This window comes from Gopherus evgoodei, chromosome 10 (assembly GCF_007399415.2).
Source record: "Gopherus evgoodei ecotype Sinaloan lineage chromosome 10, rGopEvg1_v1.p, whole genome shotgun sequence".
NCBI classification, from domain to species: domain Eukaryota; kingdom Metazoa; phylum Chordata; order Testudines; family Testudinidae; genus Gopherus; species Gopherus evgoodei.
The window spans coordinates 19,388,170-19,496,906 of NC_044331.1; the positions used below are offsets into that span (position 1 = coordinate 19,388,170).

Consider the following 108,737-nt stretch of genomic DNA (forward strand, 5'->3'; position numbering starts at 1 on the left):
GTGATACGGAAATGTGTATTTATACCAGTGTTTGCAGTGTTGTTGTAGCTCTGCTGGTCTCAGGCTATTAGAAAGACAAGGTGGGTGAGGGGATATCTTTTATTGGACTAGCTTCTGTCTGTGAAAGAGACACAGGCTTTCCAGCTATACAGCACTCTGACCTGAAGAGCAGCTCTGTGCAGCTCAAGTGTGTCTCTCTCACCAACAGAAGTTGGTGCAATAAAAGACATTACCTCCTCCTCTCCCTCTCTCTGTTTACACTATTTACATTTCTAAACAGATTTAGAAACAAGGTCATTTGGTGGGGAAACATCGTGGTATAAGTTACAAAATAGACTGTGTAGAGCAAGAGTTCTCAATCTTGTCTTCCTCTGACCCGTAATATGTTCCTGAATTCTCACAGGTTTTCACAGTGCTTCCAAACAACCCGGTGCACCTCTAGACTAGAGAGCACTGCACAGCATTCATTATTTAATCCTCACCACAGCCTCTGGGGTAGGTTAGTGTTATTGCCATTTTGCACATGAGGGGCAGACACATTAAGTGACTAGTTCAAGGCCACTCTGGAAGCCAGAGTCAGAGAGAGGATTAGGACTGAAGTGGCCAGGGGGCTCTCTTTCATGTTTATGCCACCAAACTATATTCCTCTTGAAGTAGATGGCAATGACCCCTCTGCATGTGGATCTCCATTCTTCACCCTGGCATTACTCTTAGGATTGAAGAGAAAGCTCCTGACAATATGGAGGTAGAACTCCACTTTCTTCCATCTCCTGGCTGAGAGGAGAGTGTAGATGAGGCAATCCTAAAACCAGTGGGAACCACCAGGGTTAGGACCCCTATAGTGCACCTGCCAGGGAACAGCCTCACACTCCCACTGAAATATACTGATGGCTCAGAGGGTAAAAAGCCTGGTGTCATATGGGAAGCAGGTAATATATAAATACAGAGGCTGCAGGATTCATAGCTGAAAAAAGTTGAAATGTCTGGCAAAGTTAGAAATGTTGCATCTAACATTAGTGATTAAATAATATCTGTTAATTGGGTGTGGGCATTTACCCTATTACACAAGACCCTAGCAAACAATCATGAGGACTACAAATTGAGACAGATAACTTCCCTTTTATAGCATATAGTGACTCCTAAATATTTACATGCTGTTCAACTTATCTAAAAGGACCCAAGAAAGTATAAATCTCAGTTTCATGAAAAGCCAATCTATACATTCTCTCTTTTGACCAAAACAAAAGGTGTGACGCGAAGGCTACGAGATTCCTGATTTAAAAAAGGAAAAGAAAACCTGTCTAATTCCTGAAGTTGCCCTTCAAACTAGAAGTAGGCAATCAAAGCCAAAGGCCAACCCATTGCATCAGGAATCTTGAAATATGGTTTTGCCAAGGTCAAAAACTGAAAGCATGGTGAAAACATTTTTAATATTAAGAAAGGAAGCCTGAAAAACCCAGACAGCACTTTCACTCCTGATGTGAGAGTTGTTTCAGCTTCCTCATTTGAGCAGAAAAATCAATAAGGAGCTTTTACAAGCCTATCCTAGAGACAGGATTGAATCAGCATTAGCGCTCACGTATTTGTCTTCAGGGAAATATGTGCCCTGCTATTTCTTTAAAACTCAGCAAAGCTTAGTTAAGGTTGCTTATCTGGCTAGGGCCAAATAGGAGCATGAGGTTTCATGGCGATATATCATGTCTACAGAGAAACAGCCTGCAAGCAAGGGAATATGTGAAACACATTATTACCGCCCAGACGAACTCAGAAGGTGAAAGTTAGTCTAGAGCTTTCCCTCCCATGGCTAGAAAGTAAAACAAATTTGCAAAATGAACACAAAGGTTAATTTTTTTAGGTCTTTCCTCATTGGCTTTACACTGGACACCATTTCGGTTTCTTTGTCTGCAATGCAATAACTTTTAAATGTCACATCTGATCAATTCCAAAATTCCATGGAATGCTCTAGGTGTCAATAAGCCAAACTCTACTGATTTGGGGGACAATCAGAAAGCCAAAAGAGGGGAAACTGGGGACACACGGAATTCCTGCAATCCATTTAGCAAAGCCACAGCTTCAAGCACATCCTTAATTGTCTGTAGATCAAAGGACTGATGGGAGACCCGTATTAAGAAGGTCAGATTGTATGGGATGGGATGGAGATGAATAGGTACTGGGTGTATTCAGAAAGAGGCACTGCTGGCTCATCAGTGGGCTGTGTTGAAGGATAGTCTCTGATCAAGTAGATGGCAACACTCATGCCTATAGTACGTTGTAATGTGAACACATACAGTTGTTCACGCAGTGTTGCAGGCGTAAGACATACACATGTACAGCTGCCCCACCTTCATTCACCTGGAGCTTACGGTGTCCTCAGCCATATCTTATGATCATATGAAGCTCTGTAGACAATGTACAATGCAGTTGTGTAATTTCAGTACCGGGCCATGCAGAGTGATTTTAAAAAAGAGTGGTTGTTACCCTCTCCCTCCACTCACCTACCTCAATAGACTGAAGTCCAATCCTGCTTCTATTGAAGTCAATAGCAAAACTCTCAGGGGCTACCAAACAAGTAGGGTCAAGCCACAGAAGAATCCAGAGATCCCTGTCACTAGAGCACATTTCTAAGCAGCATTGGCTTGCCAAGAAAAATAGTCTCATTTAACTTTGCCTACTTTCCCCTTATCCTGTGCTAGATGATACTATTAATTTAGTAAACTCCCTGATAAAGAAACATGACTACAGCTACAAAATGCATTGTCTGTGTAAGGCACAAGTTGCAATACAGTTCTTAATAAACTGGCTTTGCTTCATAGCTCAGATCAGCTGTGAGTTTATCATACATACAGAAACCTATCCTGTCTTGGCTAGGGAATAAGCACATCGTATTTATTCATTTCATGAATGCAAAAAAGTTTATTAGCATAAAAAATACATGTCCAGTAATCAACATTAAAACTGTTTCTCAGCATCATGTGTGCTCTCATTACAGATCCAGCATTTGTTTATCAGCTTTAGTTTATGAAGAAACCATAAATTTTATGTAAACACAGTCACAAGATGAAACTTGCAGACAAAGCATCTCAGGTGTCAATTGCACATGTGAAGAGTTAAGTAACAGAACCAGTTACAGTAATATAAAAGTGGTCAGTGAAGCATTATACGTTTGGATAAAACATTCTAGAAGAGGAAAACGTAGTAGAAACTTTTGGAACAAGGGAAGTAAGTAAAAAAAACAAACATTTTTTCAAAGTATAACTGAGGGGATTAATATAATTCTGAAGAATTTCCCTTAATGCTTGTATAATCCAACTAATCTAAAGAGTGTTATACATAATGATGTAATTATCTGGCTCCATGTAAGCTTTGGGTAGTTAAATCTGTTTTAATAGTATTAAAAATTGTGATATACACACACACACACACGCACAACACTGAATGGAAAGAAAAATGAATGTTAAACTCAGGTCTAACATTTCTAGCTGCCTTTTTGATAGAATATTAGATAGAGGTAGACGTCTAATATTAGTGGTCAAGCTATTCTAGCAAGAGCCTTAGGTGTATTGTCAAGTTTTTACTTTTGAAGCCATGTTGAAGTGGCTTCACAAACAGAGGAAAATCTTTCAAAAAGCCAGCCAGAAGACCTGTGGTGCTGATGGGAGTAATTTCAAATGCATCTGCCTACTATGTATTTAATAAAATCCCTTTTTACTTATTAATTAAAAAATGAAGAGTGGAGTATCTGTTCAGACCACTGTAAGGGACACTGCTTAAGCACTACAGCTCATGCATTTGTTTTAGCAGAAAAGTGGAAGTAGAGTTTGTTCATTGCCTATGCTTATTTAACACAAGCTAGATCATGGTTGCTCATCTGCTGAAGACTAGTCTAAATAAGACTGTAGGGTACCACGGCGGCGAATGTCACATGTCCAGCAATGGAAACCACCTCCCAAGGAATTGGCATGGCGAATATTCACTTTAATTGTAGAAATGCCTGTAAGTGAAAAATATCCATTGGAGAACATAAGAAGAAAAGAAAAAAGATTGACATGTTAGGCACTGGTTAGAATTGTAAACAATGCTCAGAGGTTGCACACAGCTGCACGTCTCATATGAAACATTTCATACCATTTGTTAAGAATTCCTCTGTTCAGTACTGACTCAATTCCTAGCCAAAGTACAGAAAGCAAGGAACATAGTCTGTTTATTCCAGCCACACCCTCAGGCATATACAGCGCTGGGAGCTGAGACATTGTGTTATAATGTCCTGGTCAAAAAACAAAAAATCAGCCTTTGTTGTAGGAACGTGAAGAATCAGAAAAGCCAGTATACATTTAGGGCTGTTTTCTACCAGTGTCTCAGCATGAGCAATTGGAGTTTAATAGATACAGAATATGCTCTTTTAAAATAGCGACTTCCTAAAAATCTGATATTCAAAATGTACTCAGAGCTTACAACACATTTCCTTGGTCCACCTCAAGAGAAAGAGGCAGTTAAACTTATTTCCTGGGAACAAGTCGAGCTTCATTTCATCTCTCATGTCTGAGCTATGGTTCTGCACACACAAAACACCAAAGGGCAGACTGGGATCAGAGAACAGAAAACTTCTACAGTGGGCACCAGGGACTCCATTAGCTCATGAGGGTGCAGCACTCTGGAGTACTGGCTGCTCAGAAGAGCCAGTTAGGTTGGGTTTTTTCACTGCACCACTATAAAGTGACTATTCGCGAGTTTGTGAACTGGAAATTATTTGTTCTGAGTCCAGCACCTCAGTCAGTGAAGCTCAAGTCTGAAGGATGTATCCTTGACTGGCATCAAAAGAGCTTTACATTTTCAAAGCGCTATACAGTAACTCCTCACTTAATGTCGTCCCGGTTAATGTTGTTTTGTTGTTACGTCACTGATCTACTAGAGAACACACTCATTATAAGCAAACATCGCGCAACTTTAAACGTTGTTTGACTGTGGGGTCTCTGAACCAGAGTGGGCCAGCAGTCCACCTATCAGCTCCCCTTTACCGTCCCCCAATGCTTCCTGCCCACCAGCAGTCTCACGGATCGGCAACTCCCCCCACTTCCCTTCGCCTCCCGCCTGCAGCAATCAGCTGTTTCCTATTAAGTATCAGGGGGTAGCCATGTTAGTCTGTATCCGCAAAAACAACAAGGTAAGGTGGGTAAAAAACCTTTCCTGATTCTCATACCGAGTCCTGCTCATATGATCTTTGCTAGCATAATTTCATATACTAGCAAAGTGGCCAGCATATTCCTTGGCCCACACCGCTTCCAGCAGCTCCCATTGGCCTGAAGCAGCGAACTGTGGCCACTGGGAGCCGCGATTGGCCAGATCTGCGGACGTGGCAGATACACAAACTGGCCCGGCCTGCCAGGGGTTTTTCCTACACAACCGGCGTCCCAAGTTTGGAAAACACTAGTCTAGACAATACTTAAGTCCTGCCATGAGCGCAGGGGACTGGACTAGATGACCTCTCGAGGTCTCTTCCAGTCCTATGATTCCATGATTACTTGGCCAACCATCTTCTCATAAGCATAGAATATGTCTCCAGTGCCTAGTGCTAAGATTTAAGTTTCTGCATACCCTTTTTCTAACGTGACTGAAGTACTTGGATTCATTGAATCCATCTCTTCTCTGGTAGCAAATTTTCACAGGCTGTTCCCCATCCCCTTCCTAATAGGAAGTATGCAATAAAATTCTTGTAGGTAATCAGTTAGAGTTCTCCTCTCTTCCACATGCCAGAAGTTGGAGGAAGGAACTTTGCCCTGCCAAAGTGTTATTCCCAGAAACTGTCACTCCTGTAAAAACAGCAAGGAGTCCGGGGACTAGCAGATTTATTTGGGCATAAACTTTCGTGGGTAAAAAACCTCACTTCTTCAGATGTGACAGCTAACGGAGCTGAAATACCTTTGTCAATTATTCTCAGCTTGTCTGAAAAGAATTCAAAGTATACAGAACATTTCAAACTAAAACTCTAAAATTTTTAATGGAGTTTGGCTAGAAAGGATACATAAGGCTATCGAAATGCATTAGTGTCAGTTGTGTGCTCATGTTTTTTACAAAAATCTCTTTAACCATATTCATGTAAGTAAGTGGTGTACCATAAGTAATTAAATGACCAGTTCTCACTCGTTAATTCAGCAGTTGAGAGAGTTCTTTTAAAGGTTCAGTGCCTGTTAAGAGTGCAGCCTTCATTCATAGGTACAAACATAACTGACATCTTAAGATGATCCATTTCAACCTTAGTGTATAAACAAAAATCAAGACATACCTAGATTTTCAAACATCTTCTGAATTGGAATCTCATTGGCATCTACCATCACTCGTTTTTCATCCAGCATTAAGACGTTCATGGAGAGCCATTTTGAAGACATCCATAATGGGTGGTCTAAAAGCATTAAAATGGTTCTCTCAATACTGCAGTTATACATTTTGTATCATTTTTGGCTCACACACTGAAAACCAATGTGTCTTTAAAAAGAAGCAGCAGCAGAGTGAACTCAACATACCATCCGGGATAAGTGGCAATGGAGGAGAAATCACTGTCCAGCCTGCTTTCTTGAAGAATTCAATCTGAAAGATATTCAATTTAAACACTCAGTATTTTATCACTGCCTCCCCCAAGCTCTGTGCATTTTGTCCAGGCTTTGTCATAGCACACCCTCCCTCACCCCAGTTAACCAAGCCACAACCCTCTCCACATTCAAGTTCCCTCTATACATCCACTTTTCATGTAATCACAATTACGAATTCTTTCAAAGTTTCATCACTAAAGTACCAGCATTCATTTTTGTGGATTTTGCATACTACAGATACACAGTTTGAGAGAAGAGATTTCATGTAAAAACAATTAGGTCCCACAGATTAAAATGGATTAATGAACAGTGAATAGTATTTCATTGCATATTTTTAGTAGTGTTTCTTTTGTGTGTTACTGCACAAAGGACTAGTTATATCAATGAGACATATTTAAGGACATGGAATTTTGTAGAATATACTGCTATTCTTCCTATGAATCATGCTCCACAGAAAACATGGAGCAGGAATAAATTGGTTCCTGGTGCAGCTTATTTAACACACAGCACCAGTCTATGGGCATCCTAGGGAATAGTTTATTTTTACTACATAATATTTACTCTAACTACACAATGCCTTCCCAAAACAAATGGGACAATCTGGCTAAAGAAAACTCTTGAGATTGACGGATATTTATCAGTCCAGGACACAGAACAGTGCATGCTGGAGGGTGCTTTGACAGGACCTCCATGCTAAAAAGGAGCTCTGCTCCTGTACTACATGGGACTGTGTTATACCATTGATATACTCAGCAGAGTTTTCAGAAACAAAGGACAGACATTCCCAGCAAGTGTACTTACATAAACTGACCAAGTAGCACTGCCTCCTCTTGTCGTCAGCATTATGAGTAAAAAAATCCTGCTCCTTCACCTTCCAATCTTTGGGTGCACATTCATCTCTAGTACACAGGCTTGGCAGTTTAAGCTGCAGGAGACTTTGGGGGGGGAGGGGGCTTCATATATTGGCAACACATCCTTGTTGTTACTGAGTTTACAGAAGCATTCTACATTGTAACTCTTTGGGATAGGGGCAGTCTTATCTTTGTTATGTGCCTATACAGTACCTGGCACAATGGAGTTCTGACTGCAGTCCCCAGGTACTAAGCACATTACAAATATGCATGTTATTAAACTGAAGTGTGGCCTCCTTCCCTCTAGACCTTGCACTGGTTAGAGTATTAACCTCCAATCCCATAACAAAGTATGTGCTGGGTTTCTACATTTGTCCTGGCTCTTTCCCTTCCAAGTATTTCTCAGAGTTATTTCACAGCTGAATGGGGAAGAGGTTTCTGAGCTGTCTTCCTACTGGTACAGCTTCAGTAACAGTTGACAGACAAGAGGGCTTTTAGAATAAATACAAAGAAAAACTACTCAGCTGAAGAGCTAAGGGGTCCTTAGTCTCGCTCTCTCTGGACCCAGAAGATGACACAAGTAACATGCAAATACTACAGAAGTAGAATAGGTATTTTATATATTTGCCTTGAGATTCCATGCTGCCTGAGATGCAAGGGGCCACTTTCATATATTTACAGTCTGCCCACATAATAAAAGGATGATGTTACATGTATCCCACATGTCCTTTCTAACGGGGGAAGGAGGAGCGGTGCAGGTAGTGAAGAGCTGAACCGGATCATTTTTGTTGTGCTCAGAGGTGGAGTTCCAATGGCAGAGCCAATCAGAATTCAGATTTAAAGACAAACTTCACAGCCACCCAATCACTATGTAAATCCCTGCTCTCAGATTGACTGAGGGCCTCGAGCAGCTAGAGCACAAGAATTTACATGACTGAAGAAGAACCACACAGTTATGAATCAGCAATTGCACAGCAGCCATTTACTCCAGGCAAGCTGACTGCAATCTAGTTTTGTTTCTTTTCCTCCCCCACACTGTTACTGTCTTACCTGGTGGCACGGACGATCTGGGTTGGACAGCACAAGACCAGGCCCAATGATGTTAAGCGTGGCATCAATGTGCATAGGATTAGGATCTTTAAAGGACAAAGTATGAACTCTATATTCTGGTGCAAGATGTCTCCGCATCCACTCAATGCCTGAATTGTTAGTAACCTGGAAATGTGACCGATTGTAGATTTAGCTTTATAAGGTACAACATACTGAACACTTGGTCTTGCTTAATTAAAAAATGCTAATTATTTAATATAGTTATAAAAACAGTTTGTGCGCTCACTAACAACCTATCGTGTCAGCTACGCTGTGTTCTCATCTTGCATGTCAGACATCAGGTTTATGTAGGATAACTTTCACTGTCAACTATACTGATTTACATTTAGAGCAATTCAGTAACTAAAATATCGAGAAATTATAGGAAGCAGACTGTCTACCTGGCTTCTCTGCACAAAAATATCTCTTCCAGCTCTAATGAAGTCAGCAGCATCAAAGCATGGCTCAAATTCAGTTGTCACAAATTTTCCCTGAGCAGCCAGTTTATGTCGGTCTTGTACGGAGTGGATGGGGTAATCCTGGTTGCAAGAGAGAAAACAAAGCATACTTAACAAATTTAGCCTGGTTGAATTACTAGTGGGAAAGCTTTGATGCTATAAGTATGTTAGAGTTCAGAAAATAGCTGCGTTTATATTGATATCTGGCATGTTCCTTGAAGTTAATGTGGTTTTCTTGTTTTTGGCATGAAAACAAAGTAAGCAGGAGTGAAGCTCATTGGCATACAGGTTTAAGTAGCTGGGGTAATCAGCAGCCTATCAAGTGCATTCAGGAACAGGTGGTGCTTTAAATCAAGAAATGCAGTCAGTTGTTGTGTATAAGAAATGGACTGCCCTTGACGGTGGTTCTCTCTGGACTGACATTACCCAATTTTGGCATAGGATGTGGCTCAGTTAACAAAAAGCTCTTGTGTAACTGCCAGCCTAACAAATTGTTGCACACACTGTGCGAGTAAATACCTTGCAGGCTTAAAAGTCTAATGAAGCTGCACTTTGTGCTTTTGTCACATTTTAGAATGGAGATGCCACAACCCCCCAGCCCCAAACACACAGTACTTTAACCTAGAAGGTCAGACCTTCCAAAATTTTTATAACACTTATAGCATCAAAGAGATATGGTACAATTTAAAACAAATGATGTGAAACTACCCAGAGTGGGAGTCAAAGGGCCAATGCCTTTGCTGAAAAACAGAATATACCGCAAGAAACAAAAGAAGTGGAATAAATATGCCTTGAAATATGCTGTAAGGGCTGTCTAACCCTGCTCTGGCAGGCCACCAGCACTAAGAAAGCTCCACCCCACAACCAGACCTACTACAATGAGGCATAAGGTAAAAGATTTCTCTTCTGTAGTCAGCTCCAGAATATTCAGGGCTTTAAATAACTACCAACACTGTGAGAGCCAGTATGTAAAACTGACTAGAAATTGGCCTTGGTGGGGTTTAAGTAGAAAGAGTCATTGCAGCACTTTGAAGGAAAGCAGCTGCACTCTACATTAGCTGGTGCCTCTGCTTTTTAATTTTTAAAGCAATTTATAAATCTTCACAACATCTCTGCAAGGTAGGGGTTATGTTGTCCTCTTTTTACAGATGAGCAAATCTCATAACCATTTGGCCTCTATCCCTCAACACTACAGGAAGAAAGTCACAATTGGAAGATGAGGCCACTCAAAATACCTCAAGCTCATTTAAAAAAATAAAAAGACAGCTGTAGCAACATGCCTTCAATGGTCTTTTCTTACTAATGATTTAGAGAGTTATAGCCATTAACCAAATCTGCTAATACGGACACTTTCCACTGACTACTGCAGTTACAATACAGCAGAAAAGGAGGGCTTAATTACATCCTAAATTAAGACAGAATCCCTTGAGTGTGAGATTTAAGTCATTATACAAAACTCAAAAAGCAAATTATTTCAAAAGTACCAACCAATTTCTTCAGCAAAGACTATTTCAATAAGCTTTTTAATTTTGAACATCTTTCACCTTAATGAACAGAGAAGGGGCCAAAGAGTATTTTCTCTTATTGAAGACAATGGATTATTTTAGCTGTTAAGTGGTAAGGGCAAGGCCTGGTTCTTTACTTATATCATGCCCTATTGTTGTGATTTCAATCAGGTCTGCTGATTTTAGAAATCTAGATTACTTTTCACCACTTACGCTGTTTTTTACATTTCTCTCCCTTTGGATAATAAAAATACACTGGTTCATTTATTTAGCTATAATCACTATCAGTTTCACCTCTAGTTCTCACTTAGGGCAGCTCTTGCTACGGAGTTTGGGCTAGGAACACTGCATGAGAACGTTTAAGCCCCATTTCAGCCCCACCAAACCTCCGCGCACCCCTCCCCCCCAACCAACACTGATTTCTTTTTATTTCAACATTAAAAGAAATGTGTTAATAGTTTTGTAAAGTTTCCCAAACCTAAACTGGAGGCTGAAACTAGCCCATAGAAAATTCTGTGAAAACATCCCCTGATGTTCTGAAGACAAGGTGAGAGTGATACCTGGTAATAGAGTTCATCAGCCATTGTGGGTTTGGGTGCAGTCGTCCACTTGGCACCCCGGTGGAAGTAGTCTTTGATGACTGGCCTGTATGCTCTGTATTCAAAGAATCGAGCACGCCAAGCCATTGGTGCTTCAATAATTTCATTTCCAACTACCAACAAGATGTCTCTTGGCATGGCAGCATACATACCTACAAGAAAAGAAAAAACACATTAGAACTGATTAGGCTGTTTGGACAGTTATTCCAACCTAGGGATGCATGACTACAATTAAGACAATCACTACACTCTTGAATGAACTCACACAGGAAAATGATAAAAGACTGTGGATGAACACTTTTCACAAAGTGACCACTCTCTGTCTGACCTATTAGTCCTCATACTCAAAGGAAACTGGCACAACACTTTCAAAAGACAAGCCTGGAGCTTAAATTCATAAAACAGATTTATGGTTTATTACAACAATCTGCAACCCACCAACCCTCTCTTTTTGTCATATGACTGCAAAGGTGTTAATGGGCCACTCTACCTTTAATGATCCCTTAGAATACGTGCTAAATACTTACGCTAAACAATCCTTTCCCAGACCTGAAGCAGAGCTCTGTGTGGCTTGAAAGCATGTCTCTCCTCAACAGAAGTTGGTTGGATAAAAGATATTACTTTATTGCTCTGGGAATGACACAACTACACTGCATGCTACAAGCAAGAATGTCTATCATTTGAAAAATGACAAGATCGTTTTAAAATTTTTTTAAACACTTTTTAAAAAATTGACTGTTACCACACCTAAAATTACTAGAATTGAAAGATTAGAGTAACATTTCTCTAATCTTTCAGTGTGTTCACTTTCTCCATTGGATGACACTGTGGGCCGTCATTTTTTACTGTTGCCCTTATCTGTGTGGGCTTTCAAACAGCCACAAAGAATTTTTTTTAAAAACTGTAAAAATTGAAAGGGCAACTCCTGATTATTTTTCCCCGGGGATCTCTCAAAAGCCTGCTAGCCCATCCCACAGTAAAATGGAAAGGATCTACCTCCTTGGACTAGGTACCCAACAGATACATTGTAAGTACCTCAGCTAGGGAATGCTATTTACCTGTAGACTCAAAGTCAGGTGTTTTATATTTGACTGACCAGTCAATTGGCTCAGGCCTCTTGACAATTACTCCCTCCATTTTCAGAATATTGCACATTTCCTCAATTTCAGCAATAGCCTTTTTTAAGTGATCTCTGGGGAAGCTCTGTCCTCCAAACTTCTGATAGAATTCCCAGTTCTTTTCATATGTGTTGGCCTGAAAATAAAAGATGACAGAAGTGGCCATAATAACGCCGTGATATTTGGTTATACTTTATACCAGGGGTGGACAAAGTTTTTTGGCCTGTTGCAAAACTGTATGAAGGCTGGGTAGGAAAGGCTGTGCCCCCCCCCCCCCAACAGCCTGGTCTCCGCCTCCTATCCGACCCCTCCCACTTCCTGCCCCCCAACTGCCCCCCTCAGAACCCCCGACCCATCCAATGCCCCCCTCAGCTCGTCCCCTAATCACCCCCTCCAGGGACCCCCCGCCTCTAACTGCCCCCGAGACCCCACCCCTTATCCAACCCCTCCTGCTCCCAGTCCCCTGACTGTCCCTGGGGACCCCCTGCCCCTTATCCAACCCCCTGGCTCCTTTACCATGCCACTCAGAGCAGCATGTCTGGCAGCCGCGTTGCCCAGCCAGAGCCAGACACGCTGCTTCGCAGGAGCGCGCATGGCTGCAGGGGAGGGGCGCAGTGGGAGAGGCACCAGGGACTAGCCTCCCTGGCCAGGAGCTCAAGGGCCAGGCAGGAAAGTCCTGTAGGCTGGATGTGGCCCGCGGGCCATAGTTTGCCCACCTCTGCTTTATACAGTGCAGTTCATGGTGGTATTTACACATTACTGTTCTTGTGAAAGGTTTCTCAACCTTGTTCCTCTATCGACTCCACATTTGCCAACTTGTATCCCTCATCTGTGCCTCAAAATGCTTTGCAGCTATTTCTGCAATACGCCAGAGGAGGCATAGAAATAATTGTCAATGGTTTACAGGACCCTCAAGCTTCTAGGGACTCGAGACAAGGGAGTAGGAGAAGGCTCATGACTGCAGATAATGCCACTAGGGCAAGCGTTGGCAGCGCTTAACATGTGTAATATTTTAAATACTATTTGCGTGTACAACTGACGTGGTTTGTGCATCTATGTTCTATGGCCTGCCATTTGCACGTCACTTCTTGAAAAGCATATGTGCTTCAGTGAAGACCACTTTTTGGCAATCTGCCTCTGAATGGTCCGAGAGGTGCACGGCTCAGCCAACAGTTACATCTGTGTCTGGAGTTAAATTTCAGTAGTACATATTGAGAAGGTTCAGACATCCAGAAGATAAATAGCTCCAACACTAGTTACAGTCTGCATGTACCAGCTGCTGCCAAGATTGAGAGATCTACAAATAGCAGAAAGAGACTTGAGAATAAGAGCGGCCTGGAATGTGACAAGAGTACAAATTTCTTCACAACCTGCAAGTTCAGCGTTTATCTTTCAGAGAGAATTTTCAAGCTATTCATCTGTTCATCTTACAGCTCTTTATACAGATGTGTCCACTCCATATGACCTTATTACTTGTCACCATAAAAGGAGACCAGTAACCTAAGTAGAGAAATACTTCCCTCTACTCAGAAAACGTTCCCCTTAGAGTGACCTCCAGAGCCAGTGCTATGCATAAGCAGACTAAGCAATTACTTCAGGCCGAGGCAGCTCAAGGGACTCACTACTTGCTTTTTATTATAAGAACTTGACCCTTGGGGGGGGGCGGAAATATTCCTGCTTAGAGCCCCCAGTGGGCTAGCACCGCACTGGCCGACCTCACTGGTTGTCCTGACTAAAGCCCGATACCAAAGAATAAATAACTCCATCTGTGTGTTATGGCAATCTGAGTTCAGTCATGACACTTTCATCCACACCATCTGTTACCATTTTTCATTTTACAAACACATCTCTCAACCACGTCTGAAATTGAAGATTCTCTCAGAGGAGGAGCATTAACACAGCACCAAAACTGAGAGTTTTGAAAAAATATTCACTCCACTGAAAGAAAGAACATAGTACCAGGGTTCACTTTTCTTTCACATATGCAAACACTTGTGTCTGCTACAGACACGGGCCCTCTGTACATGTGCAAAAAACAAAGAACTGGTTTGAAAAGCTGCAGTGGCAGTTGTGTCTGAACAAAGATTTGAACCCTATGTGAGTGCAAAATGAAGTGACTAAGAACAGACATCTTTCTAAAATGCTTTTTTATTATTACTGAACATTTATTCTCCAGCATTGCCCAAATGCCCATGCCAAGACAGGGGCCTCATTATGCTAGACACTGTGCAAAACACACAAGACATGCAACTTCACCCTGAAGAGTTTACAGTTTAAGGCAGCCCAACATACAAACAGTCATAGAGGGGAAATGCCAGTGGTACAGGTTTTGTTACTTGTTCAACTGACTTACTGTGCTCCCCTGTACCCTGTTCACCCCACAGAAATTTTTACTTTAAATTTTCTTTTATTCCATTCAGCCACTCCATCTCATAGTCTCTCACTTCAATACTGTCATAGACTAGTTCTGTTGATGTTGGGGATTCCGAAAGCATCCTGAGGGCTGATAGTTGGCTCCTCCAGTGGGGCAGGAGGGGATTTATGCCCATACTTTGGGGAAAGAGGGGGAAGAAGCAGAAGGTTAATTAACTTCCACTTGTCAGACCCAGATTAAGGCAGACACTATAGCCATGTGCCTGGAGCCTGAGCCTGTGATGATTTTGAAGTCTCAGCTTTAATTTTAGAAAGATTATGTTTCATGACGGTGAAGAAAAGCTAGAAAACATGACCAGAGGATCACTGGTGCAGTGGTGTCTGCCTCAGTCTGCAGACAGCCTGAAACAACAGCAATGAGGGGTGTGAACTGCCCTATTGCTCTAACAAGGCTATTAACTCTGAAACCCACTGCTTGGAGAGGACTCTGCCTATGCAGTAAGGGACTGTATGTGTGGGGCCCTCACAGCTGCCAATCTGTTGTGGCTCTTCTGGAGTGGTGTCAGGAGAGGTCACGCAGAGAGGAGTAGGTGGGAGCTGAGACCTCCCTCCTTTGCAAGAGGCTCCAGCTCCCCTGCACACAGGGAACAATGTTCATGGGATACAGGAGCCCCAATCTACCTGAACAGGAGTGACAGTGAGCCCTCCTCAACAGTCCCCACTACTGCCTCCCCAAAGAAGCAGCAAGGCCACAGTGGGTGATGTACAGCCTTGAGATGGGCTGTGACCACACTGCAGGGAATAGGCAATGGTGCCCATTGGAGGCTTGCCAGACTGACTTTAGCCAAGAACGCTCTGCCTGCCTACCTACTCCTGCAATGGACCTATGGCAGTGAAGGAAAAATCCAGCCACTCACAAGGAAGTTTTAAAATTGTATGTGTCCAAACATACCACTCAGTTCCCGGGTAGGGAAGGGACAGAGGCCTCTGCAGGGCCACTCTGCCCACTATTTCAAGCAGCTCCTCTTGCTTCCTTTTGTGAGCAAAGCTATTTTCTTTTCCAAGCAAGGTCTGGGTAATCTGATCACCTCTCAGACTTTACCAGCTGTTCAGAAGACACGTGTTGATCATGTGAAGTGCTCAGCATTCCAATGGAATCCAGTTCAGTTAACAAGACAAGTTTGTCATACAGGATACATGCAAGTTATTTCCAGGGCCACCAAGAATATATCTGGGCACAATAAAGGCGAGCCCTTTGCCCCTTTTCCCCTGCTATACATTCAGTCTCACTCTGTTTCCTTCTCTCTCCTTCCCTTGCCAAGAAATAACAGAACAGATCTATGATCCTTCCCTTGCCAAGAAATAACAGAACAGATCTATGATCGTGGATCACCACACTGATAGCATAATCTGGTTGCAAAACTGGCTTAACCAGCCTAGGAAAGATCACCCTAGTGTAAAGATGATCCCACACACACCATTCCCGCTCTCAGCATAGCTGGGGGAAAGGGTGCATGGCAGGGATGTCCCTATACCACAGGGACTTTGGGCTGAGATTTCAGTCTCCAATGAAAACTTAGAGCAGTCTGAGGGCTGCTCTGATTGCACAGGGAGAACAGCCAGCAGGGCAGCACCAGAATCAGAGACAAGCGAAGAGCTTTAGACAGTCTTTGCACACCACCCCAACTTGTGCTCTGTGTGTTCTGTTGCACCTGAGAAATTGACCAAGAGTTTTTAGAATGTTTAGGTGCACTTTGCACACTTCTGCATAGTCCTCTGCCTTCTCCCAAAGCTGGCCACAACACTGAGTCCTCTGATACCATCAGGAAGTACCCGTTCTAGGGATGTGTGATCAGGGCAGCTGTCGTGGGCGCCAACTTTCAGAGGATGCCATCACACACCACTGTGCTTCTTCTCCCTCTGCTCTGATTGGCCAGCCATTTTTTCCCTCAGCTTTGATTGGCCAGCTTCCCCTCTTCCTTCCCCAGCCTCCTTCCTTCTTCCTCCTCCACTGATTGGCCAGCTGAGTGTGGGTTTTGGGAGGCAGAGTGGGTTGGCTAACCCACTAGGTAGCGGGGGCCCACAAACAAGGAAAATGGTCTCAAGTTGCAGTGGGGGAGGTTTAGTTGGATATTAGGAAAAACTTTTTCACTAGGAGGGTGGTGAAGCACTGGAATGGGTTACCTAGGGAGGTGGTGGAATCTCCTTCCACAGAGGCTTGACAAAGCTCTGGCTGGGATGATTTAGTTGGGAATTGGTCCTGCTCTGAGCAGGGGGTTGGACTAGATGCCCTCCTGAAGTCCCTTCCAACCCTGATATTCTATGATTCTAAACACATTTTCACAGGCAGGACAATCTCAATAACCATATCAGAGGAACTTGAATAGCTTCTGCCTCCTGAGCTCCTCTGCATCTTCCCTCTTTCACACTCACCCTGGTACTGACAAAGAGTTCACTATTGGACAGAACACATCCCATGAAGTTTTGAATCTTATCCTTCCTGGGAGACTGCGGCCATCTTAAGCACACAGGACTCAGGATTCTGCCTTCAATCAGCAGCCTTGCCTGTTTAAATTTCCCTTCCCTGCTACCAAGTTTGAAATGCGAGAGTAATACTTATGCTAACCATATTGCAAGACAGGTGACAGACATGCAGATGAAGCAGCCATACCTTATTTGTTCTGGCTACCTACATATAAACTAGGATACTCCAGTAGAGCCTGAAAGAGTCACTGCTATAATGTTAAAAAAGTTCCTTATTGTAGCTTACCAAAACTCTATTAAACTGCCCTATATTTTCTTCACACAGTCAGAACCTGTTTAAAGAGAAGCTCTAGCCTTTCTAAGCATCTTGCTCCTACCAGATTTAGTGCTGTCAGAGCCAACATTTGACATCACTTCCTGTGTAGTGAACTGTGGTTTCTAAATGTGGTATTGTGAGTTCACTAATGACTCCAGCTGGGTACATTTATATTTACTTACTTAGCTGAGGAGCAATAAACGGGGAAGTACATTACTGGTGAAAGTCTATTTTAAATATCCATATTGAGTAAAAAAAGGAATATAATTTACTATGTATACATCAAATATGTAACTAGATATGAAAGGTAATGTTCTCCAGTTATATGTTCAATTAGTAAAAAGACTGTTGAGAGAGAGGCATTCCATAAAGAGGAAAGAAATTCATGTCAAAATAATGCAGAAGCTTATTAATGCAATATTTTACAATTAGCACAAAGTGAAATCTTTCTTCTCCACTTAATAAAAATATCAGAGAGCTCTAACAAGGCCTCTTTACTAAGAATTCATTATTTCCACAAAACATTTACTAGCATATGCTGAAGTACAAAATACTTGTATAGTTCAAATATTAGTTTAAAACTGAATTACCACCCATCACCACATTCAGGATGTGAGGGTTGTTGTTTTTTTAAGTTCACAAAGGATCTCCCTGTCATTAGTGTGAACTAGCAAATCTGTCGTATTACACTTCTAACCCTGTCCCAAATGTGGCACTGATGCTTATGGAGATCCTTCCACATGCTTTATACCACCCAGATGTTCATTCAGTGCCAATGCTAATTATATTCATCTCAGATATGTAGTGGTACCATGCTTCTATTCATTCTTTCCTCCTTCTTATGCCATGCACATCATTTACAGATTACAGCCAAAAGCCTGGGGTGTGAGTGCCAAAAGCAAGCCTCACAAATTGCAATAGGATACAGTGACTGCAGCCATGGTTTACTGCACAACTATTTCAAATAAGGAGTTTGCATGAATATTTGAGACACAATATATCATTAGCTGAACTGCAGTGAGGAAAGAGAAACTATAGAAGCAAAATACATGTGCGTAAATGTGTCTTACTTGGAGTTCTGTATTCGATCACTACACGTGTTCCAGATATTCTTTTAGTTTTTCCAAGTGGCTTATAAGCCCCACTGTCTTCCCTTTGCAGAGTAGTCTTATTACACTATACTGTAAATTTATTGAAGGTTGCAGTGTTATGAAAGTTGCCTATGTTCTATGAGGACTTGTTTAAATACACAGTCTGAAAAGCCTCATAGTTCTATCAGGCCAATGAATGCTTCCAACAATATGCAGTAGGTATGTCTACACTTCCTCCAGAGAATTTAGTACTTTAACCAAAAACGTGAAATTTTTTGAGTTAAGGGTGCAATTCTATACTTGACATACCTCACTGTGCTATAGATATTGCAGCTGACACAGGGAGCAAACTGTTAACTAAAACTAAATGCTCAAGCAGACACTAGAACTGGGTTAAATAGTAACAATAGCATGTATTTTAATATTAACCAGCCTTAGAAAGACAGTCGTTTTAATGACGTTAAGGGGATTTGTCAAGTGATGAGAGGATAGAATTTTGCCCATAATATCGGAAGTCAGCAACAAAACTTCTTGCCCTTTTTCTTTTACATTATAAATAGCACATTTGGATTTCCTTCTTTTCCTGGAAGACTGATAATCTTTTGGAGGGCCAGAAATGGGATATTGAAGCTGAAGAGCTGGAAGCTGCTGCTCTCCATGGATGAAATCCAAGCCCCACTCAAGCCAATGGCAACATTTCCATTAACCAAATCAGTGGTGCCAGGGTTTTATCCCAAGTGTCTACATGATAGGAGACAGGGGCAGTGAATGAATCTTTTGTTTGGAGGTGGGGGAGGAGCATTCTTTTCAGTTCTACTGAAACCTGAAGATCTAATCTCAACTCCATTTCTGAAAGATTAAAAACCTTTTCATTCCACTTTTAGAATAAGTAAGTGAGCAGAAATCCTGTAAGAAATTTGGCATCTGCAGTAGTTTAATTCCTCTTTTAAAAACATTTCAGTTCATTTGTAATTAATGGAAGATTTTAAACATGTATACCAAAAAATAAGTTGAAATAAAGCACCTGAAAACAGAACTAAATTTGAGAGCCAGAGGTTGGATCAGGTTCATTCTGAATCCTTAACTCAAAATACACTTGGGAAACAGATGTTTCCATACATTGTTGGATCTACTGTCTGGAATTTCCAGTGATGAGCTTTCTATTCAAATAAAACAATCCTCCTAACTTGCAGCTAGAACTTTATACTCTGTCTCAAAGCCCAGAGTGTCAGTGGCCAGATTGGCTATGACTATAAGCCATGCACTCAGCCAGCAGGAGCAGAAGACAGATGCACCTGCCCAAAAGAATCTTCTTCCTCTATGCTTTCATCTGGCCTAATTTATACTGCAGAAACTGCCTTACTAATTTTACTAGTGAGTATGTCAGAACAGAAGTAGGATCAAAACCCGAACCTATACAGCCACAATCCTGAAAACTACTGAACTTTTATGCATGCAATTCTGGATGCTGCCTGAATCCTTATCACATGGCTGTTTTGAAGACAGTACATATAACTCCAGTATGATGCCCTGACTAGTCCAGCATCAGGAAGTAAATGAGAACCTAATTACACTGGGTTATGGTAACAAGCAAGTGGCAATACAGGTGTTTATTCTTAGCACATGCCTTTGGCCAAAGAGCAAATGAGGGTCATCGGTAGAAAAGAAAAAGGTAGCTTTCGAACTTTCTACAACCTTAGTTCATTTCCAGACTCTGCACAAGAGACTTGAATAATGCGCATAATAATCAAGCTAATAACTGTCACAATTTTTATCAACTCTAGAATTTGAGTTAAAAAGTGTAGTTGTTCTAGTAGCAACACTTTGATTAAACATTGATATTACGGAATTTTGATCTCTGCTTTTAAAATTTATTTTTGTAAATTCTGTATGTACTCATGTACCTGCAAACTAAAAGAAATTTTATACGTAAAAAGGCATTTTGTTTTTTTTTCCCCCCAATATAAGAATTTTACCTTAACCTCCACAGAAAAAGGAGGGACACAGGCATTTTCAGCTCTCCCCACAATTACTTCCTCCAGGGGGTCCCATTCATTGTATGAGCAGACAGGGCAGTCCTCTGGAACAGGGGCAGTGACCTTATTATCATCAACAGCACAGGAATTCTGGGAGGCAGCAGCTGCCTGGGTGCTCTGGAAAGTTCGCTGCACCCATCCTGTAAAGGATCTTCCAAGCTTAAAGGGGGAGGGGAAAAAAATCAGCTCTAACACACAACTCTATCACAAAAAGAAGAGGAGAATTAAGTACCCAGTGTATTTTACAAAATATTTTCAGTGTACCATGCTTTACCCAAAAGGCATTTTAATTACAGCTACTCCACTGTAATCTTAAAGGACATTTCACCTTTAAAGAAAAATACACCTATGTTAGACAATGGTTAACTGTTTAATGGTCAAGCTTCAACAGTTACTGCTAATTTGGTTCATAAAGGCAGGAATAGGACCGATGAATGGGGCAAAGTTACCTTTGCAACAGCTGCTATAGTGCCTATTTCACTAATTCAGATTGTGTGTGCACTGCAGAACTGGGGATGACTGGGAATGTAAACTACTGGGATTTGGGCACAATATAAATACGGCTTTTCAAAGCTGCAAGTGAAATTGTAGCAAAGTAAGCCTATTTCATTAATTGTGTTAGTACCACATCAAAACGTGTACTATTGTAGCTAGAAAACAGAAAACAAAAATTTATAACCTGAAAAACTAGCTCCCCACCCTCCAAAGATTTACATAGAAACCTCAGTCACATTCTCCTGGACCCTGCATACTAAAATGCAGCTAGCACTAATACCTGGCTCTCCTAGATTCCACTGCCTCCCCCCTACACTCACAGTGCTGCTCTAAGCAATCCCCTAGCCACCAAAACCCCATTAGTTATACTAGTCCCCTGAATGGATTCCCAGAGCCCCAGCTGTTCACTTACCAGCTGCTGGGAAACACTAGCCAGCCCGTCAGACTATTCCTGTCACAGCAAACATACCAAGTGTGGCAGAGCCTGCGGGAGGCTGCTAACGTTCACACATACCCCATTACAGGGTTGGGGGTCTGGGCGGCTGCTGGATCCGCACAGCCCCTCCCCCCTCCCAGCCCAAGGCACCTTGCAGGGTGGGAATTGGGCTCCCAGCTCCACTGGGCGACAGGGTCATTGCCTTGCTACGGGTTAAGCCAGGCTGCTCCAGACCAGGTTAGCTCAGCGTAAGGCTCTGGTCCAGGGGGTCTTCTCTCCCTAACCCGAGTAGCTTGGCCCTCGCAGGCAGCGAACGGAAAGAGGGCTCTCTGCTCAAGGACCAGGAGACCCAGTGATAACCAGGGGGCTCTGCCTGGCTTCCTCCCAGCCAGAGGGATGTGGCTGGTCTAAGAACCATGAACTGACTGGGTTCAAGGGGAGCGCTCACTGCTCCTACTACGTGTACCACACTAACACCCCCAACAGCCCACCCGGTGCCCAGAGCCCCCTTCTGCAGCCCCAATAGCCCCAGTATGGCTCTGTCACGCCTAGTGCATCCTTCTGCACCTCCACCAGAGTCCCCAAAGTTCCCCCTTCTGCACCACCAATAACCCTCAGAGTGCCCCAGTAACCCCCAGTGCCCCCTTCTGCACCCCAATAACCCCAGAGCACCCCCAGTTTCCCCTTCTGAACCCCAATAACCACCTGAGCACCCCCAGAGCATCCCCAGTGCCCCCTTCTGCACCCCAATAACTCCCAGAATGTCCCAGTAATCAGAGTGCCCCCTTCTGCACCCCAATAACCCCAGAACACCCCAGTGCCCCCTTCTGCACCCCAATAACCCTCAGAGCTCCCCCAGTAACCTCTAGAGACCCCTTCTGCACCCCACCACAGCCCCCAAAGTGCCCCTTCTGCACGCCAATAACCACCTGAGCACCCCGGTAACCCCCAGTGCCCTCTTCACCTCAATAACCCCCAGAGCACCCCAAGTAAACCCTAGTGCCCCCTTCTACATCCCCAATAACCTCCATCTATCTCTAGGGCAGTGCCCCCATAGCACCCAGTCTGCACACACAGCCCACCCAGGGAGCCGCCTCTGCATCCCCCGCTCACACCCTGCACCGCAGCAGGGGCGGGCTCGGTACCCACCTGGGACCCGATGTAATGCGCCGCCTCGGCCCCCCTGCTCCCTCCGCGCAGGCACCGCACTCGCAGCATCGCTCCGGAGCTGGCAGCAGCAACTAGCCCAGCCCTTGCGCAGCACCCGGCGAGGGACCGAGCCGCTCCCCGCGGCCTTTATATCGGCTCCCCCAGCCCCCCGCCTCCCGCTCCCTCCCTATTGGCTGCCGCAGGGCCGGCGGGCAAAGCGGCTACCGGCTCCTTTCTTTGTGCAGCCGGGCTGCAGAGGGGGAGCAAAATTAGCCGGGAAGAGGAGGGTGCAGAAGAGGCCGTTCCAACCTTCCCTGCCAGTCCCAGTGCACATCTCTTTAGCCCAAGCAGAAACAACACCCTCTCCCTAGTCCCTAGGGTTTCGGGTGCTTGGTGCTGTCCCAAGATGGAAGGCAGCCTCTGTGATCAATGTTATTCAATCCCTCTTGTTGCTCTGGATGGTATCTTCCCCACAGCTTGACTGACAATACATAGCTTTGTTTCACTTCAACTAGTATGTCCTGGCCAAATATTTTGATGGAGGGAGGAGTTCGGGAAGAGGAGGAACCTCTGGTCTGTTGCAACGCTGCTCTTTGCAATTTCATACACTTTCCATAAGTTTCTCATTCTAGTCTCTACCTGATCATCTAATACCAGTGCTCTTAATTAGAGCTGTCATGGATAATAGAAGATTCTGAGATTTCAAATATATTTGTTTTTGTTCTGATTAGGAGCAACCCCCCGAAAGTCTGAAATGCTCGGCAAAAGAAAATTCGGGGTGGGGGGAACTATTTTGGATTGAGCTAAAGTTTTCATTTTGACAACACTGAAACATCGTTTTGATTTCTACTTTACATCATACTATAAACAATACAAAAGTAAATGATTTCGAAACAAAGTTTCAAAGGGAAAAATGGAAATGTTTCATTCCAAGAGTGTCAGGAAGTTTTGACACCATTAGAACTTTCTCTGATGGAAACAAAGTTTTGGAAAAATCAACACAATTTCACAAAGCTTTTTGATTTCAACAGAACTGCATTCTCTAACAGAGAACCATTCCCTCAAAGTTTTCCCCTCCAGCTTTCCTTTTAGCCTAGTCACCTGACCTGATGACATTCTTTTGTAGTTCCTCACTCTTCAACTTTACACAAGACAAGTTAAATTTTAAATTAATGTGTTTTTGCCTTCCAGAAGATCAGATGTGGTAAAAATGGTTTTTCCCCATGTTATTTTGTAAAATTAGTATGAATCTCCATCCTTCCCTCAATCTTAATCCCTTGACAGTGCCTCTTATTTACCTGGGCATAACCTAATACATGTTCCCTCCACTCTATGCCCTCATGTCTCTCCTAAGCCTCATCCACACTATAAAATGTTGCCTTGCTGGGACATGGTTATGAAGAAATGAGTTTGCTGATGTGATACTCATAATATTTAGTCTTGCCTTGAATCCAGGGGACTGGACTAGATAACCTCTCTAGGTCGCTTCCAGTCCTACGATTCTATGATACTGAACATGACCTAGGCCCCAATTCAGCAGAGCACTTAACCAGATGAGTAGTCCCTTGAAGTCAATGGCCATGTCAACACTAGGAAAAAGGTTAACTAATGTATATTAAAAATACATCCCATATGTTAAAATCCTAGCATAGACAAGTCAGTTGTAATTTTAAGATGTGCTAGCTAATCTAGGTAACATGATTTACCTCCACCAGATACTGTGTTAAAGCTATAATTTGCCTTGTCAGCACTAGGACTTCAACACCACACCTTTTTCCTAGTGAAGGAAGGGCCAATGGGATTGCTCTCTTCACATATTTTAAGTACTGTGCTAAACTGAGGCCTTAGCAATCACTATAGACTAGAGCAAACGACATTCAGCTTTGCAACAGCTAAATAAGATCCAATATTACTTGGACCAAGGTTTAGTCATTTTTAGCTGTCATGAGCTGACCTTTTGTCCTGTCCTATACCAGCTGCTAAACTGCATTCGGCATCTAATCTAATTCTAAATCACAATTAATCAATAATTACCTTTTCTCAGGCTCTATCTTTTCTGCTTCCAAAAGGCTATTCTTCTCACTAGCTTCAAAAAATCCTTTTCTTGTTCTTGCTTTCTGTCCCAGTTACCAATCAATTTCCTTTCTCCAGTTCATTTCTAGAATCTAAGTTTATTCTGTGTGTTCTCAAGTTTTTAGATTTTTCATCCTTCCCAATTCAGTCTTTGCTCAGGTCATTTTACTCACATAGCCCCTTTTAAAGGAATTAATGATTGGCTTGTGGTTAAATCCAAAGGTCTCTTTTCTTTTTGTGTCTTTCCTGACTTATCAGCTAGCTACTTTTGGAACTTTGGATCACTCTTTATCAACTTGGTATAGGTAGTTTATCTGACTTAGCCCTGCAGTATTTCTCCTACTTACTGTGTTTTTATTTAATAATGGTAGACAATCCTGGCCAACTTCTTGAAGTGGGTGCTTTTTTGAATCCTGTATGCTATTCCCTATATACTTTCCTGCTGAGTGACATTTTTTCTACTCACAGTCTATAGTAATGGCGCTTTCTCTTGCCCATGTCTCATAATTCTGTTTTGCTTTCACTTCCTCTTGGATGAAAGCTAATCTTAATGTAAGTGTGGCCAAGACAGAAATCTTTTATTTCCCCTCCTAACTTCTCTCTTAGGTCCTAACTTTGCAACCTTACATTCACACTGAGTAGCATTTACCTGCAGAAGTAATCCCACTATCCTAAATGGCACGACTCATAAGAAGAAATATTAAAGACTGCAGAATTTGGCCCTCTTTGGGCCATACACTCGTGCCTTGATACTTGTAATGCTCTCTACACTGTACTCTATTCATCTCCCCAATCTTTCCTTCACTTCACTGGCTGTGAAGACACTTCAAAAATCTCACCCTTCAACTTAATGCAATCACAGGAACCAGTCACTCTTGTATTTCTTTGCTCATCACTCCCTACATTCCTTCATACCTCTTCCAACAGACTAGACCCTCATTAGAACATGGCCCTTTATCTAATGTTCCTTAAAGTCAATGGCAATTCTTCTGTTGACTTCAGGGGCATTGGATCAACCTCATAGTACTCTAGAAGACCATTCCTCCCAGCATACTCTTACACACAGAGGAGAGATTCTACCTGTTTGTATAATTATACCTTCCTTGCCTCCCCTGCCTCTTGCACAATAAAGGCTTGATCCTACACCCTTGAAGACAATGGAAGTTTTGCCATCTACTCCACTGGGAGTTAGAGAGCCCTGACTCAGCAAAAAGCAGGACTATTCCCACATATGAAGCCAGTTTTATAATCACAAAGGTAACTGGAAGCTGGTTAAGACAGAAGCTCTAGAACTTTTAATTTTACAAAAATTTGGGTGAATCAATTCTAGTTACTTTTATGTTCCCTTCAGGTGCCTTAGAGACTGTGTGCTCTTTAGGACAAGCAGCACTCCTTCTTTCCAGGTTGGAAAGTGTCTATTGTGGAAGCTAGAAAAATACCAATTTATAACAACAACAACTACTATAACTATTACTAGGACTTGACAGGTTAATCCCTTTTTCCACGTCCAAATGTCAGGTCAGATGCTTGTGAGCTACAGGTGTTGCTCCTTACCTATAATTCTACAGTTTAATCCACAAAAATGTATTAAACTGTTTGCAGGAACAAGTTTCAGAATCTGGGAATCAGATAATCTAATGCTTATTTTAAAAAGATAAAGAGTGGAAATCAATTGCAGTTAAAATATATACGAGAACAGCTCAGTCCTGCTCTGACTGAAGTCAATGGCAAAACTCCCATTGACTTCCATGGGCGCAAGATAGGGTCTTCAGAGTCTGATACAAACACTTAAATGCATGCATGACTTGAGTCATTAGTAGTCCATTCAAACGTAGTCATTGTTCACACACAATTATACACGTAAGAAAAATATGCATGTGCTTAAATGCCTGCAGAGTCAGTAGGGTGGCCAGACAGCAAATGTGAAAAATTGGGATGGGGGTTGGGGGTAACAGGAGCCTATATAAGAAAAAGACCCCAAAATCGGGACTGTCCCTATAAAATCTGGACATCTGGTCACCCTAAGGCTCAGGCCCTAAATCTCAAAATTTTGCTTTGTTTAGTTTGTTGTATTCTAATCACTTCCCCTCCCAACACCCTAATTCTGTCAAAAATAAAAGCTTCTAAGGGCAATTAGTAGCCACCCCTATGTTTAGGTTTCCTAAAATATTTTCAGTGCCTTCATAGTTTGCATGAACTTGAAGTTTGGCAGCAGGATAATCCTGTGGTCAGGGAGGTCACTTACTTTCCCCATGAAAAATCTGTTGATATTTAGACAAAGTATAAGCTATCAAAAATTGTCACACCCCTATGTTTTGCTCAGTAGAACTTGCTAGAGGCTGAACACTAAAATCCTTGAATGTTCTATCATCACTTAGTATGCCCCATAGCATCTCACTTCAGCATGCCACACATGCTGGGAATCAGGTCATAAGTCTCACTCCTGTTAATAAGTGCTGTACTTTGCATAGCACTCATTATTCAGAAAGGCATTACTGAACAGTTACACAAGCAGCAACTAGAACCCAAATCTCTACAGTGGCAGAGCGAGCTCTCAGACAGGCTGTTTTTAATCTACCAAATTTAAGTCCTTGATTATGCTCTCCATAAAAATGCAGCTATTCAGGAATACATGATTACAAAGGATCCAAACAAAGGGAAGCCAAAACCAATGTATCTCCCTTTAAGAACATCTCAGGGACAGAGCAGCCTTAACAAGGTTCTTTAGACCCTCACCTCAGGGCCCCTACTTCAGAGCTCAAACCTAGAGTCAGCAAACAAACCCTCTAAGCTTGTCAGGCTAGTTCCCTAGAGCCTGAAAAGGAGACCAATACAGCTGCTAACCCTATCTCTACTGCTTAGTTTCCGCTTCCTGCTTAAGTCAGGGCTGACCAGAGGATTCAGGGGGCTATAGTTTTCATAGCAGTATTTTACAAAATGAAAGAAAATGAAGTAATATAACTTCCCAAAATTGGAAGTAAAAATTTCACAAGACTGATGGATTTTAATAATAGGCTACTATCTACAACCCATTAGGGCCTGACCCCGCAGACCTGACTTATATAAGAGCCAGGGTTGCAGGATCATAGCAAGCTCAGCAGTGCTTACCTTTGCTGAATTGTGGTTCCAAGGTGGGGCTCTATCATTTAATCACGGCCTGCGTGTTAAAAAGCATTTCTGTGTGCATAATTCGGATGAAAAGTGGCAGCAGTGTATCATGGCGCTGGGCAAAATGAGAAGGGGAGGGTGTTTGGAAATGTTGCTTGTTACATACTTACTATCAATGTTACAGCTTCCAGGTTGCCTTGAAGCATAACATGAATGAGAACCTGATGCAAGCAGAAACAGGAGGTAATGGGTCAATAGCTAGTGGGGCTTGTGATAACTACCATAAAGCAGCAGGTAAAATCTGACCTACCTTGTAACACTTTCTGATCTAAGCCAGCTCTGGTCTCATGCTGTTTCAGCATGACTATAACTTTGAGTAAGGTCTTTAGTTTTCCAACCTGGAATGGGAAGACCTCCTGTGTGAGTTACTGATATCTAACATACACAGACCCAAATACATGTAGCTCTCCGGATTTTTTGTAATATTCCATCCACCATTTATGAATGACACTCAACATTTGTTTGTGGACAGAACCAACTGTCCTCAGTAACTGAGCAATGGCACTGAAGTTCTAGTAGTGTAAATGAAGGCATATTCTGGCCCCAGGGCTTTAGATAGTGAGTCAGATGTGATACTGCAATTCCAGTTAAGAGATGCTTCAGAATTATATCCTTGTAATGAAAGGGTTGCAGATACTTATCTTATTGGTGTTAGCCTTGACTGCAAGAGTCACAGTGAATGACGCTCCAAGTATAAGCTCAAGCTGTCCTTCACCATCACCTTGGATGGTCTTTCCCTCTGGAGTCATGGATTCTTTCCTTAAAGATATACCTGTCAGAGAAACAGAAGTCTTAAAGGAATACACTGTTGGCTAATGAGAATATCTATCCCACATGTATTCCACAGCACTATAACAGGTGAGCACACCTGTAACCATTTACAGTTGTAATACCCGATGTGCTCTGTGGCCCGTGCTACTAACAGCCAAGCAACAGACGAGCCTGTCTGACCAGTATTTTTGCTGTCTGACTAATTTAAAGAACCTGGTATCAAATCATCTTGTCTCAACTAGTCATGTTTTTATATGCATTTTAGAAGTTTAAATTGAGTGAAGTGGCTTTTAGTATTCCAGAGGATTGAGAAAGAACACTCTTTTGCCAAACAACTTAAAAATGCTTTAGTATGAAAATGGGACACACTTACTCAACAAAACTTTTCTCCACCTGCATTCCATCATATTGTACAGCTTTCTTCTTCTCTTAGCCCTGCAGAGCCAGCATCACTGTGAGATGGTTCAAGTCTTTTTTAGTGCAAAGTCAGTGTTATTGTTTACTAAATTCCAACCAATTATACCCAAGGGTTTGAACACATGTCACTTGGGACAGAATTTGGCCTGCAGAACCTTAACTATTGGAGATGTGGCACAAGAGGAAAAAACCCTGCCTGACTCTCAGATTCCAGGTTGAATTTTCAGGGTAGACAGTTAAAAAAACAAAAACATATTTTTGTTTTAATTACTTGTATATTTAAAATCTAGTTTCAAATTTCCCGAAAATCCTTAATTGTTTCTTTGGGATGCCCAGGTTTGCACAAAATGTATCCCAGAATCTTAAGATTTTAGTTTAAGCAATTTCCCTTTTAGCCTCATATTTTAATAGGGAAACATACATTTTAGTAATAATCAATGCGTGTATTCTATTATGCAATATTTAAAACCAAATATATTAATATATTATATTTTATCTGTGACTCTTATAAAAACACAATCTTTAAAAAAAGATTCTTATTTAAATGTTTCAAAATCCATTGAAAGGGATTCTCATTTTATCCAAGTATTATGTCATATAAAACCTTGCTTAAAAGCCATAGGCTTCACAGGGACCTTAAAAGAAACTTCTTACCTTCCCTGTTCTTAATCACGTATAAAAATGAAAAGTGAGTGAGGTAACATCTTTTATTTTACCAATGTCTTTTGGTGCGAGAAACAAGCTTTCAAGCCACACAGAGCTCTGAAGAAGAAGTTGGTCCAATAAAAGATATTACCTCATCCATCTTGTCTGTTTAATATCTTGGGACAGACATAGTTATAACTACCCTGCACATAAAAAGGAAAATCAGAGAAAGAGCTCTTATTTTATTGTAATTCATTAAAAATACAAGTGAAAAATACAGCAGAAAAAGGTTACTGTACTTTTTCCAAGACAAACCAGCATGTGTACCAGTTGGAGAAGGCAAAATATTTCTCCCCTTGCATTCTAGAAGGTTTAAATTACATAAAACAAAAAAAAAATACAATTTCTTATCTTTAAGAAGTAAAAAGGAGAAAAGCTAGTTAGACCTTCTCCTGTCTTATAGGGGATGGCTCCTTTGTGGGTATTTTACATGCAACTTGTGTAGCAGTAAGTTAAAATGTTCTTAACTCATCTTAGTAGTATGATAAAGTTCTCTCTAACTGTATTACTTTATATTTTATACAATTATTGCTTAACTTCTTCAAACCTTTTTGCCTTATAAAATTGTTCCTCTTCAATTTCATTATAAAATATAACCAAAGCATGCATATAAAGCGCATTTCAATGTGTATACTTCAAACTTGTGTATCAATTTCAATATTAATATATGTGCATATATATAAACGTTATTTCTAAAAAACCATGTACATATATGTTTAGCTTCTATCACAGGGCAAGGTGACAGAGATGGAGTGTGTATTCCCACACGAAGAGGGTTTGTGATCGTAATATGTGACATTTTACACTCTACAGTACTGACTGCTGAAAAGGTTCAGACAGGTCATACAGCATAAGGCAAGTCACTCAGGGGGATATATTTCATTCATACCAACATTCCCATGCTCCCAGTAACATGAACTGCCTACACTTTCCAGTGGCCAGTACGCTATCAACAATACTTTCTGTCAGGGCTGCCAAGAGAACTTCATGGGTGCGGGGACATTTGAAATCCCATACGTATCCTCTTTATGACATACTCCACAGCATGTTTGGGTCTCAAACTTGCAAAGTGCTCAGATTTGTTTTCTGCTGAGTATTCACTGGAATTATTAGCATTTCCACAATGTGCCCACTAAGTGGACTCAAGGATTCCCAAACTCTGCCATGTGTATCTGTAAGCGCAATTCGCCAGGGCTCGACCCTCCCGGATGAGGAGGGGAGCCACACCGGCCTCGACTTGTCATCAGCGGGTCTTAGTTCTCGGGACTGTCGCCCACCGCGCGGGTAGTCGGTCCCTGTGGATAGGAGCGGGCAGTGGCACAGTCAATGGGGGCCCAGCCCTTGGTTAGGGCGGGCACCAACACACAGTTAATCAGGAGCTCAGGCCGCCTGCTGCAAGGCTGAGCAACAATATATAGTCAGTTCGGGGCTCAGACCCTCTGCTGCGGAGCTGAGTAACAATACACAGTTATCCTAGCTCCGGCCCTTTGGTTCAGGGCGGGCTGGCAGGAGTGCGGGTGGCTCGGGCCCTTTGGGACAGGGCCGAGCAGTGGCACAGGCAAAGGGGGCCCAGCCCTTGGTTCAGGCAGGCACCAGTTACAGTTGTAGCAGCTCTGGCCCTTTGGAGCAGGGCAGAGCAGTGGCAAAGTCAGAGGGGGCCCAGCCCTTGGTTCAGGCGGGGCACCAGTTACACAGTTACAGGGGCTCAGATCCTCTTGAGTCAGGGTTGAGCAACCACACAGTAGGCCTAATGGCCTCCCCAAGGTCAGGGGGAGGGGGATTCTGCCACCCGGCTACAGGTGGCAGGGGGAACGCAGGCCCACCCACTCCACTGCGTTCCAGCCCAGGGCCCTAGTAGCAGTGATCACCGCTGCAGGTGGTCAGTGGGGATCCTGACCGCAACACACTGCCACGGGTATAGGGAGGTCTGCAGCCTGACTCGGGTCGGCTGCCCCCGGGCTACTTCCAGTATCCCCCTCCGAGCCTACCTGGTTCTTGGGATCAGCTTCACGGACGTCCCACCAGATCGGCTCCTCACGGCCAGGGCTGGGCGGCAGGTCCGGCAGCTCTTCTGGGAAGTCCAGCCAGGCCTGTTCCGGTAACTCCTCATCATAGCGGGTGCGGGGCAGCTCCGGCAGCTCCTCGTCGTAGCGGGCGCGGGGCAGCTCCGGCAGCTCCTCGTCGTAGCGGGCGCGGGGCAGCTCCGGCAGCTCCTCGTCGTAGCGGGCGCGGGGCAGCTCCGGCAGCTCCTCGTCGTAGCGGGCGCGGGGCAGCTCCGGCAGCTCCTCGTCGTAGCGGGCGCGGGGCAGCTCCGGCAGCTCCTCGTCGTAGCGGGCGCGGGGCAGCTCCGGCAGCTCCTCGTCGTAGCGGGCGCGGGGCAGCTCCTCGTTGTAGGGGGGAAGTTCTGGCCAGTCCAGACACCGGCCTGCAGCCTCAGCAGCTTCCCAGTCAGGAGCTCCCGCAGACAGGTCTGCTCCTGACAGTGGCTGGGCTCCAACTGAGGGCTGAGGGCCGGCTTTTATTCTTCCAGGTCGCCGCTTGACCCTCTGGAGGGCGGGACTTCTGCTTAGAGGCCCCGCCCCTAGGGATGATTGACGGGGCTCGACCCTCCCGGATGAGGGGGGAGCCACACCGCCTCATTACAGTATCACTGGGGGTAAATGAGCTTGATGTTCTACCAAGTTACTGCACACCAAGCTTTTAAGAAGGTCAGATGTGAATCAATAAAGCTGAGGAGCCTCTGGGTAAAGAATATGGCTAGTGGACCAAATTCTGTTCTCACTCACACATGAGTAAATACAGAATGATGTCAGTGGAGTTAGTCCAGAATTACAGCAGTGCCAATGAGAGCGACCAGAGTCCAGGAAAATGGTATTATCTTCCTTTAACCAGTGAGCTGGAAGCAAATCACCATTCCTCCTATTGGAAGAGTCTTTGCAGGAGTTTGCAGCTCTGGCAACACAGCCTCTGTACTACTCTGCAGTGGAGCAATACATGTTCCCTTCTTGAGGAACCATGCTGACATTGGCTCCCCAGTGAGCCCGAGACCTACTCCTCCACTGCTGGGAGGGGACAGCACAAAACACCAGAAGTATTTCCCCTATTTCCATTGGGGAGCCTGCTACAAAGAGCAGCTTTTTTCCTTCCTCCTCCCATCCTGATATGCCTCCCTTATACTGAGCCTCAGGGTATGTCTACATTGCAATGTAAGCCCAGTGTCAGCAGACCCTGTGTTTGTTAACCTAGAGCTTGAGCCTCTCCATTTGTAATCCCAGGTTAGGAATTGTTGAATGCTGGGTCCCAACCTCTGGCTCTATGCTGTATTACGTGGGCCCGAGTCCAATCACTCATATCCCAGACATCCTAGTGCCCTCCCAAAATGTGGCCTCTCTACTTGATGCCGTGTGGGGTAACTCAACTGTCCACAAAACTTGACTGTCTGGAGGACAAAGAAAGCAGGCCCGTGAGACTGTGGAATACTTTTGGCAGATTCCCAGAACACGAGTCCAGTAGGATTGTGTCTACTCTGCAAAATAATAGAGCTTGAACCCTGGGTCTCAGTTTCATTGAGTCTCAGATCCCCCACCCTCATGGAGATTTGGGACCCTGGGTCCAAGCCCTGGACCAGCATGATTTGTGTGTAGACAGAAGGGGGAGGTAGGCTTGAGCCTGAGTTCAAACCCTGGATTTACACTGCAGTGTAGACATACCCTGTGAGTATTGAGCACACACAGTACGCTGGAAGGGACCACTGCAGGCTTCTAGGAAGGCAGAGCCACCACCACTCTTTGCACTCCTGGTAGCTTTGTGCCTCATCTATTCATCTCTGCTCCCTTCTGCACTTCATGGTGGGTGGGAGCATAGGGCCCTGAGAAGGAACAGAGCCTGGAACATGCACTCATCTGAATAATTCCTTCCTTTGATAGGGTAGGGAAATTTACCTTGAATTGGAGTCCATGGTACTTTAGCACTATTCTCTGATGATGCACAGGCCTGTTACTCCCATTAATTGCCACAGAACATGCATCCTGTGTGACTAAATTGGGATTATAACAAGCCGTCTCAATAGGGTTTCCTACAGCTCAGTAAATCTGGCTGTGAGACTAAAGCTTCCTCTCTCCCCTCCCTTTTCTTTTTCTTAGAAAATACTGTACTTTGATAAGTCTGTTCCATTATTTGATGATCTGCTGGCAGCCTCTGTGACTATGGTTAATATTACTGCTCCTTGCAAAAGTTACCTAAGCTAAAATAGAAGCCTGCTGTGCTTGTAGGCTAGTAACAAATTACACACATGGTCTGATCCAGAACACTTTGCTGAGCCACAGCTCTCATTAACTTCAGTGGGAGTTCTGCCTGAGAAAGAAGCTCAGAATTAGGCCCTAATACTGGTCTCAGTTCAAAAATAACACTGTACAGGACACGTGTCAGATGTTATCTGCCTTCATTGACAGCAATGGAAAAAGTGACACGGATGAGTTTTGCTGGAGGAGGGCAGCTTTAAGTTCTGCTATGTGGATGGCCTTGATCCATGTACCTTCAGCTGCCCCAATCTACCACATTTGGGGCTTCTCCAGACACATGAGGGGTCCCGAGACAGTTGCAGGTCCCTTGCATTATCACAGACTCTATGGTGGGACTTTTTACCACTGGGGTTACTACACCAATAGGTAACCTAGTGCCTGTTGGTATAGTCCTGGATTGACTCTGGATATGTATCTATAATAAAATTACAGGTTCAAAATCTAATTCAAAACCTAATGGAAATGTCTTTATAAGAAAAATACTGCTAGGTCTGCCTAGATAGGATCTTTTTTTTAAACACAATCAACCAAGAATTGCTGCTAAGATTTGGATAATACACATTCTCTAAAGCAATGACTGTCAAGCTATCTTAATGGTATATTTATACCACACATAATGAGGCCTGAATTTCAAAAGAGATCACTGTCCACAGTTGGGCAGATTTTCAAAGAACTCAGTAACTGGTGTGCTGAACTCTTTTGAGTATCTAGACCCTATTTTGGGGGCTAAATGAGTGAACTGTTTTAAAAATCTGGCTACACCAATTTCAATAGCTATTTCAAATTGTCACAGTACAGTGGAATCTTGCTAAAAGGATCTGTTTGAGCAATCCTCTTTTCAATATTCTGTCTAAATGATTAACAACTCCTGATTAATTAAAAAAAAATGTACTCCTCGAATCAGGCACGTGTAGCAAAGCAAGACCACCATCTTGTAACAATAGAGGGAATTCTGCAAGGGGAATTAGTGCCACAACAGGTAGATCAAGCTAAAACTGCAGTGTGCACAAGCTGTAACATTACACCAAATTAGCAGTTACTATACACCACCACAAAGAGATATCCAATAATGCCAGTATTATATTTTCTCCCTGGCTGTCCTGTGGCTCCAAACAAGGTTTCTACAATTTATCACCTTGTATTGTGATCACACGCTTTGGGGGAAGGAAACTCCCCTCCCCTTTCTAGGGGAACACACAGGCTCTGCAGCATTCTCACCCCTGCCCATCCAAAGCACAAGAGGCTCTGTGCCAGGAATCCAGTCTAAGGCCAGGTCCACACTACAGCGTTAAATCAATTTAAACAGCGTTAAATCGATTTAACGCTGTACCCGTCCACACTACAAGGCACTTAAAATCGATTTTAAGGGGTCTTAAAATCGGTTTCTGTACTCCAGCTAAACGAAAGGAGTAACCCTAAAATCGATTTTACAAAATCGATTTAGGGCTAGTGTGGACAGAAATCGAAGTTAATGGCCTCCGGGAGGTATCCCACAGTGCACCAGTGGCCGCTCTGGACAGGTAAAGGAACTCTACTGCACTGGCCAGGTGTACAGGAAAAGCCCCGGGAACTTTTGAATTGCATTTCCTGTTTGGCCAGCGTGGAGCTCTCTGCAGCACAGGTAACAATGCAGTCTCCTGAGAATAGGAAAAGAGCTCCAGCGTGGAACACACAGGAGTTATTGGATCTGATCGCTGTATGGGGAGAAGATTCTGTGCTATCAGAACTGCGTTCCAGTAGACGAAGTGAGAAAACTTTTGAAAAAATTTCTAATGCCATGAGCAGAGAGGCCATAGCAGGGACTCGGTGCAGTGCAGAGTTAAAGTGAAGGAGCTCAGACAAGCGTACCAGAAAGCAAAAGCATCAAATGGCAGATCCGGATCTGAGCCAAAAACATGCCGCTTCTACGCGGAGCTGCATGCAATTTTAGGGGGCAGCGCCACGACAAGCCCCCCCTTGTCTGTGGATTCAGAGGTGGGGGTAGTAATCTCAGCCATTGCTGATGATTCAGCGGACGGCGAAGATGTGGAGGAGAAAGAGGAGGACGAGATGGCAGAGACCACACAGCACTCCTTTCTCCCCAACAGCCAGGAGCTTTTTCTCACCCAGACAGAATTACCCTCCCAGCCCTCCCAAGCCACTAGCTCAGACAATGAAGCCATGGAAGCAACCTCTGGTGAGTGTACTTTTTAAAATAAAAAACATAGTCTAAAAGCAAGCGTTTTTTAATGATTGATTTGCCATGAGGGCTTGCATGCATTAGCTGGCATTAAAGTTACTGGAAAAGTCTGTTAACATGTCTGGGGATGGAGCGGAAATCCTCCAGGGACATCTCTATGAAGCACTCCTGTAGGTACCCCAAAAGCCTTTTCAGAAGGTTTCTGGGCAGTGCAGCCTTATTCCGTCCACCATGGTATGAAACTTTACCACGCCATGCCTGGAGCACGTAAGCGGGTATCATTGCATGACAAAGCCTAGCTGCATATGGTCCCGGGGATTGCTGGCATTCAAGAAGCATAATTTCTTTTTATCTGTCTGTAATCCTCAGGAGAGTGATATCGTTCATGGTCACCTGGTAAAAAGTAATGTAGTTTATTAAGGAGACAGAGATGACCATTCCTTCGTTGCTGCTTTCCTGCGCCTTTAAAAAAATCCTTCCCTTGCAGTTAGCCATGGGGGGGGGAAGGTAAAAAGCAGCCCATTCCTATGGGGAGGTGTCTCTAATGGCGCTGACCTTTTTAGCATTTGGGCAGCAGGAATTTTCGCTGCTAATTGCCAAGGGAGAAGGGGGTAGGGGGAGGTGGTAAGGTTTCAGTGACCTGCCATTACAGCAGACATGCAGAGTGGGGGGGAAAACCATTCACAATTTTCCTCTAGTGCTTAACCTTTCTGATGGCATAAGAAAAGACGCAAAAGATGTGCTTTTTAGCAGTTTGGCTGCCAAGCATGAATGTTACATGGTAACAGCCACGGGTAGGGTGGAAAGGAGGAGGTTGTACGGTTAACTGCCATTAGATGTATGCCTTACCATGTCCGCCTGCAAGCTGATTTGTAATCCCCGTACCTGCGTCTATGTTGATCTCTGACACCACAGCCGCAAGCACTGAATACTAAAAGAATCCAAAGGCGACCTTGTAGTGGAGTGACATGGCTACGTACGGTGAATAGTGTAGTTCACTGTGAAAGAGTATAACCATTGTTCTGTGAAATGTATCTCTTATGATCCTTCTATCACTCTTTTCCCCCACTCATGCAGCTGCACATTTTTCAAGCCTCCCTACCTCAGTCCGACGGATAGGTCAGATAAGGAGAATAAGGAAGAAGAGGACACGGGAGGAGATGTTCACAGAAATCATGGAAGTAACCCACAATGAAAGAGCTCATCTGGGGGAGTGGAAAGACGTGGTAGCAAAGTACAGGAAAGCTGCCAGTGAACATGAGGAGAGGAGGGACCAACGTGAGGACAGGAGGGACGCTCGAGATGAGATGTGGCGGCAGAAAGATCAGCGGTGGTGGAATGGAACGCTGGAGCTGCTGCGCGACCAAACTGACATCCTCCGAAGTCTGTTGGAAGAGCTGCGGGGTCACAGAGTGCCACTTCAGCCCATGTTTAATCTCCCTCAGTACTCACCATGTCCCATATCTTCCACATCCAGACGTGTAAGAACGCGTGGGGGAAGGCTTTCTGCACCTGCCCACTCCACCCCCGTGGACAGTCCAACCAAAAGGCTGTCATTACATTGAAATGTCCTTAATGGCCTTTTTCTTCCCTCCTATACTCCTCCCAAACCACTCCCGGGGTACCTTTTTATTTCTCTTACTCTTCTTATAATGACACGCTATTCAAAGAAAGTGGAAGGGTGGGTTGTTTACAGGGAATGACTTTATTTCCATAAGCAAGCTGTTATGGAAGGGTGGAGGGTAGCTTGCTTGCAGCAGGAGTCAATACGTGGGGGGGAGGTTCATGAAGGGGAAAGAAACACAGCAGTCACACCATACCCTGGCCCATGATGAAACTCGTTTTCAAGGCTTCCTTAATTGCCTTTTTCTTTCCTCCCTCCCATCCTCCTCCAAAATCCCTACTGCTGTATTTTTAATTACATGCTTTTTAAAGCAAGAGGGAGGGTGGGTTGCTTACAGCAACTGAGTTTTAATAAAGAATACAAGGTTTTTAAAAGATAGTAACTTTATTTCCATAAGCAAGCTGTTAGGGAAGGGTGCAGGGTAGGTTGCTTTCAGCAGGAGTCAATACGGGGGGGGGAGTAGGTTCATGAAGGGGAAAGAAACACAGCAGTCACACCGTACCCTGGCCCATGATGAAACTCGTTTTCAAGGCTTCTCTAATGCGCACCGCTTCCTGGTGTGATCTTCTAATTGCCCTGGTGTCTGGCTGCGCGTAATCAGCGGCCAGGTGATTTGCCTCAGCCTCCCACCCCGCCATAAAGGTCTCCCCCTTACTCTCACAGAGATTGTGGAGCACACAGCAATAACAAAGGGGACATTGGTTTGGCTGGGGTCTGAGCGAGTAAGTAAACTTCTCCAGCGAGCTTTGAGATGCCCAATGCACATTCTACCACCATTCTGCACTTGCTCAGCCTGTAGTTAAACAACTCCTGACCACTGTCCAGGCTGCCTATGTATGGCTTCATGAACCATGGCATCAAGGGGTAGGCTGGGTCCCCCAGGATAACTACAGGCATTTCAACATCCCCAACTGTAATTTTCTGGTCTGGGAAGTAAGTCCCTTGCTGCAGCCGTTTAAATAGAGTAGTGCTTCTGAAGACACGAGCATCATGAACCCTTCCTGGCCATCCCACGTGGATGTTGGTGAAACATCCCTTGTGATCCACCAGTGCTTGCAGCACCATTGAAAAGTACCCCTTGCGGTTTATGTACTGGGTTCCCTGGTGCTCCGGTGCCAAGATAGGGGTATGGGTTCCATCTATGGCCCCCCCACAGTTAGGGAATACCATTGCAGCAAAGCCATCCACTATGACCTGCACGTTTCCCAGAGTCACAACCTTTCGTAGCAGCAGCTTAATGATTGCTTTGGCTACTTCCAGCACAGCAGCCCCCACAGTAGATTTGCCCACTCCAAATTGATTCCCGACTGACCGGTAGCTGTCTGGCGTTGCAAGCTTCCAGAGGGCTATTGCCACTCGCTTCTCCACTGTGAGGGCTGCTCTCATCCTGGTATTATGGCATTTCAGGACAGGGGAAAGCAAGTCACAAAGTTCAAAGAAAGTGCTCTTACGCATGCGAAAGTTCCGCAGCCACTGCGAATCGTCCCACACCTGCAAAACTATGCGGTCCCACCAGTCTGTGCTTGTTTCCCGGGCCCAAAATCGGCGAGCAATGGGTAGAACCTCCCCCATTACCATCAGGAGCTCCAAAGCGCAGAGGCCCGCGGTTTCAGAGAACTCAGTCTCCAGGTCCTCATCACTCTCGTCGCCGCGCTGCCGTAGCTGCAGCCTCCTCTCCTGCATTTGCTGCTCATGGTTCAGCATAGACAGCACGAGAATGCGTGAACTGTTTACAACGTCCACGATCAAGGTACTGATCAGACCAGGATCCATGCTTGCTGTAAAATGGCGTTTGCTCACTTCAACCAGTAAAAAAAGCGTGAAATGGTTGTCTGCTGCTTTCAGGAAAGGAGGGGGTGAGGCTGTACCCAGAACCACCCACGACAGTGATTTTTGCCCCATCAGGCACTGGGGTAGTAACCCATAATTCCAAGGGTCAGGGAACACTGCAGGAACTATGGGATAGGTACCCACAGTGCAATGCTCCTGAAATCGATGGACGCCTGGGACCATGGACGCACACCACCGACATAATGTGCCCTAGTGTGGACGCGTAAAATCGATTTTATAAACCCTGTTTTATAAAATCGATTTTACTAATATCGATTTTAAGCTGTAGTGTGGAGGTACCCTTAGTCCAGTGCCAGTGGTTAAAGATGGCATCTCTCAGATGGCAGCGAGAACACTATCACTGGGCTGCTAGGGTTTCATATCAGTTACCTCTAAGGTTTCTGGGAGCAGCTTCACTATGGCTAACACAGTTTCTTCTGGAAAGAACTACATACAGCCATAAATTATCTGAAAGCCAATTCCAAACTGGACATTAAAAATAACTCAAAGATGACTTAACCTTGGCTCAATCTACAGGCAAATATAAGGACCCCCGATCAAGCCAGTTAAGGAAAGAAATACAAGAGAGTAGGCTGACGCCACAGCTTTCTTCCACTTAGAAGCTTCCACAGAGAAAGTTCCAGCCAAAAGCTTCATGTGGTAAGTAGGTGTAGGGAATTTATAGCTTCCCTGGGCTCCCTGTCCCCAGGCCATCCCCTTAATTGCATATGTCCTGAATTCTACTTTACCAGAAACTGCCTAGCATAAATTGCCCTCTTACGACCCCTGGTGGATCATTACTATATTAAATAACTGAATTATTTTGAGCCTAGGTTATTATCTGTACGGCTCAGCTGGCAGCATTTTCACTTCCAGGCCTGTAGGATTTGGGTTTAATTCCCACCAAGGCTCTAACACAGGAGAATAACATGAAGGGGCAGCTTCACTGCTGGACACAGAGCCCTTCAAATACGGTATTAACTAAAGCACCATTTGCTCCACTCTGGTCACCATTCTGCTGGAAGTTAAATATTACATGGTGCTTTCTGCAAAGAACAGTCATTTTATTTGTGATACAACAGTGAGCAGTTCACCAGAGCATAACTCTAACGTACTTTGGGGCATGATGCAAAGATTGATTTATTGGTTTAGCTTTTCTTTCATTTTTCTCCTCTCCTAGTTATAGGTGGATAATGTAACTAACTTTGTAAATAAGCACCTGGGTGTTAATGCAACAAGCCCTCTACAGATCATAGAAATTAGTAAGAATAACTAAAATCACCCCCTGAAGTAAAAATGAGGAAAACAGAATGAGTCCTGCACTGGAGCAGAGGATGGAAGGGCAGTGAATAAACTACCTGGACAATGTGTCCTCTGTCAATAAGGCAGGTTCTAATGTCCAAGGTTGAGTATAAATAAGAGTTAAGCTTTCGCCACCTAATCCTATCCCACTGAAGTCAGTGAGAATCTGCAGTGACTTCACCAGGCATTGGATCAGGCTGATAATCACTGTCACATAACCATAATACTTAGCATTCTGCCTCTTCCAAGTCTGGTGCAAGTGTTATTAACTAATACTTGCCCTAGCCCCCTGTGGTAAACTAATATACCTAGACTTATTTGCAGAGGGGGAAAACTAAAGGTTCAATCCTGCTTCTATTAAAATCAATAGCAAAATTCAAGGGGAGTAGGATGTTGTCCTCAGGATATGCCTACATTGCAACAGAAGTCCTACCGCATGGCCGCAGCTGGTCTGGGTCAGCTGACTTGGGCTCCTGAGGCTCCAGCTGTGAGGCTATAAAACTGCAGTGCAGTTGTTCAGGCTCAGGCTGGAGCTTGGGCTCTGAGACCCCGTGATCGAGACGGCCTCAGAACCCAGGCTCCAGGTGGAGCCTGAGTGTCTACACAGCAATTTTTAGCCCCACTCAGCTGTTCTGGGCTCTGAGACTCGGTGCCAAAGGGTTTTTATCGCAATGTAGACATACCTCAGAGCCCAATGGGTTAGGAATCATATTTTTTTAAATGCTCACTAACTATGTGAATATCCATTTCTGGGGTACCCTGCTTGAGATACCTATTGTTCTGGTACGGAAAATGAGAGAAACATCCATTTTTCACTTTCTTCCTGGTAGAAAAAATATAAAACATGTAGGCATGTGATTTTCATTAAATTTTTCTGCATGCATGAGAGCTTGGGATGAACTAGAGCAGGGGTTCTCAGATTTTTGTACTGGTGACCCCTTTCACACAGCAAGCCTCTGATTGCAACCCCCCCTTATGCATTAAAAACACTTTTTCATATATTTAACACCATTATAAATGCTGGAGGCAAAGCAGGATTTGAGGTGGAAGGTGACAGCTCATGACCCCCCATGTAATAACCTTGTGATCCCTTGAGGGGTCCTGACCCCAGTTTGAGAACCCCTGAACTAGAGAACGTACAGTCTTTAAACTCTGCAGTCCTTCTATTCTAGTATCTTAGCATCAATATTTCTTCTGCATTATATTGTTGTCCCTTTGACCTGAGCAGTAAGCCAGTATTCAGAGCCTTGCCAAGTTGTTTCCTTCAAGAGAAGAAACTGATGATGAGTCAAATATTTCTTTGATGCAATCCTGTTTGTGTACATTCTTTGTAAATAAATTCCTGTTTCCCTGAACACAGTAGAAATAAACAGCATCAGACTCAGAATTCCATAGCCTGCCTCTCCAGTCAGTCCTGTGCCCCAAGAAGCTCTTTCCCTCTCTGCACCCTTTCAGGGCCACACTCAAGACTGCCTCTCTCACTGTCTATTGGCTTTCTGCTTCTAACATGCACACACTTCCCAAAAAATTCCCTATCCCCTGCATTTGCAAGCAGTACCTGGGGAACGCCTCAGACCACATGGCTTACCTCTGTTTATGCTTTGCCATATGCCTGACTACCTGGAACCCTTCTCCCCTGACCCTGGCTGCCCTTTCCAAAATCATGTGTGGATCAAACACTGCTTCATTTCTCATTCGCTAATTGTTTTTCACCCCCAGCATCCCTAGTTCCAGCACCTATGATCCCATGTGAGCCTTATTTTGAGAGATTGTATAGGTTTAGGTGGTCCATAATCCTTGTGCTAGTCTGGACAGCTGTTCCCTGACTGGATGCAGTGGACAGTTCTGTCGTAGCAATTAATCTACATATAGCTTCAATAATATACACTGAGCAACTATCTGACAAATTCCCCCTCTCCCAACACGATATCCCAGATGGTGTAACCCCAACAAAATTATTGAACAGGAATGGGGACTAAGAAAACAGTGCTGGATTTTCCTTGACACAAAAGCAGTTCCAGAAATTGTAGTTTGTGGCAGTTTGGGCATGCACTCCTGTAACCATTACTACCGTTATTTGGCGAGCTTCTTGGTGGATTTGCCAATGAATGAGCTGACGGAGGCTTTCCGTTTTCTAGACAGCTGGTTATCATTATCTGTAAAGAACAGAGCTAACTTCAGGTTGTCTGTGCATGTGATGGCTTGCAGAGGGTGGCTCTTCCAACACACCCGCGCAGTACCCAAGCACAATGCTGACACTAGCACTCTCTGAGCTCTAGGGCAGAACTGGCTACTGTACTTGGCTACATTTCAGACACGCTGTGAGCACAGCTGCCAGTCAGGTTGAATGAATTTTCAGTCACTGAGCTAGCACTTTTCCTTTGGGGTTCTAGAAAGGAAGAGAGAATCTGCCTGGTTGCTACAGAAGCTTTGTTTGGTCTTGTCTGAGCCCCTATAGTTGGCATGTCCATTAGACAGTGCTCCGAAAGTAAGATCTTGATTGTCAAATTATGTAGCAATTCAGCAATACACATTCATGTCCCTGAATCCTTTACTCTGGAAGTATTTTGAAACACAAAATTCCCTCTCCAATCCTGCCCTTTGCCCTCTCCTGCTCTCTCACACTAACATTTTTATCGACTTTCTGCTAACCATCGTAAACCTGATCTTCTTACAGCAATGCAAATCAGCAATAATGCCTGAATGAAGTAACATGGCTGCAAATGCTGGTCCTGATTCTGACACTGGTACAAGTCAGGAGTAACGCTAATGAAGTCAGTGGGTTTGGCCAAGTGTAACAGCCGTGGGAAGTTAGAATCAGACCATCAATGTAACAGAGATCAGAGTCAGCCTGACAACGCTTTGCTCAGAATGGCGCTTGTCCGCCTGGAAGGAGAGGAACCACGGGACAGAGGGAGCAGTCTCATCTGATTTTTGGAGTTTGACCCCACAGCTCAGAATTCCACTGGCTTCTATTATGGATCCTACCACGCACAGCAAGAAAAATTTCAGCGTGTCCACACTTACTACACACTTAGTGCACAGCAGGCCCCCATCATGTGTACACAGTGTTGTGAATTGAAACAGGACACAGCTGGCCTGTGTGTAGGCTATTGCTGCAGCTGATGTCCTATGTCCTAGACAGTGTGCTTGCCCTCTATAGATAAGTCATCGCTGTCTGCATAGACTTTCCCATATGCCTTATTTTCACCATCTTTGTGCTATGGTCAGTAATCATACTTTGCCCTTAATAATGAAAGACAAGGAACCCATGTTTGTATAGGCTTTGTAAGGTTTTTACACATGTCAGATATGATTTGTACGAAGTATCCAGTCCCTTTCCCTTTATGCTAATGGGAAATTGTTAGTGATTCATCAGTGGAAGCAGGACGGGAGCCCAAGGCGCTTTATGAATCATTCATTCTGTACTGTACACCTAGGTTAGCGTTAGATAGCTGCAGTGCACTTGAAAAGGAAAGCAGCACAACGCAATACAATCCTGCAATTTGCCCTGAAGAGAGAAATCAATTTGATCTTGATCCTTATACCCCAAACTTTTGGGATCAGCTCAAAAGTGTCTCTCCTCCGCTATCATGCAATACAATTGTTGTTGCCACTGAAACCAGAGATGTGTAAATCATGCCTACAAATCGCTGTTTCCCTCAGCTGTAATTGAAGCTTTGTTAGCCTGGTGACGTGGAGTTAGATAAGCTGTGTGTGAAACATCCTCTCCAACCCCACGTCTCCTGCAGCAAAGCAGGGAAGCATCTGTCACCCGTTGGGGCACCTGTTCTGGAAGGGGGATCAGAAAGAAACTCGGAGTTGCTACTATCCTGATTTCAGCCTCCCTTCCCAGGTCCCTAACCACTTTTGGCGAGTCGGGTTTAGAGGTACCAGCAAAGGCATTTCCCCGATCTCTCACCACGTCCCGCTCTGGAAAAGTGACCGGCCCGGAGTCCTCCCCGCTGTGCCCCACGTGGCAGGTTTCGCCTAGGCGCTGTCTTCGCAACCACCCAGCCCCAGGTGGCTGGTATCTGATGCTGACTCCTCCTGGATGCGATTCCAGCCCCCACCTCCACCAGTCCCACCTCCGCTCGGGCACCGCTTCCCTCCCACCCGGGCCAGGGAGGAGGGAGAGGCTGGGCCCGCCCCTGCCCAGCCGGGAGCCAAGCAGCGGACCAGGCGCAGCTCCGTGCGCTCCGCGTCCCTTGCGCTGAGCACTGGCCGGGCAGGGTCATGTTCTCCTGCTTCTACACCGCGCTCGCGGGGCTGCTGCTCCTGCCGCTGCTGCTGAACCGCGTCTGCCCCTACTTCTTCCGCGACCTGCTCTTCTTCCTCAAGCTGGCCCGGGCGGCGCAGCGGGCGCACAGTTACGCGGCGCGCAGCCCGCCGCGCACCATCCTGGAGGTGTTCACTCAGCGGGCGCGCCGGGCTCCGCGCAAGCCCCTGGTGCTGTTCGGGGAGGAGGCGCACACCTACGAGCAGGTGGACAAGCGAAGCAGCCAGGTGGCCCGGGCGCTGCGCGAGCACGCCGGGCTGCAGCAAGGGGACTGCCTGGCCCTCTTCCTGGGCAACGAGCCTGCCTACATCTGGGTCTGGCTGGGTTTGGCCAAGCTGGGCTGCGCCATGGCCTGCCTCAACTGCAACATCAGGGCCAAGTCCTTGCTGCACTGCTTCCAGTGCAGCGGAGCCAAGGTGCTGCTGGCAGCCCCAGGTGAGACCCTCTCCAGCGGCCAGGCTGCTCGGGGTGGGGGAGAGAGGAAGTGGTGCCCCGGGCCGCCCGCCCACGTGGGCCCACATCTGCTGGGCTTGTGCTGCTCAGCGACATCTGCTCAGGGTAGGGGGACTAGATGTCCCGATTTTATAGGGACAGTCCCGATTTTGGGGACTTTTTGTTATATAGGCTCCTATTACCCCCCAGCCCCCCCGTCCCAATTTTTCACATTTGCTGTCTCGTCACCCTAGCTCAGGGGGACAGCTCGCCTTCCCTGCAGCCCTCTGAGTCGGGAATGTGGGGCTGGCCCCAGGGGTGGGGAGCAGGTTGTGGTGGAGGGTTGTTCCTTTAAAATGTACAATAACCTCTTGCTACAACTTCATTGGCAAGACTTGGCCTCTCCAGTGTCAATAATTTGGAACAAGGGAGATGCTTTGCCCAGTTTTTTTTTTCTGGGAAGGGAGGTGGGATTCTTCCACTATTTAGCTAGTGCAGAAGAGCAAGATGCAGTCCTCCTGTCATAGCATTCCCTCTCAGATCTGAACCTTAGAGTTCAGAAAATGAGATACTAGCACCTGAATCCTCTAAGCTTAATTACCAGCTTAGATCTGATAGCACTGCCACCACCCAAAAATATAGTGTTTTGGGGCACTCTGACCTCCCCAACCTTCCCTGGGGACCCTAAGAACCCAGATTCCTTGGGTTCTTAAAACAAGGAGAAAAAAACCATTCCCCCACTTTTCCCCCTCCCAGAATTTCCCTCCCTGGGCTATCCTGAGAGATACTGATCCAACCTCTTAAATCACCATACAGAGAAGCATCTCCCTTCCCTTCCACAAAGAGGCAAACAGATTCAAGGAAAACAGAGAGAGATTCTATCTCTCCCCCCTCCCGACTCCCCCACCCGTCCTGGTGAGTTATCCCAATCCCCTGGAATAAAACAAGGGAAACAAGAAAAAAAATCAATCAGGTTCTCTAAAAGAAATCTTTTAATAAAAGAAAGGAAAAAGTAAAGAATTATCTCTGTAACTTCAAGATGTAAATATTACAGGGTCCTATAGCTTACAGACACCAGAAAGAGACTTTCCCCCCAGTACCAATACAAATCAACATATTCCCAGCAACTACACATATAAAAGTTAACCAGCCAGATCCACAATTGCAAATAGAGTAAAACAATCAAAAAGCCTAAACCGCCTATTTTTACTTACTATTTGAAAAGAAACTTAGAGAGCCTGTAGTAATGTCTGGTCTCTCTCAGACCCTCCGAGAGAAGAACACACAACGGACAAAGAACACACACAAAAGCTTCCCTCCACCCAAATTTAAAAGTATCTTGTCTTCTGATTGGTCTTCTAGTCAGGTGTCCAGTTCCTGCTTGTAACCCTTTACAGGTAGAAGACACATTAACCCTTAACAATCTGTTTATGACACCTCCCAATGCACATAATTAACTTCACACACTGTGAGTAGCCCTATCACAGGGGTGGGCAAAGTTTTTGGCCTGAGAGTGACATCAAGTTTCTGAAATTGTATAGAGGGCTGGTTAGGGGAGGCTGTGCCTCCCCAAACAACCAGGCATGGCCCAGCCCCTGACCCCATCCAACCCCCACCCCCGTTCTCGCCCCCTGATGCTCCCCCTGGGACTTATGCCCCATCCACCCCTCCCTGTCCCCTGACCGCTCCCAGAACCCCTGCCCTGACTGCTGCCCACTGTCCCATCCAATTCCACTCTCCTTCCTGACTGCCCCCCTAGGACCCCTGCCCCCATTCAAGCCCCTTTTCCCACCCTCTGACGGCCATGATCTCTATCCACAGCCCCACCCCCTGACCACCATCCCAAACTCCCATGCCCTCTATCCAAGCCCTGCTGCTCCCTGCCCCCTTACTGCGCTGCCTGGAGCACTGGTGGCTGGCGGTGCTACAGCTGCGCCACCCAGAGAACCAGGACAGGCAGCCATGCTGTCCAGCTAGAGCCAGCCATGCCACAGCACAGAGCACCAGATCAGGCCGAAGCTCTGCAACTCCATCACCCAGAGCATTGTGCTGGAAGCGGAGCGAGCTGAGGCTGCAGGGGATGGGGAATAGCAAGGTAGGGGCCAGGGTTAAGCCTCCTGGGCCAGGAGCTCAGGGGCCAGGCAGGAGGGTCCCGCAAGCCAGATGTGGCCCAAGGGCCATAGTTTGCCCACCCCTGCCCTATCAGCTTCAAGTTTGGGTCTTAATCCTGAAATTGACTCTGTGTCCCCTGCACTGCACTGAGCCCCACTGACTTAATGGGGCTCCAGGTGGGCAAAGGAGGGTCTGCCCAGATGAAATAGGTTGTAGGATCTGTGCCACAGTGCTGAAGGTTTTTGTCAAAGAGCCAGTCAGTCATAGATGTAGCGTTTAAACATCCAGGTGCTTTGTGGGATTAGCAGAGGATGCATCAAGTCAGGTGTAAGAATGTAACATACCTTCTGTAAGTAACTACGTGGAGAACACATATTTAATAATGGGCTCTTCGCTCTAGCAGAGAAAGGCATAACGCACCACCCAAGGGCTGGAAGTTGAAGCTAGACAAATTCAGACTGGAAATAAGGTGTAAGTGTTTGATAGTGAGAGTAATAAATCATTGGAACAATTTACAAAGTGTCCTGGTGGATTCTCTGTAATTAACTATTTTGAAATCAAGATTGGATGTTTTTCTAAAAGATCTGCTCTAGGAATTATTTTTGGGAAGTTCTATGGCCTGTGTGAGACAGGAGGTCAGAGTACATGATCACAATGGTCCCTTCTGCCCGTAGAATCTATGAATCAATGAATGTTCCCAAATCATTTGCAATATATTTTCATTTCTAATTTATATAGTAAGGGGAAATCTCCAGAAAAAGAGAGTTTACTTAGGCATCAGATGCTTTATATGTATGTATGCAGATAGAGTATCTGCATTAATATTTGGAGGGTCAAGGTCATTTCTATGCAGATGTTTAAATGCACCTAAATTTTATGAACTCAAAAACAAATCTTTCCAAGCCTAACACAGGAACTATGCCTATTTAAACTTTCTAAATTAATCAATGTGTAAGTTATCACCATGGGAAAAAGCTAGTGTTTTGGACAGGAAAATGTATTCCAAAAAGTATTCAGCTCTGGGAAAAGACCAAACAAAGGAGGTTTCAGCCCAAAAATGAGAATTTTTTTTAAGCCGAATGGTTGAAAATAGTGGGTTATTAATGAATTTCCCCAACCTTAGCTGTAGTAGTCACTACTGGCAGTTGTTAAAATAGTATAAGGAGAGTACAAAAAAAGACAGGTTTCCCCTCTGTTAAACATTTACTTTCTCATCCCTGATTTGAGTTTCAACCTTTACTCTGCATTTCTGTGCTACCCTAGGTCAAAGGTAAATCTCTTCTGATTACAACTGTATTGTGTGTGATCATTGTTATTTACTTTTGAATAGGTTTCTGCAAAAGAATATACTGATTCAATTATAAATAGGAGTAGAATGTATTGTATTTACATCTGTGTTTGTTGCCAGACCATGGCTCATTTGATCTACATGTGGATGGATCTTATATTAAACCCTCCATGGAGAAAGGGGGTTCAGGTGCCTCTGCAGAATATTCCCCTCCCTGCCACCCAACTCAACTCTTCATGCAGTCCAGGGTCTGTGTAGAAGGAGGGGGTGGAGTGAGGGTGGGCAGGAGCAGGAGGGGCAGGCCCCCTGAATGCACATCATTCTCCTTTCCAGTCCTGCAGAAGATGTCCAAAAATGTTAATACAGCCTGAAGCCATATTAACCATTTATAGTTCCCCTTCCCAAACTCCAGAGGAGGCTATGGAGGGTTGAGGGGGGCGGTCCTTAGCAGTACAGCACCAATGGAGTTGTGCTGGCAGGGAGCCAGGGGTGTTGGTGGGAACCAGAGTTGCAGCAGATGGCTGGGGTCTGCACAAGGATGGCCCTGCAACCTGCCAGATTTGGGGGTAGCTTTTCTGCTAGCGGGGCAAACTTTTACAGTCTGGACGTTGGCTTGGTATATTTATAAATACCATTCCCAAGAACATCGACAGGTAACTACCCTAGAAATATTGGTTCCAATAAGAGCAATTTTTCATCACAGTTGCTAAATTCAAAGTGAATGGCAGAGCTGTTTGGTTTGGAATACAGCAGGTTGGGTTGCTGAATCCAACAGTAGGTTGCATATTAGGAACAGTTCCAACTCTTTTGATGGCATTTCCACGGAAGAAGAATGCACATAGCCAGCTTTTGTGACATTTTGTGACTTGGGGAAGGGATTCATATAAATTAAATGGAAGGACTCTTGCAAATTACATGAACATCTAAAAGATGGCTTGTGTAAGAATTAGGTCCTTTGAGTGAAGAGAAAAGTCCCTGGGATATTGAGTCAGTTTCCTACAGAGAATATGGACTCATTTATATCAAGAGTACAGAAACCCGCTACCTTTTACAAGTAATCTCTCACTTTTGGTTTTAGCACTACGTAAGTTAACTGTAGACATCAAATTGGACAGGGTGTCAGGGTTTTGTTCAGACATTTAAAACACATATTTCGTGCTATAAAACATCCTAGAAATGTGGGGCCAGATTCTCAGCTGGTGTGAGTCGATGTATCTCCATAGAAATCAACACAGCTTCTGCCCCCTGATCCCCCTTCTGCGCCCTTGACACCCAGCAGCCCTCAAGACATCCATTGAAGTCAGTGGAGCTATGACAGTTTACACCTGCTGAGAGTCTGATTTGTGACTCTCTACACATCAGCAGATTTGATAGCATGTGCCTGGGGCCAAATTTTCCTCCCCTTGCTCCCCTTGCATAAAACTTCCATTGACTTGACTTCAGTGGGAGCATTTATATGAGTAAGTCAACCCTAATTTGTCCCTGGGTGTGAATTTTCTCTGGTTTGATTTGTGTGTGAGTTTTACAGTTTGATTCCTGCTTCAAGCTGTTTTGAGAATGGAATCCTGAAGCAGTTTCTGCTTGTGAAATTGGTGATGAGGGTCCATGTTAAATTATCTGAACTTAGTAGTTCAAAGGGAAATTGTCATACCTGTGATCTGAAAGGTCTTTTTGTTTGCTTTGCAGTGTGTTTGTCAGATTCCACCCAAGTTTATGAAAATGTCGACTCTCTTTTCTGTTTTCATGCATATAGCCATTTGCTGTTTAAAGGAGGACTTTGAGTTGCAAGAAGCCAGCCAAGACACTGGTGACTATACCAGCCAAAGGAGATAATCTTATTTTTCTAATAGAGCAAATGAGCACGTAAACATCATGCTGTACACGAAGAGAGCCTGTGCATTGTCATTGCTAACACTGGACCCTTTTTATTGTAAATTTCAACTTTTTTTTTCCCATTTGCATTCAGGCTCACTGTGGATGAAATTTGCCTTTGTACGAAGGATGCATGGGACATAGTGGTATATAGATCTGGTGTGGGAACTTGGCACAGGACTGTATTTCCCTGGCAGGGGGAAATTCACCACCTTCAGTGGCCATTTTGTCCACCACCTGTCTGGCACAAAAAGGGCACAAAGAGGCTGTGCGGCTCCCTGGGAAACATGAGTCCTATTCAGCAAACACAGACTGGCTAGGCCAGCCATATATTCCTCCCCCATCCCAGGGATCTTGTCCCTGGTGGCTGCAAGCAGGAGGAAGTGTGTCTGGGGAATTCCTACTCCCTGGTTCTTGCAAGGCACATACCTCTCAAAGGTGAGCTAACCTGTACTGACGATTGAGTCAGCCTCAGGATCAGGGAGGCACAAAGTGTTTTTCCTCGGACTTGGTCTACACCTAAAATTGAGACTGACCAAGTTACATTGGTCAGGGCTGTGAAAAAGTTCATGCCCTGTGTAACATAGTTAGGTTGACCTAACCCTTACTGTAGTAGCAGCTCTCGGACAGGTGAATTATCTGCATCAAGGGAAAAACCACTTCTGTTAGTGTAGAAAGCTTCTATACTACTGCACAGCTGCGGCAGTGTAGCTGTGTCACTGTCGCATAGCCATGGCCACAGTCCTTTCATTAGACACTGAACCAACATAGGCATGAATCATTCGTGAGTGCAGTTAAATACAAGATCTCCCAAGGCAAAAGTTGGGACACAAATTCGACCATGCAAAATTTTCTTAAAATTATTTTCTATCTTCTTTGCTCTGTAAGAATTGAAAGCAGCTGTTGAAGACATATTGCCAGCCCTGAAAAAAGAAAAAGTAAAAGTCTTCTACCTAAGCAGGACATCCGATACAGAAGGGGTTGACAGCTTCATTGACAAAATGGAAGTGGTTTCAGATGAGCCTGTTCCGCACTCTTGGAGATCAAATGTCACTTCTCAAACTCCTGCCATGTATATTTATACCTCTGGGACTACAGGTAATGTAAATGGGGTTACCCGACAAACATCACATTGACATAGGGGAAGAAATGATTGGAATGAGATTTTAATTTTCCTTTTTTCTGCTTAGTAATTCTTACAAGTCATCTTCAAAATCCCATTTCTGTCTGAAAATATTTTACTTGCTATTGTTACAAGTAAACCCAAGATTTCTGAAAATGAAAGATTAGAAGAAAATATATTTTTCTTTGCTTTTTCTTTTCTTTAGGCATTTGAAAGCACTTTGTGTACGGTCATTTCCCCTTATTTGTGTGGATCATCTACCACAGGGATTGGCAACCTTTGGCATGCGGCCCATCAGGGAAAGCTGCTGGCAGGCCGGGATAGTTTGTTTACCCGCAGCATCCGCAGGTTCAGTCAATCCACAGCTTCCACTGGCTGTGGTTTGCCACTCTAGGCCAATGGGGGCTGCGGGAAGAAGTGGCCTGGCCCGCGCTGCTTCCCGCAGCCCCCATTGGCCTGGGACAGCGAACCGCAGCCAGTGGAAGCTGCGATCGACTGAACCTGTGGACGCTGCAGGTAAACAACTATCCCGGCCTGCCAGCAGCTTTCCCTGATGGGCTGCATGCCAAAGGTTGCCAATCCCTGATCTAACATGTCAATTGGGGCGGAGGGGAGAAGAACTTTTGGAAAAAAATAGGCAATGTGATTTTCCAATCTCCAAAATTGGCAGGGGAACTCAGAGATAGATATAGTCCTAGATGCTATTTTTAACTAGTTTTTCTTTTAATTGACTAGATTTCAAAGTGATGGTGCCCATTAACTATTGCAAGCAGTTTTGGAAGTAAATGTCTTTCAAGTTGTATGTGAATCAAATTATATCTTAAATGAATCAAATTGTACCATATTTTACTATAGTTGACTCTTGACTTTCTTTTACATACAATGCCACTCCTCCACCAGCGTGACCAACTCTAGCATTCCTATAGTTTCTGTGATACCTATTATATCAGTATCTTCATTCAGTAGCAGGCCTTCAAGTTAAGCCATTTTAGTATTTGGACTTCTAGTAGTTGTACACAAGCAATTATAAACTTGTCAATATTTAGTTGTATACCTTCACGTGATGTAAATGAACAGGACTTTTTTTCATTTGACTATTTCTCTTTAGTTTCTATCTGTACGTTATCAACTTCTAGCCTCTGATCTTTATGAAGATGTAGAGTATCCCCTTTAATAACTCCTCCGCTAAGGGAAGGCCCTGTCTGAACCACCTTGGTCATTAGGTGTTCCAATCATATTGAAGAGCACACCTTTTCTATTGTCTTAACACAGGTCTTCCAAAGGCTGCAGTGGTTACCCACAGACGCATCCTGTTAGCTTGTGGTTTGTTCAGTACAAGTGGCGTGACCTCTGAGGACATTGTATATAATGCCCTGCCACTGTACCACAGTGCTGCCCTCCTGATTGGAGTTCATGGATGCATCATGCAAGGTACAGTGCACCTTACAGTGTAAATGACTTACTGTGCATATGGGAAGAAACAGCAGAACTCATACCCAGAGCCAGCTCTTCAGCCCTACATGGCAGAGTCACAGTTTCAGGTTTAACTGCACCTTTGACTCCACTCCTGGTGTCCCTTGAAGGTGCCCACTTCAGGCTTCCTAGCCCTCAGCTCTCTTGGATGGAGACCTGCATCATCCTCCCTCCAGACTGGGGGTTTACACTTGCAGTCCCTCTGCACTCCATTGAGATTTCCCCAGAACAACCAGGATCCAGCCTCTGTGGTTAACCTGTCTCCAGGGACTACAAGCATGAATACACCAGTTACCAACCAGCCCTCACAAAGCAAAATGCATTTATTCTAAGGGCAAAAGCATTACAGAGAAAGCATAAAAAATAATAGAAGTTCCTCTCCACAGGCCAAAGCTTGTCTTATGAGGCCTTTGTAAGCCAAAGTCTTTCCAACACTTCCGCAAGGGTTGGGGCCCCTGCTGGACAGAAGGTTTTATCTGTTTGCTGTAACACAAAGAAAGCCCTTCAGATTCAGCCTTTTTATACCAAAAGCCTTTTCTTTGTCTGCTGGTCTCTGGAACACTCAGTTTGAAACAATATAGGCAAATCTCCCTAGGGGCAGTGCCTCTCTGCAGGTGTTTACAGCCTGAGTGAGTTGCTATAATCACCCTGTGCACGCGCACACACAGTTTTTAGTTCCTGGAAGAGCACTGGTAACCTTCCCCCATGGAGTTCCATACAATCTCTGGCCACAGTGAGACAGAAACCACTGATCAACTTAATACAATGTGACACCCTCCCCCTCCCCGCCAAGATACTGCATTCACCTGCAATGTCTGTCACAGGCAGCTCCTCCTGTGCAGCACAACCACAGGGGTTACATGGTGCAGAATGCCACAAAGTTCTTCCACTATGAATACTCCCATACTTTTTGATGGACACAATTAAAGGATAAAGCTTGTTCCTGGCCATGGATTGTATCTGAATTTATTTTAGGAAAGGGTCACACCCTTTTAAGATGAAGATATATGTAACCCTTCTGCCCCTCTGAGTTGGCAGCAACGAGGGCCGGGTTCAGTGTCCAGGGGTTCCATTTCAATAACACAATGCATAACCGGCTCAAGCCCCCACCCAGTGACCTGGGACCCTTACATACCACAGCCCCCTGGGCGCCTTTGGGAGGCAATAGTTCCCCTCTCGCAAGCACAGAGTCTGAGTGCAGCAAAATCTTTTTAATAAAGGAAGGGAACAATGCGGCATCCCACTGCAGAAACACCACAAACAGGATTATAACACAAACCATAAGCAGAAACCCACCTCCAAGTATGTTTGGCAATGTCCTTTCCCCGTTAGGGTCTTTAGCCCAATCACCCCAAAGTCCAACAACCCGAAAGTCTCTGGTCAGTGCCACCCCAGAATTCAAAAGTTTATCTGCAGAGTTTTACCCCCCCAGTTTGGGTGGAAATGGGGGGAGTCCACACAAGGTGTTAAGGGGCACCGTACGTGGGCCAGGGCCAACTGCTCTGCCTCTCCGTGGAGTTCTGCTGCAGCCTTCACCATGACCAGCTCCACTACATCAGCTGTGCCACTCCTCCAGCCGTCCCTGCAAACCGCTTCACTCCGCTCACTGTTCCATGGGCTGCTCCAACATGCTCCGCTCTGCCAGCCACTTACCAATAGGTCCTTCAGGCTCCCTTATTAGTTAACACAGCACTCAGTGATTTCAGCTCTTAGTAGAGGAGCCCTGGTGCTGGTGCACCATTGGCCCAACATGAACTCAGCTCAGCAGTCTCTAGATGGACTCCTAATGGAATCAAAATTAGCTCTACTCTTTAACAGTGGAGAGAGGAGGCTGTGCAATTGGTGTTCCAGGCCCTCAAAAGGCACCCATACCATCAGATGCACACAGCAGTCCCCAACCTCTCTCAATTCACTGGGCATTGGAACCCATGTCCCTTGTTTAGGAAGTGTCACTGAAGTTATATTGAGACATCTCTGTCATAAAGCAGTCTCATAGTTCCTCATTCACATAATCAGGTGGCAACACTTTATTTATCCTGCCCCAATAACAAAGAAATTGGGGATCCCAGAGCTGTCAAAATAACCATCCCAGGCTGCATTGGGCTATGCTGGGTGTGCCCATGCAAATATTTGAGAATTCACACTTTCTGAAATTCTTTCCACACTTCTCATAATTCACCACCAGATGTCAGGGTAGAGCTCATCCTGACTCTGCTTACATATATAATGTAATCCTGCAAATATCATGCACTCATCACTGAAACTACAAAGGAAATGGTACCATTTTCTCACAATCTATTTGTTATAGCCCAGTTCTATTATTTCCCCCTTTTTCTTCTTTGCGTAGGTGCAACCTTCGCTCTACGTGCCAAATTTTCAGCCAGCCAGTTTTGGGTTGACTGCAGGAAATACAACGTAACAGTGATCCAGTACATTGGGGAGGTGCTTCGGTATTTATGCAATGTGCCAAAGGTAATTTCTTCTATGCGCCAGAGTTTTTTTGCCAACTGATTATAAATATTGTCTGGATTACCTGTGTAATACTTCTTATATTTTAATGGACTATAATGATCCTCAGATGTTCCACAGATTAACCCAGGGGCCAGATACTCCATTCAACCAAGTTCATTTTGCACTGCCTAATGGTACATCAGCCCGGGGGCGGGGGGTAAACCCATGGAAGCAAATCTAAGGCTATGTCTACACTAGCACTTTTGTTGATATAACGTATGTCGCTCCAGGATATGAAAAAACCACCGCTCTGAGCGACATAAGTTACGCCGACAGAAGCGCTGGTATGGACAGTGCTGTTGGAGGGAGACGCTCTCCCGTTGACATAGCTACTACCGCTCATTGGGGTTAGGTTAATTATGTCAATGGGAGCTTTGACATGGAGCGACTACATGAGCAATCTTACCGCAGGACAGCTGCATTGGTATAGCTGTGCCACTGTAAGTTTGCTAGTGTAGACATGGCCTGAGAGTCCAAGTTAGCTGACTTGGGCTTGTGCTATAGGCCTAAAAATAGCAGTGTAGACATTTGGGATCAGGCTGGAGCCCAGGCTCTGAAACCCGGCAAGGGGGGTGGATCTCAAAGCCGGAGCTCCAGCCCAAGTGGGAATGTCTACACTGCTGTTTTCAGCCCTGTAGCATGAGCTCTGTGAGCTTGAGTCATTTGACCCAGGCTCTGAGACTCGCTACCCTTGTGGGGTTTTTTTTGCAGTGTAAACACACCAAGTGTGCAGAGATTGCAACTGGGGAATTCCTCCAGCATTAAGATGGCTTATTCCTGTGCAATAAGCCTCCCCTCAGCGTAAAAGGAAGAAGGGGGGAGCATTTGGAAGGGGAAGAGAGAGAACGGGGCATGCTGGAGCAAAGCTGTAGTTTCTTTGCGAAAAGCTGTTCCCTAGTTTCAGAATCAAGTCCTAGTGAATGAATCTGTGTTCTTGGAGGTCGTAGCTAAAGAATTCCCATTAATGGTAATGCAATATATTTATTTTATTTTAATATTGAGAGAAGAAACTCCTTAAGTCAATATCTGCTTATATGGACCGACTCATTTTCCCATTGCCTATTTTACTGCTCACACTTTACAATGTATTCTCCCATTACTGCAAAGGACACATGAACCTGTTTTGACATTAGCAAGTATATAACGTACTCTCCATATTGTGAAGACTCAGTTTATAAAAACAAAAAGTATTAAAGTGAAAAACAGATGGGCCTTCGTTTAATATTTTACGCATTCACATTTTCAATATTGAAAAAAAAATTGATGACGACTATTTTGGTGTAATATATTATTTTACATCTTTTTAGATAACTCTTTCCACCTGAGGAAGTAAAAGCACTTTGCACAGAATTTTACAGATACAGAATCAAGACAAGATCCTTGGCCCAAGGAGTTTACAGTCTAATTTAGATTAACATGAAATGTCTTTCAAACTAACTACCATTGACTTAAAGTGGGCATTTCTTTTGCACAATCTTGATAAAGAGTAGTACCATATGAACACGTCATAAAACTAGGCTCTCAGCTTCTTATTCCATAACAATGAACGGAGGAAGTGCACACCTGCTATAATCTAGCTAGCTGCAGACCAAACATGAAAGGTCCCATGGGGAAATCAAGGAGCTGGTCATTTAACATTTGGCCTTGGCTAGAATCAGTTTTTAGCAGGCAAGAAACACTAGACCAGGATAGTCATGTGACCCTCACAGGTGAAAGAGTTAGTGAAAAGTTCCCCAAATAACCAGACTGAGGGAGAGCTGGCACAGTAGCACAATCTTTGAGATACTCATAGTCAAGCACAAGATGTGCTACCTAAGTAACCCATCAGCATTTTCTGTTGTATTCTATGGGGCCACAGGTACCTGTGTAGTGGTTGGAGCAGCCATATAATAGAAGCAGTGTAAAGATGGTGAAACCTCCCCCCATTCTCTGTGTATGCAAAATCAGGCCAGAGGTTTCTTGCTGTTTGTTTAAGGTGCCACCGGAATCCTTGTTGTTCTTGCTGTTCGTTTGGATTTGTGTGTGTGTAGGGTATCAACTATGTAGCACTTTGTGGACTATGTAGGATGAGTAAATAGGGAATAACTATAATGGCTATAAATAGGGAATAACTTCATTGAAATCAATGGAGTTACTCTGGGTTTAGGGTGTAAGTGGGATCGTTGGTCCTGAATACTATTTCTTCATTGCAGTTTCTGGGCCACTTTGGGCAGTGAAATAAAGTGGTAGTGTAAGTTGGTGTCGTGGTCCGTCACCCTCAGGTGAGGAGGGAGGCCATTCTGCCTCACTGTATTAGGCAATAACCCTCAGGCTTGGGCCTCACTGCTGGGGCCGAGCCACAGGGAATCTGTAATCATGTAGCCACCTAGCAGAGATAAACCAGCAGGGACAGTCTGGTGCTGTTGGCCCCTCGAGCAGGGCGAAGCAGTGAGCAGGCTTTAGCCCACCACCTCTTGGCTGGGGCGGAAGGCAATTAAAAGTGCAGACTCTGGCCTTTGGGGTGGGACAGAGCAGAGCACAGGCTTTAGTCTCAACTTGTAGGCTAAGGCAGCCAGCAAATACACAATTGAGACTCTGACTCTTTGGGGTGGAGCAGAGCAGGGCTGAGCACCCAGATAGTCTAGGGGTTCAGGCAGGGCTGAGCACCAGATAGTCTAGGGGATCAGGTAGGGGTGAGCACTAACCGAGTTTAGCATCCTAGTGTGGAGGACAGTAGGCTTACACAGGCCTTCTGGCCCAAGGTGGGGAGTCTGACACCCCAGGATTGGGGTGGCAGAGGATGTGGGCCCATCTCTCTCCACAGCAGAGGAACCCATGGAGCTGGAGGAACAGATACAAGCTGAGCTAGAGAAAAAATACACTCTGAATCTATTTCTGCAGGCAGTAAACTTACCAGCATGCGCATACTGGTGAATACTAAGGTCTAACATCTAACAGCCATTCATAAATAGTGATGACCATTCTGCCAGGATTTGTTAACACAATAAATACTTAAAACCACTGCAAGTATCCTCCTCCCCAAGAACTCCTGATTGTGATAGCACTGATTCTGACAGTTATCTATATTAGTTAACAAGTGGCTAACTCTTGGCCACGCCATGCCTTAATATATTTTATGTACAAGTTACTACTTTGGTTGCAACATGGGATTTACTATTAATGTAAATAGGTTAGTTTATAGTTGCTCATAGTTCACTGAATTTTATCCTTTGGCAATCGTGCCCCTTTTAATCATAGACTACAAAGGAATCACAAGCCATGTTGAGTTTAACCAAGGTCTCAAGGACTCGGACAGCTAGTGGCAGCTTTGCCACCTGATTACAGGTAAGTGTAAATACCTAGAGGGATGAAGGTCCTCAGTAATGTTAGCAGCACAGGCAAAAACAGCTGAACCGCTGACATGTTAATGAAAATACTGGGCATCTTACATAAACTGAAAAACTTGCAAGGCTGAAACTGAAGCCAAGGGAAAGAATTATACTTCTGAAAATGATAGGGTAGTGTAATTGAGTGGCATTTCGTGGGGGAAGCAGGCGTCCCATGGGCATTACTCGGTAGTGGGGGAAGTTTATATATGGTGATCAGACTTTAAAAGAAAACCTACACACAGCTTTGTTTTAATTATTTAACCCAGGAATTATCATCGCCCCAAGCACACAGGATTCAGCATCTTTGGAGAAAGCATTTCCATACCATCAGGGCCTACAGGCTTCTCAAATGTCTGGTGTGAGGGCCCACGGGTACGCCATGTTCAGTGGATATGCCTCTCCTAGAGAGCCGCAATTCAGACCTTAGAGAGAGCATGCAAGAGCTTGACATGGCAGAAGCTCTTATTTGTAGTGCGGCAGTGCCCTGAGGTCCTGGTCTCATTGCACTAGGGACTAGTGCACTAGGGACAAACAAAGTGACTGTCCCTGCCTCAGAGAGCTGGCAGCCTAAGTAAGTTATACCTGGCTGTAAATTACTCTCTGCCTTAATTTACACCCTCCCATGGATTTTCCATCACTGGACATTTTAAAATCAAGATTAGATGTTTTTCTAAAAGATTTGATCTGGAAATTGTTTTGGGGAAGGTCTGTGGCCTGTGTTATACAGGAGGTCTGACTAGATGATCACAATGGTCCCTTCTGGCCTTGGACTCTATAACCAGCAAATGGAAAAGAATGAATGAGAGAGACGAGCGACTTCAGGACCCTGAAAGAGGAGAGACAGCCTGCTGGTCTGGAGCGAACCAACAAACAGTTCCCAGTGCAACATTTCAAAATGGAAACACGTATTTGGTCTCAAAGCCCTACTAGTCCCCAGTCAAACAATGTAAGAAAAAACCTCCCGGGACACATGAACATATTATGCAGGCCTCTATAGCGTACAAGTTACTGTCAACCCAGAAAGACTTTGGAATAACTGAACTGTACCATACAGGATTAGGGCACAAGTGTGCAGGACTTCAGCAGACAGTCTGGGTTGTTTTATATGCTACTTGGCTCTGCTCAGACATTTTAATGGCAAATCTCTCAGTAAATTAAAGAGGAAAGCCAATCAGAACTACAGGACCCATTCTGTAGAAAAGCAAAAATAACCCAGAAGCTACGTAAATAAAGCCCAGAACAGTATCATGTGCTGGAATAATCAAAAAATAAAAGCAAACTATAATTAGAGCATTTGCATATTCAAAACATGCAGCCTCATTACCATAGATGCTCACAACAAAAAAGGACAAGAAACTTCCAACAATATGAATGGATCCAAACTGCTGTCTCATAGGGCCTGATTCCTCTCTGGAGAAACTCCCCTGTCTTTAGTGGGCTTGCCCCAGGGAGAGATTTGCTCATTGTCTCTGTAACTAGACAGATAGACAGCAGTACAGAGAGAAGCATGAACTTTGAAGCCTGATTACAAATATTTAAATGACAAGAAATTGCTTAACCATTTCACCGCTGGCAGTTGGGTGAGAAACATTCAGCTGATGCAGCATTTCCCAAACTTCTGAAAGTTGAAGCTTCAGGAAAATAAAACTAATTGTGGTCACCTTCAACCTCTCCAGGCTAGGGCAGTAGGGGGAACTGGCACTGGCACTGTTCTACATCCTTCTCTCCCCCGTCTGGCTAGTCCTGCACTCACTGTTCTTTGAGATGCACGGAGCTAATATATCCATCCCGTGCAGCTGGACATTCCTGTGTCTTGCTGATGTCCCATTGGAGTCGGGATGCTTGAGAAAATGCAAACAGCCTAATATTCTATCAAGCAGAATTTCATTTGTTCCGATAACTGAGATGCCACCTGCTGCCTGGGGAAAAAAATAGGACTGAACTGTAGCTATAACAGCGCAGCTGTCCCCTTAAATGGAATCGAGTCCAGCTTTCCTGTTCCACTCCAGGGGCACTCTAGTTTAGCATAATGAGGAGGATGGGGCTGCCCCTTGGAGTTATAAATTAGAGACAGCCCAAAGGCTAGAGAGAGTCCAGAACCCAGCCATGAGAGAAGAAAAGTTTGGAACCCACAGGGGAGAGAGAGGGACAGAACGCGCTCAGAGGAAGCATTGAGAGCATCGGGGAGGGGATGCCTGGGAAGAAGGGAGTGGTCAGAGTTCAGAGGAACAGAGCCAGAGCAGATTGGTGAAAGCAGAAGGCAGAAGGCAGGAAGGCAAACTTCCCTAGGCCAGAGAGGTATGGCTGGAGAGGGCTGAAGGCTGAGAACAGCAGACAGAAATTCCTGTTGGTTCTCTGAGCTGTAAAGCTGAAGCCAGACGGCCAGAGAGGGCTGCAGGCTGGGGAATGATGGAGGGGTGAGCCTGCGTATGTCTCCAGGCAAGAGCAGGAACCATCCTTTCAGGGCGGAGATGCACCCCACAAAGTGAGAGATGCTGAGGTGTGGTGAGACAAACCGAATCTGTACCTGAAAGTTGGGGTGTGGTGTGGTGTGGGGAGAGATGCCAGAGCTGTAGCTCGTGTGGTGATGGCATGTTGGGACTTGAAATGTGAATGTACTGTGTGGACTGTGCTGAGGAAATCTGAATTTTGGTTGTGAGACCTTTTGTAATAAACTAACTCTGCAAAAGGCTATTTATACTCTGAAAAGTTGTGTGGAGTTACTGGGGACTCTGGAAGAAGGGGGAAACTGAGGAATGTGCACTGGTGGTGCTGTGGCCTGCCACTGGAGGGCGCTCCAGGAAGGGGCCACCTTATGAAATTATGCTGGAGAATGCAGGCAGGTGATCAGCCCTGGGAAGTGGGGACACCAGAAGCGGGAAATCAAGACAGAGGGCCACATTCTAGGCCACCATAAGGCCACAAGGAGGTGCCATGGAAGCAGCCATCCTGTGACAGTGGGTTTACAATAGAATTTGGGCCAGTAGCAACAGTGAAAACAGTCCAAGTTAATAAGCCAACATGTATTTAGAAAAAAAACAAAAACAACTCTCCCCTTGGGCCTTGAAATGATGTTGGGTATTAAGTTACATAACTATGAGGAGCAAATTCTCCTCAGAAATTAGAAGATCTGGAAGAGCAATGTCCCCAGATTTTGTCAAAATTCCCAGAGTACTATTGCTCTGTTCACTGTTTCCTAAAGCCCGTTAGAATTGCTTGTGTATTATAGACTATATGTACAGGCAAATCGGTTCTCTTTTATTGCCAGGATGTAAGTAAATAAGTAACAATTTGTTTAAGCAATCAGATGAACTGTCACCCTTGTCTTGGTCATCTCCATATTTATATGTTCTGTGAAGAGCACATTTATGGCAGCATATTAAAAAATGAGAGGATAGTGTTCTCATTTTAATGGGCTGTCATAAACAGATAGCTAAGGGTTAATGTCTCTTTCACCTATAAAGGGTTAGCAAACAGTGACCTGCAAGCACCTGACCAGAGGACCAATCAGGAGACAAGATACTTTCAAATCTCGTGGAGGGAAGTCTTTGTTTGTGGGTTTTGGGTTTGGCTTTGTTCTCTCTGGGTCCTGGATGGGGCTAGAGGTGCAACCAGGTTTCTGCCAATCTCTCTGCTACAGTCTCTTATCTATTCAGAATTGTAAGTAAGAAAAGGCAGTCATAGTCTTTTAATTTGTTTTTTTCCGTTTGCATATGTGTACTTGCTGGAAGTAGCTTAAATTGTGTTTCTGCTGGAGAAAGTTTCTTTCTGTTGTTTATAAGTTGAAAGACCCTGTAACTGTTTACCATCTAAAGTGCAGAGATAAACCTGTTACTTTTTTCTTTCTTTTTTTATTAAAAGTTTTGCTTTTGAAGACCTGTTTGATGTTCTTTTCCCCTTGTTGAGGCTCGAGGGAATTGAGTCTGTACTTAACAGGGAAGGAGAAGGGGGGGAAGGGTGGAATCCCTTTGTTTAGATTCACGGAGCTTGAATCTGTATAATTCTCCAGGAGCCCAGGGAGGGAACACCTGGAGGGGAGAAGGGGGAAGGGAAATGGTTTATTCCCCTTTGTTGTGAGACTCAAGGAATTTGGGCTTTGGGGCCCCCAGGGAACGTTTTGGGGGAGACCAGAGTCTATCAGGCACTCTACTCTAAGTCCTGATTGGTGGCAGCCTATCAGATCTAAGCTGGTAATTAAGCTTAGGGGAATTCATGCTAGTACCCATATTTTGGACGTTAAGGTCCAGATTTGGGAATTATACTATGACATGGGCTCAGTCCTGCACTCCTCTCACAGGCTAATGTATTGCCTAGGTAACAACTTCAGTGCCAAGACAGCTTCCCCTGCCCCCTACCCCCCCGAATGTCATTTTGAAATATAGGAAATTTGAAAATCTGTCCATTTTTACCTCCTAAATCATTGACAGCACTAAGGGTGAAATTCAACCCATGCAGAGGGTCACTACAAGCCTTGTGCACAAAACAGGCTTAAGTGGAACATAAAATAGGGCATAAGTTTCAGGCTGACCCTCTGCAGGTGGTGAATTTCACGCTCAGGGGCCAGCCCTGCCCCCACTGAAGTCAGTTTTGCAACTGATTTAAACTGAAGACAGACAGCCTAGTGCTGTTCCAACATTCCTTCTCCTGTCTCTGATATTAGGGAATGTAAGTATCAGGCCATCTATCCATCTCTCAACTGCACGTGTAGCTGTAAAGATGTGTGCGCCTGTTATACTTCAAAATGTGCTTTATGTGTGCAGACTGATGTTTTCTTTAAACTTGTTTGTTTTACTCAACCTCATCACTAATCTATGTCTGTTGGGTTTTCATGTCCAGAAAGACAGCGATGGTGATCACAGAGTAAGGATTGCCATAGGCAATGGGTTAAGGACTGATGTTTGGAGGGAATTCGTCAGAAGATTTGGAGACATCCATATATTTGAGTTCTATGCTGCAACTGAGGGAAACATTGGGTTTATTAACTACACTGGAAAAGTCGGTTCCGTGGGGAGAGTAAACTACTTCCATAAGGTAAGCAAAATAACATCAGTGCTGGCATTCTGTCCTTCAGGGGAGAAGTTCAACTCATTGCCAAGGGTTCACCCGGGCCCTTCACATCACTTAAGCCCTAAGAGGCAAATGCATAGCCCAGTGCTCAGCTCAGCCTTGTGCAGACATACCCAGGGAAGGGATCCTTGCACTCCCCAACGTTAGCTTATGCCTGTCTCATGCTAGACATCACCATAACTGCTGCCATCTCACTAAGAGTATGTCTACATTGCAAAACAATACCTACAGCTGGCCTATGTCAGCTGACTTGGGCTTGCAGGGCTCAGGCAGCAGGACTATAAAATTGCAGTGTAGCTGCTTGGGCTCGGGCTGGAGCCTGGGCTCTGGGACCCCACACGTGGGGAGGGGTCCCAGAGGCTGGACTCTAGTCTGAACCTGAACCTAAACATCTTCACTGCAGTTTTATAGCAAACCCAAGTCAGCTGACCCAGGCCAGCCACGGGGTGTTTCATTACAATGTAAACATGCCCTGAGAGCCCCCTACAGCTGTCAGCATTTCAGACAAAAGAGCATTTGGACACTGAACATATTTCTGAAATATTATGAAGTTAGCACCTTTTAAAGCAATACTTTAATATATAGCCTATATTGAGAATTCGATTCAGATATTCACGTGTATGTATATTTTGTACATTTTCACTAGAAAATGGTACACTATGAGCTGATTAGATACGACGTAGAGAAAGATGAACCAGTCCGAGACGAAAATGGATATTGCATAAGAGTTCCTAAAGGTACCAATGTTTACTCCTTAAAAAAATAAATCGCAAAGAAATTTAATTCTTTAAAATCACAAATTAACCTCTCTATGCCCATCTTAATGGAAAAGGTTGTTTAGGACAGTTGTTAGGTGATCTCTAGCTCAGGGATTGGCAACCTTTGGCATGCAGCCCATCAGGGAACTCCGCTGGCAGACCAGGATGGTTTGTTTACCTGCAGCTTCCACAGATTCAGCTGATGGCAGCTCCCACTGGCCATGGTTCACTGCTCCAGGCCAATGGGGGCTGTGGGAAGCGGCGGCCAGTACGTCCCTCAGCCCGCGTTGCTTCCCGCAGCCCCCATTGGCTTGGAGCGGCGAACCGCAGCCGATGGGAGCTGTGATCGGCTGATCCTGCAGACGCTGCAGGTAAACAAACTGTCCAGCCCACCAGTGGCTTTCCCTGATAGGCTGCGTGCCAAAGGTTGTGGATCCCTGCTCTAGCTTTTAAACACAAATAAGAAAATTTTGTTGCTGTGGGATTGAGATGTGATATGCAGTTTTAAGAAAAGACAAGGGATGATGCCAGATCAGATACGTGTATATTTATATTACATGTTGTTTTAATAATTCTATCTGCCTTCACTATGTTTGCAGTTTCTTTTAGTTGAGGGTGATTGAACATTTTTACCTTGGAACTAACAATCTTTTCATAGTACAGACCTTGGCTTTAAACTTGAGCCATCTTGTTTGTGTCTGATAAATTTACTTAACCTGTTTTACACTGAGAGAAACATTTACAAAATTATTATATAGTAAAATCTGTGCCCCTGTAGATTAAACTTTCATCGTTTTTAATGGAAAACGCAGCTATGAAAGTGAGGCAACTACTTTGATACTTTACATGTGTTAAGCATTTTCACATGAAGGATGATTTTGTAACTGGAATGTACAATTCTGAGTTCAAACTGAACACTCCCTACAGCTATTGATTTCACATGCAGGATTCAGGCGATTTTTTTTTTCAACTTCATCTCCCTGGCTGTCCTTTTCAATCTCATACATGGAGCTGCTCAAAAATTCAGTGCTGAAGCCAGATTCTCCTTTCATTTACACTCATGCAACTCCACTGAAGTCAGCAGAATTGCACGGATATATCTGAGAGTGGGATTTGGCCTCTGGACTACAAAAATGCCAGATACATATTTGTGCAAGGGAGGAATGAGAGAGGGCTGGGGGGTGGAGCAGAAATGCATGCTCCTTCTCTATGTATGGGGAAGATCCTCCACCAGTGTAAATTGGCATATGCCACTGAAGTCAATGGGGCAGCTGAGGATCTGCCCCATGGTGTGCCTCCTTCTCCCCCTTCCAACCACAACCACACATCATGGACTGGCAGGAAGGAGAGAGAGCACATGCCTGGTATTGAGTGTAAAAGTTTATCTCAGGGGAGGTTGGGGTTTTAGCCATTGAGTTGGGGGCTGTTTCTAACATTTGGTTATGAATGATTATGAGGTGCTAGAGAAACAAACTCTGTATCCATAAAATGGATAAATGTTAAATCTCCACCAGATCCCAAGAGATCAGGATGGAGAAGGCTGCCAAGTGTGCAGCTGCAATTTATTTTGCACAGTCTGGGTAAAATTCGCCCCAGAACTCAGCATCCACACGAGGCCCTATCTTCCCACTGAACGTGAGTGAATTTCACCTTGCATATCAACACAAGTGCAATACCGCCTCCTTCCAAACGTTACACTCCCACCTCTCAGCACAAGTCACTCCATAACTATAGCTTCTCCTGGTCTAGAGAGCAACGTACTATAGCTGTAGATGCACTAAGCAGATTTTTTATGCATTCTGCATTCACAGTGAGTGGGCTGAGTCCTTACATGCATTCTCCCCTCACAGCTGGTTCTTTGTGCTGCTTGTTGGATCACTAAGGCCTGGTCTACACTGGGTGGGTGGGTGGGTGGGGAGATCGATCTAAGATATGCAACTTCAGCTACGAGAATAGCGTAGCTGAAGTCAACATATCTTAGATCGACTTAGAATCACTTACTTCTCGTCCTTGCAGTGCTGGATTGATGACTTTGCTTTCACCTCTTGCCAAGCTTGGAATTCAGCAATCAATGGGAGAGCAATCGGGAATCGATTTATTGTGTCTACACTACACTTGATAAATCCATCCCCAATAGATCGATCACTACCCGCCGATCCGGTGGGTAGTATAGACGTACCCTAAGAGGTGAACAAGCCCTGAAGCATTCAGTACAGCATGGGAGTAGCCTGGTTTGTAGGGAAATGGAGTACAAGTGGCCCGCTTCAGAGGATGCTCATGGAGTAATCCTGCTTATCCCCAGGTGGGATCAAGCCCTGTGTAGGCTGAGATTTTCAAAGCTGCCTAGGGAATTTAGACACCCAGTTTCAATTAATTTTAATGGAAATTGGGCATCGAAATTCTTAAGAGGCTTTGCAAATCTCAGCCTAAATCTTTAATAACTCTGTGCACCTGTCCGCTAGAGTATGGTTGGTAGTATCGTGTAACTCTTAATATCTGCTGTATTTGTGAGAGCTCATAGTATTGAAAGGATGAGACTGAGCCCTTAACCTAGAGTTATACGGCTAATTTTAAGGGCAGGTGATTATGAAAGAAGACTGAAATGATTCTATAACATCTGCAAGTGTCATCACTGCTATCATATCATTTAAAATCACATATATAGTGTCATCAGTTTACATGGTGGTTTGCAAACAAATGACAGACATTTTTTCCCCTTCATAGGTGAAGCAGGGCTGTTGATCTGCAAAATCACACCATTGTCTCCTTTTACTGGCTATGCAGGAGCAAAAAGCCAGACAGAGAAGAAAAAACTAACAAACGTCTTCCAGAAAGGGGATTTATATTTTAATAGTGGTGACCTTTTAGTGGTTGACCAGGACAATTTCATCTACTTTCATGACAGAGTCGGTGACACATTCCGGTTAGTTAATTAAGATACTTAAGACTGAAGAAAATGTTAATTCATTCTCAGTTCCTTCTGACTCCTTGTCCAGCGTGTGTCAATGATTGATGAAGAGCACTCACTTGTCTCACTTCAAAGTGAGAAAAATGAGGACCCTACATCACTTACTTCCTTTTCCTGAAGCTTAAGTGAGGATTCCAGACACTGCCCGAGTTATCTGTTGCATCTTTCTCAAAAACTTGACTCCAGAAAGGGAGATTAGACGCAAGCTGCTAATTGGCAAGATTGCCAAAAGGTTTTTTGAGCTACATAGTAGCTTCTTTAAGGAAAACTGGTACCCTGCCTTCCTGAAGGTTGGTTTAGGGAGTCTCTACCTACAACAAGCCTAATGGGTTCTAAATACCTTCACCCATCTAGAGAGGACATGGGTCCAGCTCACAGATTGTAGCTGGAGCTTCCCCAGCATGTCTAGCAACTTGGAACTCAAGCCTCCCTTCAACAGGCCCTGCTGTGTCAGCATGGAGGCAGACTGCTCCATTTGGATTCAGGAGGTTTCATCCTCAAAGTAACATGAAAAATATCAACAGTGAGACTCATCTCTACTATCGGGTGGGGGCAGCTCAGCTTGACCATGCTGTCCACCACCAGCACCAAGAATGGTTCTATAGCATGATACTGCCCAGGTGCCATGGTGTGGAGGCAAAATAGCTTTCCTTCACCACCTGCATAACCACAGGAGAAGACTTCAAAATATCTGTATGTTTCAATCTGTTAGACTCAGCCTGGGACTCCCCTCTCTCGCTGTAAGCCACTGAGACCCCAAAATACTAGAGCTAGGGAGAAGGTGTTTAGGGCCCACAATATTGACAGTTGACAAAAGAAAATCAGAAGGCAATACATTGAGTCACAGGTAGAACAAAAGGCTTTCCTTGAACTCTTTGGAACCTCACAGGTTCCATGTACCCCAACAGGTAGGGCATCAAAACAGGTCCCTCGTGCCAATGGGAATGTGCACCCTGACCCTAAAGTGAAAGTGCAATGGTAAACCCATGACAAAATTGTTGTTGATCGGAAATGATGAAATCTGTTCATTACTATATGTTTTCCAGATGGAAAGGGGAAAATGTGGCTACTACTGAAGTTGCAGATATTTTAGGATTGATCAGCTTTGTCCAAGAAGTTAATGTGTATGGAGTGCCTGTGCCAGGTATAAATGAATCTTTTGAAAATCTGGTAACACAAGATCTTTTTTTTACATAGATTACCATAATTTCATCACATACTGAGTGAACTGTACAAAAAGGCTCTCTCTTTTATGTCTTCTCTATTCTTCATGTGCTGCATCTGGTAAACTCAGTCATTTGTGTGTGTCCAATGTCTATTAGCTGCAGAAAGTAAAAACTTCCTTTTTAATCTAGTATTTGGCAAGGGATGTTAACAGGAAAGTAGGAGAGGATTTGAGATTTAGAAACCACACTAGAAGATAACTAGCCATTATGTTTTATAGCTAACAGATCTGCACTTACTACAGAGTGAGAGGGGGGAAATACTGTGAAAAGAGATTTTGGGGAAAAGGAAGAAGAAGGTAGTTTGGGAAATTGAGTCACCTCTCTTCAATGAGCTGAATCCCCAAAAGCAATTCTAACCAGATGTATAGTCTCTTTTGCATCACATGTACAGTTTTCTACTCCCCAGATAATCAGGTGGTCCTCAGAACATTAAATAAAGTCCCTCATCCCCATTTAATCTGTGTCATGACAATTATCGTTATGTAATTTGAAGAGCACTGACATTGGGTCAGATTCTCAGATGTGTCAGATTAACCCTTAGTTGACCCAAGGGGTCAGAGTATGTAGCTTTACACCACCTTTCTGTCTCCTTTATCTTGGAGGCTGCCGGGGGGCCAAATGTCCCCCTGAGCAAGTTAGAGCAGCCTCAAGGCTGCTTTAATTTGTTCCTGTGGATGACAGATCCCAAGGGAGCCACTCCACGGACCAGGATCATTGGAGCACACTGCATTCCATCAAATGCCCCTTATGCTGCAGAGGGTGAAGAGTGGCTGAAGATCTGGCCCATGTGCTTGGTGCTGTGCAGGGCACAGATGAAGATGCTGTCCCTACCCATATGGGTTTGTAATCTAATAACTTAATAGAATAGAAACATTTCAGATACCCTCATATGCCATGCAATGTCGCTTACCTGATTTGCACACCTTTCTCTGTATGTCAGGTCTTGCTGAAAAGGGCTTTGTGATGGTAGATCCCAGCATGATCCATGTGGGGGGATCACAGTGAAACTTTGGGGGACCCTAAAGCAAACAAAGAGACTGTCAGTTTAGAATCAGTAGCTTGTCTTATATTTGCTATTTGTAGTTTTTGTGGCTCCTGTAAAGGGGGAGAGGATAGCCTTGGACCCATATTTGCTTTTGGTGATAGCACCAAAAAGTTTTTCAGAAAGAGCTTTTTTCCTGCTTTGAAATTCAGGCCAAGTCTAGCCTAGAATACACTATGATGTAGCTGTGTTAGTCTGTTTCAGCAAAACCAACGAGGAGTCTTGCGGCACCGTAAAGACTAACAAATTTATTAGAGCATAAGCTTTTGTGGGCTATGACCACTTCTTCAGATGTGTGTAGCTTCAATGGCTAATTAACGCTTTGGAATTAGGAAATCTTTGTTCAAGATTTCACTCCCCGATTTCCTGAAAGCGTGAGAACTCCCAATACAATCTCTGACACATCTAGTAATTCCTCTGGCCAAAGCAGGGCTGACCATAGTGGACATTCCTGATGTTTCCAGGGTAAAAAAAACCCCAAAATCAAACCCCAAACCCAGGAAAACCCCTTAGCCACCCACCACTATTTCAGGCCATCTTTATTTATCCAAAAGAAACCATAATGGACAAAGAACCAAGATTTCTTTGCATATCACCATTAACAACTAAAGCAAAATTAGGGTTTGTCTCTTTAAATCATCATCTTTGTTTGCACCTGCCTTTGAAATGGAGATAAACACAGAATTGCCATGGGAGAGATTTCACAAGCCAGGTAACCATGTGAATAGTCCAGAGTTCCTTAGCTTCTTCTCAGATTACATTGTAGGAGATGAGGGAAATCTAGTCTAACTCCCACTCGACTTGTAAAACCAGCTAGAAGACGTGTTAGTATCCAATTACTGACTGGCCTTATGGGAAAGCAATAGTAATTGCTCAAAGCAGTTCTCTTCTTACCGCAGCATTATACAATTGTTGATTTTGTTGCACATAAACTTGTTTTTATATGATACAAATATTTGTATTTCAATCTCTTAATGCACCTGGGAGTTAACCACACAAAATAAAATACACCAGCTCAGGGAAGAGCTAACCAATCCAGCGTGTTCAGGAGCAAAAATATAAAGCTCCAAACTCCCAGACCTTTTAATAATATGAGTAAACAAATCTGAATGCCAGGTGGCTTCTTTGAGCAGGTGATCTGGAAGGAGGAAGAGAACCATGCTTATGATGATGGCTAAATATGCCCATTGCTCTCAGTAAACTCACAATCTTTTTCTTTTGCTCTGCACTGTGTTTAGCTTCCACTTTCCCCTTTTGTCTGGATAATGGGGCCTTTACACAGCCCTATGTCAAGCATTAACATGACTGCTAGCTGCAAAGCCTTTTGTGGGGATATTAGCTGTGTCTTCATGTGGCTCCATTTGTTTGTGAAAATGTCTTTGTCCTTTTTACAGTGCTACAAAGCTACTACAGAAAACCATAGGATAGGTGTATGCTTGGGGGTTATTTATGAGATTGTATTGCTAGGGCTAGTTGCCCCATGGTGTTTGTGTTCCTGGGTGATAGACATACCATGAAAAGATCAGCCCCTTATGCTGTTTTGTCCGCCCCCCGCCCCCAATCAATTGTTTTTCAGGCAAGAAAACATCAAGAATGTAACAGATACAAATACCCAGTTATTTGGATTCATGCAGAACTCAAATGCACATCCCTTTTGAATGGTGATGAATGAGGAGAGACTGGATTTTATTCCTCTCCGTTAGGGTGATCAGAGAGCAAGTCTGAAAAATCAGGACAGAGGGTGGGGGGTAATAGGAGCCTATATAAGAAAAAGACCCAAAAATCGGGACTGTCCCTATAAAATCGGGATATTTGGTCATGGTACTCTCCAATCTCACCCAAGATGAATGAGTTTGAGCAAAAAATCCAGAAGGAATGTCCAGAATTACAGTATTTCTTGTTGACACCCACTAGACTGGGGTAGGCAACCTATGGCACGTGTGCTGAACGCGGCACATGAGCTGATTTTCAGTGGCGCTCACACTGCCTGGGTCCTGGCCACCAGTCCGGGGGGCTCTGCATTTTAAATTTAATTTTAATTGAAGCTTCTTAAACATTTAAAAAACCTTATTTATTTTACATACAACAATAGTTACGTTATATATTAGAGACTTATAGAAAGAGACCTTCTAAAAACATTAAAATGTATTACTGGCACACGAAACCTTAAATTAGAGTGAATAAATGAAGACTCGGCACAGCACTTCTGAAAGGTTGCCAACCCCTGCACAAGACACCAGATAGAGACAAAAGAGCATGGGATTATCATTTATCAGCGGCTTGCACAACTGAATAATGTTTAGCATGTTTAAAGTGATACCTTGCTTAAATTTTATCCTGCAAAGCAATTAATGAATTATGGGCCATATTTACCACTTGACTACCCTAGTGTAAATCTAGACATTGATTTACACTGGTGTAGCAGATAGCAGAATGGGCTTCTAAATTCCTTTTTAAACAATAAGAGCCAGATTTTAGAGTGCTTGGCACTCTAGGTTGACACCAGACTTTCAGAAGCGCTCAGCTCCCACTTAGGGACCCAATAGAAGGCAGATTTTCAAAAACACTCATCGCCCAGCAGTTCTCATTGTGATGCTTATGGTCAGATTGTCCAAGGAACTTGATACCTGACATGCTGAATTATTTTAAAAATCTGGACACTTGTTTTGGTGCTTAAATGGGAATAGGATTCTCTTGGAAAAAGCTGGCTCTCAATATCTATTAACAACAAAATAGGATTGGAGGGAAAGATTCACCTGTGGAAAATATAGGTTAGCATGAAATCCAAAAAGAATCGGGTGTGAAACCAGTGTAACCCTCACACAATTTGGCTTAAACTGCTCTATAGTATAATGTAAACACTGACTTTTGTGGTAGTTGCAGGTGTCAGGACCTGCCAGAGTTTGGCCTACTGTAAGCAGTGCATGAGAAAATCAGGTCTAGCAGGTTTTCTGTTCTTTTATGGATTACAATTAATTCCATAATGCCCCTGTTTGAACATCCATTTAGTCACGAAATGACTGTAGGAATTTATTTTAAATATCAGGTCTGATCTGTTGAAACCATTCTATCCCCTCCTTCCCTGTCCTAGTTGTTAAAATATTTGCCATATATTAAGTATCCTGAGTGATTTTGGAAGGGCTAGGGAGGAGGCTACTGAAGGGTTGCAGAGAAGGAAGGAGAGGAAGTCCCAGCTTCTGACTGTATCTGAACAAAACTCTTGGTAGATGGGGAGGCAGAAAAACACTGGAGATTTGTGGATCTGTAACAATTCCACATTAGGATACATTTTGTACATTCCTGAACCATTTATGCCAGAAATACCAGAACCAATTAACATAACGATCATATTGGGTCAGACCATTGGTCCATCTAGCCCAGTATCCCGTCGTCAGACAGTGGCCAGTGTCAAATGCAGGGGCGGCTCCAGGCCCCAGCACGCCAAGCGCGTGCTTGGGGCGGCAAGCCACTGGGGGCGCTCTGCTGGTCGCCACAAGGGCAGCAGACAGGCTGCCTTCGGCGGCTTGCCTGCGGATGGTCCGCTGGTCCCGTGTCTTCGGCAGACCTCCCACAGGCGTGCCTGTGGAGGGTCTGCTGGTCCCGTGGCTTCGGCGGACCTCCCGCAGGGGTGCCTGCGGAGGGTCCACTGTTCCCGTGGCTTCAGCGGACCTCCTGCAGGCACGCCTGTGGAGGGTCTGCTGGTCCCGCCCGTTGAGGTCTGCTGAAGCCGCGGGACCAGCGGACCCTCCGTAGGCAAGCCACTGAAGGCAGTCTGCCTGCCGTGTTTGGGGCGGCAAAATGCCTAGAGCCGCCCCTGGTCAAGTGCTTCAGAGGGAATGAACAGAACTGGTAATCATCAAGTGAGCCATCCCCTGTCGCCCATTCCCAGCTTCTGGCAAACAGAAGATGGATAGATTTAAATGAGACATGCTCTGTGCTCAGTTGCCTGGTTCTTTTTTTACAGCAATTTACAGTAGAGTTCATATTTCTTCTACTTAGGGATCAAATTCACCCCGCGCATAAAACCATGTGAAGCTCTCTGCACAACTTAACCCCAATGTTAAAAGTCAAGTTCTGAGATTTCACTCAGTCCCACCTGAGTGCAATTTCTGCCTAAGGGTTAAATGGGTGTGGGGGATCCTGCACAGGGTTGGGGGTTCCCTCAGTTCTATAAATGTATTGTTCCCATCATTAGAGATCTTTAAATAATGAAATCGCCGAGAAACACAAGTGTTGGCATTTATACAACAGGAATTTAGTTATCAACCATTATTTTTGCCTATAACTGTTCCTCTAGGTCACGAAGGCAGAATAGGAATGGCATCCATTAGACTAAAGGAGGGCTGTGAATTTAATGGGGAGCAGACATACAGACACGTTGTGGACTACCTACCGAATTATGCAAGACCTCGCTTTGTAAGGATTCAGGTAAGGCAGCCTTCCTACATGTCTCCTGCCTCACTGCAAAAAAAGAGGGCACCATTCTGTCTGCATTCTCTTCTCCCTTGTTTCTATGAGGATCAGGAGCGGCGCCAGGGCTTTTGGCGCCCTAGGCGGGGATCCTTCCGTGCTCCTGGTCGTTGGCGGCAATTCTGCGATGGGGGGGGTCCTTCCGCGGCTCCCGGTCTTCAGGGCACTTTGGTGACAGGTCCCTGAGTGAGTGAAGGACCCGCCGCAGAATTGCCACTGAAGACCCGGAGTGCGGAAGGACCCCCCACTGCCGAATTGCCGCCGCGGGTGGCAAAATGCCGCCCCCCCAAATCCTAGTGCCTTAGGCGACCGCCTAGGTCACCTAAATGGAAGTGCTGGCCCTGATGAGGATCGCAGTCGCTTATAATTATGCTGGCAGCACTCTAGGGTCCTCTTTCTTTCCTCGCTTACACTTGTTTTACACCACTGAGAAAGGAGAATCAGGCCCATGATGTTTCCATTCTGCCTGGAACCAGAAAGCTGGGTGAGCACATGAGAATGCAGGATGCCTGTCATGTGTCTGAATGTATCACGCGTGTCCCTATGAACCAGAAAGGTCTCTCAGGATACAGACTTCCTCTTACGTACTCTTAACACAGCGAAAGGAGCTAAGTTTCAAACTTAGGCCATGTCTACATCTAAAATTTTGCAGCGCTGGTTGTTACGGCTGTATTAGTACAGCTGTATAGGGCCAGCGCTGCAGAGTGGCCACACTTACAGCAACCAGCGCTGCAAGTGGTGTTAGATGTGGCCACACTGCAGCGCTGTTGGGCGGCTTCAAGGGGGGTTCGGGGAACGCGAGAGCAAACCGGGAAAGGAGACCAGCTTCGCCGCGGTTTGCTCTTGCGTTCCCCGAACCACCCTGCAAACCGCAGGGAAGGAGACCTGCTTGCTCGGGGATTCGGGGAACGCAAGAGCAAACCGCGGCGAAGCTGGTCTCCTTTCCCGGTTTGCTCTCGCGTTCCCTGAACCACCCTGCAAACCGCAGGGAAGGAGACCTGCTTGCTCGGGGTTCGGGGAACACGAGAGCAAGCTGGGGAAGGAGACCAGTTTGATTACCAGAGGCTTCCTCAGGTATGCTGGGATACCTGCTTATTCCACGGAGGTCAAGAAAAGCGCTGGTAAGTGTCTATACTTGATTACCAGTGCTGGATCACCAGCGCTGGATCCTCTACACCCGAGACAAAACGGGAGTACGGCCAGCGCTGCAAACAGGGAGTTGCAGCGCTGGTGGTGCCCTGCAGATGTGTACACCTCCTAAGTTGCAGCGCTGTAACTCCCTCACCAGCGCTGCAACTTTCTGATGTAGACAAGCCCTTAGGCTGTGCTGGACTGCAAACTGCACTTGCAGACATAGGGATCCACTCACCTGGAGCACTGCAGGCTAGAGGCCCTGACACGTCTACATTTTAATACACTGATGAACAAATAACCTCAGGCTTCCTTTTCTATATTATTCATGGTGAAAAATAATGTTTAAGCTAAACAGAGGAAGCCAGTCCTGAGGGTAATCTGACTGTATGTATCTATTTATTACAAATAAAAGAATTCTCCTCTTAAGAAGACCATGTACTTACTGGGATGGTTCATCAGAAGAAAGACAGAGATTTTAACATCCCAAACTATTTAATCCAGCCTCTGTCTTTGGGTAGCTATGCAAATAATCGCATGAGGCAAACTATACTGTGCTTTGCCATCCACAACACAACCCCCAGAGACTTACCTAACCTCCTGTAGAGATTTCCCTCTCCTTCCTTTTCTGAGCGAAATCCTGCCCTTTTCACACCTTACTTCTCTTAAACTCAGAACAGGGTCCAACTGGTCCTAATAGCACCAGGCCTCACTGGGAAGCCAGCGGATTTGTTTTAGTTTCCCTGCTTTCCAGGAAGGATTCCTTTGGAGCCACCATTCCGCTGGCATCACTCTGGTTCCGGGAGACTACTTTGTGCTGGAGCCCAGATGCTCAAGATCTTGAGATGGGGGATGTTATGGCTGCAAGGCACCCTTTGTGGCCTGAAAGAAGCTATAGACCCTGTCACACTGTTTCTTTAATAGACATTAGTAAAGCCCTGATTCAGCAAAGCGTTTAAGCACATTCTTAAATTTAAGGCTTAACTTTAAGCATGTGCTTAAGCGCTTTGCTAGATCAGGCCCTGAAACAATTGTCTCTCATTAAGTTACAGATGGAACATGCATGAGTATGCTCACATGAGTCTCCTGGCCTCATTGCTGAAGGCCATAAAGATCTGTTCAGGATGGTGGGCAGTGCAGAAGGCCTTGTGTGGTGCACATGCTGAAACCTGCAGAAATAATTCTTGAGTAAATTTAGGTACTTGTACATTTTTGTTAGCTTGTCTCTGACTCCTAGCTATGAGGCTACAGAGCTGCATCAAATCTGAGTTCCATATCTCAAAGATATTAAATGTCTGTACTACTGGAGATAGGACTTACATTTTTCTTCATGTAACTATGGCACTTGGAGAAAATGCAAGACAGTTTTCTTCTGAATGATTTGACTTCTACTGCTTTAAAGATAGCACCCACTGTTGGTTGTTTGTCAATGTCAGAGTATCCTTTTTGTTTTTTCTAGGATGCTATTGAGATCACAGCAACTTTTAAACACCGTAAAGTGCAATTAGTGGAGGAGGGCTTCAAACCAGCAGTCATCAGGGATGGCCTGTATTTCCTGGATGACAAGGAAAAGATGTATGTGCCGATGACGCAGGACATTTATAACGCTATAAATAACAATAGCCTAAAACTATGAGTGTGTCCAGAAAATCACTGGTCTAGAATATTCAGTTTTCAAAACATGTTAGTGCGTTTAAAAGTCCAAAAAGCCATTTTGGTGAGTTGATAAATGTTACCAAGTGCCTGTATCTGAAATTCTGTGTGATGGAGATGTTTTAATAGTGACACAATCTACATACAACTACTTTTCTTTTTCTATGTGGTCTGTGTGTTAACCTTCACACTCCCCACCTTCACCCAGGACACACAACAACTCTGCCTCCACTTACATCTCAGGCTGGCTGCTCCGTCCTCTTCCTCTCTGAAACCCAACACTTTCCACTCCCATCACCATATTGCTCCCTGCCTCCACTGGTTCTGCTATGCCTCTCTCACACTGCCCCTTTGTGCCTGGAACAGCCTCCATGACCCAGCACACCATCATTCTTGTTCTTGTGCACAGTCTTGTACTCAAATGCTTTCCTGAGTCAGGGCCTCAAAACGGAACAGGAGAGGAAATTCAGAATTAGCAAGGCACATACACAGCTTATTAAGCGAATCACAATCAACTTGTGCTCTGACTTATGTTATGCGTGTAGACTGTAAGCTTTTTTAGAGCAGGGACCTGTCTTTGATTGTCATATAGCGCCGTGAATGACTCTGTGGTGCTGTAGAAATAATAAATCAGAATGCTGTGGTGTTGAGTTTTTAGGTTTGTGTGTCCATATGCCACCCAATCTCTGCAGACACACCCTCAGAGAAGTGGGTCCCTTGTTAGGCTTTTTGCCAATATGCTGAAGTCACTATAAATCAGTATGTGACTCCAGGTAATTCACTTTCAGGATTTGAGTTCTGAAGCTGTTCAAGTCATGTGTTACCCTTGAGCCGCACCACTTGTCCACTGATTTCAGCTGGAGTGAAGAGCAGACCACACGTGGCCTTTGTACACGCCAAAGTCGTACTGGTTTAACTATACCACTAACTAAAGCAGTACAACCTTTCCCTCCCCACCCCACCCCATGTGTGGCGGCAGTTGTACCAGAATAAATGTACTTATACCAGTATAGCTTATTCCAGTACAGGAAGGGGAATAAGCTATACCGGCATAAGAAACCTTTATACCAGTATAACTATGTCTACATTAAGATGTTTACTGGTATGACTGTATCAGTTTAAAAAAAATCACACCCCTAACCAACATTACTATACAGGTACACAAAATGTGTGTGGATCAGGGTTAAGATTACTGTCTTATCTGCTCTCAGAACCTTGGATAAGATGCTCTAATTAGTTTTTCTTCAATGTAGCAGAGATGTTCTCGCTTTAAAGTATTTTTAATGCACTGAATAATAAATGTGCTAAAAAGGACTGATTTTTATAATAATTCACAAGAATTTTCCTTGCCAGAGTTACAGTGGGGCATTAATAGGGCTGTGTGGAAGGCTAGTGTCCCCATAATGAAACATGTTCTTGGGATGGGCTAAGTTCTGCTAGGGTTAAAAAGCCAGACAAACAGTATGAGAGAAACACTGGACAGGATTAATAGGCCAAACGCTGCCCTTGTTTATATCTGTACAGCCCAATTTACCCCTGCAGGGAGTGGCTGCAGGGAGGTTTGCCTCCACTGGTGCTGCATGGGTGTAACTCAGGCAAAATGTGGTTTTACTGACCAGAGCTGGTGCTAGCTCACTGGGAGCCCTTATGCAGGAATATTCTTGCCCCATCCCCTCCCCACACACAACACATACTAATAATTAATAGGGTGCCCGCTTGAGCTGCTCAGGGCCCTAAGCAATTGCATAGTCTGCTTATGCCTAGAGCCCTGTGTGGAAACAAAATTTGTATCTGCATCTGAGCCGCACTCCGCAAAAATGATCTGTGGATACCCATATCTGGATGCGGATATCTGTGGATATAAACCAGATATCCACGGATTGGCAGGGCTCTACTTATGCCTAATGCTGGCTCTGTTACTGTGCAGAGGTCCTTCCTAGGTTGTGCTGGCACATGTTCCAGGTGCCCAGCAGTGGTAAAATTCCCTGGAGCAGGGTTTGCAATGGTGTAGGCTGCCCACCACCCCCACTACTGTGAGGGCCTATAACTAATTGAATAGATATGCAAGCAGGCCTCCTGCAAAGCCCTCCCTACTTGAAGCTGCCTTTGTCTGGCAGCCCCTCCTGGGAAGGGCAGCATGAGTGAACTCCTCTCTCTGACACAGTGTGGAGGAGCTGTTAGCATCCCCTGCTCCCACAGGTGTGAATCAGTCCCAAGAACTTTTCAATCGAAATCAAGCCACTGGAATAAATGGTCCAAATTCAGAGCTGAGCTACACCCCATGCATTCCCATTGAAGCCAGTGGGATTGCGCCTCGTTTAAATCAGCAACGAATCCAGACTGCTAGCTAGGAACAGCCTTCTGGCAAAGCAGAAATCCAAAATCTAATTCAAACCCCACTACAGTGTGGAAGGAGGCGCTTCACAGAACAAGTTTAAGAGGTTTATTTGTCATTTTAATCAATAAATACACACTGTGTTTTGCTTTGGTACAAGCACAGGACTTTTCTTAATGATCATTCACATTGTTTCTCTATCAAACATGGTAGCAGGTAATATTGCATATGAATAAGCCAACTTTGGTTCTCTTCCACCTAGGGAGGCCAATCTGTTTCGCCTGTTAAACAATTGCTTGCAGAGGACAGCAAGGCAGCTGAATGCCACACTGAATGCTGCACTCGGGAAAGCTAGGGACGCTGTAGAACTTGATCAGTTTTCTGAAGGCACTTTTTTTGAGCATCATGACCTCTTTGGGCAGCTTGGAAAGGATTTTATCACCAGGGTGAGAGCCATTTTTCTCAGAGGCTGCTGCCTTTGGGTGGCCGATGGTTGGCACACTGTTGCAGCTCAGGGAGCGGGCTGTCTTTTTCTTGTCTTGTACAGATAAGTAGCTGAAGAGGAAAGAGGATAACTTGTGTTGGGTGACCTCTGGGACATCTTCTGGAAAGCAGTCATCCAGAGGATCCACTTGGACTTCCAGGTGTTGGCTGACCACACATGTAGTGGGACTGACTGCTAACTTTTTAGGCTGCACTATTATCTTTCTGGAAGGCGCTTTATGTTCGCCTACCTCCGTGTGAAATGGAGAAGTACCGTTATCTGCCATAGGACTGGGGTTACTTATTATGTTGGGGATTTTGGCCCCATCAGCAGAATTGCTGGGATGCAGCATGTAATGCTGGTTAATGATTTGGGCTGCAGTTTGTTGGATGATGTGCCAGTCTCGCAGAATGTCCTCTCTGGTTGTGAACTGAGATGTTACAGTAAAGCGGATGATGAACTTGTCATGAATGGTAGCTGGAATAAGGAAGAGGCGGCCAGATTTACTCACTTCTTTCAAGACCTTTTCTGTCGACCAGTTAGGACCCTGTTTTAAAAATATATAAGAGGAAATGTATATTACAGTGGACTTTGCATATTAGAGATCTACAACAGTCTGTAACAATTGCTAGTGATCTTGTTACATTCCTTCATATAACCCTTACCCATAGCAATCAAGCTGGAAGACATGACACTGGCTACTGCTGATTTATTCCAAAATTAATACAAATAATCATCATCTTTACCTTTAAACGAAATACAACCAATCCGAGGTGTCTCTTGGCAGGAATTTCAAAGAGGGGATCACTTCTGACCAAAGATTCAAAGTATTTGGCCATCTCAGTGCCCTATAATTTAAAACATTTTTTAAAGTGGTTATTTCTCGTGAATGACAAATAATGCATAAGATGCAAAATTAAGTAGATAAATAAAGTCAACTCCCTTCCCCAACCACCACCTCACACACCAAATGCCAAAACACTGAGGTTCTCAGCTTTGCAATGTAATAAAGATTTCATCCAGTTGCCAACATATCTGGCCTGATCATTCACCGCCTGATCCACAACTCATTGAAGTCAATGGAAAGACGGTGACTTTGATGGGTTGGGAATCAGACCCTTACAGATGAACCCTTGATATCTGTACAAAACTTGAATGAATGGACTTGGCTGGGGTTTTCTGGAGAAACACTGGAGAATGGAATCTGTCCCCATGCTTCTGGGTTGTGGATCACCAGTAGAGACACTCCACAGCTGATGCTGTATCATATTGTGGCTTCCTGTGCTTACACTCAGGGGTTTAGGCTTGTGGATTTGCATAGTTGTAGACACACTGACCCTTGCCTGTTTCCAGAACTATCCCCACGTTGTTCCAAAGAAAGCCTTTGTAGTGTCCTGCTTTGTGGAGTGCAGAGGGGTGTTGGATCCGCTTGCCTGGCCTCTTCATAACTCACCCTCCTCCCCATGGAGAGTCTTTGTGTTTGTGGAGGATTGAAAAAAATATTTTGTCTGTATGTCCCATCCTCTGACCCTATTTAGGCAAAACTCCTAGCAAATCCAGTGAGAATTTTGCCTCCCTAGGAACTACAGAGTCAAGACCTCTAACAGGCTGAAAGCAGCATACATTTTTCAATAGCATTTGGATATACACAAACTTCGTGTGCGAGAGGATCTCTGCTACCCAGCCTCACAGCTGTGTTTAATGGACTCAGATGCTGAAAAGCAGTATCAATATGTTAATACTTGTCCTGTTAATTCACATACGTGTCTGACGTGGGCTTGAAGCTTTTTCACCCCAAAGGAACGAATCACAAACCAGAGCTTCAAAGAGCGAAACCGACGACTCAGTGGAATTTGCCAGTGCTGTGAACAAAACAATGGCACATCAACAAGCTGATAAAAAAGCAATTTTAAAGAGAGTCCCAGTTCATCAGAATAGAGTGTGGTTCTGTACCCCTCTTCTCAGGTGAGTGATCCTTACTCAGACAAGGAGTTTGACCTGATTAAAAAGACTGTGGAAATTGGCATAACAAACCGTCATTAAAGGAAGATTCTGTGTAGTTATTTTCCCAGGTGTTCTGAAAAACCATTATATTTTGGCTACTGCACTCAGATATTACAGTGTACCAGACTATATTTAAAAGAAAAGAAACTATATCAAAGAATCCACAAAACTACTTGCCTCCAAATTAACCACCAGAGGGAGCAATGTATGCTAATTAACGAAATAAACTATACCATACAAGAAAGAAAACAATTGCCTTTTTCAGGACCTTCATGAGCACATAGCTGAAACACTGGTCTTACAGAATATTATTTTTGTAACATGGTATTCAGTTTTAGTTAGCTAGCTCTGAAATGATTTGCTTCTTAGCTCTCCACCATCACCACCAGCTGCATTTAAAGCCCAACAAAGTTTTAATTTATCTTATTATTTTACTGCTGTTTCAAATTAAGGAATTTCCATTGTTTCATTGTTGTAGGTTAGAGTAGGAATAAGCCCTGCAAACGTAAAAACCCCATCGCCTGGGACTGTTCTGACAATAAATTACACGGAAGTGACCTTTTTCTGGCTGAGGCAGTGGGCTAGATCCTCAGCTGATGTCACTTAATGTAGCTCCAATTAAGTTAATTGAGCTTTACTGATTTACATCAACTGAGAATCTGGCTCAATATCTCAGTACACACAGACAACAAATGTCCAGGGCAACAGAAGATTGTAATATCCAAGAGTTGTTTGATTAACCTAACTAGCATCTATATTTATCACTTCTAGCTTCTATATTTGATCTAGAAGAGTTTCTGTGCAATTTTACTCTCAGTGCAGACTTACTGCCAGAGCTCATGTTACGCTCCCCTATTTAAACTGTATTTACACTTCACTATGATTGCTTCTATACTCTGTATTAGAGATATTCTTATCATCACATGAAACAAGCTCCAGGAGTATTAGGAATCTGGCAATTTTGGTTCAAACATTCTGTAGGAAATGTAAAGTATTGGTTCAGATGGCTACTTACCATGAAATCAGTAGCAGCCCCTGAATTGGCATGTCTGAGGTAGACAGGATTAACACTGAAGGTTTGCTGTAATTTGTATTTGTCTTTGACCCTATCAATAGTAGAATGAATTGTGCTTAGTAAAAAAATTCCTCAGAGGAAGACCTTGCAATTTGTATGTTATACTTTGAGTGTTACTTCCCTTTGCTTGTTTTTCTCTACTCACCAGAATGCAGTACAGTCAAAGTGCACCATCATCCATTTGGAAGGATTGAAAGTAAAAGAATCTGCATATTCGATGCCATTCAAAAATAATCGAAATTCGGGGCAGAGAAAGGCAGTTCCTGCATAGGCAGCATCAATATGAAGCCAGAGTCCCTCAGCGGCACCTGGAGAAATAGAAAGTGTGTGGGGGGTCACGGTGGCTCAGTAAATTAACATATAGCTTCTCCATTCTGGAGAAGTAGGCTTACATTTTGTTAAGGACACAAGAGAAAAGAGTTTGGAAGCAAGACAGACCAGTCCATCTCAAAGATGTTTCTGCATCACCTAAATCCACTGGAAAAGATTGGATCTGGATGGGCCCATCTCTTCTCCACAACAGAACCTTGGCTAATCCTCCCCACTCTGTAAGGCAGCCTCAACGTTTGAGGTCCTGTCATCTGTACTGACAGTGAGTGAAATTCCTCATCACATCCCCACCACAAAGCCAGAGTCGGGGGATCCCAGCAGAATGGAATCCCCACCCAACCAATGGCAATGGAAGCAGCAGCGCACCAGTCTCTCTGCACCCACTAATCAGAACCTGGATTGGAGCAGGATCCACAATCACTTCCCACTTCTTTGAAACATAGACCTAGTGGCCACAATGATGTCCTGCCAGCCCCTACTTTCAAAACTTCTTCCAGAGTGGGACATCCATGGAACCTCTGCTAGTGGGTGAATTTCATGCATTTTGAACAGTACATATTTTAATGGCTTAATTCAAACATTGCAGACATTAATGGAGAGATTCCCACTGACTCCAAAGGTCTTTGGATCAGGCCCTAAAAGGTCAGCTGGATAGTGGTTTCCTGTTTGCTCTTGTCTCCACAAAAAATCCCACACTTGCCTCCCTTTATGCCTGTATATAATCTTATGGTTAAAGAGATGCTTACAAATTGGACCCAGCTCTGATAGACAGTCAAAAGCACAGACACCAGTTGTACCCAATGTTGCACAAACCTGGAAGAAAACAAAGACTTGTCAAGATGGGATATTTAAATAAACTTTTTTTTGACCCACCCATTCAAGAACTAATCAGAACTAAGAATTCAGTCAGAATGGAAATTGTACCTTCTTATTTGAATAGACCAAATTGTAAATTATTCACATGTATTTCTACCTTGAATTCGTTATTGTTACCACAGTAGCAAAGTGATTCAGACACATTTTTACATGGACAATAGTAATACACCAATATGTCAGTACCCGAAAGCAGAACTTACAAAGACAGGCACTAGACCTTGGTTTCTGTCTTCTTCGATGGCTTTCTTCAGGGCTTCGCCTCGGAGGGCAAAGTTCTCATCCACAGGCAGAAATTTCATCTTCACAAGAGCAATTAAACCAGCCTTTTCTACTGAGGAATGAGCCTAAAAGAACAGAAAGTGTTGCCTAGAAATACAGCTTCCTCACTCTATTCCCTCCTCTGAAGACGTCGGAAGGAGAGAACAGAAATGGGCTTTACAGTGTGCCTGAGAGGACAGCAAATCTGGGCACAGAAGAACTAAAGGAGAAGAGAAAGTTCCAAAAACAAGGGGCCCTTACCAAGAACATCCCTCTCATTTATAGTGAGGGAGATCCAGCTCCAACATCTATTCTATGGCAATATGTATGTTCTGAGGAAACAGATGATCTCTCAAGTGCTGTGCTCTGGATGGAGCACATGGGAGGTTTGGCCAATAGTGGGAAGGAAGAAGGGCTAAATGCAGGAGTGGGAATCAGGTGAATGGAATCTCTTAGTGCCACTATGACCTTAAGAAAGGCATTTCACTTTGCTGTAAAAGCTTCCCCTCAGTAAAACGGAAACACTACCACCCACCTCAGGGTTCATTCACAGCAGCACAGTACTTTGACTACTGATATAAAATTGATATAAAATTATTCAGTCTGATAACACAGGAGCTAATTTGTTTATTCATAACAGTGGGAACCTACCTGATCAGATGCATAAGCAACAAGACGAGAGTTCAGTGTGGACTCATCAGTATCTGGCTCCAAAACCTTCATTTCCAGAATTTTGTTTTTTCTCGCTGCTAGCAGAGCAATCAAGGTTGATTCACTAACAGTGCTCTGCAAAGAAACAGCTGCTTATTAATTGCAGAATATCCAGAAGTGTTTTCCTCCTTTCTTGCTAGTTTGGCATGGATTTGCTAGTCACTAAAGCAATCATCTTATCCATCCTCTATTTTATTTCTGCCACAAGTTATTTCACATGCAGTGGAACCCCACTTATTTTCTCCATTGTGCTGCTGGTCTCTGTGGACCAGCAGCAGAAAGTGATGCATTTTGAATGCTGCGTGCTTGAATGAGCAGGAGAACATTAACAAGAAAAAAAGTACTGTACATTTTCTTTTGGCTATGAAGTAGTATAATCCACAGAAATTATGGGCCTGGATCAAGGCCCACTGTACTCAGCGGAAGTTTTTCCATTGACTTCAGTGAGCGTCAGAGGAGGGCTTATGGAAACAGTTAAAAAATGCAGGGCCTGATCCTGCAATTCTTACACATTCAAAGTACCCAGGACTTGAAGTAAATGGGGCAGGGTTACTGGCATGAAGAAAGGTTGCTAGAGAAGTGTCCACTATCCCCAGGTAGTTTCACATAATTTTGGAGCATACAAGGATGATGTGAAATGAAGAAAGAAGGAAAAGTTATGTTGGCTTCATTTAGCAATAACACAGGTCCAAAGAGAAATAGCCCCTATATCATAACTCAGGGACTCATCATGCAATGGTGCTACATAAAAATTGGATTTTAAAATTACGGAATGTAACCACATTTAGAGTTAAAACGTTTTTCCTAATATATACTCTAAATCTCCTTTGCTGCAGATTAAACCCATTGCCTTTGGTCCTACCTTCAATGGACATGGAGAACAACTGATCACTATCCTCTTTATAACAGCCCTTAACATATTTGAAGACTGTTAAGTTCCCTCTCAGTCTTCTTTTGTTAAGACTAAACTACACTTTTTTTTTAACCTTTCCCCACAGGTCAGGTTTTCTAAACTTTTTATCACTTTTGTTGCTTTCCTCGGACTCTCTCCAGTTTATCCACATCTTTCCTAAAACGTAGTACCCAGAATTGGACACAGGACTCCTGGAAACTTTACCTCAGGTAAAAACTTCCACTAACTTCTAAAGGGAGTTTTGTTTGAGCAAAGGAATAGCCATTCTGAAATGTGCAAATCAATTCTGCAGAACACCCACTGAGCTCTCCTACCTGTAATACTCCTCCTCCCTGGCTGTCTGGATGATGGTGCAAGAACGTATCTGGAAGGCCCAGCATTTTCGCCAGCCAATCCATTACATTCATTTCCAGTTCTGTACAGGCTGGACTGGAGGCCTAGAAATTGGAACAAATCAACTCAGTCATGTTTTAATCCTTCTGATAGTAACCCTCTGATAGTAAACCTCATACCCTATGTTTTCCTTAAGTGACAATACTACAGTTTTTAAAATATCCTCTGCAGTAGACTAGTTTGGATTTGACAAGCCATGGATTGCTGTGCTGACATTCATGTCCAAGAAAAATGGGAGGATATCTCATATATCCCAAAGTTGTTACTGGCACTTATGAGAGAGGCAATGGACTATGGTTAAGGCACTAGGCTGGGACTCAGGAGATCTGGATTCAATTCCAAGTCTGCCAGGGACTTCCTCTGTGACCTTAGGCAAGTTCCTCATCTGTAAAATATGTTTAATAACATTTCCTTTCTCCCTTCCTTGGTCTGTCTTGTCTGTTCAGATTGCAAGCGCGTTGGACAGCATCTTGCACAGGGGTAGGCAACCTATGGCACACATGCCAAAGGTGGCACATGAACTGATTTTCAATGGCATTCACACTACCCAGGTCCTGGATACCGGTCCAGGGGTCTCTGCATTTTAATTTAATTTTAAATGAAGCTTCTTAAACATTTTAAAAGCCTTGTTTACTTTACATACAACAATGGTTTAGTTACATATTGTAGACTTAGAGAAGGAGATCTTCTAAAAATGTTAAAATTTAGAGTGAATAAATGAAGACTCGGCACAGCACTTCTGAAAGGTTGCCGACCCCTGATCTCATCACTACTGCAATATACACAATAACTTTTGACCACTTTTGCGACGTGAGCCTCCATGCTGAGAAAGGGTGATCTCCAAACTCCCACTGACCTAGTCTAAACCAACATAAGCCCAAGGGAATTGACAGGGACTGTTACTAGAGGTTGCTGTGCTACTTCCATACCAAGAGCAAAGAGAAACCAGAGCAGAGAGATCAGGTTCCTTCCTAATGGTTCATTTTTGTCATTTTGCCTCTTAGGGCTTGTCTGTACTTGCAGGTTAGAACACATTAAGGTAGTTTAGCTTAGCCCCGGTTGGGTTAAACTAAATAAGCACAAGGCTTTTAGGGTTGCCAACCCTCCAGGGTTGTCCTGGAGTCTCCAGTAATTAAAGATTAATAGTTAATTAAAGATTGTCATGTGATGAAACCTCCAGGAATACGTCCAACCAAAATTGGCAACCCTACTCTTGTTCCAGATTAAGAGTATCCACACATGAGTCATTTAGGAACAGGTAAATCATGGAACAACTTTATATGTGCACAAGCCCTTACTGGTGTATCATCCTTGCTCTTGCTGCCATTCATTGAAATTACGACATCTAAAAACTGGAGATTCTTTTTTTTAAAGCAGTTTTATATTTTAGTTGTGCAAACAGCTTAAACTGGTTTGAAGTAAATACATTAATTTATTGATTCATAGATTTTAAAGCCAAAAAACATCATTATGATCATCTGGTCTGGACTTCTGCATAACATAGACCAAGGAACAGCATTTCAAAACTATATAAAACCAACATTATTTACCCATGTGAATCCCAAACAGTTAATAGCATCAGCCAGCATGTCCCCCAGCAGGGAAGGCCAGGAGGTAAGAGCTGGAAAGTAGGCGTGCATATGTGGACTCTGCCAGTGGACAACCTAGATCAGAGGATGCAGAGAAATAATGTCCAGAACAATGTCAGAGAACTCTGAACCAGACATACAAATTAAAACAGTGTGGTGGGAAAGGCTCACCACTCCATGCTGAAGATCTGATAACAGCAAGTTTCAACATTAACAGCAAAAGAGCATTGTCAAAAGATAGTAATATGCAGTAACTAGATAAACTCCAAACTAAGCCAGAAGTATTTATCTAAATTAAACATACAGCCATACATTTTCAAACAGGAAATAATGGTCCTCTCGCAACCATCCATTACAGTAATGTTATTTTACATCAGATTATTCAGGGAGGCTTATAATTGTATTTTATGGAGTTTGCTGCAACTTGTTGATTTCACCATTATTGAATTGCAATCCCATGGATCTTCTCCCCTGTTAGAATGCCTGTGCTAGTTAATTAAGTAGAGTTCACTATGAACTACTTATTTCCAGGGTGCAGATGTTCACACTGGATGGTAATGACACTTTCCTGAGTCCGGTTCTACTCTAGTTCTTACCCCAGGCATGATAATCTTCTCAATGTCTCTGAAGATGTTGTCCCAGCTGTCTGGCTCTACAGGGGCACTGTCTGGTAGCTGGGCTCTCATGTAACCAGGCTGCACATCAGGAGTCACCCGTCTCTCTCTCACGTTGCTCAGATACTGGCAAATGTAATCCACCATTTCTTTCCCTGGAAGAGGCAGGATGTGCTCTTTGAAGTCAGGCCATAGGAACAACAGCACATAGCAATTCACACACACTCTTTGCATTTGACAGGGCTCAGTTATCAAACTGCTTAATGAATAGCTGCAGTACTGAATACAGTGGACACTCCAGAGCCATCAAGGCTTGGAAAACTTAACTGAGTACATTAAAAGAGCCATGTTTTCCCCCTGTAAGTCAGCTGCTTCTTGTACTGTATCTCACACGTCTCTTGGGACTGACCCAGTGACAGCAAATCTTGAGTGATGGATTTTGGCTTTCAATGGTACAGTGGTATGCGTCCCCCCTGAACAGCGGCTGGAAACTCTAAAGTGCCTTGGTCTCAACCTCTAACTCAAAAGCAGGTCAGGAAGACAAAGGAAAGCCACTGATGTCTGTAAAATGCTTAACATGCCAACTACATTTAAACCTACACAAAGGACCCCTGTGCTTGGCAGTTGCTTCTCTTCAGTGACCATTTTAAAGTAGCCCCAGGGTTTCCGGTACAGATTGTTAGAGTTTAGTTAAAAATGCATCTCTCGTCAGAAGCTGACTTTGGCTAGTGCCTTGAGAGCTTGCTTAAAAAGACTCTCTCTGTCCCCAAGAAGAACCTCCTTTGATAGCATTTGCTTAGCAATATACTTGTTTCATTGCCCATATAATAAAAGATCAGCAGACTCCATTGTAGTAGTTTCAATTACTATACTCAGTTTATAACAGCCTTGTGGACCTATACTCTCCTGTTCCCCTAAGAACACACACTGTGCACACCACAGCTGAGATGCATTTGTGAAACAGCCTGTCAAAAGGCAAAAGATTTCTGAATATTCCTCATGAAGGAAAACAGCCTTTTCTCTGGAAAAGGCAGGGAGGCCAGAGCCAGGAGACCTGGGTTCTGGTCCCAGCAATGAACTGGCTCTTTCTGTCAATGGGTCAGACATTTAACTCCTCTGTGCTTACATGTCCCATCTGTAAAGTGGCCTAGAGCCCTTTGTAGCATGTGTGTAAAAAGCTCTGAGATCACAGATGAAGAGAGCTATGTCGGTGTTAAGTTTCAGACAGTATTTCTCAAGCGCCTTGTAAGTTGGCGCAGTGTCTAATCACTGATGGATATTCAGATAATCTCAACCTCAACTGAAATTGGCTGAAATGGTGTGTTTCAGAGAAATAAAGATCATGCTCAAACCTTTCATAGTCCTCTCTCTCTCCATGCTGGTCAGGGACTATCCTGTCACTCTCTGAATGCAATCACGGCTCTGGACTCCTTCTCCACTTGCTAGACACTCTCCCCTTCCTGAGTCAGCCGTGGAGTGTGCCTAAATTTTAAACTATATGACATGTTCTAATGGGCCTGAGCTGTGCCCTGATTTACACCTCTGCAACCACACTGACACCAGCAGGGTTTCATGGGGTGTCAGTCAGGCCGGCAGTTGGCCCATGGTACATAATACAACCCTCTCCCATAAGGTTATTCTAGACTGCAGGGCTACGGACCATTGCCGTAGGCTGCTGTAGCATTGTATTTATAATGGCAAGGAAATGATCTGACACCAGAGCCAGCCTCTGAAACTCATCTTTGGAGGGATATTCCACCCAATCTCTCTCCTGCTGCTTTACAATGTTAACTCCTGTTAACCTGAGTGCACAGTGTCAGCCTGCTTGAGTATGTGTGTGTAAGTTCACTTCAGTGTGCAGAACCCACCTGGACTGCCATGCTCCACTCCCAGCCCCACAACAGTTCTTCTTCCAGCAAGCAAATGCCCTCCCCCCCCACCCCAACATACTTTGATAGCCTGGAGAGGTCCACAGGAAGATCTGCCTCACTCACCTCTCTCTCTGTACTCCCCTGGTTCCATGATGTCTCCTTCGAAAGTCACCCCCTCCAATCTGGGCTGTGAATCTTCAGTTGGCTGCAGGCAGCTCTGTCCTCCTCCTTCAGTGCTGGCTGCTCATCCTTCCGCCTTTATACCTCTCTTTATCTGCCAGACCCACGCATTTCAGAAAAGGGTTAACGTAGGCAAATTAATGCAGTGGGAACTATGTATCTAACTCCTCCCCACTGTGATTCTCAGAGAGAGTGTGTGTGTTTTCCCTGCACCCTTTTGATGTCTAAGATAATTTCCTCCAGATGATTTGTTTCTGCATTAACTCTTTTTACGATTGGGAATGCAGCCTGGTGTTCAGTCTCTGTCAACAGCCACAGAGTAAATTACTCTCCATGAAATAAACCAAATACACGTTAATGTACAATTTGGATGAGGATGGGGGGTGACCAGGATGGTTCCAAAAGCAGCCCAACACAGCATGGGGATAAAGAAAAGCAGATAGAATCCTTTTCCATATTGTCTGTGCCCATTGGGAACAGTCTCAGTGGCACTTACTTTCCTACCCAGCCTAGTATTGTTAAATCTTAGCACGTTACATCGTGGGCTAGGCCAGTCTTTGATGGGCTGCAGCAGACAATTGCCTAATATCCCAATAGCCAGAAGCAGTGTTGTCAACTCTTGCAAGCCTTGAAATATTTGGTATTTTTCTTAAAGCTCCTGGAGGCATGAGGTGATGTGAGAGTCAGTTTTGTTTTTTGGGGAAAAAAATGTTACTAATGTTCACAGCTGGAAAGAAAAGCTTGAAAATCTGACCCAAGTGCACCCTAAATCCTCAACAATGAGAAAGGAAATTAAAAGAACCCAACCTTCCTATCTGCCTTCCTTTCACAGTCTCATGATTTTGGGTGGCCTGCCTCATGGTTTGTGAATGGCTGGGGTTGGTAATACTGACAAATAATAAATGTGAGAAGGGAGGGATGTCTCAGGGGTGGGGAGGGGGCACTATGACAGTGGATTATAGAGGCTAAACTGGGCTGAGGCCAGGAGGGACCAAAATCATTTCAGATAGCGGTCTTGTGACCTCAGGGTCATATATTGGTGTAGTGCATGAAATTCTGTGTCCTGGTAATGGCTGGAGCCAGGGAGGATAAGAGCCTGCTACTTACTGGCTACTAACAGAATTACTGTTTTAATTCAAGTTGTGTGTTCAGCACTGAAGGGGTGCCTTGGTGAGTGCCGATAGGAACCCATTGTTCATTACATACATGCTAATGGAGGAGTTATCCACTGAGTTTTAAGTGGTAAGCATCTACATTTTTAAAAAGCCATCAGAGCAGCCAGCACAGTGGCCAGGGATGGTGTGGTCCTTGGAAATCGAACTGCTCTTCCTGCCTTCTCCTGCCTAGAGCTGGTCTCTCCAGAACAGGGCTGAGGCACATTGGCAGGGTGGAGTGGCAGGAAGCTCATACAGCTGCTGTCAGGTCTGCCATTTCTACAAACCAATAGAAGACTCTGGTCTCCAGGGCTATTAACCCTGTACTTTCCACCAAACCTGAAGATCACTCATAAAAGATATCAGAGGGTGGAAGCACAGAATAAAATAAGAAATCCACACATCATTGTCATGAGAATGGTTAAAGGATTTTGAAACCCTGACTTTATAGTGATAGAAACAAGGAGCTCAATCTGTTTAATTTAACAAGGAGAAGATTAAGTGGTGACTTGACTACAGTCTGTTAGAACCTACCAGGGAGAACAAATATTTAATAATGGGCTCTTCAGTCCAGCTGAGAAAGGTACAGCATGGTTGAAACTAGCCAAAATCAGACAGGAACTAAGCTCTGTTTTGGACTGTGTTCCTGTCATCTAATAAACCTCCTGTTTTACTGGCTGGCTGAGAGTCACAGTGAATTCCAGGGAGTGGGGGGGTGCAGGGATGTGACTCCCCAACACTCCATGACAACTGGTGGCACCTCCCACTTCCTGCGATTTACCATGACTCTCAGCCAGCCAGTAAAACAGGTTTATTAGATGACAGGAACACAGTCCAAAACAGAGCTTGTAGATACAAAAACCAAGACCTCTCAGTCAGGTCCATCTTGGGGGATAGGGAGTCCAGACCCAGGGGCAGCTCCAGGCACCAGCACACCAAGCGCATGCCTGGGGCAGCAAGCCACGGGGGGTGCTTTGCCGGTCGCCGCGAGGGCGGCAGGCAGGTTGCCTTCAGCAGCATGCCTGTGGAGGGTCTGCTGGTCCTGCAGCTTCGGCGGACCTCCTGCAGGCGTGCCACCGAATCCGCGGGACTGGGGGCCTCCCGCAGGCAAGCCACGGAAGGCAGCCTGCCTGCAGTGGTTGGGCGGCAAAATACCTAGAGCCACTCCTGCCCAGACCCCAGTTCTGGGCCTCTCTCCTTTTCCCCAGCTAGCTCTAAATTGAAACCCCCTCCAGCAGTCTCAGCCAACCACACATCCCAGCTCCTCCTCCAGCCTTTGTCTAGTTTCCTGTGCAGAAGGTGTCACCCGGCCCCAACCCCCTCCTGGATTCAGGGTACGTGCTCACGTATCATCCCTCAAGTGAAATCACACCTTGACATCCCACCATCATCCAGCACCAATGCAGACAGTATCAGTAAAACTCCCATGCAACATTCCCAGGTCAAAACTCCCCACTCCCTACTCTGTCACATAAGGCATAAAATTTTAACAGGGAGAATAATTAACCACTGGAACAGTTTACCAAGGGTCATGGTGGATGCTCCGTTATTGACAATTTTTAAATGAAGAGTAGATATTTTTCTGAAAGATCTGCTCCAGCAATATTTTGGGGATGCTCTGTGACCTGTGTTATAAAGGAGGTCAGACTGGATGATCACAGTGGCTCCTTCTGGCTTTGGAACCTATGACTCTGTGAAGCTCCCCGCTATTCCCTGCCATTGCACAGTTATAGTCTTGGCACAGTCTGACTCAGAATTGAACAATATTTTCTGAGACAATGTTGGAAGAGACAAACAAGGATGGCTCTTACACGTATCTCACTTTGTCTACAGGGACTTTGATTTGGATACTCTATCCCCATGTGGAGATCCTTGCACTGAGCCCAGTCACTCTGGTTTAGGAGCAAATCTCACCCTATATGCAAGCAATCTGCCTTCTGCTGTTGCAGGGAAAGGAGATATAAGTGATTGTTTCAAATGCTATAAGTATATTGATGCTGTACAGTGATGATGCCCTTCCTGGATAATCTACTCTTCCAAATGGTAGCTAGATAGGTCTAGGTTGTATTTCGTTCTCATGCCCATCCCATGGACCCAACAGTCCCTAGAGAGATGAGCTGGGACAGGGCATGTTGGGAGCATGCTGTATGTCTGTTCTTGCCCTTCCCAGGTGTGATGTGTTTGAGCACTTTTGCTTGGCCTAGTGTCCCCAGCACCCCATCAAGCACATCTCTGCCTTAATTTGGCCCTCAACATGGAATCATAATCAGCCCACAAGATTGGTCTCAAAGGACTCACCCCTCCCCAATTTATGGCTCAAAACACTTTGTCGTCTGCCTTTGCTGCTAGTGCATTTCACATTATATTTTAATGTTGACTGCAAAGTCTTTTCTCCGCGTGAGTGCTTGCTGTTCCACACTATCGCTAAGCAGTCCTGGACTGTACCTAGAATCTTACTTAAAATTCTATTTGTCAAAAGGGAATAGTCCCGGGGTGAAAGATGAAACAGGCTGAGGGCTGGGTTTCAAAGAAGCTTGCTTTTCATGCCTGCATAGTGGATGTGCTATAAGGCAGGCTGGACACTTTCGAATAAAGAGATGTTTCAAGTTAGTTTCCCTTTAAGCAGCCTACAGTATAACAACTCTGAGTATCTCTCAGAGCCTCTGCTTCCAGTAGATATTTGATAAGGAACAGCTGTTCTGGAGATATGACAAAGTTGCTCTGAGAAATAATGATACAATCAAAGTATTGATATAGTGAAGGAAGGAACATTGATACAAAGGCATTCACACCAGAAGCATGAAAGCACTATATACAAAATATGCCAGAAATGTATTTATCTGCTATTAGCTCATGAAAGAGCCTTTAGCAAAAGAACAAACACAAACTCACACAACTAGAATTTGGTGAATGCTACAAAAACTTCATTTCTCTTTGCTCTGGCCAGCACAGCCTGAGTAGTAGGGAATTATAATGCAGATTAATCAGACTCCAAGAATAGCCCAAGATTATTTGGATTGCATGCATGGGAGTAATCCAGGTAATTGAAAGGAAACACATTGAGTATCTTCTCACAGAGATTCCTCCACATTGTCCCCTTGGAATATGGGCTGGGAACTTGCCCTTCAGCAGAATGAACAGGGGAGACAGCCCACAAAATCCACAGACCCTGTGGAACTGCTGGAGGAAAGGGTCATTCCAATTCTACGGAGTCTCTGTGACTTTTACTGCCTCCTATTGACTCCCTCTATGGTAGCACAGCTCCATTGATTCTGTGCTGCAAGGGCAACCACCACTTGTAGGCTGCCCCCAGAACTTCCCTCAGGAGGATCCTGACTCAGTATTTATGTAAGGAAAGTCCACATCTTTAATGGGAATGATGCAGAGAATTCCCAGCCCACCACTTATTTCAGCCCTAACCCAATCTGTTCCACATCAGATCTAACCTGAGGTATTTTTTTAGTAGCTACAACCTCTGAAACTGCTTTGCTGGTGAGCTGAGCAGATAATCGTGCTCTGACCCCACTTGGGCATGCCTCCTCTGGGGCACTAAGTGCTGCTGGTAGTGCTAGCAGGCACCCCAATGCACTCAGCGTCTCCAATAGCTGCTTCCTCACCCTGAATCTCGAGAAGAGCAAGGGGCTACCTGAGTCCATAACACACCCATGCTTAAAGCATCTGGCTCTACAAGGATTTATTCCTTATTTCCAGTATTTACTACTGAAAACTAATGATAAACGGATATATGTTTGTACAGTTCCTAGCACAAGAAGTCCCTGATCCCTGACTGGGGCCTGAGGATTCTACTGTAACAAATTAATATTAGTCATTTCACTTACATGATTGAATTATGGGCACATTTCCAAGTGTCTGTATGTATTCCTGTATTTGTAATACAGACAGCAAGATGGTCCAATAGTTGTGGCAATAACCTAAGACCTGGGAGATCCAGGTTCAAGTCCTTGCTCTCCTACAAACTTCCTGTAGGCATATCACTTAGCAGCCTCCCTGTGCCTCAGTTCCCCATCAGTAAAATGAGAAGACAAATATTTCCCCACCTCCCTGGGGCAATGTGAGGCTAAAAACATTAAATAGCATGAGGTGCTTTGAGACCTACTGATGAAAAAAGCACCCTACAAGAGGTAGGTATTACTATAAGAACCTATTCAGAGCCACACACTTATTAAAAGGTTTTAAAACCATGCAAAAGGCAGTATGTTAATTTTATGTGATTCCAGATCTTACTATAAGCCTCCAACAAATTTCTTTAATAAAGTGGGTTGCTAATTACATTTATGATTTCAACATGGAACAACAAACACAGAGCAATATTTTACTCCAACATATTTTCAGACCTAAGCTACACGTAATAAATATTCCTCATGACATTTATCTTACGTTTCTCACTCCAAAATGACACAGTGTGAGCAAGCATTTTTCATTCAGTGTAGAAAAGAACAAATAGTAGGTCTTGTTCAGGACAGGTATAAGTTAGATAGATAATAATGAAATGCACACATGGCAAATATTACCTGAAGTAAACAATTCTCTGTTATAGTTACCCTGCACTCAAATTGATTTGGTTATAGACCAAGAAGGATGGAATATTTGCTCACAGGAAGCAGTATGAATAGAAAAGCTTTTTTTTTTTTGTTATTTGCTAAATAGGTCTGCGTTGCCAAAGCCTTGGGAAATCCTCCATATGGACACGAATGTTTCCACTATCACTTTACAGGCTAGAGCTGAATTTGTTATCATTTCTAGGCGTTCACAATGATTAAACTGTATTTAAGTTTTGCAAGGTGCAAGGACATGGAAGTTATTTTGATTGTGAAGCAGTTCAATTGGAGCAGTGCCTAATCAACAGGTAACATTTCACTCTATTGCTGGGTTTCTATATTCTTTACTGATACTGTATCAGCTACAAATTCCAAAGAGACATGAAAATGTCACGTACTCTCCAATTTCATGTTACAAATAGATTTTACCCAGTGCACAAGCTCTACACACGGTCCTATATGTTAATTAAGCACCAATTACAGTTCAGTACTGCTCTCGAAAATAATTCTTGTAAAATAGTATCATGGCAATCGATATTTACTATCTCAGGATGATTTCCAAGTCAAATTTGCTGGAGTTTACAACATTTTTTTTTCTAACTGCCAGCTCTACAAACTCAAACAAGGATCTAAAGAGGAAGCTGGGTGCCTCTTTTTTATACCACATCATGAAGAACAAAGATCCCACAGTGTCATTTCTCTCGCTTTCTCATACTTGTGTAATCTTTCTGTTGAAAACCGTTAGTGACAATGGAGTCGGTCTGCACTGTTGCAATTAATTTGGCCTTAGTCTCCTCTCCCTTGCTCAGCTGAAATTCAGGACTAATTCCACCAAGGTCATGGAGTGGGTAAAATACTGGAATTTTTAAAAACCATATTTAAAAGGAAAATATAAGCTGTCCATCAGCATATAGAGCAGCTCTGACTGGCCGGTGAAACTGGTGGTGGGATGGGACAAGATGATGTCAGGCTCAGAAAAAGTGACAGTATGGCATATGAGCACATACAAGCTGTTTCTGAGTCCTGACCAGGCAGAGAGAAGACCAATATGACTAAAGTAATCTGTGCTGAAGCTAAATCTATAATCAAATTGACAAAGGTCAAGTAGATCAGAGGAATCTAGATATTGAGCATTTTCTTCCACATTCATTTCAGCAATCTTACTCAAAAATGGAACATGCAATAAAGGGTGAGAAATAGAAGTTACTTGTAACTGGAGTTCTTTAAGATGGACTCCGATACTCATGGGATGTGCTGGCCAGTGCAGTTTAGATTGTAGAACAGTCTTGTTAGAGCACTCACATGCCTCTCCTATCCCTTTCTTCCAAGTTCTCAGATGTTTCCACTGCTTCCTCAGAGGATTTTAAAGACCTGCGAAGAAGAGGGAAAGGTAAGCAGGGAGTGTGTTTACGCAGAGTCCATGTTGAAGAACTGCAGTTCTTCTTTGCTAGTCCTCGGCATATTCCTACTCAGGATAGTTTGGCAAGCAGTATTCCATGAACAGATGGTGGGACTTAGAGTCCTAATTTAATAGGGATGGGAGTCAGTGGTTTGAGCATTGGTCTACTAAACCCAGGGTTGTGAGTTCAATCCTTGAGGGGGCCATTTAGGGATCTGGGGCAAAAATCTGTCAGGGGATTGGTCCTGCTTTGAGCAGAGGGTTGGACTAGATGACCTTCTGAGGTCCCTTCCAACTCTGATATTCTATGTCTTAGGAACGGTGTTTTGTAAAAGTATGAATAGAGCTCCATGTGGAAGCCTTACATCTCTCAACAATCAGAACATGTTTAAGGCACACGAAAGAAGTAGTCAATGCTCTAGTCGAGAGTGTTAGATGCAAGCCTACATCCCTCTTCTATACATTGTCTAACCCACTTAGATCGTGACTGTGAAGAAATAGCATGACATTTGTATTTGTCAGTGTACCAAAAAAAAGTTTAAGGGACTTTCAAAATTCTTTAGTCTTACTAAGATAAGCTAAAGCGCTCTTTCAATGCGTCTTCAAGGAATCAATCATCTTGATAAGACTAAACAAAAATTCAACGTGGTCTAATACACACTGCTGTGGGCATTAGAAGGGAAACGATCTTGCCCCACTGTGTCATAGAGATATTTACAATGTCACAATCTCATATAAATATGCATCCTTTAGACTGAGAGCTGCAAACAAATCTAGGCTTGAAAGGCAGGCAATTACTAAATGCTAACATCAACGTATGGAAACAGAACTTTGTGGTATAAGCTTTCTCTAATCCAATATTGTACAAAGACCTCCATCTTTCTTTGGTATCAGGAAATATCTGGAATAAAAGCTCAAATTCATGAACTCCCATAATACCTCTGCCATTGCTCCAAACTGTAGCAGAGACTGAATTTCTGATCTTAACATGCTTTCATAACAGAGGTCCTGGAATAGGAAAGGGGTTGAGAGAAGGAAGGATTTTGAACTGAATGGGATTGCCTTTTTCTATCATCTCTAGAATCCATTAGTCCAATGCGATAAATTCTATGGACTGATGAAACAGGAAAGCCAGTTTCCAAAAGGTGGGGAGGAAAGTTCATTGCCGATTAGTCTGAAGGTCTTGATCTTATTTCAAACTTGAGGCCTGACATTTAGAAGAGAAGCTGAAGCTGAATAATACTTTGCTTTCACTTGAGGCTGAGGTTGAAAAGAGGAAGGTGATTGCTGTTGTGGATGTTTTTTCTGGGCATAGTAAGACAATGAAGATGGAAGATAAAACTCAGTATAGTAGCTAAAAAATGATCCAGGGATTCCTTTTTTATAAGGTTAAAAGAGACCTAAAGATCTTGCTCGGGATCATGTTTAATCTTTTCCAATATTTCATCCACTTTCTCACTAAATAGCCCATTGGCTTTCAACAGGAAGATTCTCTATTTTATATTTCATTTCAGGAGGAAGAGTAGAAGACTTCAGAGATGCATGTCAATAGAGTAGCGTAACAGATGCGTTGCCCTCACTAACTAATCTGAAACAATGAAGGAAGCTCTGAGTGCACATTTTGACGTTGTCTGGCTTTCAGTTATTAAAGTGTTCACCAACTTATGTTGGTCCTCTGAACAAGGGGGTAATCTTGTGAGATAAATCCCACTCCAAAACTTTAGTCTTTGGTTTAGGATTCATTAGTCTCTGCTCCTCTTCTGACAAATCCAAGGAGTCTCCCAATTATGATTTAATTTCAGCAACCTGTTAGGTTGGGTTCACTTTCAAATGTTTTGTAACTACAGGAATCCATGTTGGTTCCAAAATGGAGTTTTATGCCCACATGAGCTATGGATTACTTTTCCTGCTCTTTTATTTCTCCTGGAGTTGTAAATAACTTCCAGGCAGAATGTTTTTTTTTTCCTAAGGGGTTTCCTGGGCAAGTGTATAAAAGGCTGCCCCAGACAGGGCCTCAGGGCTGTCCATCTGAATGGCAGCCAGGGACGGTCATGGGTTTTACGTGCAGGCGTCTATCCATCCTCGTGATAGAAAGGTTAGGGATTTTGCTCCAACTTCCTCATCTGTAAAAAGAAGAGAGGAGAAGAAACAATATCTCCTGAGTGTCTCATCTGTTCTGCTTTCCTGTGATCCCGAAGGAACATCAAGGGACTCCTTGCAGCTCCTCTCCAAAGGCTTGCTATTAGCCAGAGGATTGAGGTCCTGTCATCGTTTTGATCTATGAAGAAGGCTTTTTTGATATATTTGTTTTATAGGGTTGAATTTGAGGGGGTAATCACTGTATCATGCCATTTTGCTGTTTATTCCCCTTTTATTTGCCCCACTCTTTGTTATAACCCTTCAATACACTTTATTTGATTTTACCTTTATTAATTGACTCCTCATTATTCAGGGTAGGAGGGGTCCTCTTTGCAGGAGAAGGGATCCTACCAGATGACAGACACTGGACAGGGAGGCCGTACCTAGGGAGATGCAAAGCATTAGGGTCTCTTATCTTTACACACTTTTCCTTTCTGTCCTTTTCCCCTTCTAACAAATCAGAGCCATCTTCTCCTGTAATATGTTTTCTTCAGAACAGAGAGTCAAACCCAATGACTTCTATCATGGTTTGGCTCTTACATATTAGAGGCTGACACTGGCTTTGGTGGTAAGTACTTAAAAGTCTGATCCAATGACTTGGGAATGGATCCTGGAGCTGAGACTCGTACCTTTTGCAATACAGTCTTTTTCTTAGATCCATAAGTGTCTGAATACTGGCCTTTCTTCATTAAGATCAGATCCTTTAGTGGTGCTGGATCCAGGAAGCTTTGCACACTTCTTCTAGAAGGAATAAAGATTGTAGCCTGTTCTGCTATTCCTTGTGTGCTTGCAAGGAGAAGGTGCTGCAGACAGAGCATCTCAAAGAAGAGTGGCTCTCACCAAGACAAACTAGGCATCCAGGATGAGCATTCAATGCCAGGAAGACCTCTGGACAAGGTGCACACCTTTTAAAACCAAGTCTCTTCAACTTTGGATCCACCAGGGAACTGGTAAATGAAACTAATGATCTCTCAGTAATTTTTCTAAACTACTACACTAACATATCCTAAGGCTAAAATAAATTATAAACCGTAACTATACTAAACTAACATACTACTAAGCAAGGGATCCAGAGAGGTTTGTGTCCATCTGCTGCTATGGTTGGAAGGAATGGAACTGAGTCAGCAAAGAGCACCATGCCCCCTATTCTAGCCTCACCCTCAGAACATTCAAAACAGTGAAGAGAGGGGTAGGAAGGGCATGTGAACGCTCTAAAGGGGAATTCTGTGAGAAAGTTCCACTGTCTAAGATGGTTCATCCCATGGGTGGGAATACACAGAAGACATTCAAAGAAGAATTAGCCAGATTCCTAATGTCAAGTGATAATTTCTTATGCAGAGGCTTTACTAAGACTTCCTTCAAGACAAAAGGGAATCTTGCCCTCTCCAAGAAAGATGTTGACACTCTCCACCAGCACAACACCAAGTTACTTCCCCACTAGCCTCACAAGACAGGAAGCAGGAGAGGAGCAAAAAATTGTCTGAACACCTCCAGTACTTCTATGAGCGCCGCTAATTGAAATTCTAGCCAGGAAGATATGGCCTTTATCTCCCCAGGACCTTGCTCTGGCACTACAGTAGCAGTCATCTCATTCTTAGTCTGATCAATTTTATACACAAAAAATACAAGGAATTTCCTCACAACAGGAGTGGTTGAGCCTGGATTACCAGATTATCTACAGCCCAGATAATGCCTTCTGTCTGAGTTTGTGGATACAATGTTGGAAAAAATAACTTTCTTCACCTCACACACTGCCACAACATATTTTTTTAAATCTACATGTTGCAACCTGTCAGCCTCAGCCCAGACCTCTTGCTTCATTTTAGATCACCCATAAACCAGGGTGAGCTGTGAGAATGAAGAAAGAAGAGGGTGCCTAGAAGCCACCTCATCAATGGTGGAGGGTAAAGACTATTATGAAGTCCTATCAAACCACCAAGAGAGTGGTCTATCAGGGAACAACATTCTCCTGAGCTCTCTGGAACCTCCAGTGGTGGACCAAACAGGCTCCAAGCAATTACTCTGCTGATCGCCTTCTTAATTCATTATGTACTGAATTTGATGACAACTGTGCTAAAACTGGCCCAGCATCAGCCAACTAGATTTCAGTGGTACATGCAAACTTGGGAGTCTCATCCTTATTAAGTTACACAGCATACACAGAAGATTAATGAACAGTCTGATTCCTTTAAAAGTCTACCTTTTCTGCAAGAAAGGAGAAGTGGTTTGTTTTTTTTTTGTTATAGGTTGTTGTTTTTTTTTTAAAATAGGAGCCCATTGTTATTTGATGAAATTCACCCAGTAGAATAAGAGAGATTTGGAAGACCAGAATAGTGTTTTGACATCATCTGATAACCTATATTTGTCTTTCCAACAAGAAATGGAAATGTATGTTAAAACACAGCAAATACATAGTACAAAAATGAATCTCCATGTTGATAGAACAGTATTAAAATGGTGCTGTCATGGGGCCAACTGTACCCCCATTGGAATTGTGGGAGTTTAACCTCTCCTCCCACAATTCTCCTAGCCTGCTAGCGGTATCTACAATCCTGATCAACAAGTACAAAGAATGTAATGTGACATGGAACAGAACCAGGAAGGAGAAGTAACTCATCTTGTGCAGTAACTGGACTTCTTTGAGGTAGGTGTCCCTATGGGCATTCCACTTCAGAATTTTCACTTCAGGTATGCTTACACTCCATGAGCCTTTGATCAGAGATTATTGGTTGTAATGCCCCTTTGGCTTGTGCATGCACCCTATACATCCTTATGCCCAGCATTCAGGCACAAATAGTTTCTTCTCCACTGCAAAGTCCCATAGAAGAAACTATAGAGCACCCATAGGGGGACACCTCTTGAAGAACTCCAGTTACTGTACAAGGTGAGCAAACTCTCCTTCTTCGAGTAGTGTTCCTATGGGTGCCTCACTTCAGGTGACTTCTGAACAATATCCTCAGCAGGAGGAGGGAGCTTTAGAGTCGAGTCCAATACTGAAGATAAAACTGCTTTTCCAAGGACAGTATCTGTTCTAGAAGAATGAACCACCATGTAGCACTGGGAGAATGTATGCATCAAAGACCAAGTTGTGGCCTTGAAGACTTCAGCAATGGGAACATTTGAGTAATGCTGTAGAGGAAGAGAGAGACACCATGGAATGGGCTAAAATCCGCAGAGAAGACTGTAAATTGGCAAATCCATAACAAGAAATAATACATCCAGAAATCCATCTGGAGTCTCTGGGTGCAGATTGTGGACCTTTTGGACCAGTTAGCAATTAATATGAACAGTCTTGAAAATTTTCTAAATGATGTATTTCTGTCCAAATAAAAGGCTAGTACCCCCTCCTCACATCCAGGATATAGAAGGTAGCATCTTCCTTGATCTGATGTGGTTTCAGGAAAACTGGGAGATGGATGACTTGATTGATATGAAATTCAGACAATACCCTAGGTAGAATTTAGGATGTGGATGTAATGAGCCTTTGTCCTTAAAAAAACACTGTAAAAGGGAGGTCCACCATTAAAACTCCCATTTCCCCAACTTTTCAAGCAGAAGGAATGGACATCAAGAAAGTTGTTTTCTTGGTTAGGTGAAGAAGAGAGTGGGTGGCTGTGTGTTTGAAAGGGGCTTTCATCAGAGTCTTGAGTATGAAATTTAAATCATGGATGGGTTCTATAATATGACAAGAAAAGCTCCTCAGCCCCTTAATGAATCTCATCGTGATGAGATGAGCAAGCAATGAGAATCCCTCAACCAGGGGACGAAAGGCTGTTATAATCACCAAATGAATCCTGATGGAACAAGGAAAACATCTCCCAGTGAATGAGGGCCCAAATCCTCTCTCAGGCAAAACCATTTGCACTTCCTGTTAGTAATGGTGGCAAAGAAATCCACTTCTGGAACTCCTCTACTCAGGAAAATGTGAGAGTCTAGGAGTCCAACTCTTATTCATAGTCCTGGGACAAGTGCCTGATGAGGTCATCGGCGATTGTGTTTTGTACTCCTGGGAGACAGCCAACTGCATCTTAATTTCAGCAGCCTATGTACCAGTTCCATACCTCATCACTTTGGCACAAAGAGAAGGAGATCTCAGCTTTCCCAGACCTTCACTGATTGATATAGAACATGCAGGCTACGTTGTTTGTTGTGCTCTTTATGGATCAGTTCCCGATTAGTGGAAGCAACTGGATACCGGCATTCCTGACTGCTGTCAGCTGCAAGGAGCTGATGTGCAAACATGCTTCATGGGCAAATCATTTGCCCTGAATGACGTTGATCCCTAAGTGTGCTACCCAACCCATCAAAGATGCATCTGTTGTTATGATTGGGGAGGGTTGGAAAAATGGAACACCCGCACAAACGTCTGGGTCTTTCCACCAATTGAGAGAGTCTCGTACTTGACAAGAGACTGACACCAGCTTGTTCAGGCTGTGTTTATTCACAGTATACTATAAACCATCCTGAACCAGTCCTGGAAACATCAAAGGCATAAATTGGCATGTTGCATCACAAAGGTACAAGCTGCAACATGTCTGAGTAGCTGAAGGAAATTTCTTGTTGATGTCTGTGGACTGATCTGAATTTTTGAGATAAGGTTTGTTAATGTCATGAGGGCTGTCCCTAGGAAGGTAAGCTCTGGCGGATACTGCATCTAAGCAGCCCTAGGAACTCTATCTTTTGCAGCGGGCTCAAAGTGGATTTCTTGATGTTGAGCTGCAGACCTAGCCGGCCGAACAGAACCTTTGCTGAATTCATTGTGGAGAGAACGTTGTTTTAAAACCAGCCCCTGAATAGTCAGTTGTCAAAGTAAAACAATTATCCCCAGATGTCAAAGATAAGCAGCAAACACTGCCAGTACTTTGGAGAACACCTGCATGGCAAAGAAAGGCCAAAAAGAAGCACCCGATACTGGAAGCAAACTTGACTGACTAGAAACCAAAGGAATCTCTTGTGCATAGGATGAATCGTGACATGAAAATATGCATCCTGAAGGCTGAGAACCAATCCTTTGGTTCCAATGGTGGAATTATAGCTGCAAGAATCAACATCCTGAATTTTTGTGTTTACATGAAGTTGTTTAGTAGTCTTAGATCTAGAATCGGTCTCCACTTCCCCATTTTCTGGGGACCTGAAATACTTGGAGTAAAAACCCTGCCCCTGTGTTGAGATGGAACTGATTTTGTGCCTCCTCAGTTTAAAAGGGAGTCTCCATTTCCTGTTTCAGCAAGTGCTTGTGAGAGGGCCCCTGAAAAAAGATGGGGAAGAGAGGTGGGTCGGGGGGAGGGTGCAGGGAGGTAAAATTGATGGAGCCATTCAATCGTATAACTACATCGAACAAATGAATGTTGGAAAACTGCTATCATGTGGATTTACAGTGGGAAAGAAGGCTTCCAAAGGTGTGTGTGGGGAAGGCAGGTAGAATTGTATAGTGCAGCTCAGTAGTGTGGGGTTGTTGCAGACTCTTGATCTGTCCATGAAACCGTTGTTTTGATGACGACGAAGGTTGAGTGATGTATGCAGATGAAGAGGGTGTTCTATTTCTTTGAAACCTTGGCTTCTTTCTGGGCAGCAATGTGGGTCTCTGAAATACTGAAAATGGAGCAATATGGGATCTCTGTGCCAGGTGTGATCTGCTAAACTTTCATTTGCTTGCTTGTGGAAATCTCCAGGGGGCCCTGGAATTCCTGCAACGATTTGTCGGTGCTTTCCACAAAAAGTTTTAATCCATCAAAAGGGAGGACCTTGACCTTGTTTTGGACCTCTCTTGGGAACTCAGACAGCTGGAGTAAGGATGTTTTATGCATGACCACTGCTGTAGAAATGGAGTGAGACACAGTATCAACTGTGTCTAAAGAGGCCCTCAGTGAGGTCCTAACTAACACTTGGCCCTTGTTAATAATAGACTGACATTGCTCATGATGTTCTGTCAGCAGGTGCTCAATAAAGGTAGTAAACTTAGAATAATGTGTATGGTTATGTTTTGCTCTAAAAGCCTGGTAATTTGTGATACTAAACTGAAGTGTCACAGACAAGTAGTTCTTACAGCCAAATAGGTCAAGATATTTTTGTTCCTTATCATCAGGTGTAGATTTTACATGGTGCTGCTTGCCATGTTCATTCACTGCTTCCACAACCAGAAAGTTAGGTGCAGGTTAGGAAAATAAAAGTTCAGAGTCTGTAGCCAGGACATAATATTTTTATTGGCACTCCTGCAGGTTGGTGGTAGTGTTGCTGGGCTCTGCCAGATGATCTTGGCAGGGTCCAACAGAGCCTCATTAATTGGCAAGGCAATTCAAACAGAGGAAGTTGACTGAAGAACGTTCAGGAGCTTATGCTATGACTCTCTAGCCTCCTCTAAGGGGATCTGTAAAGAGTCTGCATACATTTCATTCAGCCCTGAAATGTCTGAAATCATCAGCCAGAGAAGCTGGAGGAGGCATTACCATCTCATCTGGAGGTGATGAGGAGATATTTGCAGAAAAGCTTCCTTATCTGCTTTGGCCTCTTGCCCTTCAAAGGATTCCTGCACTTGAGGTAACAGAAGAGGGATAGATGGAGTAGGAGAATGTCTCCGTATGTGGTCGCCACATGAAAGACAAGGGACTTGTGAAAATTGGTGTCAACATGCAGCCTAAGGACCCCAATATGGCCAGAGAGTTCATAAGGCATGGGAGTGGCACCCAATGATGATTGAACCAGTGTGAAAGGATGTGGGTTAGTCTTGGGTATAACTCCTCTCTTTCCCCAAAAGTGTCAGGAGGGAGGTCCCTTTGGTGAATACGGGAATCCTGCACTGAGATTTGGAAGTCAGAAGAGAACTCCTCATCTGAAGGAACAACTCTGCCACTTTCAGAGGGTTGGAGAATCGAATGGTACTGAGGAAAGGTCCAGTCTTGGTGACTGCGTCACTCGCGGTACCAATAGACATTCAGTAACCACTAGCAGGGAAGGCTCTAGCTCATTTAATATGAATAAGTCCCTGGAGTATCTGGATTCCTGTGATATTGGGTTTGTGGCACAATGCAAGGTTCCACAGTTGGTACCACAGGCATAGACTGCTCTGATAAGTCTCATATGATAGAAGTAGCTGGCTCTGACGAAGATGGCTTAGAAGGATTTGCAACAGTATGAGAAGTGTGACGTCTTCCCAGTATTGAGGATGCCTTGGTGGCTGGCTTAGTTATGAAGGGTAATAAGGGAGCTGTAGGTTTCACGCTTTTAGAAGTAGAGAGCTTAAACTCCTTTGCTGCAGTGTCCTGCTTCTGCAATACGGTGCAGAATATCGATACTGAGGCATGTTTGGTGCATTTAGCCTTAGAAAAGCTTGGAGCTCCATGCATAGGGTCAACACCGACGGAGCCTGGAGCCTCAGTGGTACCCAGAGCAGGACTTGAGGTCTCCAGTATGGTCTTACTTTGAGAAGACTGAGGCTTTCTCAAAGCAGACTCTTTAAAAATGAGAATGAGTCCAAGGCTCTCCTGTGTAAGTCTGGGTGAGTGCAGATGTTGACAGGGCACTATGGTTCTCTCAGAACCTGATGCCTGGATCCAAGGTCAGATGGAGATAACACTACATTATTAAGAGCTTAAGTTTTACTTCAGTTCTTTCTAGCTCCGTTTCTAAAAGCTGAACAGATGGTACACTTCTGAGGGATATAAGTTTTCCCCAAACTATAAATACACCAAGTGTGCCAGTCACTGATCAGGACAGCTTCCTGGCAAGTCAGACAATGATTGAAACTCAGGACAGTGGATCTCGAAAGAAAAAGTCCCCCTAGAGGTGAAGGAATTATAGAACAAATCCCTTTACACAATTTAATTGTATGCTTATTTAAGGAAAAGAAAGAGAACAATTAGACTAAGGACAAGCTTTGAATAGTAAAGCAGACACATTATCATTCTCTCTCTCAAGACTGTGAAGGTAGGTTTGCCCAGGCAACCCTATATGTCCTCAGTGCCGGGCATGAGGATGTGCAGGACACAATGGGCACTACCACCAAGTTTTCAATCAAGGCGTAAACACACCTGAACTGGAGCACTCACAGGGACACTACTTGAAGAATAACTCTGGGTCATGTATCAAGACAGCAATCTATTGATATTACATAATAGACTTTTCTAACA

The 108,737-nt window shown here is 44.1% G+C and overlaps 3 protein-coding genes across 3 annotated transcripts; 1 reads left to right on the forward strand and 2 right to left on the reverse strand.

Moving 5' to 3' along the window:
• Positions 1-2,899: 2,899 nt before the first annotated feature.
• On the reverse strand, positions 2,900-22,722 carry GATM (glycine amidinotransferase). Its single transcript, XM_030578783.1, has 9 exons — positions 22,585-22,722; positions 20,445-20,663; positions 12,145-12,340; positions 11,048-11,238; positions 8,926-9,063; positions 8,486-8,650; positions 6,519-6,582; positions 6,281-6,397; positions 2,900-3,991 (listed from the first exon to the last, which is right to left on the reverse strand). Exons 1-9 carry the CDS (start codon positions 22,651-22,653, stop codon positions 3,879-3,881), a joined length of 1,272 nt encoding a protein of 423 aa, XP_030434643.1. The 5' UTR covers positions 22,654-22,722; the 3' UTR covers positions 2,900-3,878.
• Positions 22,723-45,177: 22,455 nt separating this feature from the next.
• On the forward strand, positions 45,178-78,377 carry SLC27A2 (solute carrier family 27 member 2). The gene is made up of 10 exons (XM_030578721.1): positions 45,178-45,668; positions 51,826-52,035; positions 53,333-53,491; positions 55,881-56,005; positions 64,249-64,443; positions 65,126-65,216; positions 67,962-68,160; positions 69,252-69,349; positions 74,771-74,901; positions 77,534-78,377. Exons 1-10 carry the CDS (start codon positions 45,191-45,193, stop codon positions 77,708-77,710), a joined length of 1,863 nt encoding a protein of 620 aa, XP_030434581.1. The 5' UTR covers positions 45,178-45,190; the 3' UTR covers positions 77,711-78,377.
• Positions 78,378-80,156: 1,779 nt separating this feature from the next.
• Positions 80,157-91,467, reverse strand: HDC (histidine decarboxylase). The gene is made up of 12 exons (XM_030578720.1): positions 91,304-91,467; positions 89,292-89,464; positions 88,657-88,770; positions 87,028-87,150; positions 85,741-85,875; positions 85,032-85,175; positions 84,702-84,768; positions 83,771-83,933; positions 83,566-83,656; positions 82,310-82,408; positions 81,293-81,394; positions 80,157-81,093 (listed from the first exon to the last, which is right to left on the reverse strand). The coding sequence occupies exons 1-12, from the start codon at positions 91,329-91,331 to the stop codon at positions 80,347-80,349; spliced, it is 1,986 nt and encodes a 661-aa protein (XP_030434580.1). The 5' UTR covers positions 91,332-91,467; the 3' UTR covers positions 80,157-80,346.
• Positions 91,468-108,737: the final 17,270 nt, after the last annotated feature.

Bases quoted from the DNA above. Each gene is read 5' to 3' on its own strand.
- GATM (XM_030578783.1), bottom strand. From the start codon at position 22,653: ATGCTGCGAGTGCGGTGCCTGCGCGGAGGGAGCAGGGGGGCCGAGGCG. The intron at 6,398-6,518 runs GTATGTTGAGTT...TAATGCTTTTAG, and splicing joins ATTGCCACTTATCCCGGATG to ACCACCCATTATGGATGTCT. The intron at 3,992-6,280 runs GTATGTCTTGAT...TTTCACTTACAG, and splicing joins GAAGATGTTTGAAAATCTAG to GCATTTCTACAATTAAAGTG.
- SLC27A2 (XM_030578721.1), top strand. From the start codon at position 45,191: ATGTTCTCCTGCTTCTACACCGCGCTCGCGGGGCTGCTGCTCCTGCCG. The intron at 52,036-53,332 runs GTAATGTAAATG...GTCTTAACACAG, and splicing joins TTATACCTCTGGGACTACAG to GTCTTCCAAAGGCTGCAGTG. The intron at 64,444-65,125 runs GTAAGCAAAATA...CATTTTCACTAG, and splicing joins GAGTAAACTACTTCCATAAG to AAAATGGTACACTATGAGCT.
- HDC (XM_030578720.1), bottom strand. From the start codon at position 91,331: ATGGAACCAGGGGAGTACAGAGAGAGAG. The intron at 85,876-87,027 runs GTAGGAGAGCTC...GTTTCTTTGCAG, and splicing joins AGGGAGGAGGAGTATTACAG to AGCACTGTTAGTGAATCAAC. The intron at 83,934-84,701 runs GTAAGCATCTCT...CTATTTCTCCAG, and splicing joins ATCAGAGCTGGGTCCAATTT to GTGCCGCTGAGGGACTCTGG.